General features: G+C 44.4%; 1 protein-coding gene across 2 annotated transcripts; it reads right to left on the minus strand.

Annotated features, from left to right (window-relative positions):
- Positions 1-373: 373 nt before the first annotated feature.
- On the minus strand, positions 374-69,719 carry ARHGEF5 (Rho guanine nucleotide exchange factor 5). 2 transcript variants are annotated; one of them, XM_082223041.1, is made up of 15 exons: positions 69,546-69,719; positions 25,596-29,370; positions 23,319-23,403; positions 21,607-21,671; positions 18,220-18,482; positions 16,337-16,497; positions 13,838-13,990; positions 11,632-11,761; positions 10,686-10,760; positions 8,872-8,961; positions 6,634-6,785; positions 5,457-5,618; positions 3,636-3,706; positions 2,596-2,709; positions 374-1,031 (listed from the first exon to the last, which is right to left on the minus strand). In XM_082223041.1, exons 2-15 carry the CDS (start codon positions 29,356-29,358, stop codon positions 877-879), a joined length of 5,439 nt encoding a protein of 1,812 aa, XP_082079167.1. In that variant the 5' UTR covers positions 29,359-29,370; positions 69,546-69,719; the 3' UTR covers positions 374-876. The 2 variants fall into 2 exon arrangements, with proteins under 2 accessions (XP_082079167.1, XP_082079166.1); XM_082223040.1 differs by lacking the exon at positions 69,546-69,719 and adding an exon at positions 50,914-51,440.
- Positions 69,720-144,179: the final 74,460 nt, after the last annotated feature.

The raw sequence follows: 144,179 nt of genomic DNA on the forward strand, positions 1-144,179 counted from the left end.
AGAAGAAAGGGAGGTGTTAATGGCAAATATGTCTTCCTTCTCCCTGCATTCTTAGTCCATTTCCCTGTATAGATTTTCTCTGGATTTCTTCTCCTGTTCCTTTAATTACACACTGACTTGCAGAAATTAGTAGCAGGTGAAGCTTTTCTGACATGGAGACAAAAGGTGTGAAATGCTTTCACCTGCTGAATTTGTGTGTGTCAATTTACTGTTAAAAGCACAGGAGCAGACCAGGAAAAGCTGGCAAACTTTTTTGTAAAGCAGAGTTCAGGGGAACCTGGCTCCCTTTCATTCATATATATGTATCATATCTTATTTGGTAAGAAGTATGTGGCAATTAAAATAAATGAAGTATTTCAAACAGAAAAGCCAATTTTCATGACAATACATATAAAATATATTTTTGCTTTTCTCTAGCATCTTCTTTTTGGGAAGGCTTCAAAGCATTTGGGAACATTATTAGCTTCACACCTTTCTGTGAGGTAAGTCATAGCCTCATTTGGCAGAGCAGAAACTGAAGCAAAGGCCCCAAGCGAGGAGTTCATGCATTGGAACAACGGCAGTGTCAATAATTGGTTCCCAGAAGTCCTAATATCCAGTTTCCAACTGTATTTCTTATTTGAAACCATCAAGCCAAAGCTAATGCAGTTTTTTTCTTCTCTTTTTCCTCCTCTGGTGATGAACAGGAAGAGAATCTTTCCACCAAGTCAGTTTTCATTTCTTTGGTACGTACTGTGTCCTGTATTGGTTAAACATTTGTTGATGGCGTCAAAGGAGGTTTCTCTTCCAGAAAACCAAATACAGCAATGTACTGTTGGGTTAAGGAGCCACAATGGAGACGAGCTTTAAGTGTTTGTCTTTGGGGAAAGCAGGAACCTATCTCTTATGAAAGACTTGTTGCTTTGCATACTTGACACGCTGTTCCTCCTTCAGATTCATCTGGCGCGCTTGCTTGCTGGAGATTATTTCCACGTGATCAGAAGGGAACCAGCCTCTCTCCCCATCGGAGAGTTTCACTCCTTCAAACCACCCTGCAGAGGGAGCAGACACAATGGGTGAAACATTCAGAGAACCATTTAGTGAGTTGCTGCAGAGGCTTCTTCAACCTCGGCCCTCCAGATGTTTTGAGACTACAATTCCCATCATCCCTGACCACTGGGTCTTGCTAGCTAGGGATCATGGGAGTTGTAGGCCAAAAACATCTGGAGGGCTGAGGTTGAGGAAGCCTGGTCTACAAGTTACCCTGGTAGGCTAGCCATCTGGGTGATATAACCACATTTGTAGCTAATGTGCAGCAAGTCCTTAACTCTTGGTAAAATGAGATCGCCCCAGAGTGAGAGAGCTTATTCTGGTGTAGTTTAGGTCTCAGAACTGACTGACTGCACCATCCTCTGAGGTGTCAATGTGAAATTTTAAGAATTTCCTGCCTCTGATGAGTGCGGACCTCTGAATCCTCATTTCCAACTCTAACCAATCTAAGGCTGTTTCCCTAAGTGGAACCTAGTTCCAAAACAAACAGAAGACTGGGTTGGGTATCTGTTACTGGCATTTGTTCACATTTAATCACTTGCCACCCTTGATTCTTTGTCCTCTCCTGCTTTCTCTGTGGTATTTCTCACCACCAAAAAGGCACATTGTTAAGCTCCGCAGGGACAAGAATAAAAATCTATAATACATGATATACACTGAACAGTTAAGTGTGTTTTAGCTGGTCATCTTTACCATCCTAACAAGTACTGAGTGGAATTGAATGCAGTTCCAGAGGCCCGGCCGTATCCTGAAAATTCCGTAACTGGAGGACCGCTTCTGCGCATGGTGCCACAGAGCACTTCTGAGCATGCGCGCGTAGCAAACCCACTTCCGGGTTTGCAGCGGCCGTAACCCGAAGATTCAATAACTTAGAGGTTACGCAACGTGAGGTACGACTGTACTCCTTTGCTTCTCAGTTTTCTGAGAAAGTGTGGTCAAGTTCATGGCAGGACCAAACATAAGGCTGGCAAGTGCTTATGTGCAAAGAGTGATAAATTACCACTGTCTGTCTTCATGCAGTGTGTGTGGACCAGGGCAATTCAGAAGAAAGCTCCCATTCTCTGTCTCTTATCTATTCTCGTCTGAAAAAGGAGTAAAACACCGTCTATCGGGAGATTTCACGTGCTATCAAATGAAGTAATATCTGGATCAAGCTATATGCTACTCAATGGATGGGTGATGTTTCTCCTGTGTCTGTTATTACTTTTAATACATGGACAGCTCTCATTTGATTGCAGCAGTGACAGGAAGGGTGTTTAACCCTTTCCCCACAGGCTGTTTCCCTGATGTCAAATTCTATCCCTGCTTTCCCACTTGAGGTGGACCGGGGGTGGGGGGAGCTGCCATGTCAACACAGGCTTTTGCACTGCTGGGTGAAAATCAGCTTAGACACAAGGAAAGCAGTATTTTCCATTTTTAATTTTCCAATGATGTACGCCATTTCCTAGTTCCAAAGGAAAGCACCTTCCAGGTCGTAGTCACCCCATGACATTTTCAGCTCCCAACTGCCCCATCTCTTTCCTGCCCCTCACAGCACCTTGCCACAACATTGCCAAATCCACTTACCGTCGCTACTTTGCTGCAGGACCATAATTATATCTGCTTTCTCCAGCGCCAGCTCATCATTCTCTCGGGCTTTATATGACCTCACACACTGAACCTGAAGTTTGTCTAAGAGAGCTTGGAGAGAAAGAATATCGTGATTGTCAGTTACCAGGTATGTTGTTGTTGTTAACCATTCAAATGTGTTGGGTTGCTCTTTTTCAAAACAAGCAAGCAAAGAAACCTAAAATGTACTTGAAAAAAATAAAATACTGAATTCGTCAGTATAGCTTGGGCATCTCTTTTTTATTTTGAATAAAACTTTCTGTACCATTCCTGGTTCTTCAATTTTGAGATTTGTGTGTGCAATGTAAACTGAGTCTCAGCTTAGTTTAACTGCATATCCAGTAAAAATTCTCACCCTTGATTGAAGGAATGCACATATTTCTGGTTTTAGTTCTTTATATGTAAAGTAATGTGATGGGCACAATGAAAAAGAGTCAACCACCCATCTCCTACTGAAAAAAACCCCACCCCACCCTCCCACAATATAGAAGGGTCTGGTGACTTCCGTTTCAGTGTATCTGAAGAATTGTGCATGCACATGGAAGCTTATACCAAGAACAAACTTAGTTGGTCTCTAAGGTGCTACTGGACATTATATATATATATATATATATATATATATATATATATATATATATATATATATATATATATTTCATGCTGCTGCAGTGTTAATAAAGAACCAGCAGCAGGAATAAGTGCCCAGGATCAATGTGTACTGTATTTCACTTAACAGATTTAAATACCATTTGGTATATCCAAGTGGTAGGCAGTACAAAAAGCACAATAAAATATTAAACAATGAAAACTCAGTGTAAAACTAATCACGAATAAATATAAGAGTTGGAGTCACACTTCTAGAAACACCTGAGGAAACAGAAATGCTTTGAGCAAGCATCTGATTGTTGATACTGTCGGTATTTGCTTGCTATTGTATATACGTAATACCCGTATTATGTGAGCTAGCCCTTTGCGGTCTATGCCTTGGGCAATCTTACCAGGGTCATCCAAAAGGTCAGGTTCAGCTTGCTGGGGCATAAGAGCAGAAATCCACCTCAGCTTCTCACTCCTGGGGCAGAGGGGAGAAAAATGAGAAGTACTGAGGAGAGAGGCATTCCAGGTTGTACACAGCAGTTGCTGGTGAAATGTCAAGATGTGTAGTAGTATACTTTGCTCCCTTTACTTGTGGCACACCGTGAGTCATGCTCACAGCTAACTAACTAACTAACTAACTAACTAACTAACTAACGAATGGCTTTTAAGGAAGCCACTGTTCTTGGCAGAGCCAGCTCAATATGCTTTGGCACCTGAGGTGAACCACAAAATGGTGCCCCCTGCTATGTAAGAAGGGGTGACTGAATATCTAGGGCCCTGTGGAACTTGGCATCTTTCCTTAGGGCTTGCAAGACAGAGCTGTTCCACCAGGCCTTTGGCCAAGGCACAGTCTGGCCCCCTCTCTCCTTCTGTAATCCTCATAGAACTCTAGCCCAATGGTTGCCATTAATTTGACTCTGACTTGATTTTAGAATGAATTGATTTTAGAATGTATTTCAATTAATTGATTGTGATTTTATGTAAACTGTGTTACTTTTACCGTTGTTAGCCGCTCTGAGCCTGGCTTCGGCTGGGGAGGGTGAGATATAAATAATATTTTTTATTATTATTATTATTATTATTATTATTATTATTATTATTATTATCATCATCTACATGTCAGGGACTAGCTGGATTCTGATGAGTGGGCACTGGGAGAAGGGTTGGAGAATGACTTGGAAGAAGGGATCAGTAGTGGGGCAGGAGAGCTGAAAATAATGCCACATACTTCACATTGAGCCCCTTGGGTTTCAGATAGTATGTGGGTAAAGTAAAGATAAAGGGACCCCTGACCATTAGGTCCAGTCGTGACCGACTCTGGGGTTGTGGCGCTCATCTCACTTTATTGGCTGAGGGAGCCGGCATACAGCTTCCAGGTCATGTGGCCAGCGTGACTAAGCCACTTCTGGCGAACCAGAGCAGCGTACAGAAACACTGTTTACCTTCCCGCCAGAGCGGTACCTATTTATCTACTTGCACTTTGACGTGCTTTCGAACTGCTAGGTTGGCAGGAGCTGGGACCGAGCAATGGGAGCTCACCCCATCGCGGGGATTCGAACCACGACCTTCTGATCGGCAAGTCCTAGGCTCTGCGGTTTAACCCACAGCGCCACCTGTGTCCCTTAGTACGTGGGTAGACGAGTCTAAAAAGCCTAGGACACAAATTTTCACAGCCCTTTTGCTGCCACTAAACTTAATGGACCTAACGTTCATTAATTTCAGTGTGTCAGCTCTGGGTGATGTTCAGCTATCGGTTGGAGTGTTTAAACTATGCCTCTGCCTATGCTAAATCTGTAAATGAGTGCAGATATTACAAAATGCTGGATCATACCCTTTTTACCATTCTTTTGAGCTTCTTTTGAGGTGAGGGAGAATATAAATGCAACAATAAGTAAGTTGCGCAAAAGGCAAAAAGAAGCTGGCAATTCCAGCAGGAGGTAGCAAACAAGGTCAACACTCAGCTGGATGCAGAGCTGAGCTTGCAAGCCCTTCCCTTCAGACTTTGAAGGTTTCTCAGCTTGCTGCAATCCTGCTGGTAAGACTGTTAATACGTGGAATAAAACTGATATACCTCATGCAATAAAAAAAAGAAAGTTCTGTGTTGCTTTTAGTAAATACGTGATTGCACAAGGCATTACCTCATCCTTATCATCACTCTGAAAGTTAAACTAAGGAATGTGTGGTGCTGGAGTACTCCAATGCAAAAACATTTGGCTTTTGCTTACTGTGTTTCTGTACGGAAGAGGAACTCCACTTTTTTCCCCTGATTGTTCTGCAGCAGGAAGAGGCGGAAAAGGTTTTTGCTTGAGCCGTGCAGTTTCATTTCACACTTCTCTCCACGCACATTCGAGGAAGCAGCAAAATCAAATACAATAAAGCGCCCATTTCTGTAGGAGATAGAGAAAGAAAAGAAAAGAAAAGGGGGGCATTTTAAAAGCTTGGTTTTAATGAGTAATAAAGAAGACTCCTTGCCATTGCTGGCATAAGGGTATTTTGCGCCCTAGCAAATTATGAGTGGTTGCCCCTTGCTCTTCATGCATAGCACAACAATACAGTGATGGAAGATGGAAAAATGCATACCTTCCCTAAATTCACATAAAGTCCCATTTTTTAAAAAATGTGCCACCTGAATGCAAAACCATCTAAAATTATGCCAGGCTACTATAACATAACCTCTTCCATCCATTTCTCTTGCTGCAATCATGTGATTGTTTAAATTAATCTGAAATTGTATAAATAAAAAGAAGACTGAGTGTCAAGTAAGTATTTTTGTGGGGGGAGAATTTAACAAAAACTTTCTTATACTGAATATTTATACAGTGGTGCCTCACAAGACGAAATTAATTCGTTCCGCGAGTTTTTTCGTCTAGTGAGTTTTTCGTCTTGCGAAGCACGGTGTCGGAAAAGTTTTGGAAAAGCTTCAAAAATCACCAAAAACCTCAAAAAGGGCTACCACACCGCGTTCTATGAGTTGCTCCTTGAAGTCAAGTCACAACTGTATTAACGGTGATAAGAAAAAGGAAACAAACTTGCAAGACGTTTTCGTCTTGCGAAGCAAGCCCATAGGGAAATTCGTCTTGCGAAGCAGCTCAAAAACCGCAAAACCCTTTCGTCTAGCGAGTTTTTCGTCTTGCGAGGCATTCGTCTTGCGGGGCACCACTGTACATATTTGGACTTGTAAAAGTGGGGGTGGGGGCTAAGAATATGATAATGTTTATTTTATTTTATTAACTTCATAAATTTCCAGATGTTTCCAGAAATTATTTATGTGTTACTAAAAGGAAAGGAAACAGAAAGGAAAGGAATTGACCCACCTCGTTTGCATAACTAGGATGTTACGATTGCTGAGGGATAAATGTTGAGTGAAAGATGGAGTAATGGAACCCTTCCCCCAACACTTACTCTCTGGGCCGAGATAGGAGCAGGTAGTCATTAAAGAGGTGCAGGTAGATTGGCCGGGTGGTCAGTTTCCACTTCAAGCTCAAGTTGTACTCCAGCGCTGTGAGTTCTCCACGTTTTACCAGCCGCCGTGACTGCGAGATGAGTGGGAAAATCTGCAAGTGCAAGAATAATTGCTCTAGGTGAGGTCCAAAGGACTCATTGTAACTCCAGTGCTTCAAGGCACAAGTTTTGAGAGCTGCTCTCTTCTCCCTGCAAAGAGGTGGAGAAGATTTCTTATCCCATCTCCGGTGCTAGGGGGCAGTGGCTAGTGGAAGGAAAGGCTAGTGGAAGAAAATGCCACTTTCCAGATTGTTCTGTGAGCCTGTAGAATACTCCACTGAAAAGGAGTTGCATATGGGATGGATGATGAAAGAATACCACTCTAGGGATGAAACAAAAATAAAAAATTCCTTCCAGTAGCATCTTAGAGACCAACTAAGTTTGTTATTCATATGAGCTTTCGTGTGCATGCACACTTCTTCAGATACACTGAAACAGAAGTCACCAGTGAGAGGATGGAGAGGGGTATTACTCAGAAGGGTGGTGGGAATGGGTGATCAGCTGATAGGTGTGGTAAACCAGTTGACGACTGTTAATGACTGCAATTGGTCTTACATGGAAAAGCAAAGGGTGAGATGGCCAAAAATAGCTTTATCATGTATAATGAGATAAGAATCCAATGTCTCTATTCAGACCAGGTCTTTCCATGGTTTAAAGTTTGGTAATAAGTTGTAATTCAGCAACTTCTCTTTCCAGTCTATTTCTGAAATTCTTTTGTAATATTACAACTACTTTGAGATCTTGTATAGAATGTCCTGGGCGATGGGATGGTCAGTTTGGAAAGGTCAGCTCTAGGGATGGTCAGTTTTGGAAAGGAAGAAGCCAGACTTGGTCGTAATGAGCTGTGAGGAGCACTCTCCTGTCCTCTGAATGTGGTTTTCAGTTTGTTTTGTGAGAAAGCAAGATTGCTTGGAAGCTATTGGGGGGTGGGGGTTCTCAACAGGCAGCCAAGCTCTCCTGAAAGACCTTCCCACCTACAACTGCTTTCACCTGCAATTGGCAGGTGTGTGTGAGTTCTGGGTGTGCTCCTTGTCTCCAAGGAGTAGCAATGAGGCTCAAGGGGCATCGGCACCCTTCATTAACAGAGTTGCGTGTGTGGCCTAGAATACTTTCCAGGGGGTGGGGTGGCAGAGAAGCAAGGGCTTCCTGGTAGACAGATCCATGTGGGGAGGTTTCTCTGAAGCTAGAAAGCTGATAAAATTACTATTCTAGCCTACACATTGGACGGTGGATGTGGCCAGTAGACGGGTCATACATCGCTCTGCACACAGATCGCCCTGCTGTTGCCTGATGGCATGAAGGATACGATGCCTTATGAGGAACGGCTAAGGGAGCTGGGCATGTTTAGCCTGGAGAAGAGGAGGTTAAGGGGTGATATGATAGCCATGTTCAAATATATAAAAGGATGTCACATAGAGGAGGGAGAAAGGTTGTTTTCTGCTGCTCCAGAGAAGCGGACACGGAGCAATGGATCCAAACTACAAGAAAGAAGATTCCACCTAAACATTAGGAAGAACTTCCTGACAGTAAGAGCTGTTTGACAGTGGAATTTGCTGCCAAGGAGTGTGGTGGAGTCTCCTACTTTGGAGGTCTTTAAGCAGAGGCTTGACAACCATATGTCAGGAGTGCTCTGATGGTGTTTCCTGCTTGGCAGGGGGTTGGACTCGATGGCCCTTGTGGTCTCTTCCAACTCTATGATTCTATGATTCTATGATTCTATGATTCTATGATTGATACTTAGCCCTCTCCCCAATAGCATCACAGTGAGGGCAACCTTGCCTATAAGACTGCATTGGGGAACCTGTGGTCCCTCAGCTTCAGCCAGCATAGCCAATGGTTAGGGAGCTGTATGCCCAACTTCAGAAAGGCCACAGGATCTCCTGTCCCTTCTGCAAGATAGGGATAAGCTGAAGGCCCTATTGGTGACCAGGGCAGTTCACTAGTAGATTAGCTCTGGTCATAGAATCACAGAGTTGGAAGGGACCCCCTTCAAAGCAGAAATTGCACCCATAGGGGGATCAAACCCGCGACCATGGCATCATCAGCAGTATGCAGGGCTTATCTATGCATGAATAAAGCAGGTGGTTGCAGTACAGTGTCAGATGGGGGGAAGCTGTAACCCCCTGAATGAATGTTTACCTTGCATTCAAACTCCATATTTTTACTCAAGTAGATTAGCTCCTCCGTGCTCCTCATACGCTGGACATTTTCATTGCAATCTTTGATGAGCTGCGGAAAGGAAAATGCTATTAGGGTGGGGAAGTGTTGGAAAAAATGGGGGGGGGGTCCCCCTCTCAAAGCGGAAAGGGTGACAGGGTATGGGTTTAGGAGGCAGAGAATGGAATCAAGCCACCTGGTTTTGGCAGGAGCAACTTTTTAGAAAAATGCAAGAATCTTCAATTGGCTAGACCAATTCTCTGGCTGAGTTAAGCTAATTTCAGATCCACTGTTTACATGTGTAAAGTACCCATGGCCCTCTTTTTTCTCTAAACGATAAACCTCAATCACTGAGTAAGCTTCTTCCAGCATAGCAGAGAAACCACTGGGGTACCTCATAGCTGTAGGGCAGGAGGCATGGGGCTTGGGATGACCCAGTTCTACAAGGGGACACAGATGACTCGGTCCGTCTGTGTGTGGCCTCAGTAATGACGAAAAGCAACAGTGCAAGCAGAGACCGCTCTTAAGGGAGAGGTTACATAGACAGAACTGTTCCTTTTGTGGTTAGGGCTTGATGTTGAGGGACTGGTTACAGTTGTACCTCCTTTTGTGTCCGGGATCCGTCCCGGAGCCCCAGACGCACGACGAAAGGGACGCTCGACAAAGCGCGAAGCACGATTTAGCACTTCTGCAAGTGTGCAAGCGGCAAACCTGGAAGTAACCTGTTTCAGTACTTCCGGGTTTGCCGTGGACGTTCAACAAAATGGACCCTAAACGGGGCTGATGCAAAAGGACTGTACTTTGGATCAACCACTTTTTCAGGAAAAGGCTCACCAGCTAGATTTCTTTAGCGTTCAAGATACGCATCTGGGTCTCATTACCCGTGCTGGAAGTTACATCCCTTTGGGTCTAAACTTTACCAGGCACCCTCTATTTAGAGGGGAGTACTCAAACATTTGTGGTTAATTATAGAACATATAGGGATGCGGGTGGCGCTGTGATCTAAACCACAGAGCCTAGGGCTTGCTGATCGGAAGGTCAGCACTTCGAATCCCCGTGACGGGGTGAGCTCCCGTTGCTCAGTCCCTGCTCCTGCCAACCTAGCAGTTCGAAAGCACGTCAAAGTGCAAGTAGATAAATAGGTACCGCTCCGGCGGGAAGGTAAACAGTGTTTCCGTGCACTGCTCTGGTTCGCCAGAAGCGGCTTAGTCATGCTGGCCACATGACCCGGAAGCTGTACATCAGCTCCCTCGGCCAATAAAGCGAGATGAGCGCCGCAACCCCAAAGTTGACCACGACTGGACCTAATGGTCAGGGGTCCCTTTACCTTTATAGAACATATAACTTCAGAATATTCTACCACCAGCTGTGTCTTGGCCAGAGTGCTGGACTTAGACTGAGGAGACCCAGATTCAAATCACCCCTCAGTCCAGAATCTCACTAGATGGCATTGGCTCAGTAAAAACACAGTTGATTCACACAGTGAATGGATACATTGTGCATCCAAACCACAGTGTTGGGTTACATGCAAGCATTACTGCACATCATTGTAACTAACTTGGAGCCACTTCCAAACCATTATTTGTTGCATGTTTTTAATTAATAGGGGAAGAGAAGTCGCTCGGGTATCTAAGGAATTCATATCTCATGTGTCTCAGAAAACAACAGCATGGGTACCTCAGCTTCTAGCTACTGGGAATTTGTGGCCCGGAAGAGTTGAGAAAACTTTTGAACCATTTGTGTGAGGCAGCCAGAAGTGGCGAGAGGGATGAAGAATGGGTTTCAACACCCTTTACCTTCTCAAGTGCATCATATGCTTGAGTGGCCTGCACCTCTTCATCGGCACCGGGCCGAGTTCTCTTCAATATGTTCTGCAGGAGGGAAGCAAAGGGTTTTTGGTAAGAGATTAAATACTTGACTAATTTATGGATTTATTTTCAGGCAGTGGTAAATTAAAGGTGATCCCTCTGGTCAGCAGCTAGTTTTTATAGGGGACAATTTTGAGAGAAGGTGCTGGTCAATCCCTCAACTTCCATCCCCCACAGAGATTTGCCAGAAAGTTTTCTTGCCACAGATACTATGTGCTCCACACCTTTAGGCTGATAACAGAGAACTAAGGGAAGGCGGCAGGACCTTTCAGGGGTTCCAGTTTTTAAGCTTATTTGAGAAACAAGTTTTTCAAACTCCCTTTGAAGTTGTGCTTCCATGGACCAAGTTTCAGCACTCCTCCTAAAACTTCCCAGAGTCCAAAAGAAATGGGTATAAATCAGGCACAGGCAAACTTGGCCCTCCAGATGTTGTTGGCCTACAACTCTCATATTCCCTAGCTAGCAGGACCAGGGATGATGGGAATTGTAGTCCCAAAACAGCTGGAGGGCCGAGTTTGCCTATGCCTGGTATAAATATTGGAATTAAGCCATGCTCCTGGGGAAGAGGAGAGTGCGGAATGGCAGAGCACAGGTTTTGAAAATACAGGAGGTTAAAATTCCTGCCACCTCCACCAAAACAACTTCAAACAGAAGCTCCTGGAAAACACCTTTTGGACTGGGTCACACTTCTACATGGCAAAGCTCTGGTTTGCTGCCATTGCATGCATATAAATGTCAAATATCTTTGCAATAAAGAAGTGGGCACCAATTCCTTTCCTGCTGCTTACATTTTTATTGCCAGGAAAACTGTCGATTTAATTATGAGGCTGGCCAGCCCAAGGAAAGGCGAGTCCGGGGTCCCCAACACTTTTACCTGGAGAAGGAGTTTAAGTCTTGTGATGCGCTGGAACGGGAGAATGAGGAAGGATTTGAGAGACAGGCGCTGGCAAACAGGATCACTTTCTAGTCTCTCCAAAACCTGTTGGAAGGCAGGGACATCATTCCTGCCAGAGAGAAGACGCGGCAGATTAGATTGACTCCCAACTAGAAAAGCTGAGGCTGCTGAAAAGTTCAGAGACCATCTTGGCAGTGAGTCCTGGAAGACTTGCTCCCTGCCTTGTGGGACTTTCCCACCTGGCCTGGGAGGCTGAACAGAATCTTGGGCTGGGGTGGTGTTGGGAGGGATATTAATCTTTTTTTATCTTTATTTTTAGAGCTTATGTGTGTGAGGCCTTTTTAGACCTCTTATTTATTTATATACCACCCTTCATCACAAGATCTCACGGCGGTTCAAAAGAAAGACCTTGGTTTCACGGCTGATTATTTGTTCTTATTTGTTTTTATTGTTTTCCTGCTTCCTACTGTTTTTATCCACTTTATGTAAGCCTCTCTGGCTGGCTGAAGAACGGTGTGAAAATGTCCCAAATAAAGTAAGAAAAATAAAACAAAATGCTGACTATTATGCATCAACCTCTTTGGGGCTTTCATTCTATTTAAATTGCGCTAGAATGACAAACCTAGACAGCATCTTAAAAAGCAGAGACATCCCCTTGCCAACAAAGGTCCGTATAGTAAAAGGTATGGTTTTCCCGGTAGTGATGTATGGAAGTGAGAGCTGGACCATAAAGAAGGCTGATCGCTGAAGAACTGATGCTTTTGAATTATGGTGCTGGAGGAGACTCTTGAGAGTCCCATGGACTGCAAGGAAGATCAAACCTATCCATTCTCAAGGAAATCAGCCCTGAGTGCTCACTGGAAGGATAGATCCTGAAGCTGAGGCTCCAGTACTTTGGCCACCTCATAAGAAAAGAAGACTCCCTGGAAAAGACCCTGATGCTGGGAAAGATGGAGGGCACAAGGAGAAGGGGATGAAAGAGGGTGAGATGGTTGGATAGTGTTTTCGAAGCTACCAGCATGAGTTTGACCAAACTGCGGGAGGCAGTGGAGGCCAGGAGTGCCTGGCGTGCTCTGGTCCATGGGGTCACGAAGAGTCGGACACGACTAAACGACTAAACAACAACAGCAACAACAAAGTGCTGTTATCTAGGATATGTTACCATGGACTTGAATTCTGGGAGATGCATCTTAGTTGATTGCCATTCCTCTGACAATACCCTGGAATCGCCTTGGAAGGGCCAGGATCCATTGGCCAATTGCAGCAAACATCATTTCCCCTGGAATTTGCCTCTTTATAGGCGAATTTATCTATAAAATCTATATGAGATTGGAATGGCCCAGCGCTTCCTATAACCTGGAACCTGAACTAAATTATGTACCAACATCTGTTTTGGGTATCTTAAACACTTATGAACTGAATCAGGTGTGGCCCATTGAAATAGGGCTCTTCTGTTAAGTGTCCTGGGAACTATAGCTCTGTGAGGGGGGCAGCTACAGTTCCCAGGATTCTTTGGGAGGAATCATATGCTTTGAATGTGTATTAAGTAAAGGTAAAGGGACCCCTGACCATTAGGTCCAGTTGTGGCCAACTCTGGGGTTGCGGCACTCATCTTGCTTTATTGGCCAAGGGAGCCGGCGTACAGCTTCTGGGTCATGTGGCCAGCATGACTAAGCTGCTTCTGGTGAACCAGAGCAGTGTATGGAAACGCCGTTTACCTTCCCGCTGGAGCGGTACCTATTTATCTACTTGCACTTTGATGTCCTTTCGAACTGCTAGGTTGGCAGGAGCAGGGATCGAGCAACGTGAGCTCACCCGGTCACGGGGATTTGAACCGCTGACCTTCTGATCGGCAAGTCCTAGGCTCTGTGGTTTAACCCACAGCGCCACCTGCGTCCCTACTGAATGTTTATTAGATGTGCTTTAAATGTGTGGTGTGGATCTTTCCTAACTGTCCACCTCTAGATGAGGTTTTGTTCCAGTTTAACTGTCCTGGATTCCCCTGCAGAACCTTGAGCATTGTCTGCTAGACTAGAGAGCCTTATCACCCCACCCCTTTTCAGAGCGATAGTTCCCAAGAGAGGAGACGACTCGCCTGTGATGTAGATATGCCACAAAGGACATTTTGTGGGGTGTTACAAAGAGGATAAAAATACAGGAAAGGGGGCATCTTTAGGTTTCTTACAGTAGTCGCCGAAAGGTCTGCTCCTGGTACGTCTGGTTTGTCACATACGGCAGGTAAACCCTCCGGAATTCCGGCGCATGCCTCAGAGCCACGTCGCACACATTGAAGGTGAACATGTTCTCCTCAAGCTTCTCTTCCAGGTCAAATAGGAAGCTGCAGGAACCCCCCAGAAGAGAATAATGAGACATGGTGACCATAATTACAGCACTTTCCCCAACTTTTTAACCTTTCTCCTTCTCTAGAAAAATAACTATCCCTGCATGCAAGATGCAGGGAAATTCTTACTCATTGTGTGACAGGAGTGAGCTTGGAGTAAATCACCCAAGCAAGTTGGAGTTAACTCCTTATTAGCAGCAACAGGATCTGCACAGGAGTGTGAGGCCTAATGAGCACAGCAACTCATTTCTGACAGGTCTTTCCCCCATGAAGCAGTTGCTGAGGCTGAAAGCTTCCCCACAGCTGCCTAAGTCCCCTCATTGCCAGGGTTTTCCCCAAGCAATCTGAGACTGTGCCTGCATGACTGTCTTTGCTCCTCTCATTGCATAACTCTTCTGGTTCTGGGAGACCAGGGAGGAGGAGTGCTTGTTGCACCTTGCTTGGGTGATCATATAAAGATTGGGCAAAAAAATATGAAATATAAAGATTGGGTGATCATATAAAGATTGGGCAAAAAAAACTTGGGCAAAAAAAATGAGAGGCACAAATACAAGATGGGTGACACCTGGCTTGAGAGCAGTACATGTGAAAAGGATCTAGGAGTCTTGGTTGACCACAAACTTGACATGAGCCAACAGTGTGACGCGGCAGCTAAAAAAGCCAATGCAATTCTGGGCTGCATCAATAGGAGTATAGCATCTAGATCAAGGGAAGTAATAGTGCCACTGTATTCTGCTCTGGTCAGACCTCACCTGGAGTACTGTGTCCAGTTCTGGGCAGCACAGTTCAAGAAGGATACTGACAAACTGGAAATTGTCCAGAGGAGGGCAACCAAAATGGTCAAAGGCCTGGAAACGATGCCTTATGAGGAACGGCTAAGGGAGCTGGGCATGTTTAGCCTGGAGAAGAGGAGGTTAAGGGGTGATATGATAGCCATGTTCAAATATATAAAAGGATGTCACATAGAGGAGGGAGAAAGGTTGTTTTCTGCTGCTCCAGAGAAGCGGACACGGAGCAATGGATCCAAACTACAAGAAAAAAGATTCCACCTAAACATTAGGAAGAACTTCCTGACAGTAAGAGCTGTTTGACAGTGAAATTTGCTGCCAAGGAGTGTGGTGGAGAATCCTTCTTTGGAGGTCTTTAAGCAGAGGCTTGACAACCATATGTCAGGAGTGCTCTGATGGTGTTTCCTGCTTGGCAGGGGGTTGGACTCGATGGCCCTTGTGGTCTCTTCCAACTCTATGATTCTATGATTTAGGGCTTATTGCCCCAGGGAAAACTACTTTTTAGTGTTCACTTGGATTAGTGTTTGCTCTGATTTGGCACCAAAAAGCAGGCTTTCCCTGGAAAAGGAGCAGGGCAAGGGGAAAACTGCTCAGACCTGTGCTTTCTAGACAGGGGACAAGTAGAAGCACGGACAAACCCTTCAGTCATTTCTATTCTATTCATCTGCTGAACAGCATTCTAGGAAAATGTGCAACCAGATAAAAAATCAAAACACAATGTTAAACAATGTTACAGCATTAAATACTAACAAAACTTTTAGTTGTGTCGTCGTGGGGTTTTTTTCTGGGCTACATAAACATGGAGACCAGAATCCAGGTTTTACTCCAAAATGACAGGAAGTATTTCCTAAGTCACGGCTAATTATTTGTATGTGATAATAGAAATATCAGCCTGAATGTGTGCATAGTAGGCAGCCTTGAGGAATTTATGGACTAATGTGTGGATTGCAGTATAGCTGTCCTGGGCATTTTGCACTTCTCTAGCTTTACTGTTATTAGCTCAAAAGGTATTAAACGCGTGCATTTTATGATAAAATGTGCATTAAAATATTTTTAGAAATGCATATTTCATGACCAGTCATTTGGAATGCAGGTTCTGTTGAAAGCAGACAGGCACCTCCAATTCTAGTATTTTGCTGCCTGCTGAAAATGTTGGTTTCAACAAGCATTTTAAAATAATTAATTCGATTCAGTTTTAGTCTGCATTTTAAACGCTTTAATTATCTTATTATACACTGCCATAATATTTTTACGAGTTGGCAGTTTATAAACGGCCGTATAAATAAATAAATATAAAATAAAATATGCATTCATATATGAATTTTTTTTAAAGTTGCAGATTAATTTGGAAACAGGAAATTTGGAATATATATATTCCAATTTCAGTTCCAAAAACTGATGCTGACAGTGTTCTGCCCACCCACAGTCTATAGTCTAGCACAAAGTACTATGTGGTTATGAGGCACAGGCAAGTATCTATTGATTGCATTGGCTTGAGACATCCAGGGTTCCAGTGTGATAGCTGTACAAGCAGAACAGGAAGACCAGAACTCACTTGGCACTAACGTCACGTACATCCTGAAGGCGGGAGAAAAGCCACTGTTTATCTTGATTCGTTAAGACAGCTTGGAGTTCGTGGCAGTGCTGGAAGTGGTCCACGGCCACATTTAAGCTCCGCAGGTATGAGGCTTCTGATACAATCAGTTCAAACTTGGCCTGTTAATAATGTGGAGAACATAAGCTTTAGAGCACAGGATACTCCGAGAAGCAATGAATTATTTGAGATGGAATTAAACGGAAAAGGAAAACCCTCAAGGGTAGTAGATCGTATCTGCATGTTCTTGATGGAGCTAGCAACTGTATCTCTCGCTTCATAGTCCATCAGAAGAGAGGCCTGGAACTGGTCTATCCAAACCAGCCGATAAAGAATTGCATTCAGTGTTAAGTTGTGGGTGAACATATCAGACGACACAGCGATTCTTCAAACAGCTCTTGTTTATTCACAGGCCAGAACTGAACTCTGAACTGAACTGAAGGGTTCAGTCAGCCTGCTTATATAGAGCTCCATTACAACGTAACTGTAACAACTTTCTAAAACTATCCAATCACTGAAGGACACTTTCGATCCCTTATTTGTATAACTATCTACAGTATCCCCCTCCTCACCCAGGGTGAGAACCTCAGTACATAACATTCAGCACCACAGAACCAAACATCCTATGAATGTCTTAGGGGTCAACCTTGGAAACCTCCATCCTTCCACCTGCCTAGATTTGGGATATTGAACATTTGCTGCTCTCTTGCTCCATCTCCCCGTCACTGTCTCCTTTCCTTTTTGTCCTTTCCTCCTGGATCCACTCCTAAAGGAAAACCTGTTTGATTGTTTTTGCCAGCCTATTGGTCCTTAAGATATTTCCCTTCATTTTCATCTTACATGCAACCCTTCTGAATGATTTCAAACTATTTGTCACCCCTTCCTTGTGCATTTGAAAGTTGCAATCCTATGTTGCCTGTGAGTTATGTTGTGGGCAGGGCTGGATTTAGGTTTGATGAGGCCCTAAGCTACTGAAGGCAATGGGGCCCTTTATATGTCCAGCTGTCCTCTGTCAACAACAGTCACCTTTTTTGTGTTGAATATATGCTATGAGGTAATTCATGGACCTAATAGGCATCTAAAGCCATTTGCACATAACAAAATATTATATCATAGGAGCCTACACAACACAAAACACTGTTGCTGTATGTAGGTTTAATTTATTTGTTTTTTATCTTATACTTTGGAAATGTACATCCAGGTTTTTTTTCCTTAAATTTTTTTTTGGGGAGCCCCTAAGAGAGTTCGAAACCACGTCAAAGTGCAAGTAGATAAATAGGTACCGCTCCGGCGGGAAGGTAAACGGCGTTTCCGTGCGCTGCTCTGGTTCGCCAGAAGCGGCTTAGTCATGCTGGCCACATGACCCAAAAAACTGTCTGCGGACAAACGTCGGCTCCCTCGGCCAGTAAAGCGAGATGAGCGCCACAGCCCCAGAGTCGGTCACGACTGGACCTAATGGTCAGGGGTCCCTTTACCTTTACCTTTAAGAGAGTGGGGCCTTAAGCTATAGCTTGTTTAGCTTATACATAAATACGGCATTGGTTGTGGGCATCCGTCTATCTCGAGAGTAATCCCCACAGAACTCTGATAAAGTAAATTAATGCTGCAGAACTGTTGGCTACTAGTTGCTTATTTCAAACCAGCATGCCAACTTCCCTGATTCTGATTCTGCAGCTCTCTGTCCATCCTCTTGCTTCAGTTTTCCATTTGGACTCTTACCCCATTCATCTGGTTCGCTCCATCTTCCACCTCGCCTCCTCTAGGCCTGCTGTTTCTACTACTAGCCACATTGAGTTAGCCTCCTCTCTAGTCAAATATGCCTGGCTGTGCTCCTCCTATATTACCTCCTGCAACTTCTGCTCCTCACGGGTCATGCTCAGCAGCACAGTGCTCTCTCGGACCATGGGGATGTCCTGCCACAGGGACGTCGAGGATGAGACGGACAAGCGTTGCAGGTAGGAATCCTGAGGGGAGATGTTTTTTCTTCGTAACCTTGGGGAGTCTGTGGATTTATACTCCAAATCTTCGGTCAAGGAATCTGCTCTCTTTTGACTTTGAATGGCTTTGTTCAGCGCAACATCGCTGTATTCCTGGTAGAGCAACTTCGCTGTGAAGAAAAACCACCAAGTCTTAACAATTCTGACTCAATGCACCAGGCTTGCAACCAGAGCTATTATGCGGGTGGTGAGGTGGTTGCCGTGGGGTTAGGGCACACTGAGGAGAGGAAGGGACAAGGTTTAATTTGTCAGTGTGAAGCAGTAAACACACTGTATTTTAAATTCCAAACAGCCTGAAGTTAAACAACTTACATTCAAATGTTGTTGTATAAACATAGAAAAAATAAACATAAAAATGAAATGACCGGTTAGAAACAGATAGGTACAGTCATGCCTTGGTTCTCAAACAGAATGCATTCCAGGAGTCCGTTTGACTTCCGGAACTGTTCGAAAACCAAGACGCACCTTCTGATTGGCTGCAGGAGCGTCCTGCAGCCAATCAGAAGCCACGGAAGATGCAGAGGACGTTCGGCTTCTGAAAATCATTCAGAATCATCCCCTTCCGGTTTTCGATTGTTCAGCAGCTGAAACGTATGAGTTCCAAGGCATTCAGCAACCAAGATACGACTGTAGTAGGAAGATTCTGAAAAGGGTAAGGCTATTTCTGCTGCCATTGGCCTTGGACCAGCAAGAATATACTTCCATTTATACATGTAAAATGATGATGTTTAATTTTCATAACATTGGAAATGTTAAGGTAAAGGTAAAGGGACCCCTGACCATTAGGTCCAGTCGTGACCGACTCTGGGGTTGCGGCGCTCATCTTACTTTATTGGCCAAGGGAGCTGGCGTACAGTTTCCAGGTCATGAGGCCAGCATGATTAAGCCGCTTCTGGCGAACCAGAGCAGTGCACGGAAACGCCGTTTACCTTCCCGCCGGAGCGGTACCTATTTATCTACTTGCACTTTGATGTGCTTTCGAACTGCTACGTTGGCAGGAGCAGGGACCGAGCAATGGGAGCTCACCCCGTCGCGGGGATTCGAACCGCCGACCTTCTGATCGGCAAGCCCTAGGCTCCGTGGTTTAACCCACAGCACCACCCATGTCCCAGAAATGTTACCTGATACTTAAAAATAAGTACCAACAGCTTGTCAATAGAACAGGTGTATTTGCAGCTTTACATCATTTCTGAGCAAAAGGGAAGAATTCTTTCCTGCATCTTTCCCCCACTCCTCACAACTCTGTTAATTTTAGAGCTACAGACTAGGGAAGCAAGGAGGCAGCAATTTCTGTCCTATCTCTGTTTGTCACAAACAGCACGGTTTCCATTCATCTGCAGGCTGGCTTCTGCCAAAACATAAGTTATTTGCATCTCCACCCTTGTGGAGTAAAAACACAACAACAGCTCATACCACTTATATTTCCTTGTGTGGTTTCCATTCCTGACCTTGTCCACGCATGCAAATTGTGTCCATTTCTTTTCCTATTTCTGCTTCTTATAGAATTCTCTGGCGTTCCTACGTCAGACTTTTTTTAAAACCTGAAAGCTAAAATTCTGAGAAGGGGCCTGAAATTTCCATTCGCTGGTCATATGGACCCATATGGATCCTTTAACAACTGCTGACAAAACAGATAATTTCTAGAACACCCAGGGCTCTTCTATAAGCAATAGAATACATGTAAATTCTTAGCATTTCACTGGACGACACTGGGGCAAAGTAGGCATAATGAGGGCAGCCACGTTTGTTGTTTACACGACTTCCCAATTCATGTATAAAGTGGGATCTGGTGACTAGACTTTAGCAACAAAAGGGGCAGTTGGATAAGGGAATAAAGTGTGCCCCAGTCCCAGCCCCACCTTTTCCCTCTGAAGACTGCTGCAGTGATGTGTTTTTTTCTGAAATATTTTTTCCTGTGCAGAATAGGCTGATATTTAGTTTGTGTTTGAATATTTTATGATACCCTAGAGAAAGGTCTAATTTAGCGTTTTTATCTTACTTGTATTTAGTAAGCAAAGCTAAAACTTTTGAAATTGCCAAGCTTGCTGAATCTGTAGTTAGCATCCAATTCATTGTTACTAATGAATTTATGGATTTATTTTATTTTTAAAATAAATCCATCCAGCATCAGCACTTTTCTCTCAGGCCAACCCAGCTCTGAGAACAAAAATAAGGAGATAAATTAAGTAAGATGCTAGGGTTGTTTCTATATCTACTCCCATTTTCTGCAAAAAGAAGAAAAAGCAGGGACAATAACACTCTGCTTTAGGCTCATGTTTGATATCCCCTCTCAGGCTGCCGCTGAGATGCTTTAGGATCTCTTTACCATCTCTCTTTCATTGAAAATAATATTGAAGCATCCAGAAACCTGAACAAGGGCTCCATTCTAGAATAGGAAGACATTCCAGAACAGGGACCTATGACTGCTCTTCCTCCAAAATATAAATGGCTGGTCTAAGCACACTTTTGTAAAAGAATATATAATTTAATGTGTATGTAATCACATCCAAACCATGTTTGGAGGGGGTAGAATGAAATAGTAGGGAAGAGGAACTGAAGGGAGCATGGAATCACAGCAGGGAGTTTTGTCAGTTTAGAGTGGGGGGTAGATGGGATTAGCTGGGTGGGAATGGGTTTAGGGTGGAGATTACTAGTTCTAATCACATTCACGTCAGACACAGCTTTTATGTTTTCATTGTTCCTCAGTTAAATACTCTGTCTGTTGTTAACCCTGGGAAAATTTAAATGAACCCCACATTTAGAGGCTTGAACCAGGCAGAGGGCCTTCTCGGTGGTGGTGCCCGTCCTGTGGAACACCCTCCCATCAGATGTCAAGGAAATAAACAACTATCTGACTTTTAGAAGACATCTGAAGGCAGCCCTGTTTAGGGAAGTATTTAATGTGTGACATTTTAATGTATTTTTAATCTTTGTTGGAAGCCGCCCAGAGTGACTGGGGAAACCCAGCCAGATGGGCGGGGTACAAATAAATTATTATTATTATTATTATTATTATTATTATTATTATTATTATTATTATTATTTATTACTTTCTGTTTTTAATCTGTTGATAGCTGCCCAGAGTGGCTGTGGAAACCCAGCTAGATGAGGCGGGATATAATTAATTATTATTATTATTATTATTATTATTATTATTATTATTATTGCTATTATTCTGCACCTGCAGAGTGTTTTTTAGCACACAGAGAACTTCGTTAGGCAGGAAGTACTTACACGAGTTGATTAATTTGGAGCGCCTCCGTTTGATGGTTTCTGCTGTCTCTAGTAGTTTCTTCTCTCTTTCAGGGAATGGAAAACATCAAGATGTGAATAGTATACAAATATGAGAAAAATCAATAAGGTCTACAAAGAGGGTAGTATAACCTGAGCGTTGGATCTCATCAGTTACAGCTAGCATTTTAAACGCTGGGTTCATAGCCTACATTGCCTACTCTCGCTGAGGAAAATGGCAAGGCAGAAACCACAATAAAGCTTCTTCTTGGAAGTTTGATCTTCCAAGGAGTATTTGGCAGATTTCTTCAGGTTAATTTATTGTTAAGTTGTGGGTGAACATATCAGGCAACACAGCAATTCTTCAAGCAGCTCTTCTTTATTCAGATGCCAGAACAGAACTGAACTGAAGGGCTCAGTCAGCCTGCTTATATAGAGCTCCAGAACAACGTAACTGTTGCAACTTTCTAAAACTATCCAATCACTGAACATCACTTTCAATCCTTCATTTGCATACAAACTAGCCAATCACTGAACGTCACTTTCGATCCTTCATTTGCATAACTATCTACAGTATCCCCCTGCTGGCCCAGGGTGAGAACTTCAGTATATAACATTTATCTTTACAACAACTCTGTGAGGTAAGTTAGACATGCCACAGCCCCACATCCGGCCTCAATCTTAATCCGGCCTCTGTGGCAGTTTATCTCCTGGGGTAAAATCCTAAAAAGAAGCCCAACAACTTTGGTCAGCCCTCACGCATGTTAATTTCATCAAATCTGGCCCTCTTTGGAAAAAGTTTGGGCACCCCTGCCCTATACAGAAGGGGGAGCTTTCCACAGCTCACATTGGATTGACCTGGAAATAAGCTGAGCTTTTAAAATTGGGTAATTGGCTGGGAAATAGGTCAGGCTATCTGAATTCAACTACTTAACGCCCTGCCCCACCCAGCCCCAAAGCTGTCATGTGCAGCCACAGTGAATTCATGGAGGCTTACAAAACTGCAATATCCTCACTGCAGATTATGGTTCCACATCTGCAGCCCAAGGAGGATAAAGAGCCTGCAGAACCTCAAAACACTCCCTGAAGCCCCCCACAAGCAGTGTAGTTCAGAGATGCTGTCTCTTCCCCTGAGCAGTTCAATAGGTTGGCAGCCTGCTGGAGCTTCTCTAAGTTGCTCTAATTTCAGGTCCTTTGCAGGGTCTCCTCAAACTGTGCAAAGCTGTTGTTCTTGAGGGTGGATTTTAATTTGCGCTGGAGAACTTGGCGTTCTCGGGAGGCTCCCCTCTTCTTTGAGGTGAGCATCAATGAGCTCCTGAATCCCATATCCAAGCTCAGCAAGCTTTCCCAACATGTCTAATGTTTTATTTACAGATCTCTTGAGGGGTTGAGGATAAATATTGGGCTGGAATGAACCATATGGGCAGAAGCATTTTGCATACCTGAACTGGGGGTGAAGGCAATTAAGTATTTCAGGGGGGCTTAATTTATTTGTCCAAGGCAGGTCACCCAGTCAGCTTCATAGCCGAGGAATGATTTGAACCTGCATTTCACTAATTGGAAACCCAACATTGTAACTGCTGATATACCACACTGGTTCTTAGTTCTTGTGACATAGCGTGAACATTCAGAAAACACTAGAAGGAATTTAATTCCACTGTCACAAGAGTCTGTCCAGTGGCTCAGTACAAAAATGCTTACGGGAAGAGACTCACCCAAATTTCACTCTGTCGAAATGGTCTGATTTTTCTCTGTGTGCAGGGGCTTCCTCCTTTGACGACATAAGAGATGCTATAAACTCTGAAAATGGAAGAGATAGTGGTCTTATTCTAGAAAAATTAAGTGCTGAAGTGCTTGTAATTCAGTCACAACTTCTCAGCTGCAAAAATGGAAATGTAGCTCATTGCAGCAGGTGGAGAGAAGGACTATACAGTGGTACCTTGGCTTACGAACTTAATCCGTTCCAGAAGTCCGTTCTTAAACCAAAGCGTTCTTAAACCAAGGTGTGCTTTCCCATAGCAGCGGGGGACTCAATTTACAAATGGAACACACTCAACAGGAAGTGGAACATGTTCTGCTTCCAAGGCAAAGTTCACAAACCAAAACCCCTACTTCCGTGTTTGCAGCGTTCTTAATCCAAGTTGTTCATAAATGAAGCTGTTCTTAAACCAAGGTACCACTGTATACTGCAGGAAAGAGCCAATGGGAGGACAACATGTCTCTGTGCACGGAGATACATGGTGTGTCTGTTCCCTTTCAGTGGTCAGTCCCCCACAGGGGGAAAGGCAATATGTTTTGCTCTCAATACAACTGTCTCCAAGAGTAGTGTTTTGCATCTCTTCTCTTAGGTGTGATCCTGCACTGCAGAGGGTTGAACTAGATGAAACTTGGGTGTCCCTCCTAACCCTACATTTCTGATTCCAGCCCTACCCCTAAACTGAGAAACTAGCATTGGGGAGGTGTCTACTCAGTGACACCACAGGTGTGGTAGCCTTCCTCCTGTTCCATTTGCTCCTAATTTCATGGGAGGCACAGATTTTGCCAAGAGTCTTGCAGTCCACGACGGCCCAATGTAAATAGCACCGTAGTGGCACTGGGACCTATAGTTATTCCCACATCACTAAGATGGTGCACAAAATATCTCCCCATGTGATTCAAGTGGCTCTCGTGGTTCCAAACCACTCACAAGGGCTTCCCAGTTCATTATCACAAACGCTACCTGCTATCTGCACAGCATCATTTTAGTTTCTGACCATACTTGGATTCCTTTTCATGCTTTTCTTGATACAGTGGTACCTCGGTTTTTGAACGCCTCTGTAGACAAACATTTTGGAACTTGAACGCCGAAAACCCGGAAGTAAGTGCCTTGGTTTTCGAATGCGCTTCAGAACTTGAACAGGAAATGTGGCTTCCGTTTTGAGTTTTCGGTATTAAGGCTTCCACTTTCGGTTTCTGAAAGTTTCGGAACTCAAATGGACTTCCGGAACAGCTTATGTTTGAAAACCGAGGTACCACTGTATTTATCTGAAGTCCAGTTCCCAGCATTAAGCACACAAGATGACCCTGCTGGGTTATATCATGTCCATCTCATTTTCCAACTATGCCTAGCCAGATCCTTGCCGGAAGCCCAAAAGCAGAGCATGTGGACAACAGAGCCTCTCTCTGTTCCAGTTCTCTGATACTGATCACCTCTGTGAATCTGCCAAAGGCAGTGACCATCAGCACTGCTATACGATGTGCTAAAGGCCCGTCCATGGCTTAGAGGGTTTCAAAAGTGAAATCTAAAGACAGATATATCAGTGATCAGTAGCCATGGTAACTAAATGGAACCTCCATGTTCAAAGACCGTATACCTCAGATTTTCAGGTGCTTGGGATATAGTGAGAAAGTCTGTTGCTTACATGCTCTGCAGAAATCTAGCTGGCAACTGTTGTAAATGGGATGCTTGATTAGACGGATATTTGGTGTAGTCCAGAAGGACTCATTTTATGTTCTTTTAAAGTTGGGAGCTGGCTTTCAGATATAGTGGTACCTCGGGTTAAGTACTTAATTTGTTCTGGAGGTCCGTTCTTAACCTGAAGCACCACTTTATCTAATGGGGCCTCCCGCTGCCACCACACCGCCGGAGCACGATTTCTGTACTCATCCTGAAGCAAAGTTCTTAACCTGAAGCACTATTTCTGGGTTAGCGGAGGCTGTAACCCGAAGTGTATGTAACCTGAAGCATATGTAACCCGAGGTACCACTGTAGACTGATGTTAGTCTATAACAGGTCTGCTCTCCTTCCCTGGGGGGCGGTGTTGCGGACCGGCAACCAGGACCCCCCAGTGACCTGGCTGGAGGGCGGAGGCATGCCACCCACGTCATGGGTACTCCCGGCCATGTCAAACCCCCAGCCGTCTAATCGGCACAGCTGGGGGCGTGGCCGGGGGGCAACCTCCTTTCACTTTTCTTGTCATTTTGATAAGGAACAGGGATTAAAAGTCACTCACCTAATTCATTGTCCGTTGGTATTGAGATCTTTCTCAAACCCTGCCGATGCCAGTCTTTGCTTTTTGCCCGGTGTTTGCTTAGCACTTCCTGTTTCTTTGAACTGGATGTTGGTTCTTTTGCGTCTACACTTTTATTTGGACAACTAGTACATTTCTCTAAGGGTAGGTGCCTGGCTCCGCCTTCCTTTCTGGGAAGCACAGGTGGGACTGTGTCCTCTGCATCTCTCTTAGCATCTCCTCTCTGGGACTGCTGCCACCACTGTGGCCCTTGACAGGCAGCCTGTTCTCTGCATGGGTGTCTGATAGTTGGTGGAGATGGAGGGCCTCGCTGGAAAAAGTGTATTGGGTTGGTGAAAGCTATAAGTGAAGGTTGCATTGGACTTCTGGCCTCTGCAGCTTCAGACATTTTCTGACTCCTTACTGAGGGATGGAGGCTGTATTTATTTGATGACTTCCCATCGCATATATCCATAGTATCAGGAATGCTGCAGGAGGAGTCTTCCACTGGCCCACTGTTTCCCGAAATGCCAACATCTGGGTGTATCTCCAATAGACTGGATGCTTCGTGTATATTCCTGCCCTTCTGGCCTTGTGAAGTACCTGCCCCTTCTGAATTGGCCAACTGTACAACAGGGAATTCTTCAACTCTGCTGTCTATGTTTGGAGCCTGGGCAAGCTTTTCGGCTTCAGCAGCATAGGATATGGTCTGAGAGATGCAGTCGGCAACAAACACACAACCACCCCCATCTATATAGTTAACAGGTAGAGTAGACTCTGGTGCTTCAACTGGTTGTTGGGCAAATTGATCACCATCAGGAGCTGGAGGCATGTTGGAGCTGGAAGCTGGATGTGGAAGCTGAAGGTCCCTGTTAAGAGCAAAGGCTGTGGGGTTGGAGTTAAACTCAGGAGCTACAGATTCCCTGGTTTGGCTAGAGTTTGCTCGTTGAATGGGGTGATCGGCAGGAAACACCGAATCAGAATGGAGTGGATGTGGCATATGTTGGTTGGAATTGCATTCCGTCGCTGAGGGCTGATTAAATAGTTCATTGTCAGGTGTCGGGACTGAAGACTGTGGCGCCTTAACGGCAGTGGACTTTGGGGCTAAAAACTGGCAAGCTTCACTGGGAGAGGGCAGTTGTTCTAGGAGCTGACTGGGTTGACTGGGCACAAGAGCAGGAGTGAGGGGCTGAGCAAGGGTGTCTGCATTAGGTGCAGGGCTTAAAAACTGAGCAGACTTGCTGTAGTCTGACACAGTTGGCATGAGCTGATTTAAGCGGCTGGAAGCAGGCTTTGGAGGAATGGCCTGGTCCGAGGCAGGTGTTGGGGTCAAAGGCTTTGCTGGCTGAGCCACATCTGAGGTCTCCGTGTTGCCACCTTCTGTTCCATCCTCTTCAAGAACTAATGAACATGGTGACTCACTGATTAAAGTTTGTTGTTCCATGCAAAGTGTATCTCCTCCTGCTTCCTTTTCTGGAATCTCAAGGCTCCTCATTGGGGTTTCCAAATAACTTATGGTAGTGTCTTGTGCCAGGAATGATTCTGGATCAGGGCTGAATTCTACACTCTGTCTGTCTGCGTTGGACAGACCCTCCCCTGATGGTATACTTTGAAGGATCTCAGAAGCAACTTCATATAAGTCTTTACCAGAGATGTCATTTCTGCTGGAAGCCCATATGTCTGCATCACTGCTCAATACTTCTCCACAATCCATTCTGTTCAGCTGACATGGCTTAAGCAGATTCTGGTTTTCTGGCTCTTGTGTAGATTCTGATTCTTTACATGGCACAACAGTACCATCTCTGGCTCTCTTGCCAGCACCTTCCTCCAGAGAATCTGCCTCTGTTGAGGTCCCCAGTGATGAGGCAGTGATATGGATTTCACCATCAATAGGGTGATCCACAGGCTGAGAATCATACAGATAAATCTGTGAATCAGGCGTTGCTATTAAATCTCTACAGGATGGTGGTCTTCCTTCACCATCAAGACTCACAACACTTGTCTCTTCACCACCATATTCGCTGTCCTCTCTTTCAATAGCTCTTCTGTCTTCCTCAGGGGGTTGCTCACTGCCTTGGCGATTATGGCCAGCTTGGTCAACGATGCCAGAGGATTCCAGTTGTCTAGAATCATGGCATGTTGGAGCCTGTCTCCTTGGGCTCTCACACACTGGGATACCTTCAGATATCGACATAGCTCTTGCCTTTGCTATTTGTGGGTTACCAGAGTCCTGTGTCCAGACTGACTTTGGACCGTGATTTGGAGATGAGAGCTCCTTGAAAGTGAAATTAGATGCTTCGGCCTCAACCAAAGAACAGTTCTTGTTTAAATCAGGAAGATCCACGTTCATTTGCAGTGCGTTTAAACCTAGTGGGGCAGTTATCTCTCTCTCTACCCCTTGCTTTGATGCTTGACTTATCTGCACACAACAGTCTTGTTGTTCCTGACCTTTGTGTCTCAATTCTAGATTATTCTGCTCTGTTTCCACCTTTTTCTCCATTCCCTTCCATTCCAGGCATTCCTCATTTAGTTCAGTGTCTACCAACTCTGGTGGGTCCAATTCTGCAGGCCTTGACTCCAATGATTTTGATACCTGAGATGATTCTGCCTCATCACAATCAGTAGCATGCTTTGTTTTCACCGTCTCCTTTAGTGAACGAGTCTTGCTTCCTCCTATGCCATCCTCCTCCTCAAGATGGAGGACAGTGCAAATAAATGAATTTTGTCCCGATTCTTCCACTTCCTCTCCTATATCTGAATTACTGTCTACTCTATTGGAGTCTGACAGAGACAAAATTTCTTTAGGCTTTGGTTGTTGCACATCATAGTGGATTTCCCCACCCTTAGAAAATTCAAAACTTGGCTGGAAAAGTGCAGAGGATTTCACACCCTCTCTTTGTCCCTTTAACTCTCTTACTTTCCCCTCTTCATTCCCTATGGAGGTATCTGGGTGCATCTGGCCAGCTCCTTCGGTCTTAGGGGACATCTTCTCATCAATCTCCGATGTGACTTCCATATTTGGCATATGGCTCTTGTCTAGTTCATATTGAGACTCTGGTTCCGATGAGTGATTTTCATCTGATCTGCCTTGGGAAGGCTCAGCATTCTGGTGATGCTCTGAAACATCATGACTCACCAGGGGACAGTCATAGGCTGATTCCTCACTAGCAGAAAAAGTGCCTGTTGAATGTGTTTCCTCACACAGTGTCTGAGAAAATGCATCACGAGGGTTCAGAGCTTGGGGAAATCCAAGAACAAAGGTTTCACCTTTGATCTCTCCCACCGCGACCTCACTGGGAATACTTGAGATCTGTTCAAGAGTTGCTGTACTGAAAAGGGAAGATTCGTGATCACTTAAGGAATGAGCAGCTTCAAGTTCTCTCTGACGGGAATCCAAAGGGGCCTCCTTGTTATCCTCCAAAGTGACTTCTTGTATATTGAGAAGATTTTCTTGCTCAGAAAATCCTCCCCAGTCCTCTGGATCTCTCTGGCCTCTCTCTAGTCCCATGGATGTCTCTCTTTCCACAGGGCTAGGAAATCTGCCCCATATCTGTTCTTCCATGACAAAGAGAAGTGGCAGGGCTTGAGAAAAAGAGTTCTTTTTATCCTCTGCTCTCACTGCCACCCTCTCTTCAGAAACATCGCTCCTGGTGAAAAATTCTGTGACATCATGGTGCCTTCTGGCTGGTGCAGGATTAGACGATTCATTGAATTTGTGGGTTGCTGAGGGGAAAGGATCTTCCCCTTTGATTTTTTCAGACTCCATCAGTGGCACATCCTGAAAATCAGAAGAAGAAGAGGAAGAATTACTATAAGGCTATGGCTGACCAGGAAATGTTACACTTAAAAGCATTCAGCCACACACCTAATCAACAGGAAGAAGAAGAAGAAGAAGAAGAAGAAGAAGAAGAAGAAGAAGAAGAAGAAGAAGAAGAAGAGCAGTCGCAGGGGAAAGGTGGGCAGACAACTTGCATTCAGGTGTGTAAAAACAAATGAAAAGAAAGAGAGCAAAGAATGTGGACTCCAACTACCTGAGGCTCAAACTACCTATTATGCCCAGTTCAATGATTCTTTCCTTGACATATTTTTCTCCCCAGCCAAAACAAGCTGCAAGTCTGAACAGAAGAAGGGTGAGCTCCTTTCTCTCTGGTAACTTCCCAGCTCAGAATCATCATTCCAAACTTAAAAAAACACATTGGGAATAATGATTCTAGCTTCATTTTACACCCATGGAAGGAAAGATCCAGAGAGGCTAAGGAGGAGATCGCCTATCTCAACCCCTTCAATGACAGTCTTGAGTTGCAGACAACTGGAGAGGAAGGTCTGTCTCTGCACATCTTTTCTCCAGTCAGGATGCTTTGGCTTAAAAGCAATAAGGATGAAAGAATCATGGAACTCTTTCAGGATCAGGTACTTGCTCTGCAGTCTCAGGTTTCTTGTTTGAAAAAATCTTAAACATACATGAGCATTTATTGAAATCTCAGAAGCCAGAAGGATGGCTGAATTACAGTTTCTAGTAGTTGGGGTGGTGCTTCCACGAGCCTTGCATAGCTCTCTGTCCTTCCCCCAAACCAGATAAATTATGTAAATTCACACAACTTGCATTATTCAGAAGGGTCATTCCACATCAAATCAATGCAAAAAAACAAGGGATTCGCCACCCACCGTCTCGCATTTTGATGAAACTTGGTATACACCCTTCCCTTATGCTTGAAAGAAACCTCCTTAATCCCCCCCTCTATCTCAAACAGTTTTAATTTTATAGCACTTCAAGGTTTCGTGAAATCTGTGTTTCTGTCCCTCTTGAGATCCTCGGCCTTGTGCGAATTTTATTTTTTCCCCTCCATAACCAATAATCAGATCTCTTAGAAATTTTACACAGAGATCAATAACATGATGAGCATTTCAGGAAAAAAATACACCAGCACACTAAAGATTTTATAAATGCCTTAAAAAATGTAGAAATGTAGCTTTTTTGGTGGAAAAACTAGGTTTAGAAAACCTAAATTTTCAGCGTCAGGGCACAATGCAATCAGAAGTTTTTCATGGTGAAAAATTTGCAAAGACATGCTCTTTCTCAACAAAGAATGCAATTTATGGGTCTCTTATGTCTTGGAACAAAATTTTAGGGGGAGGCCATAACACCACCACCAGGGACGCGGGTGGCGCTGTGGGTTAAACCACAGAGCCTAGGACTTGCCGATCAGAAAGTTGGTGGTTCGAATCCCCACAAAGGGGTGAGCTCCCGTTGTTTGGTCCCTGCTCCTGCCCACCTTGCAGTTCAAAAGCACGTCAAAGTGCAAGTAGATAAATAGGTACCACTCCAGTGGGAAGGTAAACGGTTTTTCCGTGTGCTGCTCTGGTTCGCCAGAAGCGGCTTAGTCATGCTGGCCACATGACCCGGAAGCTGTACGCCGGCTCCCTCGGCTAGTAAAGTGAGATGAGCGCCACAACCCCAGAGTCGGTTACGACTGGACCTAATGGTCAGGGGTCCCTTTACCTTTACGTATAACAACACCAACAACAAGGTAACAAGAAACAGCCACAACTTGGATGGCTTTAAAAGAGGACTAGACAAACTAATGGAGGAGAAGGCTACATCCTGTCAGATGCCGGTTGCTGGGAATCAGGTCCAGCTTGCTGTCTTCCAGTGGGCACCTGGTTGGCTAGTGTAGAAAGAGGATGTGAGACTAGTGTGGCTCTTATGATTTTAGGAAATGACCAGACATTGAAAACCCCCAAGAGGCATTCCTTAGGAAAGGAGAGGCCTGCAACACTAATCACTGATTCTCAGGAATTCAGCACTTCTCCAGAAATGGAGGCCAGATCCACATTCCTCATGCAAAACCAACTTCATTTGAAAAGACCGTCAGAGACATGAGGAGGCAAAACTTGTAAAATGTCCAAGTTTGCCTTAGCTTCTCTGTTGAATATACTGTTATGTGACTCTCCCAAGCAGTGACAGGTTCCAGGAAGCACAGTGCTTCGCCATGTTTGGTTTCCTTCGGAAAGAGGTCAGTTGAGGTTTATGATGCTTAGTAACATTTGTCTACAAATGAAGAGGTTGAGCATAGCTGGAAGCAGAGTTTAAGCACTCCAAGACACCAAGTTCTACTGCTTCACATCAGATCTCTAGGCAGAAGCAACCAGCAACTCAAAAATGCTGTTAGCTTACAAAATGCAAACTTAGCTCTCTGTGGGCTCATCCACACTTCCGCATGCCTAGAAAGCTTGGGTCTTGCCTCTCGACCTTCTCCTTTCACAGAGAAAACCCATTCTTTGGTGCTAAATCACAGCAAATGTCAATTCAGATAAAACCTAGCAGGACCAGATAAGCCCTGTCTCTCATTCAAAAACTGTAGTGTATGGTTCATTTCACACAGATTATGTCATCCTTATGGCAAGGTGCGTTGGAGGGCAAAGGCATGCCCCCTCCTTTCAGATATTTCCTAACCATTCAGAAGATTTCAGGAAAATTGTCTAGCAGATCCCATGGAAACACACAACAGGAAAACTCTGACATCAATTTGAGAAACTTTATGGGAAATGATTCATAAATGGAGTAAAACAAATAAATATCACCGGATGTTAATACTCCATCAGGTCCAAAACACTAGCCCAATATTGCCTCAAAGTGGCCCCTGGGATCGTTGTTTTCATAGAAAATGGATAGTAAACATAACCATTTTTGCACCGGCAAACCCAGCTTTGCTCTGGGTGAAGTTGTTGCCGCTGCTGCTGAGTCAAGCTACAGTTCTGCAGAAAGGAAGTGTAAACCTTTGATTTAATACTGGAGTATTAGGTCAGAGCTGAGATTAAATCAAAACAGCATAGATGCCAGTCAGTATGACCTCCTAAGGCAGGGGTCAGCAAACTTTTACAGCAGGGGGGGCAGTCCACTGTCCCTCAGACTTTGTGGGGGGCCAGACTATATTTTTTGGGGGAAAATATGAACGAATTCCTATGCCCCACAAATAACCCAGAGATGCATTTTAAATAAAAGGACACATTCTACTCAGGTAAAAACATGCTGATTCACGGACCGTCCGCGGGCCGGATTGTGAAGGCGATTGGGCCGGATCCAGCCCCCGGGCCTTAGGTTGCCTACCCTTGTCCTAAGGGTTGGGAGCTGCACTTTACTAACACCCATTTTATACATGTTTAAAGTCTCACTGGTAATAAGAAAACTGTGGCGGTTCTAAAGCCTTAGGAAATTCTACACTCAATGTTTCTGTTTATTTCATTTATTTAAAGAATACTCTGCATGAATTTTGCACACCGTTTAGAGAACAATAAAACACAATAGGGAATCAGTGGGAAATTACAATGTTATAGCTCACACTTTTTCCTTTAAGCTGTGGCTGTCCCCTGCCCTTTCCTGTCAACTATAATTCAGAAGGGGGAAAAATGAGGTTAATGGAGGAAGATGATGTGTGAGAATGACCCTGCAAGGATTACTCCTGCAGCCTCTTACAACACAGGCAGCTGTAAGGGCATGTGGCTCAAGAGGGGAGATAATGGGGCTGGTGGAAGAGTCCAGGCTTATTTTCACTGGAAGGGGGAGCACAAGGCTGAATCTAACCCCCCCACCACTCTGAGATTTTACTACTCTTCCTTTCTGTTTGCTTGCGTGTTCAGCTTCATCCAAGGCATTATAAAAATGCTTCACTGTAACTGGAAATTATGGTGGGGTAAAAGAAATTATGGTGGAGTAAAAGGGACGCGGGTGGCACTGTGGGTTAAACCACAGAGCCTAGGAGTTGCCGATCAGAAGGTCGGCGGTTCGAATCCCCGCGACGGGGTGAGCTCCCGTTGCTCGGTCCCTGCTCCTGCCAACCTAGCAGTTCGAAAGCAGGTCAAAGTGCAAGTAGATAAATAGGTACCGCTCCGGCAGGAAGGTAAACGGTGTTTCCGTGCGCTGCTCTGGTTCACCAGAAGCGGCTTAGTCATGCTGGCCACATGACCCGGAAGCTGTAGGCCAGCTCCCTTGGCCAGTAAAGCGAGATGGGCGCTGCAATCCCAGAGTCGGTCACGACTGGACCTAACGGTCAGGGATCCCTTTACCTTTACCCAAAAGATCTTTACAAAGCTGAACCGTTAGTTTAAAGCAGAGTTCTTTTTGTGTGGCCAGGCGAAGACCCCCCCCCCCGACCCCAGCTGACCCCCAGGAGGAATAATGACTCATGACAACATGCTATGGGATTAATATTGGCCACAACTTTATTAAACTTTCAGGTGTAGGGAGACCTCGGCTTAGGCATTGGGCATTTATCCCTCCCAGCCCCTGTCCAGGAATCTGGGGAACATCAGGGTTATCCAAACTGTGTGGGGATTGGGCTGGCTCTGGAAAACGTCTGTTCAAGCAGAGAGCCCACCCCCCATTTTGCCGCAACGCAGGGGAGAGCACTGACAACCTAACGGCATATGGCCAGTGACCCCCTTCCACACAACCTCTTTAATGGGGAACCCTGGGATCACCACTGCAGGGGGGCATGGGTCACCGCTTCATGCCCCCCCCCCCATTTAGGGAAGATAGACTAAAGGATTCCGTCCAAGGCCTGAAACCTTCCGTCCAAGGCCTGAAAGTTGTGACATTTTTGCTACGGGGAAGGCAAAACCTGCCAAGGCAGGGAAATTCCTTCCTGGTACCTCAACAGCAACCATCAATGAACATAGCAGCACCCACATACCTGTAAAAAAGAGGTGGGAGAAGCTCTGGAGCCAACTGAGGACTCCCAGGTAAGTTCCACCCTCTCTTGTGTGTGCAGGGCAGTCCTAACCCTACCCGGTCAACTCCCCTGGTAACACCTTCCTGGCTGGGATTGGCTAACTGTCTGAGGTTAGGTGGGAACCTCCAGGTATTCAGCTCAGGAAAGCAAAGCCAGTCTGAACTGCTGGGCATCAGGGGGCTGTGCATGACCCCGCAAAAAGCACCCCATTTGAGGTGGGGAGCGGTCATTACAAACAACAGCTTCTTTGCTGCTTAATTAACAAAAACCGGAGGTGCTTTACAAACTTGTAAACAAAATCCTCTAGCCTGTAAAACTTAACAAGATGAATTTTCTGAGGAATTTTCTAGACGATCCATAAATGAGTGTTTCTTTTTCATTAAATACTTTTATTAATGTAAAATCAAAGGTACAAGCAGGAAGGAACATAACCCAACATTTTTATGCTGTTTGGTGGAGTTTAATTTCTTATATGTCAAATTCAGATATACAAAACTCTCTTTCCCCACCAAATTGTGAAATTTGATTTTTTAAATATTATCTGCTCTTTGTTTGTTTGGAAAAGACAACCTCTATCCTGCTCCTATGTTTTGTAACTTTGATTATGTTCTTCCCTGTTTGCTTGTACTTTTGATTTAACATAGATGGGTATTTAAGAATTCTTCTTTCATTTACTGTACACGACACCCTCACAAGCCCCAGTCCAGTACCAGTAGCACAATATTCTGCCCCGTGGAATGACTTTTTTTTTTTTTTGAATGGAGCTGCTTCCATAAAGTACCTTCCATTTGCTAGGCACTGTGGAAACAGGAAGAAGTTTTAGACTTACAGGCACTAATATGCAATTTCAAGTCATGGACTCAGAATAAACCTCTTGGCCTCTTGGCCCCTTTTCCTGTCACATTAGCCTTGAAGTTTTTTTCAAGGATACCTAGGATATGTAAAGGGTGGTGCTGTGGGTTAAACCACAGAGCCTAGGACTTGCTGATCAGAAGGCCAGTGGTTCAATTCCCCGCAACGGGGTGAGCTCCCATTATCCGATCCCTGCTCCTGCCAACCTAGCAGTTCAAAAGCACATCAAAGTGCAAGTAGATAAATAGGTACCGCTCCAGTGGGAAGGTAAATGGCGTTTCCGTGCTCTGATCTGGTTCACCAGAAGCGGCTTAGTCATGCTGGCCACATGACCCGGAAGCTGTACGCCGGCTCCCTCGGCCAATAAAGTGAGATGAGCGCTGCAACCCCAGAGTCGGCCACGATTGGACCTAATGGTCAGGGGTCCCTTTACCTTTACCTTTAGGATATGTAAAAGTTCCAGAAAAGGAGAAACCACTGCGTCTGGCTTAGCCCACCAGTTCCCCAGTGGGTGGGGTTGGGATTTCTGTGTGTGGCTATATCCCTATTCCATCATCTCAGTATCTCTCATTGTACCCCTCTTGTGGAGCCTTGTGCAAAGCTAAAGGACTGAGACCATAGTCGTCTTCTCTCCCATGCATGACACAGAGAAGGGCAAGTGAAGCAATGCTTTCACTTCACCCTAGACTTCCTGGAAAGGAAGAAATGGCATCACCACCTCCTTTCTTGGGCACCCTGTGCAAAGTGGTCTTTGCTGGCTTGCTGTGCGCCTCCTCTTTCTCACAAGGAAAGAGGAAGAGTGGGCAGCAAATTGACACGGAATGATGAGCCCTCGGAATGGTGTTTATTGTGGGTACCACATGTGTGTTTAGTGGTGGGTTTATTCTGCTTTATTAGGACTCATCCGCACTGGAGTTGAATGTGGATGTGAAGCGGCATGAATGGACACAGTCTTAGTTGTTCTGTCATGGTTTCCTAATGCCACCACATCACTGCTGTCCAGGGAGCCTATAGCACAACCACAGTCGGACCAAAATCAACCCCAAATATTCATGGTATGAAAAGTTACAGAATTTCAGCAGGATGTTGGAGGATTTGCAGCGCTTAGTATCACTGCCTGGCTATTCCAGCAATTGAATCTGTGTTGGATCCAGGAATAGAGCCTACCCTCTCAAACTCGTAACAATGTACTGCACAAATTAACAGTTACGGTAATGTCAGGGAAACAGAATAATCTTAGTCCCAAGAAGGGGAGATCATGTGCATACTGGCCTAGGAGTCATCCCAGGATGCTTGCTTTTCAATTGCAAGAAATTGTTCTTAACGAGTCAGTAAAGGTAAAGGGACCCCTAACCATTAGGTCCAGTCGTGACTGACTCTGGAGTTACGGTGCTCATCTCGCTTTACTGGCTGAGGGAGCCAGCGTACAGCTTCCGGGTCATGTGGCCAGCATGACTAAGCCGCTTCTGGCGAACCAGAGCAGCGCACGGAAGCGCCGTTTACCTTCCTGCCGGAGTGGTACCTATTTATCTACTTGCACTTTGATGTGCTTTCGAATTGCTAGGTTGGCAGGAGCTGGGACCGAGCAACGGGAGCTCACCACGTCACGGGGATTTGAACTGCTGACCTTCTGATCGGCAAGACCTAGGCTCAGTGGTTTAACCCACAATGCCACCCGCATCCCAACGAGTCAATACTCTACCATGAATTCTCACCCCACCCCTCCCTGACACAGACACACAAGATCTGAGGGAGGAGGTATAGTGCACTTAAGCTCAAGTGCTATTTGTGTGAACGTGAGTGTGTGGCTGTGTACACGTTGCTAAGGTCTCGCCCTGCTTGAATATGGGTGATTGAGGGCAGAACCAGTTAAAACCTGAAACTTTGAAGATGGTTCTAGCTGTTTGTTCTTCAGGGAGAGATGATGGAAGCAGAGGACGCAGTCGTTTGCCAGGAAGGAGCTGTGAAACCTCACTTGCTCCTTCCTTCTCTCCCTCTCTCCCTCCCTCAACACTTCTTTCGGTTTAAGCCAAACCCTGTCCTTGGAGTTCATTAACCAAAGGGTGTGGTTTCACATATTGTATTTGTTACTTCACATTCCACACCGCTACCTAAGCTCCACCCTTGCAATTCCCCTTGTGGGTTTTTTGGAGAAAGGTAACCTGCATTCAAATGTTTTCAAAGCAGGCTGGTTGCCGTGTAGCTTCATTTCTGAATCGGACAACATTTTACCCTGTTCAAAAGTCTCACACTCATGCAAGTGAAATATGGTGAGCAGGTCATGAACTAAAAATGAACCTGACAGCCAGAAGGCCTGTAAAAACAGGGCTTTTTTCCAGCCGGAACTTGCCAGAACTAAGTTCCAGCATCTCTCAGGTGGGCACCATTGCCATAAAAGAACAAGGGAGGTGTTCAAGGTGAGTTCGGTGCACCTCTTTTTCTAGAAAAATAGCACTGAGTAAAACCAAACTTAGTACAGCTCAGCTGTGATCCATTCCACTTGCACTGTGTTGCCTAGGAAGATGAAGGGCTTAATAGGCAATAAAGAGGATAATAATACTTTGTGCATTTGTGCAACATTTTAGAACATTCAAAACACTTCACATGCACAATCGCAGTAATTGTACAGCATATCTAAGCCTTCCCTTGCACTGCCAAAAGAAAATTTACAGTCCAATCCTAGCAATGTTTACAGAGAAGCAAGTTCCACTGAGTTCAGTAGGATTCACTTCCTTCCTAATATGTATGCTTACAATGTCAACGGGGGATGTGTGAGGCAGCCCTGCCTTGCCGCCCCAGGCTCCTTTGGGAAGGGCAAGATATAAATGCAATGAATAAGAATAGCAGCCTCATAGTCAGAGCTCTGGGTCAGGCCCCACCTTGCTTCGAAGGGTCCCTGCCTCAGACCCCGCATAGGAGCAACATTTGGAAATCCAAATATTCAGTCTTCCCATTGACTTTCATTGGGAAAATCAAGGCAACAATGAACTGCTTGTTTTTGCAATTGGTACATGACATTTGGAGAAAGTGTGTTCTCCCTAAAATGAGAGCACGGGTTGTGGTGGGGGCCACCGGGCCAGCCCTCTGTTGCCAGCCAGGTTAAATGGTTATTGCCTGAAGCAACGATTGGATGACCGGTTGCCAGGGCAAATTGCATGTTGCAAATTAGGTGGGTGGGACCAAAGGCCTTAAATATTGGGGCTCACTGCTTCTGCTTTCTCTTTCGCATGAGCATCGGATCACCCGCCCGCCTCCCCGCCCTGAGTTCCGGTTGACCTTGCTATGCCTGTCATGGGGTCGTCTGCCTTGGTGCAGGGGCCTAGTAGGAATTTTGTCTGTTTGGCTGATTGGCTGGTGCCATCTGGTTTTTGCCTACTACTTAGCAATTCGTCACAACTTGTAAGGTTGCGGTTAGGCATTGGTTATAAAAATTGGGGGTGGCGGGGTCAGGATAGGCTGTGCCTGCCCCTCCAATGGTGCTGGAAGAGAATTCCGTTAAAGGAATCCAGGCGCTTGCCACGATTTCGTCCAATCCCTGAAATGGGACCAGGGCCGGCAAGCCTTGGGGAGCTGGTTGGGTGAGCGGTGAGGGACTGTCACTCAGCTCAACTGATCCCCAACATTGTTTTCCCTTAACTGGCTTCCAAGGGAGTTTGGGAAGTCAGTTCTGTCCCAGGCGGGGGGACAGATAGTCATAACCAATGCCTAAGCAACCACTCACAGATTATGTATTTTAATAAAGTTGTGGCCAAAATTATGCCAAAAACCATAAACAAAAATTATGTGTGATTTGTGAATTATTTTGAGGGGTGGCTTGGGGACCTCCACACGCAAACTGTAGCTCCTCAATGGGGAATTAATCCTGCAAATTTTCAGACAGGTAGGCCCAGAGGTGTGTGTCCCCCCCCCACTAGACCTCATGCTTCCCGAACTCCATGCTTGGCCACCTTAGCTTCTTGGGAAGGGGAATCTGAGAGCTAGCTGGGGGAAAAAATCTGCTCCATTACCACTGTTTTGCCCTTGCTGCCTGATAGCTGGGACATGGCTGCCCTCTGGCCTGAGTGAGATTGACTGGTGAAGCCTCTTCAAGTGCTGGAGCAAATTGTTGATGGTGTAATGCCCTGCTACTCCCCCCCCCCATTCAAAGTCTTCTTGCAGTGATGGCAGATATCAATGGTGGGATCCATTCCCACCTTGCAGGAGACCCACATCATGCTCTGCCGCTTGTGTGGAGAATCAGGCTGGTGGCTACTCTCATTCTGGAGGCTCAGCAGAGGACCAGTGTAGGGCTTAGTCACGGGTGTGTGTGTGTGTCATCACAAGACCATTGGGGTATCTCCTGATGGCACTGGAGAGGGTCCCAGCTGCTCCACTATGCTCTTGACCGAAGCACTGTTGCCATCAGTGGGTCAGGGTGAGGACCCCTCTTCTCTCCCACCAATGGTCCTGTCAGCTTGCTGCTGCTATTGCTTCCTGCCTCCTGAAACAATCTCCTGGCAGCTGGACCACTGGCCTTTCAGTCTGACTGGGCGACAAGAGTAAGTCTGGCCACTGGTGACGATGTAACTGGCAGCAATTCTGCCAACTCTGGCCATGGTGGCAACAATGGCATGGAAGCTTCATAGAAGAATCCATAGGCTGTATTCATAGAATCGTAGAACTGTAGAGTTGGAAGAGACCCGGAGGGTCATGTAGGTCAGGCATAGGCAAACTCGGCCCTCCAGATGTTTTGAGACTACAGTTCCCATCATCCCCCTGACCACTGGTGCTGTTAGCTAGGGATGATGGGAGTTGTAGTCCCAAAACATCTGGAGGGCCGAGATTGCCTATGCCTGATCTAGGTCAACTCCCAGCCATGCAACTAAAGCATCCATGACAGATGGCAATCAAACTGCTTTAAAGTTCTAATGAAGGAGAGTGCACCACCTTACAAGGGTTTCCAAGGTGGGCACAGCACTCTGTCAAAATTTTGGATGCTGGCTGCCATTTTGAATCAAGATGACATACCAAAACGTGACTTTGGCTCAACTTTGTCCATTTCCTGACACAGATTTGGTCAAACTCGACTTGAGTTTTCTTTCTCCCCTGGCAACGGAATGGTTCACACACTTGATGATTATCTGTAGCATCAGGTGAATAAGTTGCTGTCAGGGAACTGACATCAGAGGGAAAGGAGGTGATAGGGCTCCCAGAGACTGGGAGAGACTCAACAGCCAAGGCAGGGACCAGCAGGGGGAGCGCGGGGTCTCTGGAGGAGGATCTCAGGGATACTGAGAGAGATGCAGCAGCGCAGGCAGGAAGCAGGGGGGAGAAAGGGGTGAGAGACACGTCCAGTGAAAATAGTGGGGAGGTGTCAGAAGCAATTGCAGGGAGACCCATGCTTCGTCGGAAGCTGTCACGTCGTGAGTCCAGGAGACGTGTTTCCGTTAAGGAACTTCTTTGTTGGAGGCGTTTCCGCAAACAGCCACTGTCGGACTCTAACAGTGACTAGAGCAGACATGTCTGAGGAGCTCTGTCACACACAGAGGTTTGTGGGGCCGCACAAACTCTGAAGGGGCACCATTTTAAGCACAAGCAGCTAATCATCCCCTAATAGCAGTCCGACAGTCTCTGTACGCTGCCTGTGCAGGAGAAAGCATCATGAGCGACCCAGCCGGAGCAGGGGGAGGAGCTGATCCAAGCTTGGAAGAAAGATGCCGAGCATTGGAGGTCCAACTGGCGCTGCAGACGGCGAGGCTCGAGGAGAGGAGGGCTCAAGATGCAGACAAGAAGGGGAGAACCACTCAGTTCCCCAGAAAGGTACCAGGATTGGTGCAGAAGTTTGGGGGGGACCCCAAGGATTACCATGCCTTTAGGACTGAAATGCAATATGCCCTGAATGTCCAGTTTGATGAGTTCCCTGATGAGGAATCTCGAGTTGCTTTTGTAATTGGGCATCTTGAGAAGGGCGCGCGAGACTGGGTTCGACCCCTGATGGCAACGCACAACGATATCCTAAAGGACACTATGAAATTTTTCCGTGCAATGGATATCATGTTTTCCAGCGACGTTGAGGAAGGGGCGGTGCGCAGACAGTTAATGGCTTGCAAGCAGGGAAGCAGATCTGTCCGTGAGTACTGGACTGAATTTACCATGCTGATTCACAGATTGGGGTGGGATTTATCGGCAGCACCCATTCAGATGCTATTTGAAGAAGGTCTTTCTTCAGCTGTGAAAGACGAGCTGGCCAGGAGCCCCAGGGCGGTGTCTATGGATCAGCTGACCAAATCTGCGCTGACCATTGGAGCGCGCCAGGAGGCAAGAGCCTTGGAGAGGCGGGAAGGGAGAGGGGAACGTTGGAAGGAGTTACGCATTCCAGACATTCCTGAGCCAGCTTTCCCGCCGGCAGAGCCGATGGAAATCGGAACAGCCCGCGCGCGCGCAGTTTCAAAGCCCAGTGAGGGGGCGAAGAAGGAGGGAAAGGGAGCCCGGAAATGCTATCTCTGCCAACAGCCAGGCCACTTTGCCAGAGTCTGCCCCCAGAGGAAGGAATGGCAAGGGATGGTGGGAACTGTTGAGGGGGAAGAGCAGGGAGAAACGGAGCAGGTAAAAGCCAACGCCTGGTTGCCATCAGGGCACTGCAGCCAGGCCAAAGAGCAGTGAAAGTGCCCCTTCCCCAAGTGCCAGTACCAGAAGCTCCTCGACCGGCTCTAGTGATTGAAGTGTCGCTAGAGCTGCAAAATGGACACCCCCTAAAAATAAAGGCACTGTTGGACTCAGGCAGCTCCTGCAATTTTATGAGCAAGGAGTTTGCTGCTGAACACCAGATACAGACTATCCCTTTAAGCAACCCCCTGCAGGTGACCACGATCGATGGCAGGGAACTGTTGGGAGGAGGAGTCAGCTTGCAGACCATCCCAATGATAATGAGGGTGGCAAGGCACACAGAACTGATAGCGTTTAATGTGGCCACCTTGGGAGGTGCTCCCATTATTTTGGGAATGAGCTGGCTAGCCCTACATGATCCGCTGGTGGGCTGGCATCAAAGAGTGGTTTCCTTCGGTTCCGCACATTGCTTAGAACACTGCAGGGGGGAAAAGGGGTCAGCAGGGGCCCAAGCCACCCTGGCAGGGACTGAAGTAGTGGAGAAGGGGAAGGTGCCACCACAGTATGCTGATCTCAGCGACGTGTTCAGCGAGAAGGAAGCTGACCAACTACCTCCGCATAGACCCTTTGATTGCCAGATCAATTTACTCCCTGGAGCACAGCTTCCTGTAGGCAAGTTGTATGCCATGTCAGACAGGGAAATGCAGGAGTTGCGAGCGTTCATTGACAAGAACCTGAAGAGGGGCTTCATCAGAGAGTCCAAGGCAGCGGGGGGTAGCCCAGTGTTTTTTGTGGACAAAAAAAACACGGACAAGCCGAGGCTGGTATGTGACTTTCGGGCCTTAAATGCAGTGACAGAGCCGGCGGCTTTTCCCATGCCCAGGATTGATGATATTTTGACCAGGGTGCGGAAGGGAAAGATTTTTACAAAGCTGGACCTAAGGGGGGCGTACAACCTGATACGTATAAGGAAAGGGGATGAATGGAAGACCACCATGTTCACCCCTTTGGGGGCATTTGAATACTTAGTTATGCCTTTTGGATTACAAACAGGCTCCGCGTGTTTTCAAGCTTTCATGAACCACGTACTGGGGCCTTTGCTCTACAAGAATTGCGTGGCCTTCTTAGATGACGTGTTGGTGTATTCGGAGAATGAGGAGCAACATGTGAGAGACGTCAGAGAAGTGTTGAGCAGGCTGCAAGCCAACCGACTGTGGGTGAAACTGGAGAAGTGTCAGTTTCATACCAAGGAGGTGGAATTCCTGGGGTACCGCTTGTCAGACAAAGGGTTGGCCATGGACCCCGGCAAGGTTCAAGCGGTGCTGGAATGGAAAACACCCAAGACCAAGAAGGATGTGCAGAGGTTCCTAGGGTTTGGAAACTTTTATCGTAAGTTCATCCGCAACTTCGCCCACCTGACGGCGCCCATCACGGACTGTCTCAGCAGCAAAAAGAAGTTTGTTTGGACGGGGGAGGCGGAGCGAGCGTTTGAGGAACTGAAAAGGGCCTTCGCCTCTGGCGAACAACTTCTACATGTGGATTTACAAAAAAAGCTGAGGGTCGAAACAGACGCGTCGGACCGAGCCATAGGGGCGGTGCTTCTTCTGCAGCCGGGGAAGGAGGGGTCGGAGTGGCGACCGTGTGCCTTCTTTTCGCGGAAGCTGAACAAGTCTGAGAGGAACTACACGGTGTACGACCGGGAACTTCTTGCAATTTATGAGGCCTTCCGGAGATGGAGGCACCTACTAATTGGTGCACAACAGAAGGTGCAAGTGTGCACGGACCATAAGAATCTAGAGTATTGGAGAACTGCGCGAGTGCTCAACCAACGGCAGTTGAGATGGGCCCAGGAGTTCTCCAAATTTAACTTTGAGATTTGTTACGTACCAGGCCCGGAGAACGTTAGGGCGGACGCTCTCTCACGCAAACCTGAATATTTGGAGGGAGAGGGTGTACCCGAAGAGACCCATGTCATTCCCGAGGACCGCTGGGTGTGTGGGGCGGCATTGGTGGGGCAAAGGGAACTGGTAGAGGGAACGGGGCAGGATGTATACGCCCAGGACAAACTCAGGAGTCTTAGGAGGGAGGGAGACAAACCCGGGGGTTTTGAGGAGAGAAATGGGGCGTTGTACTACAAGGGAGCGTTATACATACCTGAAGGGGAATTGAGGGAAAAGGTACTCAAGCAACTGCACGATAACCCCACAGCAGGGCATTTTGGGCAACACAAAACCATGTGGCTGGTTACCAGGGAATTCTGGTGGCCCAAGGTCAGGGAAGATGTGCGTGAATATGTGAGAGGGTGTGACCGTTGCCAACGAGCCAAGGGGGAGAGGCGGGCACCGGCAGGTTTATTAGAACCACTACCCACGCCGGAAAGACCGTGGGAGGCAGTGGCAATAGATTTTATGACTGATTTGCCCAGGTCCAAAGGGAAAACAGCCATTATGGTGGTGGTAGATCTGTTAACCAAGATGGCACACTTTATAGCCTGCTCACATGCGGTCACAGCAGAAGAAACCGCCAAATTGTTTGTGGAAAATGTGTTTAGGTTGCATGGCGCCCCCTTGAGGGTGGTTTCGGACCGAGGGAAACAATTTACTTCCAGGTTCTGGAGGAAGCTCATGAGCTTACTGCATGTAGAGGTTAATTTCTCTACTGCCCGTCATCCAGAGACCAACGGGCAGGCGGAAAGAGCTAATGGTGTCCTCCAGCAATATTTGAGGTGTTATGTTAATGACAGAGAGAATGATTGGGTGGAGAAGCTGGCGTTGGCAGAATTTGCTTACAACAATGCAGAGAACGTGTCCACGGGAATGAGCCCTTTTTTGGCCAATCACGGGTGTCATCCCCGAGCCTTCCCAGGGGGGGAGGGGGAGAACTGGAGCGTTCCAGCAGCAGAACAGTTCGTTGAAGAAATGGAAGCGATCCATCGCCAACTCCAACTTAATTTAAACCGGGCGAAGGAGGAATATAAGAGGCAGGCAGACAAAACCAGAAGGGAAGGGGAAAGCCTTAGGGTGGGAGACCAGGTGTGGCTGTCCACCCAAGGGTTACCATTTAAAGGAGGTTGTAAGAAGTTAAGACCCAAAAGACTGGGCCCATTTGAAGTCACGCAACAGGTCAACCCAGTGGCTTTCAGACTCCGGTTACCGAACCACATGAAGTTGCACCCAGTGTTCCACAGATCGTTGCTGTCACCGTATATAGGGGACAGAGAGGGGAGGGTCAATAGGGGACCAGCGATGGAGGAAAAAGAACACAGCTACCATGCAGCGGAGATCCTAGATTCCAGGTGGAAAGGAGAGCAAGTAGAGTATTTGGTAATGTGGGAAGGGGAACCGGAGTCGGAAAACACCTGGGTCAGAGCAGAGGATGTAGATGACGAGGTTCTAATTGAAACTTTTCATCAGAGATTCCCTCGAAAACCCCAGCCAGTGGCGAGGTTCCGGAGGGAATACTTCGCCACCACAGACGAAGAAGAGGAGTTGGAGGGGTTCTCTGATTCCGAGGTGGAGGAGGATTCAGCGAGTCGGAACAAAGACCGATGGAGGGAGATGTTCGAGACGTCGGAAGATGAAGAGGATTCGTTTCGGGGTTTCAGCTCCTCACCGCCCAGAGGAGAGGGAGGGGGCGGGGGGGAAGGGGGCCCTGGAGGGGAGGTGGATGTCAGGGAACTGACATCAGAGGGAAAGGAGGTGATAGGGCTCCCAGAGACTGGGAGAGACTCAACAGCCAAGGCAGGGACCAGCAGGGGGAGCGCGGGGTCTCTGGAGGAGGATCTCAGGGATACTGAGAGAGATGCAGCAGCGCAGGCAGGAAGCAGGGGGGAGAAAGGGGTGAGAGACACGTCCAGTGAAAATAGTGGGGAGGTGTCAGAAGCAATTGCAGGGAGACCCATGCTTCGTCGGAAGCTGTCACGTCGTGAGTCCAGGAGACGTGTTTCCGTTAAGGAACTTCTTTGTTGGAGGCGTTTCCGCAAACAGCCACTGTCGGACTCTAACAGTGACTAGAGCAGACATGTCTGAGGAGCTCTGTCACACACAGAGGTTTGTGGGGCCGCACAAACTCTGAAGGGGCACCATTTTAAGCACAAGCAGCTAATCATCCCCTAATAGTTGCCTTTCTTTCTTTCATAAAAATTATACATGGCTTGATTTTTTTATTTATTTTTAAAAATCCTTTCAAGATAAAGATAAAAAAGAAAAGCAAGAAAAAATTACAACCCTACTTTAAAACATACAAAAGTGAAAATACTAAAACATTAAAATTACCTCAACTTTCTATGCATCTGGGTAGTCTTCTTTAAGGAAGAATGTTTATGTCAGGCACCAAAAAAAGAGCAGAAGGAAGGCGTCTGCTCAATAAGCAGGGATTTCCAAAGCTTTTACAAATGCAGAATGGCTATTTATGTTGCACTTGTAGGAGTGCCAATCAAAGAGGTCAAGTGGGCACATGTGGGACAATGTGATGTCGTAGGTAAACTAGTCCCCAGTTGTTATGATTACATATGCTAATACAGTCATACCTCAGGTTGAATATGCTTCATGTTGAGCGCTTTCAAGTTGCGCTCCGCGGCAACCCAGAAGTAACGGAGCGCGTTACTTCCAGGTTTCGCCTCTCACGCATGCGCAGATGCTCAAAATGATGTCACGCGCATGCGCAGAAGCGACGAAAAGCAATGCGTGTGTGCACAGACGTGCCATCGTTAGTTATGTTTGCTTCTGGATGCGAATGGGGCTCAGGAACGGATCCTGTTCACATCCCAAGGTACCACTGTAATAACACCTTGAAATTGGCCGGGCAGCAAATCAGCAACCAATGCTGAGCACAGGTGTTACATGTGACAGGGCCTCACTCCTGTCAGCAATTGTGCTGCAGCATTCTTCACTAACTGAAGCCGCCTGATCAAGCGCATGGGAAGCCCCACATCCAGCACATTGCAGTAATCCATTCTTTCAGTAAGCGACACCTGAGTTACTGTGGCTAGGCATTTGTGACTCAGCCGTCACAAATCACCTCACGTCACCTCAAATGCCGTGTTTTGCATTTCACACATTCAGCTGCTTGTCATCCAGTAGTGATAAACTGTGCTTGTGAAATCTCAATAGATCAGGAGCCTTGTGGACAATCGTGGACAATCCTTTTGTGTGTGTAATTCAGCAATAAACATGTTCTTTACATGTCATGGCTGCAGTTGGAATCTGCTGAAGCGGATAAAGATCACTAGCAAAATATGTGCCATTATGATTTGAGGGGGAGAAATGGAAAAGAGGCGGATCATCCTGGGCCCTGGAAGAAAGGAAAGGAGGAGACACAGAGACTATGGAAATGACAGATCACGATCCATCAGTGCTTTTAGCCAATGAGTGAAGTGAAGAGCTGCAAGGGATAAATGAGTTATTTGGACACCAGGTAATATCAATCCCTACCAGGGTCCTGCTCGGCATAGTTCATAGCTTCTCTGAGTTATTCAAGCCCCTTCGCCACAGCAAGGCAGTGATCCATGAAGCGATCCATATAGTTAAAGCTATGGTTTTCCCAGTGGTGATGTATGGAAGTGAGAGCTGGACCATCAAGAAGGCTGATCGCCGAAGAATTGATGCTTTTGAATTCTGGTGCTGGAGGAGACTCTTGAGAGTCCCATGGACTGCAAGAAGATCAAACCTCTCCATTCTGAAGGAAATCAGCCCTGAGTGCTCTCTGGAGGGACAGATCCTGAAGCTGAGGCTCCAATACTTTGGCCACCTCCTGAGAAGAGAAGACTCCCTGGAAAAGACCCTGATGTTGGGAAAGATGGAGGGCACAAGGAGAAGGGGATGACAGAGGACGAGATGGTTGGATAGTGTCTTCGAAGCTACAAACATGATTCTGACCAAACTGTGGGAGGCAGTGGAAGACAGAAGTGCCTGGCGTGCTCTGGTCCAGGGGGTCACAAAGAGTCGGATACGACTAAATGACTAAACAACAACAACAACAACCAGGGTCCTACCAGGGCCATATCTATAAAGGTGCAATTGGAGTAATTGTATCAAGAGACAATTGCTTTCTGGAAGCAGCTCTGGAGGTAGCAGAAGAAACACTGTAGTACAGTGCCCACAACCCTCACCTCCTTAAAGGACACCATGGTCACAATCAAAAATCACAATAATACAAAGCTAAAAGAAGATTGGAGTAAATTTATGGTTTATTTTGAAGGTAACTTTAAAAACTTACCAAATACAGCAGGTCTGTTGTAAAACTCCCAATGTGCAAATCATAAACAAATACCAGCGGTAAAAAGGTTACTACTGAAAGTAACAACCCGAAATCAGTAGGGAAGGAAGTCGACAGTTTTATGTTTTCACGTTGTAGTTTTTCTATCTTTTTTTTTCCTGTCTGATCTCCGGTTTTTCTCTTTCTTTTCCTTTTTTTTTTTTTTTTTTTCCTAGCACTTAAGTGTTGCAACTTTTTGAATGTTTTGTTTATTTTTTTTATGTGCATAAAAGAAACTCAATAAAAAATTATTTAAAAAAAAAAAAAAAAAGGACACCATGGTCAATGGTATTGAAAGCCACTGAGATGCCAAGAAAAACTAGCAAGGTCACACTCCCCACATCACTCTCCGGAGATAGAATTCTATCCAGAGATAGAATTTCAATCCGTGACCACTGAGTACCTCGGGTTACATATGCTGGGTACCTCGGGTTACATATGCTTTGGGTTACATACGCTTCAGGTTACACACTCTGCTAACCCAGAAATAGTGCTTCAGGTTAAGAACTTTGCTTCAGGATAAGAACAGGAATCGGGCTCCGGCGGCACAGTGGCAGCAGGAGGCCCCATTAGCTAAAGTGGTGCTTCAGGTTAAGAACAGCTTCAGGTTAAGAACAGACCTCCGGAACGAATTAAGTACTTAACCCAAGGTACCACTGTACAATAGTCTATTAAACATTAAAAGCTTCCCTAAACAGGGCTGCCTTCAAATGTCTTCTAAAAGTCTGGTAGTTGTTTTTCTCTTTGACATCTGGTGGGAGGGCATTCCACAGGGCGGGCGCCACTACCAAGAAGGCCCTCTGCCTGGTTCCCTGTAACTTGGCTTCTCACAGCAAGGGAACCTCCAGCTGGCCCTCAGCACTGGACCTCAGTCCTTATGCCTGCAGTACATATTACCAACTGAAGGGATATAGACCCCATGAGCTACAGCACCATTGCTAGGAAGCTTCAAGAGATCCAGCATCAGTTACACTTGCTGGTGATCTGAGCTGCTCCTCCAAAGCCATCCTGTTTATGGGATGGTCTTTGGTAGCTGCTAATTCAGACAGCCAATGAATGCTCAAGGCCTCTCGTTGGCATGAAAATGCTTCTGGAAGGAAGCGTGAAGAAAGCTGCTAGGCCTCTTGCCCAATATACACTCTCACACCGTGTCTTGTCTGCCTCAGGAACCTGGCATAAGATCCAGACTTGGTGGACCAAAGAGCAGCAAAAGTCCTTCCAGCTGTGATACTTAGCATGTAGAGAGCACCTTCGGGTGTTCAAAAGGCTTCAAGTGTATGATTACCTTGCTGTAATCATTACAACACTCCTACAAAGCAGGTCACTATCAATCCCATATTGCACGAAGGGGGCCAAGGCAGATAGTAAAGCTACTCTAACAACTCATGCACACTTAGCCTTGCTCCACATTTCTAGGTACAGATCTGTGCTTTAAAGCTCCCTGCCTGAGTGCTTTTTTTGTGGGAGGCACTGCTTTCCTCACAAAAGCTTACTCATTGCAACTGAATCAGTGCAAATGGCAATCTGCGGAAAACCTGAATGGCCACTTGTTCCGATTCAGCAGTAAAGAGCAGCTTCTCCTTGAGGAAAGTGGCAGGGGTGGGGGAAAGCACTCAGACATGAACCAGGAAAGCACAGGCTTGTGCATGTGACACACGGGGCAAAAAGTGAGTGTGTAAAGTGAGTTTATGGAAGAAGTGAGCTTTGAAGTATGGACATAGCTCAGTGTCTTAGCCACAATCGTATACAAGCCAAGTACCATAAGTTTCTGCTTTGTTCACTAGCCTCTAGCACCGTGGGCAGCTGGATTTTGCTCACTAAATTTTTAACCCCTGCTCAGCAAAATGATGGAGAATGTTTATTTTCCATCTCAAAGCAACCTCTCTTACTAAAATGCTGGTTAAAAAGCACCAAGTGGATGGATAATAAAACATGCCGTGTCCGTTCAAAATGTTTCACATACATTATTTCAGCAACACTTAACAGCACCCTGTAAAGCTTGCCAGTATTATTTTCCCCATAAACACTGAAACAGAGACAAAGAAGGCTTACCTGAGCCTATCTAGTAACATTTATGCTAGAAGGAGGATTTGCATGATGGGTTTTCCAGTTCATAGCTGGACCAGAAAGCACCAGGACTTGTTCTGAGTGCTATGATGCTAATTCTAGTGATAAATTATACTTATCATGTATATAAGCACATTCAGGGGTTCAAAATGTTTCATTGAAGTAGCAAAGGCTTCTTCTGAGTATTATGAAGCATAGCTTAGCCATTGTGCTACAGCAGTTGTCCTAATGCCTTGCCGGGTCAGACCAAAAGTCCATCCAACTCAACAGTTTGTCTGCAACAACCACCAGGCTCAGGCAAGACATAAAGATACAGTGGTGCCTCGCAAGGCGAAAAGAATCCGTTCTGTGATTCTCTTCGTCTAGCGGTTTTTTCGTCTTGCGAAGCAAGCCCATTGATGGATTAGCGGATTAGCACTATTAGCGGCTTTTAGCGGCTTATCTGTTGATCTGATCAGCTGATAAGCGGCTTAGCGGCTTAGAAAAGGGAGGGGGGAAGGAAAAAAAACCTGCAGGAACTCGCAAGACATTGTCGTCTTGCGAAGCAAGCCCATAGGAAATTCGTTTTGCGAAGCACCTCCAAAACGGAAAACCCTTTCATCTAGCGGGTTTTCCGTCTTGTGAGGCATTCGTCTTGCGGGGCACCACTGTATGGCCTTCTCTTCTTATGTATTTCCACCAGTGGGCAATACTTATAGGCATGTTGCTCCTGAACATGAGGTTCCCCATGCCTATAAGAAGCACAGAGTTCTTCAGTATGCAACTCACACCCTGTACAAAGCAATTAACTCAAAATCTGAGACCCCAGCCGAGTAATTCAAAATACATGTTACCTTCTTTGGCCGCCTCCAATAGCAATGCATCCTGTTCTTTGTTCCTTTGTATCCCATTTGCTCTAATCCAGTAATGCACACAAGCCACACACACACAATGAGGTCTATGAGGACTCCGGAGGACTTCCCCTTGCCCCTAAGCAAGGGTTTAGTGGCCAGGCCTGCATCAGCGAGACAGTCTTACTCCTCTGCTTGGCAGAGGAAGGAGGGCTTGGTAGTTGATGGAAGCACACGGGGTTTTGTACGCAAGGTATCCGTGAGTGTGGCTCCTGGGGATCCTTCAGGATAAACCAAGAGGGAGCCTGGGAAAGGGCTCGTAGCCAGCAGAATCTTCAGAAGCCACCGTTGCGGAGTTGTTCTCTCCCCCGTCTTCCTGCATCACATCCGAACAGGGAAATAAAGGAATCCAGCTCTGTTTGCTTACAGCTCCTTCTTGAGCCACTCCTTCATTGTGCCTGAGCGGAAGCCAGGACATTGGGCAACTCCGAAGGTCGAGTCTAAACACCAGCGAGCTATGAGTAAGTTGCATTAAAAGTATATGCCATTTCTATTCTTGGAGGGTTTTTTCCTCCTCCTATGACATCATCATCAGCATCAGGAAATTTCACCACACTGAGCTGCACTCCACGTTTGTGGCTGCAGCAGACGGTGGGGGAGGGGGGAGCACAGGAAAAAGAACAATCGGTTGGTAAATAGGAAACTTTCCACACTGAATAGGGAATGAGCAGAAAGTCACCCACTTCACATTTGAATATAATCTGTGTTTCTGATCAAAATACACAAACTGAAATGAACCTTTGAAAGTTGAACTTCTTCCAATTTTGCAGTGCAGCTCTCCAAAGTGTGGAAAAAGTATACACTGAGGGAAAGTCTGTACAAAAATATACACATTACTGCAAATAATGCACAATATTGCATTATATGCTGGGAAATTGCTTGCAAAAATGCACAAAAAGTGTGCGAATTTTCATGTGAACTTTTTTTTAAAAAAGGAACAAATAGCCAGCTGATGCAGAAATGGAAAAATGGGAAACTGAAATTGAGAGATTCGTCAGTTTCTGCTGCTGAAGCCAGCCATGAGCAGCCTGACATTGACTTGCAAGTCTTGTTCACCATCACTGCCTGTTGCATTGTGCAGAGGCGACACACACTGAAACTCCAGGCAGCCAACACCGAGGTCACCAAGATGCTTTGGAACACAAGCATCACTTAGGCCAGAGGTTGCAACCTTCTGGGGTCCAAGGCTTCCTTGACCAAGTACGTTCTATCTGTGGCACCCCTGTGGGGCTCAGAAGCCTGGTTATGTCACCCATTGCCTGCAGAGTTGGTAGCCTCTCACCCTTTTTCAAACACCCTCCCCTGGGGAGTGTTCCCTCAGCCTCCTCTCCTCTCCCCTCTTCTTGGGAGTCCTCTGGACGGGCAGCTGCTTCTGTCCCTGAGTCTCTGAGCTGCCCCTGCCCCAAAGAGAACATGGAGTGCAACCATTCGCCTGCAGAGCTTCTAGCCAGGGCTGCTGCAATAAACAGCTGTGCAAGCCTTTGAGAGGCAGAGACATGAGAGGGCATCAGAGGAGGGAGGGAAGGAAAGAGGGACAGAGGCCAGTGTTGCCCACGGGTGCCACGAGACACTGGTCGATAACCACTGACTTAAAGGTGGACAAACGCTGGCTCCCTTGGCCTATAGAGCGAGATGAGCACGCAACCCCAGAGTAAAGGTACCCCTACTAGGTCTAGTTGTGGACGACTCTGGGGTTGCGCGCTCATCTCGCTCTATAGGCCGAGGGAGCCAGCGTTTGTCCACAGACAGCTTCTGGGTCATGTGGCCAACATGACTAAGCCTCTTCTGGCGAAGCAGAGCAGCGCACAGAAACGCCGTTTACCTTCCGGCCGGAGCGGTACCTATTTATCTACTTGCACTTTGATGTGCTTTTGAACTGCTAGGTTGGCAGGAGCAACGGGAGCTCACCCTGTCACGGGGATTCGAACTGCCGACCTTCTGACCGGCAAGCCCTAGGCTCTGTGGTTTAGACCACACTGCCACCCATGTCCCTCAACCACTGACTTAGGGAGAAGCATTCAAGCAGTAATTATCTTCATGACAACCAATCAGTCTTCTTAGCAAAATGATGGTGCACTCTCCCTGCTCCACCAACGGGACCCCCTAGATCAGGGGTGATGAACCACCTGTCTAATGGGTGAGAACAGCCCTTCAAGAATCTCTAGCCAGCCTTGGCGACTCTCTCCAAGCCACACTCCCCTCTCCTCCAGCCATGCCCCTCTCTGGCCCTGCTCAAGTGCTTTTGCCTGTGCAGAATGCATCCTTGGGCTGTGGCAATGCTTTTTCCTTGGCTGAAAGGCGCGTGGCGGTGTGTGTGTTTGTATGTGTTTACATGCGTGCACACCTCTGTTGCATGGCTGGAATGCAGCCCATGGTACGAAGGCAAAATATGTTTCCCTTGCTCTGCCCACCTTTGCCTCTCGCCTCACCCACCAGCGGCATGCAGCGCATGATGGAATGCAGCCCTCTGGCTGAAACACCCCTGCCAGAGACCAGGGTGTTCTCTCCTCCCTCAGCATCCCTCAGCTGGGCTCTGGGCAGGCATGCTATGTCATGACAGCTGGAAGGATAGTGATTTATTAAATGTATTTGGCTGATCATCAAAAATAATCTAGGCGGCTTAGAAAGCAAAAACAAACACCATACGTACAAAACAAAACACAAAGTATAATGATTAAGGCAGTAAAAACCAAAGGCATAAAGCTTTCCTTCCAGTGGAGACGGAATAAAACCATGCACAACTCAGCATAAAACCACACAAAGAGTTATTTAAAACCACATTTTTGAAAGTGACAGTGCAGGGTTGATTTTAAAAATGCAAACTTGAAAGGCCTGAATAAATGAATAAGAAGATGAAGAATGTCTTAGGTAGCCCTCCCCCGGGGAGGATGTTCCTAGTGATGTTAAATTCCTGAGAATAATCTTTTGTATTATCCTCGAGAATTTAACATCACTAATTGTTCCAAAAGGAAGGTGCCACCACCGAGAAGTCCCTCATTTTCCTAGCTATCCACCTCACACTGCTTGTCAGAGGACTTCAGGGATGGGAAATGCATCTGGCCTGTATTTTAGTCCAAACCAACCTAATCTGCACATCCTTTCCCAGTAAGCACATTTGCCATCATATTTTATAACGCAGCTCTACAGCCAACCAATACGCATAAGAATGCATTGTTTTAGCGACCCCCCCCCCCCACCAATGCATATATTAGACACAATGGTGTATAAAATGTCAATATGAGGAGACAGGCACCAAAAAATGAATACAATTTTTGTGCAGACTTAAAAAAACAAAACAAATAAAGGTTTACAAATAGATTGGAAGTTTGCTGAACTTAAAGAGTGGAAAAATGAGAAATGTAGAGCAACAGTAAGTGACAGATTTGTCTCTCTTCAGTGGATATGGATCAGACTTTCCTGCAACTGACAGGTAATAGCCAGTAAATCACTTCTCCCTGGGACACAGCATTCTCCTGCAAGAAGCGTTACTTGTTGGGAGCATGCCAGATGCTCAGACGCGAGGCACAAACTGGCCTCCCATTTTGGGCAACCACCTCCTGTGTGGCAATGCATATGGCTGAGGGCTCCTAGGATTGGCTTTGTGGTATATCTTTCGGCATATCTCTCCCTATGTGCAGAGCAACTCATGTACAGTGGTACCTCGGGTTACATACGCTTCAGGTTACATACACTTCAGGTTACAAACTCCGCTAACCCAGAAATAGTACCTCGGGTTAAGAACTTTGCTTCAGGATGAGAACAGAAATCGTGCTCCGGCGGCGCAGCAGCAGCAGGAGGCCCCATTAGCTAAAGTTGTGCTTCAGGTTAAGAACAGTTTCAGGTTAAGTACGGACCTCCAGAACGAATTAAGTTCTTAACCCAAGGTACCACTGTATAGCTATGTGAATGCAGGAGAGAAAAGATAGCACACATTAAGAATGCGTGAACTTTCAAGCTTATCAATACTGTCAGAATTCGAGGTGGCATCCAGGGCTCTGGATTGGGAAAATGTTGTGCAAACTTCTATTTACCCATCTTTTTATATACAGTGGTACCTCAGGTTACATAATCTTCAGGTTACATACACTTCAGGTTACAAACTCTGCTAACTCAGAAATAGTACCTCAGGTTAAGAACTTTGCTTCAGGATGAGAACAGAAATCGTGCTCCAGCGGCGCAGCAGCAGCAGGAGGCCCCATTAGCTAAAGCGGTGCTTCAAGTTAAGAACAGTTTCAGGTTAATTATGGACCTCCAGAACGAATTAAGTACTTAACCCGAGGTACCACTGTACTAAAAAGTGCTCCAGTCAACACTTTGTAGCTACAGTGGTGCCTCGCAAGACGAAAAGAATCCGTTCTGTGATTCTCTTCGTCTAGCGGTTTTTTTGTCTTGCGAAGCAAGCCCATTGACGGATTAGCGCTATTAGCGCTATTAGCAGCTTTTAGCGGCTTATCTGCTGATCGGATCAGCTGATAAGCGGCTTAGCGGCTTAGCAAAAGGGGGAGAAAGGGGAAAAAACCAGCAGGAACTCACAAGACATTGTCGTCTTGCGAAGCAAGCCCATAAGAAATTTGTTTTGCGAAGTACCTCCAAAATGGAAAACTCTTTCGTCTAGCGAGTTTTCCGTTTTGCGAGGCATTCGTCTTGTGGGGCACCACTGTATGCTCATTTCAACAGGCGACAGTTAAGCTTCACACCTTTCCCCACTGCAATCAATGGGACTAATCAATGGGCTTAATTTATTATTTATTTATTTATTTATTTATTTATTTATTTATATCTGATTCCTGCCCGCCTTGCCGGGAGTCTGGTAAGGGTAAACCACCAGCAGGGGAAGCGCCGCCAATGTGGATCGATTTGAGCATCCCCTGGGTTCCCGCTGGGGTCGTGGCATGGAAGACACAAGATTTACCCACACTGGAAGAATGGCAGATGAAGGTGATGGAATACATGGAATTGGCAGAAATGACTGGCAGAATCCGAGATCAGGGAGAAGAGGCGGTGGAAGAAGACTGGAAGAAATTTAAAGACTACTTGCAGAAATACTGTAAAATTAATGAAGGTTAAAGGGATGTTGGATTGAAAATAAGCGGTATTGGTAAAAAGATTAATAAGAATATGTGAATACGGATTGATAATGGTTTAAAATATATAGTTATAATAGGTTAAGATATTGAGTAAAGATAAATGATAGAGGGTAAGGATTTGCTGAATTAACTATGTGAACTGGAATACAAAAAAAGGGGGGGTGAGGAGGTCAGGAAACAAGTAAATGAAATATAAGACATGAAAATATTGATTTCTTTTTAAATTTTTTCTTACTTTTTATGTGCTTTGTTTTTGTGTTTTTCTATCTCTTTTTCTTTTATTATTGTTATTCTTTTTTATTTTTAATCTTGTAACTTTTTATTGTCTGTAAAATTTCAATAAATATCTTATATATAAAAAAAATTACCTTGAGTTTGCACTTTGGTTTTGGGAAGTGGCATCTCCTTGGTGGATACGGGAACATACGACTGTTTATGTTTTTTAATCCAGGAAAATGTGATAATTCACCCAGATAGAGCATATGATCTAGAGCAGGGGTCTGCAACCTTTAAGACAAAAAGAGCCACTTGGACCCGTTTCCGAAGAAAAAACGACAACTGGGAGCCGCAAAACCATTGCGACATTTAAAACAAATATATCTCCGGAGCCACGATCTGACAGCGGGCGGGAAGGTGATGTTGGGACGGTGCGTGACTAACGCATGCACCGCCCCCATGCGACATCACAGCCAGTACAGTGCCCGCCACAGTGAGGAGTGTCGGGGCGCACAATGCGCCTCCTCCCCTCGCTAGTATCCGCCCCGGAGCCGCAGCAAAGATGTAAAAGAGCCACATGCGGCTCCGGAGCCGCAGGTTGCAGACCCCTGATCTAGAGCCTCCTGGATCAGGCCCACGGCCCATTTGGTGCAGCCTCTTGATCTCGCAGTGGCCATGCAGCTGCCTGTTGCAACAGGTATTTGGAGGCAATGCTGCCTCTCGCTGTGACGGTAGCTCTTCTCCTCTATGAATTTGTCTAATCCTCTTTTAAAGCCATTGATTGGTGGTGGCTTGGTGGAACGCTTTTACTTGAGTTTTACGGGCAACATATTGAATATATTTTGGAAATTGGTTTGTACATTTGTTCTCTATAGGTTTGACTGCCTTTCAAGATATGAATTGGCAGGAAGCTTCCCAAGGTAGGGGTGGTGATCTTTGTTGATATTTGGAAGCCTGCCGCCATTTTGATTCTAGATGGAAACATCACTCTTGTGTGACTTCACCCATTTTTGGACATGGGGTGGTGGTGGTCATTCAGTTGTTCTTGTTTTTATTTTGATTATATACCTTGTGGTTTAAATTCTGATTTTATCATGTGAACCTCCCTGAAACCTGTGGGCATGGGGCAGTATATACCGCCACCAAACTTGGCATGAAGCTTTCTGAGCTGGGGATGGGGGACTTCATTGACGTTGAGGTACTGGGAGCGATTTTGAATCCAGAAGGCAGATTGAAATGTGATTTTGTATTGACTTCACCTGATTTTTGGCACGACTGATCCCAGCTCACAAATGACACTATTGCAGGGGGTGGGGATGGGGCAGGGTGAAAGAAGAATGAGTCTCTAAAGGCTAAATAAAAAAAATTCCTTCCAGTAGCACCTTAAAGACCAACTAAGTTAGTTCTTGGTATGAGCTTTCGTGTGCATGCACACTTCTTCAGATACACTGAAACAGAAGTTGCCAGATCCTTCTATATAGTGTGAAGGTGGGGAGGGGTATTACTCAGAAGGGTGGTGGGAATGGGAGATTGGCAGATAGCTGAGATGAGCCTGTTGACGACTCTTAACGACTGCAATAGGTCTTACAGGAAAAGGCAAGGGGTGAGAAGGTGAAAAATGGCTTAGTCATGTATAATGAGATAAGAATCCAATGTCTTTGTTCAGACCAGGTCTCTCCAGTCTCTAAAGGCTGTCCATTATGCTCACAGTAGAGTCAAGGTTTTAACCACTGAGCTTTGAACCATCCTTAGCCACATTTGCAAAAAGCACCCTACCATATTCCATACCTATAAAACCACCTTTTCCTTGTCTGCGTATGTGTGCATGTGCTTGAGATCATGGGAAGCAGGTAGGTACTGCCTGCCTGGCTGAAAAGAGATGCCTATCACTGGGCATTGATACTTGACTGGAGATGAAAGCGTCTCTGCAAAGTAGCTGAACCTCATCAGGCAATATGGGGAAGTTATCAGCCTAAACATCACTCTACTCTTAGTGCTGACCGTGCATGACATGGAGTATGTGCTCAGTGGGAATCTTTTGCAATCGTGGGAAAAGCAAAATGATGTTTAATGTTGCTTAATAGGTTCTGAGGCGCGGGTGGCGCTGAGGGTTAAACCACGGAGCCTAGGACTTGCCGATCAGAAGGTTAGCGGTTCGAATCCCTGCAACGGGGTGAGCTCCCATTGCTCGGTCCCTGCTCCTGCCAACCTAGCAGTTTGAAAGCACCTCAAAGTGCAAGTAGATAAATAGGTACCGCTCCGGCAGGAAGGTAAACGGCGTTTCCGTGTGCTGCTTTGGTTCGCCAGAAGCGGCTTAGTCATGCTGGCCACATGACCCAGAAGCTGTACGCCGGCTCCCTCAGCCAATAAAGCGAGATGAACGCCGCAACCCCAGAGTCGGCCACGACTGGACCTAATGGTCAGGGGGTCCCTTTACCTTTAATAGGTTCAGGCAACAAGTGGAGAAGAGACTTCAGCAATATGTAATGGTGGGAGGACAAGTAGAAAGAGCGGGCTCAGGCAATGAAGCCTTGTGTGAGGGGGGAGACACAACAGACGTATGTTAAGAGTCCCCTTTATTTTATCATTTGGCTGGGGGAGGTATGAAAATGTCAGCTCATTTACCACTTTACTAATGGGGAGAGGGACATCTGCTGTTCGTGCGAAGTTGCAAGAATGTGCTCATATAAAATGAAATGCAGTGTAATTGCTAAGATTTAATTACTGCCTTATTCCTTTGCAACTCTGCAAGTGTACGCAGTGGTTTCATTTTTAGCAACCACCAGTGTCGTGTTTCTATAGCTGAGGTTCTTACACCATGCCTGTTGATTAAGTCAAGACCTCATAAATTTTGATTGGCCTTTGTAAACAAGTTGGACAGCTCTTGGTGGTAGGCTAAGATTGTCTAAAGGGAAAAAAAGTAGGCCTACGGTTTATTCAGACACTGAAGCAAGTCTATTTCACTTGTGTTCACTTAGCCACAAAAGTTAGGCGCATGATTTTAAGAGCATGTGCCTTTCCAGACACAACTACTGACTATTGCTAACTCAAGAAGAGGTTTCCAGCTTAGAATTGTTTGTCCCTCCAATGCAAGATGTAAAACTTTATAAACAATGCTTGTGAGAGACTTGCATTGTTAACATTTTAAAATTCATGCGTCCATCTGAGCACACAGCAGAACTGTGTGTGTCCTGCACGGCTATAAAGTGCTCAGAGGTATTTTGTCCTAGTAAGTGTTATTTATATTTTGTTAAGTAAAAAGGAAAATAATAAATAAAACAAAAATGCACCAAGATTACTCAGGTTCTGCGCTAAGAAAAGATGGAGTTTGCATCTTGTATCAATTATACAGATACCTGCATATTTCCACCTTATTTTGCATAACGTATGAAATTGTATTTGCTAGTCAAAAGTAGGAGTGTGTTTTTGGCCTCTCCCCTCATTTGTTACTTCCCTGCTCTCCAGAAGTTCCCTAAGTCTGAAGTATTTTGAGGGCATCTCTCCCTTCAAACTACTGAAACATTATTCAGCTATTAAGTTGTCCCAAAACAGTATTCAGCAGAATGACTTAGGATGGACTTTTAAGTAATGATCAATGAGATGCTTATCCCATTCAAGCTGAAATATTCAGATTTTTGGGTATATAGTTATCATCTGCTTACTGTTTTGCTTATTGGCTAGATTTTATTCATTTGCATCAGGTTACTTTTTTATCTATTTGCCTTTTAAAAATTCAGCCATGTTTACTCAAAAAGATAATTACTCCAGACTGAGTCTATATTAGCAAGAGGCCTTCAGGATTGCAGGTCCATGGATATGTTTTATTCTCATTTCATTATTAGATACAGCTTTAATGTTCCATGACATAAGATATTCAAAAACTTTTGCCACAACAAAATTGTGTAACCACTGTTCATATTTGCCATCCTGTGGCAACTATGGACAATTTCAAGTCCCTTGAGGAGAAGGGAGGCAAAAGCCCAGAGCTAGGACTGTGGAAGGAGTGCAGAGAGAATGCCATGGTGCACCTGTAGCAGCTCAACCGAACACCTTCATCTGCCTCAGCAGCAACAGAACATGTCTTTCTCACAGGTATAGGCAAACTTGGCCCTACAGATGTTTTGGGACTACAACTCCCATCATCCTTAGCTAACAGGACCAGTGGTCAGGGGGATGATGGGAGTTGTAGTCCCAAAACATCTGTAGGGCCAAGTTTGCCTATGCCTGCTCTTCCATATCGGACGCTACAGCCATAGCAGGTGCTGTAACTCTCCAACAGCTTGCCTTCACCTCTGAAGAGGCACTCTCCCACTGCCCACACTGGGCTTTCGATACATTAGTTGCACACATCTCTCTCTTCACACACATATCCTGACAGGCAAACTGGTGTATCTTCCATAGAGAGGAGTACCAGAGCAGAGGAGGAAAGGGTGGGTGGCACTCTCAGCAAATGGCACACCTGCCAGCTGCTGGGTCCACCTTCTCAAGCGAGGTAGGCATCCTGGGAGGGAAGAATCTCTTAAAGGCACCCAGAAAGGAAGATGCAAGAGAGACAGAGAGAGGCAGGTGTATAACAAGAAATAAAGTAGAGAGGCTGCTGCTTAGAAGGGTACCCTTGGAACTGTGATTAGTGAGGAATCTGGAGAGGCTCTATGGAGAGGTGGCAGCAATCTTCCATAATATGAAAAAATATAACGTCAGTTGCAAATGCAGGTATCTAATATTAAGGAAATATTCAGAGAAAATTCAGTTGATATTTTACACTGGAATCTGCAAGTGAGAATTCTGACAGCAAACCCCTCTCAACTCTAGCTAGTAGAAACCCTTAGCTCTCCCTGCCTCCACTGGAAAATTAGAGAAGGTGGTTCTATATTTATAATGTAATTCTCTTCTACAGGACCTAGTGGTCCTGGTGGTCTTCTACAAGACCACCAGTGCAACCGCAAAAAGGTGCTAACTCATGAATTACGATTTTGCAATGCTACTGACAAGTGGAGGAGGAGACCACATCCAGAAAGCGCATGACTTCTTCATTTGGCCACAATATTTTATACATCTGAATATGCACCTCTACAACCTTGTGAGTGCCAGCCATAGGGATGAGTCCTCCAGAACTGTCCCCAAGTTCTATGCACTATGACATTGTATAGCGTGACCTTACATGGTTGAATCGGAAGAGATTAATCTGTCTGTCTAAAGAACATTCGGGTGCATGTATGACTACACCCTTATTCCATGTACTTACCCCAGGTTGTTAGACTAGTTTTAAACTGGCTTTGCTGGTTGGAATCACCCCTTTATTAACTATTTTAAGCATCACATTTTTACTGAGAAATGTCCTACTTACAACTTCATTTGTTCCATTTTTATTTTATTTTTTAAACTCGCTTTTCCGGGAATCTTCTCTCACAAGGTGGTTCACTACATCATCATATAAAAATAATATACCAATTGTTTAATACAATCTCATTAACATTATAAAATAGTTAGCCAACCTTAAAATAACAGGAGGTTCATATGGGTGCAAGTGATCCTTCAAATAACCCAGTCCCAAATTGTTTAAAGCATAAAACCAAGACCTTAAACTGGGCCAGAATTAAACAGGCAGCCACGCACAGACTGGGTGAAATATAATCCAAATGTCTAGTTTCTACAAGCATTACAGTGGCCACATTCTGCACCAATTGAAGTTCCCAAATCATTTAAAAGGGGAGTCCCATGATTAACCCATTGCAGTAATGTAGCCTGGGTGAATCACTGAGGTAAGATCTGCCTTCTCAAAATAAGGCTGCAGCTAGCAAAACAACTAGGGTTGATAAAAGTGCTTCTGGCCTTTGATACCACCTGACATCTCAAAGATAATGCGGAGATCTCCCAAACCCCGTCCTTGGCTCTTTAGGGGCCGGCAACCACATCCAGATCGGCAGATTTCCTGGTCTACAGTACATACATCTTGCCTAGATTAAGATTTCCACCATGGTGAAAAAGAGAGGTAGATAGTTATCTGCATATTTATTATCAGGAGGTCATACCTTCTGGTGACTTTGCCCTCTGGTTTCATGTAGGTGTTGAAATGTTTGGAGGGTCAGTTGAGCCTTGAGGCACTCCAAAGGCCAGTAGCCAAGAAAGGAAAGAAAGGTTCTTGAGAACCTTCATCCACACTGAATTAGATCTACTGCAGTGCGGTGCCCTCAAGCCTCATCCCAGAGAGATATTCTGGAAGGAGAACACAATGGTACTGGAAACCATTGAGAAGTCAAGGAGAACATTCCTTCCATCCATTCCCCGGTTTAAATCATCTGCCAAGGCAGTTTCTGTCTCAAAGCCATGATGGAAGCCAGATTCAAAGTTAACTCAAGAGTTAATAAAACACCACCCACTCCAGCGCCTTCCTTAATAATGGCAAATTACAGACTGAGTGATAGTTTCTCAAAGACATATATTTACATAAATGAACACGTAAAATTTAGGTCAGGTTAGTTTTTCCCAGGCAGATGACAGCCTTAAGTAGAATGGCAAGATAGAGCTGAGGCTGAGGCTATGACAGGCTTCCTCAACCTCAGCCCTCCAGATCTTTTGAGACTACATTTCCCATTGGTCCTGTTAGCTAGGGATCATGGGAATTGTAGGCCAAAAACATCTGGAGGGCCGAGGTTGAGGAAGCCTAGGCTATGGCAATCGACTCAGGCAAGCATTGAACATGGCCTCAAGAGCCTTTGAGGGTCATACTTGCTGAACCGAATGTTTTGGACTCGGGTTATAATATAATTATAATAACAAAACAATAACAATTTATTATTTATATCCCGTCCAAGCGGCTGGGTTGTGTTTTGAATGGTAATTATATTTAATTTTTAAACTTTCAAGTATTGGAGGTTGGCTCTGTTGTCATGAAAAACACTAGCAACTAATGAGAAACATCCATATCCAGCTTTTTGCCATGGAGACAAACCGAAAGCTGCACAGCGGAGTTCTTCAAACCATGCACCAGAGGTGAAAACATTACATTTTCTCTGAACCCAGTGAGGGCGCTTCCCAGCTATACCCACTGCTCTACCAGTCTGCCTTCACCTTTGGGCAATGTAGTAAGGGCTATTCATTAGCAACCATGGGTTCCCCCTAACAATCTATTTATTGAGCACTCATTCTGATTTGTTTGTGATGAGGTTATACAAACTATGAGCATTCATCCTGTATTAATCGTAATTTGCTTGCAAGGTATTTATATGTCTTCCTATTAATCATTCCTTTATCCCACACTTTTCAGTGCATTTCCTGATCACTTTCCAAACTTCGAAAAGTCAGGTTCTTTTTTTAAAGTGGGCGTTGTACTTGGATGACAGAGCCCTTTAGTCACAACTTACAGTATGTGTTTAACTCCCTCCCGCAAAATAGTGACAATCTGGAGACACCCTGCTTCATTCCTATCCTGTTCATGCATTCAGAGGCTCCTAAAGGATTTTTTAAAAAAGAAAATGAAGCAGTATTTCTCTGCGAAGATAAATATCTACCAGGATTCATTCCTTGCTCTAATTTTCCTAAGTAGCGAATGGAAGCAAAGTGAAGTACAGTTTTTCTACTTGGAAAGAAGAGTCTCCAACTTCGATAGGACTTACTCTCAAATTAAGAGTGCAGAGGACTGAAGTCACTGAGGACTTCAGCTCTCTGTTAAAATAGACTAGCCAAGAAATCAGGGGCAACCTATGGGTAACACAATTTTCAGTGAAATGCAAAAATATTCAGTTTTGTTGCAAAGTTAAAAATACACTCCTTTTGCAGTTTAAGTCTTTATATTAGCTGTATTCTTGCTTATATACCTCAATTTATCCACAGCAATATCTTCAACCCAAGACAGGCATCCTTTTTGGAGCAAAGGGATTCATGTCTTGTGTACGATTGTCTGGTAAGTTTGGCTCATTCAGTTTGGAGGACAAGAGCCACCGACTAAAGAGTTACTACTCCAAACATTGCAGTTTAGGCTTACACCTAGGATGTTGTACATGAACACTTAAAATGTAATGTGTGAATGAGACAAATGGATTGGCCGCAGCTTCAGATCTTTCACCCCAGCGGCACGTGAATTAGAAATGTGCGTTGGGGTTAGAAAGACTGCAGTATTGGTTGTGAAGCCAACCAAAAGTGATAGGAGCATTAAGCAGCCTGTTTATTCAGAGAAACCTTCCTGGAATACAAAAGAGAATTTGCAAGTTGCAAAACATCACTGGAGAGGGGCATGGGTTGCCAACCTTCCTAGACCAGCAGGTGCATTTTGATTTTTGACACAACATGTATTTTGTGTTTTTCTCTTGTATTTTTATGCTGTGAACTGCCCTGAGATCTTCGAATGAAGAACGGTTATACAAATTTAACAACAACAACAACAACAACAACGCTGTAGTAGCTCTCACAAGGCCTGTGTAACGAGAGAGAAAGAGATAGAAAATACATTGGAGATTTCATATGATGGAAAAGAACTGCAGTCTAGCCTTTTCCCTGATATGCTAGGGAGGTTGGGGGGAAATGAGGGGTTGATATGGAGGAACACTCAATCATACAATATCCCAGTTGCAGCATGAAGTAATTAGTATAGAAGTAGTTCTATACCGTGGTGCCCCGCAAGACGAATGCCTCGCAAGACGGAAAACTTGTTAGACGAAAGAGTTTTCCATTTTGGAGGTGCTTCTCAAAATGAATTTCCTATGGGCTTGCTTCGCAAGACGACAATGTCTTGCGAGTTCCTGCTGGTTTTTTCCCTTCCCCCCTTTTTTCTAAGCTGCTAAGCCGCTTATCAGCTGATCCAATCAGCAGATAAGCCGCTAAAAGCCGCTAATAGCGCTAATAGCACTAATCCGCTAATCCTTCAATGGGCTTGCTTCACAAGACGAAAAAACAGCTAGACGAAGAGAATCAAGAGAACGGATTCCTTTCGACTTGCGAGGCACCACTGTACTCTTGGTGCAGGTCAAGTTTCAGACCTTAAATGCATGAAAAGCAGCTCTGAGGACCAAAGTAGATGCTAGGCTAAAAACCTGGCTTGTGCAACTTGTGACGCACCAAGCCCACTGCAAGGCATTAGGAATCGATGAGTTCAGAAATCTCCCGGGACAGTACTGTATTTAAAAAGGTCAGTGTCAAATAGCCAGCAAGCCACAGCACACTGCTAATGAACCGCATTCAGGCTGTCCAGTCACAGATTGTGCAGATCTGCACGGAACAAAAATGGCAGCCCTACGCTTGGCTCCCTCTCTCCATCCACAACCAAGCTGGGTGGGGCTGATGAGGAGCAGGAGTTCAAAACATCTGATGGGTCCCAAGTTGGGGGAGGATGATCTAGGACAGTGTAATTCAACTCTGGGTCTCCACATGCTGTTGGACTACAACTCTTGTTCATTGCCTCAACTGGCTGGGCATTGTGGGAGTTGCATTCCAATCTCTGGGAACCCAAAGTTGAAGAAGACCGACATGGGATAACCTGATGCCACATGTTCTGCAAAGCGTGTTCTCCTTCATAGAGAGCACGTGTTGTGGTGGGGTCTGACAGGCCACCCCTCTGTTGCTGGGCGGGATAGTTTGGATGACCATCCGCAGTGATTGGGTGGTTGGGTTACTGGGGAAATCTTGGTGTTGCCATTTAGGGGGACGGACCAAAGGTTATATAATTAGGTCATGCAGCACTGACTGGGCTCTTTTGCTGCGTGCATCGGATCACACGCCCACCCTCCCTAATTTAGGGCTATTGAGTTGACCTTGCTATGCCTGTCATGGGGTTGCCTGCTTTTGCGGCAGGGGCCTGGTAGGAATTTTGTCCATTTGGCTGATTGGCTGGTGCCATTTGGTTTTTGCCTACTGCGTAGCAAATCATCACAACTTGTAAGGTTGCGGTTAGGCATTGGTTTAAAAACTGGTTGGTGGAGGGGTAAGGATTGGCGGTGCCTGCCCCTTCAATGCTGCTGCGGAAAGGGAATTCCATTAAAGGAATCCAGGGGCTTTCCATTCTTTCGTCCATACCCCTGCAGGGGGCTTAGGGCCGTGCAAGCCCCAGGGAGCATGAGTGGGGGTCAGTGGCGTAGCGTGGGTTTTCAGCACCCGGGGCAAGGCAAGTAATTTGCGCCCCCTATCCCGTGGATTTGCGCCCACTAACCCGTGGATTTGCGCCCCCTAACCCCCAGATGTTGCGCCCGGTGTGGCCAGCCCCCCCCCCTGCACCTCCCCACGCTACGCCACTGGTGGTGGTGAGGGTCTGGTGCCTGGCTCCATGCTCTCCCCAATATTGTTTTCCCTTACTGTCTTTCGCTGGAATCCGGAAGTCAGTTCTGTCCTGGGGCGGGGACAGATCTCGGAACCAATGCCTAAGCAACCACTCACATTATGTATTTTAATACAGCCAAATTTATGCCAAAAACAAACATTCTGTGTGAATTGTGATTTATTTAGGGGTGGCTTGGGGGACCTTGATACGCAACTAGCTGCAGTCATTGATATAGAGCCAAGATGGGGGAACGCAGAATATCGTATTAGGACATTTGTACTAGACATGATGGAGGGGAAATTCTTTCCTGTTGCACTAAATATGGAATGAAGCACAGCTATGAACTGAACCTGAATACGAGCAGAAATGCATTTTATTATGGGGGACATAGGAATGAAAGAAATGGTAGGATTTATTGCCAAGGCCTGTGGCAAATATAAGTAAATTTACTCAGGCTGGTACTACGCATTCCAGGGCCAGTCCACGTTTCCTGTAAACATAGACCTGCATCAAGGTGTCCCCTCTGCCCTCTCAGAACATTGGGTGCTATTCTGCCCCCAGCAGCTAATGACACCGTGTAGGAAAGGAGAAATGTAGGACACTGTGATGCTTAAACAGAGGAGGTGCTACAACATGTTACAGAGAATGACGTAATTTGCTAAATACACATCAGTCAATTAACACATTTTGCCATGTAAGATAACATGACAAAATTGGATCAGTAATGCATGGTAACAAAAATAAAACATTTTAAATTGAAGAATGCCTTACATAATTTGAGAAACAACTGGTGCAAACATCTGCAACTTTTTGGTTATCTCAGTGTTTTTAGTTCCCACCAAGGCCATTACTGAAGGATGAACCATGCTATCTATAACTGGGTTACCCATTTAGTTTTGACAAAGGGCCAACCAATAAATTATGTCCAGTCAACTGAGTCCCAAAGCATCATATCCCATCTACGTATGATGGATGGAGGACGCTTTATGCTGTGGTAGACAACTGGACTTAAGTTTGCCATTTCTTTTCTTTTTAGCAGGAGAGATGTTCACTGAAGGTGACTAGATTGGGTCTCCCTCTAACAGATACAGGCCTCGGTCCTGTATACCTGAAGGAGCATCTCCACCTCCATCGTTCAGCCCAGACACTGAGATCCAGCACCAAGGGCCTTCTGGCGGTTCCCTCATTGCGAGAAGTGAGGTTACAGGGAACCAGGCAGAGGGCCTTCTTGGTAGTGGCGCCCGCCCTGTGGAATGCCCTCCCTTCATATGTGAAGGAAATAAGCAGCTATCTTCTTTTTACAAGACATCTGAAGGCAGCCCTGTTTAGGGAAGTTTTTAATATTTAATGCTGTATTGTTTTTAACACTTGATTGGAAGCCGCCCAGAGTGGCTCGAGAAACTCAGTCAGATGGGCGGGGTATAAATAATAAATTATTATTATTATTATTAGATCACATGTAGGACCTGTACATGCACAATACTGTCTTCTTAATGTCAAGCACTGCGCATGCAGCAGTTCACTACTGTGTGTGTATCCAGTTCAGGTGGAACCCATATATATATATATATATATATATATATATATATATATATATATATATATATACGTTTTCTAAAATTCACAAAATGACAGGCACAAAGGGATGCCTTGTATCACTCATCAGCCATGATGGCATGAATTCTACAGGGGAAGTGAATGAAAAGTTCATATTTAGTGCTAAAAATAATATACACTGGCTGCAATTAATCACTGGTTTTGTGCGTTGGTTACAGCTACTGGCCATAGATCGGAGAAAAACGTATCTGCCTGCATCACCAGATGCATTTTTCAATTTAAGAGAACCTGGATGAACTTCGAAATACAGATGCGCAATGCCTGCACACTCAATTCTCTCTTGCTGGATCAAGCTAAATTTCTGGAATGGCCCTCCAACACCTTGGTGCAATTCAGCTGCCGAACATCCTGGGTTTCCCCCAAAGCTATTCTTTCTGAATGGCCCCTTCAGATGTCACCTATCAAATGCTTGCATCTCTCTACTTCAACAGCCAACAAAGGTCAAGCACACGGATCTCTCTCTTCCACGGTGGCTTGGGGATCCATTCTTTGAAACCAGAATACCTTAGAAACCATAAACTGCACTTTATGTTTATCTCGCGGTGGTTGTGAGTATATGGGGTGGGACGAACCCCTTGCCTCTTTGTCACTGCAGTAATCACCTTTGCATACCATAAAAGTCATAAGATGTTCACAAATGAAACAAGGGAAGAAGTCCAGAGTTCAGGCAGTCCATTTGACCTGAAGCTGTTGTCCTCAGCAGCCCCTTCAGTTGGGGCCAGAATCTGCTGCCCAGTGGGAAGAAATCCACTTTGATGTGGGGATCAGGCAGGCCTCAACTTCAGGTCCTGTCTACGGACAAGAGGCTGACAAGAGATCTACTTAGCAACTACCGGACACAAACTTTTCAAACACTGCATTAGTCCCAGGAAACTTGTTTATCATTAGATCCGACTCCTTTCTTGTTAAAAATCTTTACTAGCAAGAGGCTGAGCTCAAGCTGCGTAGCTACTACACGGAAAGACAAAGGTTGTGACTTATTCCCGACTGCCAGTTTTCTTCAAGGTAGATGAGACGAAGACCCACGCGATGCCCCCTGGCAGAGGGGAACGCTAAGAAACAGATCCAGCACGCCCATAAGACCTTTACAGGATATATCCACAACAACAAAGATCAAACCCAAGTCCAGAGTTATTAGTCACTCGATAGCATGATTAAAAAAAAGGAATGAACTTCACTCTACATTTTAAAATGGTGGGTCCTTTTCTTCTCCCGAAATTGCCTGTCAGACCCCATTACAGTCTTGATTAAATGTGACACAGCTCAGCTGGAATTCCTGTACAAGGCCCCACGGGAGCCTCTCTCCCTCTTTCTCTTTCTCTCCTATTCTTCTCCCAGGAATGTTGCAACAGAGCAGACTTTCCCTCCTTGTATCGTAACTTAGAGACAAGATCAAATTCCCTTACCTGACTGGTGTCACATCTTGAACTTTAAAAGGGTCTTTTCCCGTAGATCTGGTGTGGATCCTCGCTGCTGCTCCTGGGGCCAGGCTAAAGTTTTTTCCCCTGGTTTCCCTGAGGCTGGAGGTATTTTTGTCTGTGTCTAACTTGTTCAGGTGAGTACAAATGAGCACACCTTCCTGAGCTGGGAAAGACAGGAAGTTAGGAGAGCCACAAGCTGATTGGTCTGCTTCAGAGTACAGAGTCTAGTGAGGAAACAGAGACTCCTAAGCCAGGTGGGGAAAGGAGGGAGGGAAACAGAGCACAAAGGAAAGCAGCGGAGGCAAGTCAGAGATCACTGACTTCTATCTCTCAGTTGAGTGGAAACTGAAACACACCAATACTTTGCAGGGAGGAGTCCGTGAGATGCCTCTTTGTAAGAGATTTCCGGATTGTTATTATTGATCAGTATAGTGCCATCGATGTACATAGCACTTGCCAAAGAAGCATCAAGCAAAAATGAAGCATGCTGCTTCTCCCTAAATAGGAACATTGAAGGAGAGATACTCATAGATGTCTGTTTAGTACAGGCATGGCCAAACTTGGCCCTCCAGATGTTTTGGGACTACAACTTCCATCATCCCTAGCTAACAGGGCCAGTGGTCAGGGATGATGGGAATTGTAGTCCCAAAACAGTTAGAGGGCCGAGTTTGGCCATGCCTGGTTTACAAAGCCTGCCTCTCTCTCTCTCTCTCTCTCTCTCTCTCTCTCTCTCTCTCCCTCTCTCTCTCTCTCTCTCTCACACACACACACACACAGTTACACACACATGTACTTTCACTGGGTTTGATTTTAAAAATATTGGTGCCTGGACAGGAAAATCCAAACAGCAGTCTCACCTTCCCATCAATCTACTGGGAAGTTTACATGAAAATGTCCCACTAAAATAATCAGGATCTGCTTGGGAGTGCTCTTTTAATTCATCTCAATTGGCTTGGGTTTGCATAACTTCTCATGCATTATGCCTGGTCCTTATAGAGAATTAAAACAGGAAGGGGGTGCCTTCCTGTCCCTGCCACCCCATAGTAAGGAACAAGTTAGGGTGGCATGAAACTTTCCTCCCTTGTTCTACTTAGTGAAGGAGTGGGTTGTGAAGATATCTGGGTGACCCAACCTTTGCATCACTTTAAGAACTGCGTTATGGCATCCAGCAGCAGCGAGATCCTGTGGACACTAAACTGATGCCAGCAAGGATCCAGAGACACAGCGGCAGCAATTACCGAGATGCTGTTAATTAATTCCTCCGAGGGGTCTTCATTGCGTGGCGAGTTCCCACCTCCCCCCAGTGGAAATAAAGACACATGACACAGATATTTAAGGTTAATGGGCTAAATATGGCCACAACTTCATTGGTTATTACAGGTGATGAGCGGTATTGGCTTAGGCATTGGTCCTAACCGACTATCCTGCTTCAGCCTGTTTGCTTGAAGTCTGGGAAGGGTTAACCCCCAGTAGGGGGAGTCCTGCTGATGCACATCAACTAGGAACTCCCCCAGGGTCACCGCTCGGGGGAGTGCCTTAGGTCCTCACCTCCATAGGATTTGGACAGGGCCACGCCCCCCGGAATCCTTTATCAGACTACCCTTCAATATGTGGGGGAGGTGATGGCGCTTCCTAACCCCCTTCCATCTACATAACAATACCAATACCAATGCCTAACCGCCAATACCAAGGATTTGCTACGTGGTAGGCGAAAAACCAAGTGGCTGGTGCCAATTTGCCAAGTGGAAAAATTCCTACCAGGCCCCTTAACGGCGACCAACCGAGGTCCATAGCAAGGTCAAAGACGGAAAAACCTTAAAGGGTGGGAGGGTGGGAAACTGGAGCAGCTGGAAGCAGCAAGGAGGGAGACCCCAGGCTGCCCCTGTGTTAAATGGAGCAGGCCACGTCCCCCAGGCCAGCTGATTGGCTGGCCAGGGGATGATGCGATCGGGATTCCCTCAATCGCGTGGAGGCTGAGAGCCAGCCCCCGCACGCATGGTGGGAGGGTGAAGCCCGCAACCCCACCTCCTTCTACGTCGGAAGTGGCTTTGCCAGACTCTACCTGTGTGTCTGTAATGGCAACTGGTTTTTATTAACAGTGGAATGCAGCTCTTGATCACAGATAGCCAAAGGAAGAGCAGGGAGTTTGGATGGCACTTGAGGAGATAGAGTACTATTAATTCACTGTGCAGCATACATGTCTCTATTAACAGGAAAGGGGCAACATGTTTCTGGTGGTGTCTCTGTTTACATTAGCCGTTTGTATCCTAGTCCTTCAATTTTGGGGCTTGAAATATCTCCCTTATTTGGAATGTATAGGGCTTCAACTAGGGGACCTTGTGGTCTAAACCACTGAGCCTAGGGCTTGCCGATTGGAAGGTCAGCAGTTCGAATCCCCGCGATGGGGTGAGCTCCCATTGTTTGGTCCCTGCTCCTGCCCACCTAGCAGTTCAAAAGCATGTCAAAGTGCAAGTAGATAAATAGGTACCACTCCGGCAGGAAGGTAAACGGCGTTTCCATGCACTGCTCTGGTTTTGCCAGAAGCGGCTTAGTCATGCTGGCCATATGACCCGTAAACTTTCTACAGAGAAATGCCGGCTCCCTTGGCCTATAGAGCAAGATGAGTGCCGCAACCCCAGAGTCGTCCACGACTGGACCTAACAGTCAGGGGTACCTTTACCTTTTAGGGCTTCTACTTAATTGCTGTGTTGTCTAAAAAAGATATTACCTGTGCTTATGGAGTGTACCTTTGCTCCTTGTATGGTTCCAATGGGGGTTCTGACCATTGTCTTCTGGTTCTAAGGCACCAGAGTCACCTCTGTTTTCTGACATTTAAGTGTGATGTATTTTGTTGTTGTTTAGTCATTTAGTCCATGGAGTTTTCTTGGCAGGGATACTGGAGTGGCTTGCCGGTAAACAAGTCGTTTAGTCGTGTCCGACTCTTCGTGACCCCATGGACCAGAGCACACCAGGCCCCCCTGTTTTCCACTGCCTCCCGCAGTTTGGTCAGACTCATGTTTGTAGCTTCGAGAACACTGTCCAACCATCTCGGCCTCTGTCGTCCCCTTCCCCTTGTGCCCTCCATCTTTCCCAACATCAGGGTCTTTTCCAGGGAGTCTTCTCTTCTCAGGAGGTGGCCAAAGTATTGGAGCCTCAGCTTCACGATCTGTCCTTCCAGTGAGCACTCAGGGCTGATTTCCTTCAGAATGGATACATTAATGTATCCATATACATGTGATGTATTAGATTGTGCTTTAACATTGTTACGTTCTGTATACTATTTATGACTTGAGGTGTCGTCCCATTAGGAACTTTGCATCTCCCTTTGAAGTATCTTCCAAGAGTTGTAGGTGATCTTGCATTTCTGTCCCTACAGGTATTTTGTGTTTTTCATCTCTCTTCTCTTTTGCTCTGATTCATCTTCTCATGATCTGTGACTTTTGGGGACAGAAATGTTTCCTTTACTTTTTTAACAGATTTAAGCTTTCTACTGAGTAACTGGACAGGCCTGCTGTTATTCTGTGAGGGCTGCCAATCTGGGTGTGACTCTTGGCAAATAGGTCATAATCCCTAGGATAAGTTCCAGGTGGGTGGACAGTACCTTTAGCGTGCCTTTAAAAACAAACAAAAACCTACTTCTACTTTGTGTCTGGCATAGTGCTTCCAATTCTAGAATGAATAAAAGTATTATCACCTGTTCCACAGAAGTTTCTATTTTATTGGCATTTGACTTTACATTGTTCTCTGTTTATCTTGATAGTGAGACTTGCTGGAATTTATGTGTAGTAGGAAGTCGGTGATATCACCCAGTCTTTTCTAAGATTTTGTGCACTTTTCTTTGGAAGATGCCTATGTGGAAGACCATTTTTCTGAAACACTATGTTATGAATGGTATATTTGGTGCTGTTTCCCATTAGTTTATCTGATAGAGACAAGATTCCATGTTTGTGGCTATTCTCATGTATTCTCTCTTACTGGTGAGTTTGCTTTTTATACAGTACCTGTCTTAAACGTCATCATTACTTCCTTGTGTTCTCTGTGAATTGTAACAAATATCTCCCCTTTCTGAATTCCTGCTTACATGTTGTAAATAGGCATAGTGTTGCAGCTGAGTCACTGACATCATCTAAGAAATGCATTACTGTATGGCATTACATGCCCTTTGCTTTACTTTCTCTTTGAATAAGGTAAATGAACTGCATGCTCTTGAGCAGGTATTTTCTTTCTGACACTTCCTGCATATCAACTCTAGCGCTGAACATTCAATTGTTCTTGTATGTTGTAACGTATGCATCTTTCTTTTTGTGCTTCTGTGGCTAATACCCTGCCTTGTTTTATAGAGTGTATCACCTGATACCTGTATATTACTTGCATTTGCTTTTTGGATTCTTTGTAGGCTCCGACTACCTTGATAGCTTTATCTACAATTAATCTATGCATTAATTTGTCTTGTATAATTAGGAGTTACATCCCTTAAGATACACCACTTAACAGACTAGCTGTCTCATTCTGCACTAGTGATGGGGCAGAATTTGGATTCTGTTCATATTTAAAGCTGAATTCATTAAATTCACACTTTCTAAAACAATAAGATAACCAGAATACAGTCATCCTTCAATAACCACACTTGTCTGAATTTTGCAATGCAATTCCCCAACTCACAAATGTTTACAAAAATGCATATATCTCAATTGTTTGTAAACATGTATGCACTGGTCAAAACTACATACAAAAGTGTTTATTAGGAGAAATTAGCAGTAATAGTCACACTAAACTGTTGCAGAATTTCCATAGGGATTTTAAAAAAGAAAATTTGCAAATTGCTGCAAAAAGGTGGAGAACCAAATTTAAGATTGGAAAAATGAGATTGTTCCATCCCTATTCTGTTCCAGCTGCATCTCCATATAGTCAGTTTTGGTTTATTTTAGTTTCTCATTTTTCTAATATTTAGTTCAGTTCTCCCCATTTCCATATCAGTTGTGAATTTAGTGAAAATTATTTCTCCTTATGTACATTTTTTTTTGTATGTAATTTCCCCTAATAAACACATTTTTACAAATAATTTTCCCTAATATAATGCTACTTTCACAAATATACTCGTTTTTAGTCACACTTCCCCCAAATCTATGCATTACTTGGATGGAGAATTCTATGATTCTATGATAATAGGACAAACTTTAAAACTATTGAGCTAACTGCTTCTTAGTGCCATTGGTTGCAAAAATAAGACACGTTAACACAGTTCACCCCAAGACCAAAGTGCACTAGGTCATTACATTTTATTGTTTACTTTCTGTGTTCTCCCATCTGGCTCCATTTTTCTAGATTCAAAAGATGGTGTCCATTAGGGAAATTGACAAATTTGCCCATCCCTATTCACCATGTACAGAACTTTTTAGATTTGTGCCTTGCAGAGAAGGGGGACTGAGCCAAAGCTTCTAGGGACATGTACGCTTCCCTTTCCTGAGATATTCTGCTGTTTTAACTTTCCATTTGTCAGATGTTCTAAGGAACGTCTAGAAAAATCCCCAACTTTTCTTTAAACTATGCTTTAAGGGCAACAAAGTCATAAATGTAGGCATGTTTGTGAGACTCGCTTAATCAGGGGTGGCTTCCCTCTACATTTCTCAGGAATTTTCTCCTGTGGAAATTTTGAAGTCTGCTCTAGCTGAAAATAGGGATGTGCAGAAAGGATTGGGGCAGAGCTATGCTTCCATCTGCAGTGGATGAAGTTCACTCTATGGGAGCTCTTAGATGTGCATTTAATCAGCTCTGTTGTGACATACTGAGTCAAACAGGAGTTCACCTGGTCTGAACCTTTGCTAAGCTAAAGCACTTGGATTTAAGCTGATTTAATGCTGCTTCGGGGAACGCGGGTGGCACTATGATCTAAACCATTGAGCCTAGGGCTTGCTGATCAGAAGGTCGGTGGTTCGAATCCCCATGATGGGGTGAGCTCTCATTGCTCGGTCCCTGCTCCTGCCAACCTAGCAGTTCAAAAGCACATCAAAGTGCAACTAGATAAATAGGTACCACTCCAGCGGGAAGGTGAACGGCATTTCCGTGCGCTGCTCTGGTTTTGCCAGAAGCGGCTTAGTCATGCTGGCCACATGACCCGGAAAAACTGTCTGCAGACAACCGTCAGCTCCCTCAGCCAGTAAAGCGAGATGAGCGCCACAACCCCAGAGTCTTTTGCAACTGGACTTAACTGTCAGGAGTCCTTTACCTTTATCTTTTTAATGCTGCTACACATGGGCTCTCCATGCTGAAGTTTGTGCACATGGAGGATGGATTAATGCTGCACTTCGCCTCCAAGTTCTCCTTTGGTGGTGTGCTTCCATGCACTTTGCATGCTGGGTGATCTGCTGTAAAGGAAGAAGGGTTTATGGGTAGTACTCCCTTCTCTCCATGGGAATCCTTCATAATAGCTTCTCCAGCTGATCTGTTCAGATGGAACATTACATTTTAATTTTTTTAGGAAACATTTATTTCCCTATATCTTTTCAAAAATAAAAAATTTAGTTTTTCAGTTTAAAGTTTTACAATCCATTATCCAACAACCAACATAAATAACAAGATTCCCAAGGATCTCCTGAGCTTCCCACCTCCCATTTGTGTGTCCATTTGTTAAGCATTTCCTCCTCCATCTTTTATAATAATCCAAATCTTTTACATCTCCATTATATCCAAAATTCAACCTTAAACTACAAGTGTTATCCCAATCCTACTAATGATTTTAGCTGTTTGCAATGGTTTTTAAGATAAATTATAGATTTCCCCCATTCCTTATTAAAAATTTGGTCCTCCTGGTTTCTGACTCTTCTGGTTACTTTTGCCATTTTAGTATAATCCGTCATCTTAACCTGCCATTCTTCTCTGGTGGGGAATGTATTCTTTCCATCTCTGGGCCATTAACATCCGAGCAGCTGTGGTCGCATACATAGTCTTTTCTGCTCTGTTAGGATTTCGGCACCTAGAATCCCTAAAAGAAAAGCTTCAGGTTGTTTTTTTGTTTGTTTGTTTTTTAGAAAAGGTTATCTTAAACATTTTTTTCAATTCATTATATATCATTTCCCAAAATTCTTTTACTACCTTACATGTCCATCACATATGATAAAAGATGCCTTCTTTTTCCTTACATTTCCAACATATATTTGACCCTGTTTTATACATTTTGCTAATTTACTGGGAGTTAAATACGGTACCAAGGGTACACCATTTTCATATAGTGTTCTTTCAAAGTGTAACATGCTATAACATAACTTCTCCCATGCTGTAAGTAGTACACTATACCCAAAGTCTCTTGCCCAGTGTGTCATTACTGATTTGACCTGTTCATCTTTTGTTTGCCATTCTAGCATTAGTTTATACATTTTTGAGAGTAATTATTTTTTGTTCTTCAACAGCTCTTTTTCAAATTTAAGAGGCTTCATTAAAAAAAACTATTCTTCTTGTGCATCTTAAATATATCATTTAATTGATGGTATTGTAACCAGTCAGTTAATAATTCTCTTATATCCTCAAACCTCTTCAATTTTGATCGGTGTTCTACTTCCATCAACAGCTCTTTATATGTTGCCCAGTCATTTCTCATATTCAGTTTTTTGTTTTGTTTTTTAGATATCACTTCTAGTGGGGAAAGCCACCATGGTGTTTTTTGTTCTAGTAGATTTTTATATTTCCCCTAAACTTTGTAAAACAATTTTCTTACTACATGATTTAAGAAAGCTCTATGTACTTTAACCTTCTCATACCACAAATATGCATGCAAACCATATCTATTAGCATGATCTTCAAGGTCTAAAACATCAGTATTTTTTTAATAATATCCATTCCCTTAGCAAGCATAGACAGGATGCGTCATAATATAATCTTAGATCTGGTAGGAGAATCCGCCTCTGTCCTTAGAATCTACCAGCAATTTATATTTTATTCTTGCCTTCTTCTCCGGCCAGACAAATCTAGTAGTATCTTTTTGCCATTCTCTGAAGTGTCCTGCATTGCTGATCAAGGGTATTGATTAAAATAAAAATAACATTTTGGGTAGTACATTCATATTAATTACCAATATCCTTCCCAATAATGATAAGTTCACCCTTCTCCACACCTCTAAGTTTTTCTTTATTTGTCTCTAGGCTTTTGTATAAAAGGTAAAGGTAAAGGGACCCCTGACCATTAGGTCCACTTGTGACCAACTCTGGGGTTGCGGCGCTCATCTCACTTTATTATAGTTATCCTTAAAAATATTCATATTCTTAGCTGTTATCCATACTAAATATTTACTTTTCTTTTCAATTCTCAATTCTGTTAAGTCTTTTTTATATTGCTCAGTCACATTTTTCACCAATACTTTCGTTTTACTTTTGTTTAATTTAAACCTGCTATTTCTCCAAACTTGAGAATCTGATCCAAGACCCTTGGTATACTAGCCATAGGGTCTTCGAAAGTTACCACAAGGTCATCTGCAAATGCCTTAAGTGTATATGCTTTGTGCTTCCAGGTGGAAAAATCAAAATTAGAAACAGAAAATTGTTAGAACCCAAAACTAAGATTTTGTCAAGGATGTATAACTTGCTGTTGAAATGGAATACACAGGATGAAACGGTGAAATCTGCTATGATTAAATGGGCACAAGATGTCGGACATAACATAATGATGGCTGACTGGGAACAGTTATGGACCACAGGTATGAAATTTACGGCATGCAATGCCTTAAGAGAGAATATTATGAAAATGATATACAGGTGGTACATGACACCAGTCAAGCTAGCGATAATAAATGTTGGAAATGTAAGGAAACTGAAGGTACATTCTTTCACTTTTGGTGGACGTGCCCAAGGATTAAGGCTTTGTGGGAGATGATTTATAATGAACTGAAAAGGATATTTAAATATACCTTTCTGAAGAAATCAGAGGCCTTTCTCCTGGGCATGGTCAGCCAAATGGTGCCAAAGAAGGACAGAACTTTCTTTATGTATGCCACAACAGCAGCAAGAATACTTATTGCAAAGTACTGGAAGACGCAAGATCTACCCACCCTGGAAGAATGGCAGATGAAGGTGATGGACTATATGGAACTGGCGGAAATGACTGGCAGAATCCGAGACCTGGGAGAAGAGATAGTGGAAGAAGATTGGAAGAAATTTAAAGACTATTTACAGAAATATTGCAAAATTAATGAATGTTAGAATGATGTCAGAATGAAGATAAGTGGTTTAAGCAGCAATGTTTTAAAGGTGTATGAAAAAATGGATTTTTAACAGGTCAGAACTCAAAGTTATATTATATTAAGTTAAAGGATTAAGACAAAAACAAAGAGGGAAAGAAATTGCTGAATTAACAAACTGAACTGGAATACAAAAAAGGGAGGTGTGAGGAGGTCAGGGAAGCAAGGATATGAATATATGACATGGGAAGATTGATGTGTTTTCTTTTTAAATGTTTTTTATCTTTTTTTCTGTATTTTGTATTTTTCTTTTTCTTTTTGTCTTTTTTCTAGCCTTTTTATTTATGTATTTTTTTTCTTTGAAAACTTAATAAATATCATTTTTTTAAAAAAAGTGTATATGCTTTGTAACCTGCTTTTATCCCTTTTATTTCTTCCTCTGATCTTATACTTCTAGCCAAGGTCTCTACAACTAAAATAAACAATAATCGTAATGATCCCTGTCTCATCCCCTTCGTTATTTTGCATTTTTCTGTTATTACAATATTGACTATCAGCATAGCCTGTTGGTTGGAATAAATTGCGTCAATTCCTCTAAGGAATGACTCTCCGAAGTTCTTTTTCATAAAAGTCCATGAAACATTGTCAAAGGCCTTCTCTGAGTCTATAAACATTAATGCCGCTTGCTTGTCATTTCTGACCTTCAGATATTGTATTATATCAACTACATTCCTTATATTATCCTTCATCTGGCGGCCTGGTAAAAAACTGGCCTGGTCTTATGTTTATTCACAGATGAGTAAATGAGTAAAGTAAATCTGTTCTAAAAATATCTATAAGCCTTCTCTTTTGTAATAACAGAATAATGTATTTGCTTTGTAGGATTTGCTGACACATCTCATTAGGACAGAAAGAACTTGGCAGAAGACCAAGGGATTCCCTCGGATCACCTGTTGGCTTCCTTAGAGCAAAGATGAGCAAAACTTTAATTAGTATGCGTGTAAAGATTGCAACAGTGTTGTTTTCCTTCAGTGATCCAGCAAATGAGTCCAACTTGTCTTTCAAGACCATGAAATGCACACCCATTGCCCAACAGTTCTTCATACAATGTTCCAAGATCTGCGAGGTGTTAAGTCATTGGCCAAGGTGTTGGAATAGCTTCTTGACATCACATCTGAGGAGAGTGTTGAGAGCTGTTGGGCAACGCTGATGAAGTCACCATTAATGCTGAGCAATTTGTGTCCAGGCTGCATATTGGTGATGTTCCTTGCTTTCTCCTGCTCCAGAGGATGGGTCCCAAATAGATGGTTTCAAGATATAAGAAAAGAGATTCTGACTCATTTGGGTATCCGAATGTAAGAGGAATCCCACAGGATCTGGCCAAAAGCCCTCTAGTTAGTCCAGCCTGCTGTTCTCACCAAGGCTAAGCAGGTGGCTCTTCTGGGAAACCCACCAGTATTTCATTCAGTGAACCACCCTGTGATCTTATGATGAACAGCAGCATATAAATTTAATAAATAAAATAATAAAATATCAATCAATCAATCTTTATTACGGTCCAGAGACCCAACAAATCATTACAAAGCAATACACAATTCATACAGCCTACCTCCAGGTTAAACAAGCATTTTGTTCAGAATATAGGGATTATTTGTTCTTGCAACCACCGATAAAAACTTTGCCACTGCTAATGTTCTAGCATTTGTCTGGTCTTCCAATAGGAACCTGACACAGGGAGCCTCTGATTTTTCTGGGAAAGGTACCAGCAAGGGTAGTATCAGTTCAGCCCTGGCTTGCTCGTATTTTGCACAATGCAATAAAATATGTTTTATGGAATCGATGTCTTGAGCACACGAGCAAAGTCTGCCCTGGTAGGGAACTCCTCTCAACCTGCCATCGGATTACAGACTGTGTGTGATCGAGATCACAAGTCACTGTGTGCATTATCCCATAATCTTTGCTTTAACATTTTTTGGGCGCCTTCATAACCCAGGTAATACAGTTGGGGGGGGGGAGACAGACCAATAGAGGTGGCTTTTTTAGCCATGGTTTTCTGCCATTTGCTGACAAATTCCTCATTGGTCAGGTGCTGGTACAAACCCTTCCCTAGACCAAACACTGAAATCCTGAGCCAATGTTTTAGGGCAGCCCACCACGCTTTAGTTGAAATTGGGCATTCACCAGCTTCTAACAGAAGTACGGAGTTGGGGACGCAGTTAGGTAAAGATTGGCGCGCAAGAGCAACTCTCTCCTTCTGCTCGCCTAACAACTCTGAAGCCTACGTTGTAAAAGGCCTGGGCATTGGTAGAATTAAAAGAGTGTGTGAGGGGAAACCTTCTCATAGCTGAGTACAATTTTAATTTTAGGAGGCTTCAATTAATAGGCGGGTGTGAAAATAAAATAATTCTGCAGCTTAAGTTGTCGAGGGCCGATTTCTTTTCCTGAGATAAAAAGCCTTCTGTTTTGACCGCCAAACCCCTCAGGGTAGCATTTGCAACCGTACGGCAGCATTTTTGAGTGAATGGTCGAAAATCAGAATTTTGATGAAATTGTGACCCCGGGGCTTAGGGATTTTTTCAAAAAAATCTTTTTCTGCCGGTTAATCTGTCGAGGGCTAATTTCTTTTCCTGAGATAAAAAACACTTCTGTTTCGACCGCCAAACCTCTCAGGGGAACATTTGCAACCGTTTGTCACCATTTTTGATGAAATTGTGACCCCGGGGCTTAGAGATTTTCTCAAAAAAAAAAAAAAAAATTCTACCGATTAGGTTGTCGAGCGCTGATTTCTTTTCCTGAGATAAAAACCCTTCTGTTTTGACCGCCAAACCTCTCAGGGGAGCATTTGCAACTCTTTGGCACCATTTTTGAGTAAATGGATGAAAGTGAGATTTTTGGTGAAATTGTGACCCCGGGGCTTAGGGATTTTCTCAAAAACAAAATTCTGCCGATTAAGTTGTCGAGGTCTGATTTCTTTTCCTGAGATAAAAACCCTTCTGTTTTGACCGCCAAATCTCTCAGGGGAGCATTTGCAACCATTTGTCACCATTTTTGAGTGAATGGCCGAAAGTCAGAATTTTGATGAAATTGTGACCACGGGGCTTAGGGATTTTTTCAAAAATATCGTTTTCTGCCGGTTAAGATGTCGAGGGCTGATTTCCTTTCCTGAGATAAAAAGCCTTCTGTTTCGATTGCCAAACCTCTCAGGGGAGCATTTGCAACCGTTTAGCACCATTTTTGAGTGAATGACCGAAAGTCAGATTTTTGATGAAATTGTGACCCCAGGGCTTAGGGATTTTTTCAAAAAAATCTTTTTCTGCCGTTTAATTTGTCGAGCGCTAATTTCTTTTCCTGAGATAAAAACCCTTCTGTTTTGACTGCCAAATCTCTCAGGGGAACATTTGCAACCGTTTGTCACCATTTTTGAGTGAATGGCCGAAAGTCAGATTTTTGATGAAATTGTGACCACGGGGCTTAGGGATTTTCTCAAAAAAAAAAAAAAATCTCCCGATTAAGTTGTCGAGGGCTGATTTATTTTCCTGAGATAAAAAGCCTTCTGTTTTGGCTGCCAAACCTCTCAGGGGAGCATTTGAAACCGTTTAGCACCATTTTTGAGTGAATGACCGAAAGTCAGATTTTTGATGAAATTGTGACCCCGGGGCTTAGGGATTTTCTCAAAAAAATCTTTTTCTGCCATTTAATTTGTCGAGGGCTGATTTCTTTTCCTGAGATAAAAACACTTCAGTTTCGACCGCCAAACCTCTCAGGGGAGCATTAGCAACCGTTTGTCACCATTTTTGAGTGAATGGCCGAAAGTCAGAATTTTGATGAAATTGTGACCCCGGGGCTGAGGGATTTTTTCAATAAAACCGTTTTGTGCCGGTTAAGATGTTGAGCGCTGATTTCTTTTCCTGAGATAAAAAGCCTTCTGTTTCGACTGCCAAAACCTCTCAGGGGAGCATTTGCAACCGTTTAGCACCATTTTTGAGTGAATGACCGAAAATCAGATTTTTTATGAAATTCTGACCCCGGGGCTTAGGGATTTTTTCAAAAAAATCTTTTTCTGCCGTTTAATTTGTCGAGGGCTGATTTCTTTTCCTGAGATAAAAAGCCTTCTGTTTCGACCGCCAAACGTCTCAGGGGAGCATTTGCAACCGTTTGGCACCATTTTTGAGTGAATGGCCGAAAGTCAGAATTTTGATGAAATTGTGACCACGGGGCTTAGGGTTTTTTTTTCAAAAAAATCGTTTTCTGCCGGTTAAGTTGTCGAGGGCTGATTTCTTTCCTGAGATAAAAAGCCTTCTGTTTTGACTGCCAAACCTCTCAGGGGAGCATTTGCAACCGTTTAGAACCATTTTTGAGTGAATGACCGAAAGTCAGAATTTTGATGAAATTGTGACCCCGGGGCTTAGGGATTTTTTCACAAAAATCTTTTTCTGCCGGTTAAGTTGTCGAGGGCTGATTTCTTTTCCTGAGATAAAAACCCTTCTGTTTTGACCGCCAAACCTCTCAGGGGAGCATTTGCAACTCTTTGGCACCATTTTTGAGTAAATGGACGAAAGTGAGATTTTTGATGAAATTGTGACCCTGGGGCTTAGGGATTTTCTCAAAAACAAAATTCTGCCGATTAAGTTGTCGAGGTCTGATTTCTTTTCCTGATATAAAAACCCTTCTGTTTTGACCGCCAAATCTCTCAGGGGAGCATTTGCAACCGTTTGTCACCATTTTTGAGTGAATGGCCGAAAGTCAGAATTTTGATGAAATTGTGACCCCGGGGCTGAGGGATTTTTTCAATAAAACCGTTTTGTGCCGGTTAAGATGTTGAGCGCTGATTTCTTTTCCTGAGATAAAAAGCCTTCTGTTTCGACTGCCAAAACCTCTCAGGGGAGCATTTGCAACCGTTTAGCACCATTTTTGAGTGAATGACCGAAAATCAGATTTTTTATGAAATTCTGACCCCGGGGCTTAGGGATTTTTTCAAAAAAATCTTTTTCTGCCGTTTAATTTGTCGAGGGCTGATTTCTTTTCCTGAGATAAAAAGCCTTCTGTTTCGACCGCCAAACGTCTCAGGGGAGCATTTGCAACCGTTTGGCACCATTTTTGAGTGAATGGCCGAAAGTCAGAATTTTGATGAAATTGTGACCACGGGGCTTAGGGTTTTTTTTTTCAAAAAAATCGTTTTCTGCCGGTTAAGTTGTCGAGGGCTGATTTCTTTCCTGAGATAAAAAGCCTTCTGTTTTGACTGCCAAACCTCTCAGGGGAGCATTTGCAACCGTTTAGAACCATTTTTGAGTGAATGACCGAAAGTCAGAATTTTGATGAAATTGTGACCCCGGGGCTTAGGGATTTTTTCACAAAAATCTTTTTCTGCCGGTTAAGTTGTCGAGGGCTGATTTCTTTTCCTGAGATAAAAACCCTTCTGTTTTGACCGCCAAACCTCTCAGGGGAGCATTTGCAACTCTTTGGCACCATTTTTGAGTAAATGGACGAAAGTGAGATTTTTGATGAAATTGTGACCCTGGGGCTTAGGGATTTTCTCAAAAACAAAATTCTGCCGATTAAGTTGTCGAGGTCTGATTTCTTTTCCTGATATAAAAACCCTTCTGTTTTGACCGCCAAATCTCTCAGGGGAGCATTTGCAACCGTTTGTCACCATTTTTGAGTGAATGGCCGAAAGTCAGAATTTTGATGAAATTGTGACCCCGGGGCTTAGGGAGTTTTTCAAAAATATCGTTTTCTGCCGTTTAATTTGTCGAGCGCTAATTTCTTTTCCTGAGATAAAAGCCCTTCTGTTTTGACTGCCAAATCTCTCAGGGGAGCATTTGCAACCATTTGTCACCATTTTTGAGTGAATGGCCGAAAGTCAGATTTTTGATGAAATTGTGACCCCGGGGCTTAGGGATTTTCTTTTAAAAAAAATTCTGCCTATTTAGTTGTAGAGGGCTGATTTCTTTTCCTGAGATAAAAACCCTTCTGTTTCGACCGCCAAACCTCTCAGGGGAGCATTTGCAACCGTTTGGCACGATTTTTGAGTGAATGGCCGAAAGTCAGAATTTTGATGAAATTGTGACCCCGAGGCTTAAGGATTTTTTCAAAAAAATCTTTTTCTGCTGGTTAAGTTGTCGAGGGCTGATTTATTTTCCTGAGATAAAAACCCTTCTGTTTCGACCGCCAAAACTCTCAGGGGAGCATTTGCAACTGTTTGGCACCATTTTTGAGTGAATGGCCAAAAGTCAGAATTTTGATGAAATTGTGACCCCGAGGCTTAAGGATTTTTTCAAAAAAATCTTTTTCTGCTGGTTAAGTTGTTGAGGGCTGATTTCTTTTCCTGAGATAAAAACCCTTCTGTTTCGACCGCCAAACCACTCAGAGGAGCATTTGCAACCGTTTGTCACCATTTTTGAGTGACTGGCCGAAAGTCAGAATTTTGATGAAATTGTGACCACGGGGCTTAGGGATTTTTTCAAAAAAATCTTTTTCTGCCAGTTAAGTTGTCGAGGGCTGATTTCTTTTCCTGAGATAAAAAGCCTTCTGTTTTGACCGCCAAACCTCTCAGGGGAGCATTTGCAACCGTATGGCAGCATTTTTGAGTGAATGACCGAAAGTCAGATTTTTGATGAAATTGTGACCCCAGGGCTTAGGGATTTTTTCAAAAAAATCTTTTTCTGCCGTTTAATTTGTCGAGCGCTAATTTCTTTTCCTGAGATAAAAACCCTTCTGTTTTGACTGCCAAATCTCTCAGGGGAACATTTGCAACCGTTTGTCACCATTTTTGAGTGAATGGCCGAAAGTCAGATTTTTGATGAAATTGTGACCCCGGGGCTTAGGGATTTTCTCAAAAAAAAAAAAAAATCTCCCGATTAAGTTGTCGAGGGCTGATTTATTTTCCTGAGATAAAAAGCCTTCTGTTTTGACTGCCAAACCTCTCAGGGGAGCATTTGAAACCGTTTAGCACCATTTTTGAGTGAATGACCGAAAGTCAGATTTTTGATGAAATTGTGACCCCGGGGCTTAGGGATTTTTTCACAAAAATCTTTTTCTGCCGGTTAAGTTGTCGAGGGCTGATTTCTTTCCTGAGATAAAAAGCCTTCTGTTTTGACCGCCAAACCTCTCAGGGGAGCATTTGCAACTCTTTGGCACCATTTTTGAGTAAATGGACGAAAGTGAGATTTTTGATGAAATTGTGACCCCGGGGCTTAGGGATTTTTTCAAAAAAATCGTTTTCTACCCGTTAAGCTGTCGAGGGCTGATTTCTTTTCCTGAGATAAAAAGCCTTCTGTTTAGACTGCCAAACCTCTCAGGGTAGCATTTGCAACCGTTTAGCACCATTTTTGAGTGACTGGCCGAAAGTCAGATTTTTGATGAAATTGTGACCCCAGGGCTTAGGGATTTTTTCAAAAAAAATCTTTTTCTGCCCGTTAAGTTGTCGAGGGCTGATTTCTTTTCCTGAGATAAAAAGCCTTCTGTTTTGACCGCCAAACCTCTCAGGGGAGCATTTGCAACCGTATGGCAGCATTTTTGTGTGAATGGCCGAAAGTCAGATTTTTGATGAAATTGTGACCCCGGGGCTTAGGAATTTTTTTAAAAAAAATAATTCTGCAGCTTAGTTGTCAAGCGCTGATTTCTATTCCTGTGATAAAAAGCCTTCTGTTTCGACCGCCAAACCTCTCAGGGGAGCATTTGAAACCGTTTGGCACCATTTTTGAGTGAATGGCCGAAAGTCAGAATTTTGATGAAATTGTGACCCCGGGCTTAGGGATTTTTTCAAAAAAATCTTTTTCTGCCGTTTAATTTGTCGAGGGCTGATTTCTTTTCCTGAGATAAAAACTCTTATGTTTCGACCGCCAAACCTCTCAGGGGAGCATTTGCAACCGTTTGTCACCATTTTTGAGTGAATGGCCAAAAGTCAGAATTTTGATGAAATTGTGACCCCGGGGCTTAGGGATTTTTTCAAAAAAATCGTTTTCTACCCGTTAAGCTGTCGAGGGCTGATTTCTTTTCCTGAGATAAAAAGCCTTCTGTTTCGACTGCCAAACCTCTCAGGGTAGCATTTGCAACCGTTTAGCACCATTTTTGAGTGACTGGCCGAAAGTCAGATTTTTGATGAAATTGTGACCCCAGGGCTTAGGGATTTTTTCAAAAAAAATCTTTTTCTGCCCGTTATGTTGTCGAGGGCTGATTTCTTTTCCTGAGATAAAAAGCCTTCTGTTTTGCCCGCAAACCTCTCAGGTTAGCATTTGCAACCTTATGGCAGCATTTTTGAGTGAATGGCCGAAAGTCAGAATTTTGATGAAATTGTGACCCCGGGGCTTAGGGTTTTTTTTTTTCAAAAAATCGTTTTCTGCCGGTTAAGTTGTCGAGGGCTGATTTCTTTCCTGAGATATAAAGCCTTCTGTTTCGACTGCCAAACCTCTCAGGGGAGCATTTGCAACTCTTTGGCACCATTTTTGAGTGAATGGACGAAAGTGAGATTTTTGGTGAAATTGTGACCCCGGGGCTTAGGGATTTTCTCAAAAACAAAATTCTGCCGATTAAGTTGTCGAGGTCTGATTTCTTTTCCTGAGATAAAAACCCTTCCGTTTCGACCCCCAAACCTCTCAGGGGAGCATTTGCAACCGTTTGGCACGATTTTTGAGTGAATGGCCGAAAGTCAGAATTTTGATGAAATTGTGACCCCGGGGCTTAGGGATTTTTTCAAAAAAATCTTTTTCTGCTGGTTAAGTTGTCGAGCGCTGATTTCTTTTCCTGAGATAAAAACCCTTCTGTTTCGACCGCCAAAACTCTCAGGGGAGCATTTGCAACCGTTTGGCACCATTTTTGAGTGAATGGCCAAAAGTCAGAATTTTGATGAAATTGTGACCCCGGGGCTTAGGGATTTTTTCAAAAAAAACTTTTTCTGCTGGTTAAGTTGTCGAGGGCTGATTTCTTTTCCTGAGATAAAAACCCTTCTCTTTCGACCGCCAAACCACTCAGAGGAGCATTTGCAACCGTTTGTAACCATTTTTGAGTGACTGGCCGAAAGTCAGATTTTTGATGAAATTGAGACCCCAGGGCTTAGGGATTTTTTCAAAAAAATCTTTTTCTGCTGGTTAAGTTGTCGAGGGCTGATTTATTTTCCTGAGATAAAAACCCTTCTGTTTCGACCGCCAAAACTCTCAGGGGAGCATTTGCAACCGTTTGGCACGATTTTTGAGTGAATGGCTGAAAGTCAGAATTTTGATGAAATTGTGACCCCGGGGCTTAGGGATTTTTTCAAAAAAATCTTTTTCTGCTGGTTAAGTTGTCGAGCGCTGATTTCTTTTCCTGAGATAAAAACCCTTCTGTTTCGACCGCCAAAACTCTCAGGGGAGCATTTGCAACCGTTTGGCACCATTTTTGAGTGAATGGCCAAAAGTCAGAATTTTGATGAAATTGTGACCCCGGGGCTTAGGGATTTTTTCAAAAAAATCTTTTTCTGCTGGTTAAGTTGTCGAGGGCTGATTTCTTTTCCTGAGATAAAAACCCTTCTCTTTCGACCGCCAAACCACTCAGAGGAGCATTTGCAACCGTTTGTAACCATTTTTGAGTGACTGGCCGAAAGTCAGATTTTTGATGAAATTGAGACCCCAGGGCTTAGGGATTTTTTCAAAAAAATCTTTTTCTGCCAGTTAAGTTGTCGAGGGCTGATTTCTTTTCCTGAGAAAAAAAGCCTTCTGTTTTGACCGCCAAAACTCTCAGGGGAGCATTTGCAACCGTATGGCAGCATTTTTGTGTTAATGGCCAAAAGTCAGATTTTTGATGAAATTGTGACCCCGGGGCTAAGGGATTTTTTTAAAAAAAATAATTCTGCAGCTTAGTTGTCAAGCGCTGATTTCTATTCCTGTGATAAAAAGCCTTCTGTTTCGACCGCCAAACCTCTCAGGGGAGCATTTGAAACCGTTTGGCACCATTTTTGAGTGAATGGCCGAAAGTCAGATTTTTGATGAAATTCTGACCCCGGGGCTTAGGGATTTTTTCAAAAAAAATCTTTTTCTGCCGGTTAAGTTGTCAAGGGCTGATTTCTTTTCCTGAGATAAAAACCCTTCTGTTTCGACTGCCAATCCTCTCAGGGGAGTATTTGCAACTGTTTAGCACCATTTTTGAGTGAATGACCGAAAATCAGATTTTTGATGAAATTCTGACCCCGGGGCTTAGGGATTTTTTCAAAAAAATCTTTTTCTGCCGGTTCAGTTGTCGAGGGCTGATTTCTTTTCCTGAGATAAAAACCCTTCTGTTTCGACCGCCAAACCTCTGAGGGGAGCATTTGCAACCCTTTGGCACCATTTTTGAGTAATTGGACGAAAGTCAGATTTTTGATGAAATTGTGACCCCGGGGCTTAGGGATTTTCTGAAAAAAAATATTCTGCCGATTAAGTTGTCGAGGTCTGATTTCTTTTCCTGAGATAAAAAGCCTTCTGTTTTGACCGCCAAATCTCTCAGGGGAGCATTTGCAACCGTTTGTCACCATTTTTGAGTGAATGGCCGAAAGTCAGAATTTTGATGAAATTGTGACCCCGGGGCTTAGGGATTTTTTCAAAAAATCTTTTTCTGCCGGTTAAGTTGTCAAGGGCTGATTTCTTTTCCTGAGATAAAAACCCTTCTGTTTCGACCGCCAAACCACTCAGAGGAGCATTTGCAACCCTTTGGCACCATTTTTGAGTAAATGGACGAAAGTGAGATTTTTGATGAAATTGTGACCCCGGGGCTTAGGGATTTTTTCAAAAAAATCTTTTTCTGCCTATTAAGTTGTAGAGGGCTGATTTCTTTTCCTGAGATAAAAACCCTTCTGTTTCAACCGCCAAACCTCTCAGGGGAGCATTTGCAACCCTTTGGCACCATTTTTGAGTGAATGGCCGAAAGTCAGAATTTTGATGAAATTGTGACCCCGGGGCTTAGGGATTTTCTTTAAAAAAAAAATCTGCCTATTAAGTTGTAGAGGGCTGATTTCTTTTCCTGAGATAAAAACCCTTCTGTTTCGACCGCCAAACCTCTCAGGGGAGCATTTGCAACCGTTTGGCACCATTTTTGAGTGAATGGCCGAAAGTCAGAATTTTGATGAAATTGTGACCCCGGGGCTTAGGGATTTTTTCAAAAAAAATCGTTTTCTACCCGTTAAGCTGTCGAGGGCTAATTTCTTTTCCTGAGATAAAAAGCCTTCTGGTTCGACCGCCAAACCTCTCAGGGTAGCATTTGCAACCGTTTAGCACCATTTTTGAGTGACTGGCCGAAAGTCAGATTTTTGATGAAATTGTGACCCCAGGGCTTAGGGATTTTTTCAAAAAAATCTTTTTCTGCCATTTAAATTGTCGAGGGCTGATTTCTTTTCCTGAGATAAAAAGCCTTCTGTTTTGACCGCCAAACCTCTCAGGTTAGCATTTGCAACCGTATGGCAGCATTATTGAGTGAATGGCCGAAAGTCAGATTTTTGATGAAATTGTGACCCCGGGGCTTAGTGATTTTTTCAAAAAAATCGTTTTCTGCCGGTTAAGTTGTCGAGGGCTGATTTCTATTCCTGTGATAAAAAGCCTTCTGTTTCGACCGCCAAATATCTCAGGGGCGCATTTGCAACCGTATGGCAGCATTTTTGAGTGAATGGCCGAAAGTCAGATTTTTGATGAAATTGTGACCCCGGGGCTTAGGGATTTTCTTTAAAAAAAAAATCTGCCTATTAAGTTGTAGAGGGCTGATTTCTTTTCCTGAGATAAAAACCCTTCTGTTTCGACCGCCAAACCTCTCAGGGGAGCATTTGCAACCGTTTGGCACCATTTTTGAGTGAATGACAGAAAGTCAGAATTTTGATGAAATTGTGACCCCGGGGCTTAGGGATTTTTTCAAAATAATCTTTTTCTGCCAGTTAAGTTGTCGAGGGCTGATTTCTTTTCCTGATATAAAAAGCCTTCTGTTTCGACCACCAAACCTCTCGGGGGAGCATTTGCAACTGTTTGGCACTATTTTTGAGTGAATGGCCGAAAGTCAGATTTTTTATGAAATTGTGACCCCAGGCGGGGCATAGGGATTTTTTTAAAAAAATAATTCTGCAGCTTAAGTTGTCTAGGGCTGATTTCTTTTCCTGTGATAAAAAGCCTTCTGATTCGATTGCCAAACCCCTCAGGGGACCATTTGCAACCTTTTGGCACCATTTTTGAGTGAATGGCCAAAAGTCAGAATTTTGATGAAATTGTGATCCCGGGGCTTAGGGATTTTTTCAAAAAAAATCGTTTTCTGCCGGTTAAGCTGTCAAGGGCTGATTTCTTTTCCTGAGATAAAAAGCCTTCTATTTCGACTGCCAAACCTGTCAGGGGAGCATTTGCAACCGTTTGGCACCATTTTTGAGTAAATGGCCGAAAGTCAGATTTTTGATGAAATTGTGACCCCAGGGCTTAGGGATTTTTTCAAAAAAATCTTTTTCTGCCAGTTAAGTTGTCAAGGGCTGATTTCTTTTCCTGAGATAAAAAGCCTTCTGTTTTGACCGCCAAACCTCTCAGGGGAGCATTTGCAACCGTATGGCAGCATTTTTGAGTGAATGGCCGAAAGTCAGATTTTTGATGAAATTGTGACCCCGGGGCTTAGGGATTTTCTTTTAAAAAAATAATCTGCCTATTAAGTTGTAGAGGGCTGATTTCTTTTCCTGAGATAAAAACCCTTCTGTTTCGACCGCCAAACCTCTCGGGGGAGCATTTGCAACCGTTTGGCAGCATTTTTGAGTGAATGGCTGAAAGTCAGATTTTTGATGTAATTGTGACCCCAGGGCTTAGGGATTTTTTTTAAAAAATCTTTTTCTGCCGTTTAATTTGTCGAGGGCTGATTTCTTTTCCTGAGAGAAAAAGCCTTCTGTTTCGACCGCCAAACCTGTCAGGGGAGCATTTGCAACCGTTTGTCACCATTTTTGAGTGAATGGCCGAAAGTCAGATTTTTTATGAAATTGTGACCCCGGGCGGGGCATAGGGATTTTTTTTAAAAAATAATTCTGCAGCTTAAGTTGTCGAGGGCTGATTTCTTTTCCTGTGATAAAAAGCCTTCTGATTCGATTGCCAAACCCCTCAGGGGACCATTTGCAACCTTTTGGCAACATTTTTGAGTGAATGGCCGAAAGTCAGATTTTTGATGAAATTGTGACCCCAGGGCTTAGGGATTTTTTCAAAAAAATCTTTTTCTGCCATTTAAATTGTCGAGGGCTGATTTCTTTTCCTGAGATAAAAAGCCTTCTGTTTTGACCGCCAAACCTCTCAGGTTAGCATTTGCAACCGTATGGCAGCATTTTTGAGTGAATGGCCGAAAGTCAGATTTTTGATGAAATTGTGACCCCGGGGCTTAGGGATTTTTTCAAAAAAATCGTTTTCTGCCGGTTAAGTTGTCGAGGGCTGATTTCTATTCCTGTGATAAAAAACCTTCTGTTTCGACCGCCAAACCTCTCAGGGGAGCATTTGCAACCGTTTGGCACCATTTTTGAGTGAATGGCCGAAAGTCAGGTTTTTGATGAAATTGTGACCCCGGGGCTTAGGGATTTTCTCAAAAAAAATAAAAAATCTGCCGATTAAGTTGTTGAGGGCTGTTTTCTTTTCCTGAGATAAAAAGCCTCCTGTTTCGACCGCCAAACCTCTCAGGGGAGCATTTGCAACCGTTTGGCACCATTTTTGAGTAAATGGCTGAAAGTCAGATTTTTGATGAAATTCTGACCCCGTGGCTTACGGATTTTCTCAAAAAAAAAAAATAATAATTCTGCCTATTAAGTTGTCGATTGCTGATTTCTTTTCCTGAGATAAAAACCCCTTTGTTTCGACCGCCAAACCTCTCGGGGGAGCATTTGCAACCGTTTAGTACCATTTTTGAGTGAATGACCGAAAGTCAGAATTTTGATGAAATTGTGACCCTGGGGCTTAGGGATTTTTTCAAAATAATCTTTTTCTGCCAGTTAAGTTGTCGAGGGCTGATTTCTTTTCCTGATATAAAAAGCCTTCTGTTTCGACCACCAAACCTCTCAGGGGAGCTTTTGCAACTGTTTGGCACTATTTTTGAGTGAATGGCTGAAAGTCAGATTTTTTATGAAATTGTGACCCCGGGCGGGGCATAGGGATTTTTTTTAAAAAATAATTCTGCAGCTTAAGTTGTCGAGGGCTGATTTCTTTTCCTGTGATAAAAAGCCTTCTGATTCGATTGCCAAACCCCTCAGGGGACCATTTGCAACCTTTTGGCACCATTTTTGAGTGAATGGCCAAAAGTCAGAATTTTGATCAAATTGTGATCCCGGGGCTTAGGGATTTTTTCAAAAAAAATCGTTTTCTGCCGGTTAAGCTGTCGAGGGCTGATTTCTTTTCCTGAGATAAAAAGCCTTCTATTTCGACTGCCAAACCTGTCAGGGGAGCATTTGCAACCGTTTAGCACCATTTTTGAGTGAATGGCCGAAAGTCAGATTTTTTATGAAATTGTGACCCCAGGGCTTAGGGATTTTTTCAAAAAAATCGTTTTTTGCCGGTTAAGATGTCGAGGGCTGATTTCCTTTCCTGAGATAAAAAGCCTTCTGTTTCGATTGCCAAACCTCTCAGGGGAGCATTTGCAACCCTTTGGCACCATTTTTGAGTGAATGACCGAAAATCAGATTTTTGATGAAATTCTGACCCCGGGGCTTAGGGATTTTTTCAAAAAAATCTTTTTCTGCCGGTTAAGTTGTCGAGGGCTGATTTCTTTTCCTGAGATAAAAACCCTTCTGTTTCGACCGCCAAACCTCTCAGGGGAGCATTTGCAACCGTTTGGCCCCCCTTTTTTGAGTGAATGGCCGAAAGTCAGATTTTTGATGAAATTGTGACCCCAGGGCTTAGGGATTTTTTCAAAAAAAGCTTTTTCTTTTTTTTATAAATTTTTTATTGGTTTTACAAAGCTTTTTTATAACACACAAACATATAAAAAGACAAACAAACAAGTATTATTTCATAATGTTCTTTCATAAACTTCTTTCCTCGGACTCCCCCATACCTCCCCTTTCTGCATCCTCAGCTTCGTGAGCTTCTTTAAAAAGCTTTATTCCCAAGGATTACAAAATGAAGAGGATATAGACAAATTCCTTAATAAATATGGATTACAAAAGATCTCTCACCAAAGCAAGGTGGACTTGAACCAGAGAATAACAGAACAAGAGATAGAGGGTGCCATTCAGAACATGCAATTGGGCAAATCTCCAGGACCAGATGGACTGACTTCCAGATATTATAAATCTTTGAAGGAGTGGTTGATTCAACCGTTAAAGGAAGTCTGTAACGAGATTTTAGAGGGGTTAAAGGCACCAGAATCGTGGAAAGAAGCATATATCTCACTCATACCAAAGACAGAGACTGAAAAAACTCAATTGAAGAACAACCGCCCAATTTCATTACTTAATGTGGATTACATAATTTTTGCAGACATTTTAGCAAAAAGATTTAAAAAAGTGCTGATGGAGAAGATTCATAAGGATCAAGCAGGCTTTCTCCCAAAAAGACACCTCTCAGACAATGTAAGGAATATAATAGATATCTTGGAAAAACTAGAGGTGAACATAAATACTAAAGCAGTTTTGATATTTGTGGATGCGGAGAAAGCCTTTGACAACATTTCTTGGAGTTTTATGAAAAAGAATCTTCATGGGATGGGGGTAGGGCAAGGTTTTGAGAACGGTATGGGTGCAATATATTCCGAACAAAGAGCTAAGTTGATTGTAAATAATGTAATAACTGAGGAACTTAAGATAGAAAAAGGAACACGACAGGGGTGCCCAATTTCCCCATTGCTTTTCATTTCGGTTCTGGAGGTGTTGCTGAATATGATTAGAGAGGACCAGCAGGTCAAAGGTATAAAGGTCGGAGCTAAACATTACAAGTTAAGAGCGTTCGCAGATGACCTTGTATTGACTTTGCAAGAGCCAAACACTAGTACGAAAAGAGTGTTGGAAATAATCCAACAATTTGGACAGGTAGCTGGATTTAAATTGAATAAGCAAAAAACTAAAGTCTTAGGGAAAAACTTAACAGATATTGAGAAAAATAAGTTTCAAGAAGAGACAGGTTTGATGGTGGTTAAGAAGGTGAAATATCTTGGGGGAAATTTAACATCTAAAAATTTGAACTTGTATAAGGATAACTATGAAAAATGCTGGTCAGAAATTAAAAAAGATCTAGAAATATGGTCAAATTTGAAATTGTCAATGCTAGGCCGAATTGCAGTGATTAAGATGAATGTATTGCCTAGAATGTTATTTTTGTTTCAAACCTTGCAGATTATTGATAAGATGGATTGTTTCAAGAGGTGGCAGAAAGATATTGCGAAATTTGTCTGGCAGGGCAAAAAGCCCAGAATAAAATTTAAAATACTAACAGATGCAAAAGAAAGAGGGGGATTTGCCCTGCCGGACTTAAAATTGTACTATGAAGCAGCAGCGTTCTGCTGGCTGAAAGAGTGGATGCTCCTCGAGAATACAGATATCTTGGATTTGGAAGGTTTCAATAATGCATTTGGTTGGCATGCATATCTGTGGTATGACAAAATCAAAGTGCATAGTATCTTTAAACATCATATTGTCAGGAAAGCGCTGTTTAATGTTTGGATGAGATATAAAGATCTGTTGGAAAATAAAACCCCTAGATGGTTGTCACCTTTAGAGGCTAAGGCACATAAAAAAGTTAATATGGAGGTCGGATGGCCAAAGTATTCTGAGATTTTGGAACAGGAGGGGGAGAAATTGAAACTAAAGAGCCATGAAAAACTAAAACCCAAAGTACAAGATTGGCTCCACTACTATCAAATAATGGAGGTTTATAAACAAGACAGGAAAATTGGCTTCCAGGTGGAAAAGTCAAAATTAGAAACTGAATTGTTAGAACCCAATACTAAGAATCTCTCAAGAATGTATAACTTGCTGTTGAAATGGAATACACAAGATGAAACAGTAAAATCAGCTATGATTAAGTGGGCACAGGACATTGGTCATAATATTATGTTTGCTGACTGGGAAAGGTTGTGGAACACCGGTATTAAATTTACGGCATGTAATGCCTTAAAAGAAAATATTATGAAAATGATTTACAGGTGGTACATGACCCCAGTCAAGCTTGCAAAAATTTACCATTTGCCTGATAACAAATGTTGGAAATGCAAGGAAACTGAAGGTACTTTTTATCATCTTTGGTGGACATGCCCGAAGATTAAGGCTTTCTGGGAAATGATATTGTCAGGGGTTCAGGAGCAGAGGCGAGGGCAAGGGAGGAAACAGAGAGCGAGGGGGAGGAGGCAGAAGAAAAGATGAGTGATGACGACGACCCGAGATCTCCGAGTCTTTCCAGTGAATCAGAAGATTCACAAAAAGGAGCACCAGTGGCCAGGGCAAGGGGGGAGACTAGGGGGACACCCCAGGAAGATAGAGCCAGAGGGGACTCAGAGGGGAGCAGTTGGAAATCGGGACCAGCGTCACCGCCAGAGAGCAGGGATGAGGAAGGGCGCCAGGGAGCAAGCGCTGGCAGCTCACAACAGGAGGGAGGGCACGAGTCAGGAGTGGCCACACCTCCATCGGGGAGCGAAGAGACGGTTAGACGGAAAGTGGAAGGTTGGGCGCGCGCGCCAAGTTCAAATGCACAGGAAGGTGGCGCAGTAGGCAGCCCGGAAAGGGAGCCAGGTCCTAAAGCCTGGCGCAAGGAGACAGAAGGGTCCGGGGGGTCAGCGTCAGAAGAATCCCGGAAGGAAGAGACCCCGGGGGGCAGAGGGACCCAGAGGAGAACTGTCAGGCGGAAAAGGTGGAGCAGGGCTAGGATATTAAGTTGGTGCACAAGGGGCGGAGACTCAGACGGAGCTTCGCCGATCTAAGCATAAGACGTAGAGTTGCGCGCAGCAGCTTGAGAATGGAGACTGTAACTCAATAAAGACTTTTATTTAATGATCGCTGGCTGGCGTGATCCTCTGTGAGCTAGGATCTGGAAGCAACCCTGACAGTAAGCTCCGTCTCATCAAATTGTGGGCATCCACGGCCTCGCGGAGAGGAGAGAAAGCGGGTGCCTACAAGCGAGCTCACGAACGGCAGACAATATGATGGCTGAACAGCAAATAGCGGAACTCAGAGAAGCAGTGTCACGACTGAATGCCGAGGCGCTGGCATCCCGGAAGAGAGAGGAGGACGCAGCTGCCGCCTACAGGGATCTCCAGGTCAGGTTGGACGTGCTTACGAAGCAAGGGCAACAGACACCCAAACCAGAGGGGATTGGGTTGGGGAGACGCACAGGCGGTCTGGTCTCTCACTTCGATGGGAATTTGCAACAGTACCCCAACTTTAGAGCAGACGTAATGTGTGCACTGCAACTACTGCACAAAGACTTTAGAGATGAACAAGAGAAAGTGGGGTTCATCATGTCCCATTTGCATGGAGACGCAAAGGCATGGCTGCGCAATTTGTGGAGAGATAAGGATCCGGCGCTCCAAAATGCGGACGCCTTTGTTAAAGCGATGGATGGGTGTTTTTTATCAAGCATTGACGTGGATCTTGCCCGGAAGGAGGTGCATGGACTAAGGCAAGGGAGGGCCAGCGTAAGGCAGTACCATGCCCGCTTTTTCGCTTTGGTCAGTGCCCTGGAATGGGACAGAGATTCGGCTCCTGTCAGAGACCTTTTTTTGGAGGGCTTGCATAGCTCGGTTAAAGATGAGATTGCGAGGGGGGAGAGACCCCGGACCACGCAGGAGATCGTTCAGAGGGCGCTGGCGGTGGGGGAGCGGCTGGAAGAACGTCCGTGGAGCAGGGAAGAAGGGCGCAGCGGGCGCGAACCAGCCAGGGGCTCCTCCTTCCTTCCCAGAGAAGCAGCGCGTGCGCAATCCACGCCTCCAACAGGGGGAGGGGTGGAACCGATGGAGGTTGGGAGTGCAAGGGCTCAGTCAGCAGCCAGAGCCCTAGCACCGGCAGCAGTGAAAGCGAAGCCTCCTAGAGGGAACAGGAAGTGTTATATCTGCGAGGATCCAGGGCATATGGCGAAAGAGTGTCCCCGGAGGCTCCACAAGCACACTGCAGCTTCGGCAATGGTGACTGCAGCAACACAGCAAGGAGAACCGCAGCAGGGAAACGACGATGTCTGGCTGGAGGAAGAGGCACTGGGGCCCAGCCAGACGTGTCAGTGAAGCAGTCCCCAGGGAATTTACCGCCCATGGACCCCCTCCCGCCCAAGCCAGTAGTGAGGCTCACCGCATCGCTCCAGCTACCCAATGGAATCACCATGGACGTGCCAATCACCGTCGACTCGGGAAGCAATGCAGACTTCATAGGGCAGGACTTTGTCGACCGGCACGCTATACAGTTGCTGCCTGCCACGCTGCCCCTGCAGGTTGTCACGGTGGATGGCAGGGAGCTGCTAGGGGGGCAAGTGGTGAAGCAGACGCCACCTATGGTGCTGCGGCTTGGACATCACAAGGAAATCATCAGCTTCAACGTCACTCAACTGTCGGACACGCCCATTGTATTGGGCATGAGTTGGCTGGACAAGCACAGCCCGACGCTGGCTTGGTACCAGAGGCAGCTGACCTTCGGCTCTTCCTTTTGTGCTGAACACTGCATCATGCCCCGGCAGGAAGGGGAGCAAGAGGAGTCACAGCTGCTGCTAGGCACGCTGCAAGCGATTCCCCACAAGTACGCAGAATTTTTGGAGGTTTTCTGCGAGAAGGAGGCAGACAAGCTACCCCCCCACAGACCATATGACTGCAAAATTGACCTGCTGCCGGGGGCGGCGCTGCCCAAAGGGAAGCTGTATTCCATGTCTGAAGACGAACTGCAGGAACTCAAAGAGTTCATAGATCATAATTTGAAGCGCGGTTTCATCCGAGAGTCCCAGGCAGCGGGGGGCAGTCCTGTATTCTTTGTGAAGAAGCGAGACACGCCCCAGAAAAGGCTTGTGGTGGACTACCGCATTTTGAACAGTGTCACCAAGCCGTCGGACTTCCCCATGCCCCGAATCGACGACCTACTCGCAAAAGTACGCAAGGGCAGCGTGTTCACCAAGTTGGACCTGCGAGGGGCGTACAACCTCATTCGCATGCGGGAAGGAGATGAGTGGAAGACAGCCATGTTCACGCCCCTGGGCACCTACGAATATAGAGTTATGCCTTTTGGATTGCAAAATGGCTCCCACGTTTTTCAAGCTTTCATGCATCACGTGCTGGCGGGGCTCCTCTACAAGACGTGCGTCTGTTTCTTGGATGACATCCTGATCTTTTCGGAATCGCAGCAGGAGCATGACAGACACGTCAGGGAAGTGCTGAGCAGGCTACAGCAACATAGGCTCTACGCCAAGCTGGAGAAATGCCAATTCGACGTAACGGAGGTGGATTTCCTGGGCTACAAGTTGTCTGACAAGGGGCTCGCCATGGACAGCGCCAAGGTTCGAGCGGTGTTGGATTGGAAAAGCCCACGCAACCGGAAGGAGGTCCAACGATTTGTCGGCTTCGCGAATTTCTATCGCAAGTTCATCAAAGGCTTCGCTATGCAGACAGCGGCCATCACGGACACGCTTAGCTCCAAGAAAAAGAAGTTCATCTGGACGGAGCAGGCGGAGCGGTCCTTTCAGGCACTCAAACGTCTCTTCGCGTCGGAAGAGCAGCTGCTGCATGTCGACCCCAGCAGGCCGATGAGGGTCGAGACAGACGCCTCGGACAGAGCCGTGGGAGCAGTCCTGCTGCAGAAAGACCCGCAGGGGGTTTGGCGGCCGGGGGCGTTTTACTCCAGGAAGCTCAGCAAGTCCGAACAGAACTACACTATCTGGGACAGGGAGTTGCTGGCCATTCATGCAGCATTCAAAGCGTGGAGGCACTTCCTGATCGGCGCCAAGCACACGGTGCAGGTCTGCACGGACCACAAGAATCTGGAGCACTGGCGCACGGCACAGTTCCTGAACCAGAGGCAGATACGTTGGGCTGAGTTCTTTGCGAACTTCGACTTCCGAATAGAGTATGTCCCGGGAGACACCAACATCATGGCGGACGCGCTCTCCCGTAAGCCACAGTATCTGGAGGACGCCACGCCAGCGGCCGCCATGCACATCTTCGCACCAACAGTGTGGGCGTGCGCTGCGGCGACAGTGGACCTGGAGGCGGTGCGACGAGCGTTGCAGACTGACTCCTTCGCGCAAGCAAAGATGGCAGAGATGCAAAGGGGCACGGCGGCGACCGATGGGTTCCAGCTGAGAGATGGATTGCTCATCCGTAAAGGGGCCATCTACGTGCCGGGAGACGAACTTCGCGCCAAGGTACTGCATCAGCTGCACGACGCGCCCACTGCCGGGCACTTTGGCAAGGAGAAGACGGTGGAATTAGTCGCCAGGGATTTCTGGTGGCCCGGAATGAGAGGGGAGGTCGCGGACTACGTGGCGAGGTGCGACACCTGCCAGAGGGCCAAACCAGTGCACAGACCGCCGGCCGGACTGTTGGAACCGCTGCAGACTCCGGTCGCACCATGGGAGAGAGTCGCCCTGGATTTCGTCACGGATCTGCCCAGCTCGAGGGGCAAGACGGCCGTACTGGTGGTGGTGGACTTGTTCTCCAAGATGGCACATTTCATCCCGTGTGCGAAGGTGGCCACGGCGGAACAAACCGCCAAACTGTTCATAGACCACGTGTTCAAGGTTCACGGTCTGCCACGGTCTATTCTGTCCGACTGCGGGCGGCAGTTCATCTCGAATTTCTGGCAGAAGCTGATGGGCTTCCTAAACGTCAAGATCAACCTGGCGTCGGCGAGACACCCACAGACCAACGGGCAAGCGGAGCGGGTCAATGCCATCATGCAGCAATACCTGAGATGCTATGCGAATCAACAGCCTGCGACGTGGGTGGATTACCTGCCGCTCGCCGAGTTCGCCTACAACAACACGAAGCACGTGTCCATGGGGGTCACGCCGTTCTTCGCCAACAACGGGAGGCACCCCAGAACCTTCCCGGGACTGGAAAGAATGGTGGAGGGGGAGCCGCAGACAGCAGATGCGTTCGCGTCGGAGTTGCAGGAGGTCCACGATCAGCTGCGGCGGCACCTGGAGCTGGCCAAACACGCATACAAGGTGCAGGCAGACAAACACAGAAGGGTTGGCAAAGAGATCCATGTGGGAGACTGGGTCTGGTTAGCAGCCCACGCAGTGCCGGCCAGGTCGTTGGCCAAGAAGAAACTAGGGCATAAGCAACTGGGGCCCTACCAAGTCGAAGAGCAGGTCAACCCGGTGGCTTTCAGGCTGGCGCTTCCGGAGGGTTCCAGGATGCATCCGGTGTTCCACAGATCGGTGCTCACTCCCTACAAGGCACCGCACAGGTTTCAGGAACCAGGAACGGCGCCGAGTCCGCTCCGAGAGGGAACCGGGCAACGGGGAGTGGCACAGGAGGTGCGCATCAACGAAGTCACGGAGATTTTGGACTCCAGATGGGGGGAAGAGGGGGTGGAATACCTTCTCGCTAAGGAGGGCACCCCGGCCAGTGCCAACAGCTGGGTGCCGGGCTACGCTTTAGACGAACCTCTGCTCAAGGAAGAGTTTCATGCCCTCTTCCCACATAGGCCAATGCCAGCGGACTTTTTCGACGACTGGCTTTTCACGCCCACGCTTTCAGCCAGCACGTTCCGGGGGTTCGACTCGGATGAGGAACCGACACGAGACGCCAGTTCCCCGGAGGGGTCGCCCTCGGGATCTGCTTCAGAACCCTCGTATTGGTGGGATGATCGACCAGAGGAGCAGTGGCGCAGAAAGTGGCTGGAGGGTCCAGGACGAGCAACGCCTCCAGAAGAAAGCGAGGGAGAGACGGACATGGACGTTTTCGGGGACGACCAGGGTTTCGAGCACGGCGGCACGGAGATGGAAGCAGAGGTGACCGTCGTCGACGAGAGCAGGGAGGAAGAACCGGAAGACTTCAGATGGAGGCCCGCCACGGGAAGCGAACTGTACCCGACATTCGTCCCCTTGACACGGCAGCACCCAGCTTCCGCACCGGAAGGCGGGGAGGGGGGAAGAGGGGGCTTCGAGGGGGGGATGGATGTCAGGGGTTCAGGAGCAGATTCGAGGGCAAGGGAGGAAACAGAGAGCGAGGGGGAGGAGGCAGAAGAAAAGATGAGTGATGACGACGACCCGAGATCTCCGAGTCTTTCCAGTGAATCAGAAGATTCACAAAAAGGAGCACCAGTGGCCAGGGCAAGGGGGGAGACTAGGGGGACACCCCAGGAAGATAGAGCCAGAGGGGACTCAGAGGGGAGCAGTTGGAAATCGGGACCAGCGTCACCGCCAGAGAGCAGGGATGAGGAAGGGCGCCAGGGAGCAAGCGCTGGCAGCTCACAACAGGAGGGAGGGCACGAGTCAGGAGTGGCCACACCTCCATCGGGGAGCGAAGAGACGGTTAGACGGAAAGTGGAAGGTTGGGCGCGCGCGCCAAGTTCAAATGCACAGGAAGGTGGCGCAGTAGGCAGCCCGGAAAGGGAGCCAGGTCCTAAAGCCCGGCGCAAGGAGACAGAAGGGTCCGGGGGGTCAGCGTCAGAAGAATCCCGGAAGGAAGAGACCCCGGGGGGCAGAGGGACCCAGAGGAGAACTGTCAGGCGGAAAAGGTGGAGCAGGGCTAGGATATTAAGTTGGTGCACAAGGGGCGGAGACTCAGACGGAGCTTCGCCGATCTAAGCATAAGACGTAGAGTTGCGCGCAGCAGCTTGAGAATGGAGACTGTAACTCAATAAAGACTTTTATTTAATGATCGCTGGCTGGCGTGATCCTCTGTGAGCTAGGATCTGGAAGCAACCCTGACAGATATATAATGAAATGAAAAAGGTATTTAAATATACTTTCCTCAAGAAACCAGAGGCCTTTCTCTTGGGCATTGTCGGCCAATTGGTACCTAAGAAAGATAGAACCTTTTTTATGTATGCAACAGCAGCAGCAAGAATATTGATCGCAAAGTATTGGAAGACACAAGATCTACCCACCTTGGAAGAGTGGCAGATGAAGGTGATTGACTATATGACACTGGCGGAAATGACTAGCAGAATTCATGACCAGGGAAAGGAGACTGCGGAAGAAGACTGGAAGAAATTTAAGATTTATCTTAAGGACTATTATAAACTTACTGAATGTTAGAATGTCGAGATCTTATAGAAAGAAAGGGCTGCAGCAATATAAGATTAGACTAAAATAAAAGGACTATGATGAATTAGGGCTGAAAAAATATCCACAAGTTGCTATTAAAATATGGTCAAAAAAAGCTTTTTCTGCCAGTTAAGTTGTCGAGGGCTGATTTCTTTTCCTGAGATAAAAACCCTTCTGTTTCGACCGCCAAACCTCTCAGGGTAGCATTTGCAACCGTATGGCACTATTTTTGAGTGAATGGCCAACAATCAGATTTTTGATGACATTGTGACCCCGGGTTTAGGGATTTTTTTTTTAAAAAAAATATCTGCCGATTAAGTTGTTGAGGGCTGATTTCTTTTCCTGTGATAGAAAGCGTTCTGTTTCGACCGCCAAACCTCTCAGGGGAGCATTTGCATCCGTTTGGCACCATTTTTGAGTGGTGGAATAGTAGTAAAATAGCTTTAAATTAGTAGTAAAGTAGTAGTAAAATTGTAGTAAAGGAGTAGTAAAACGATAGTAAAACAGTAGTAAAGTAGTAGTAAAGCAGCAGTAAAATGGGAGTAAAGTAGTAGTAAAATTCTAGTGAAGTAGTAGTAAAGGGGTAGTAAAGCATTAGTAAAGCAGTAGTAAAGCAGTAGCAAAGTAGTAGTAAAATAGTAGTAAAACAGTAGTAAAATTGCAGTAAAGTAGTAGTAAAGCAGTAGTAAAGTAGTAGTAAAACAGTATTAAAGTAGTAATAAGAATGACGTCAGAAGTGTTCGTTGTACAAAAAGGCGCCATGTTGGTAGCCTCAATCACAGAGGTTTTTCCAGTTGTTTCCATATAAAGTAGTGGGGCGAGGGGAAAGGCTTCTCAGTGTTTGTATGTTGATCCCTGTTTACACTATTATGTTAAAAAGTACACCAGAATTTAGTGTCGTTGGATATTATGGGTCCCAAAATGCCCCCTCCAGCAGTGGCTGCATAAAATCCTTTAGTCAGAACTGAGCGATGGGCAACACACTGTCGTGAGTCAGGGGCTGTGTGAGGAGCCCATAGTCAAAACTGAGGTGACGACAAAAGCATACCCTCCAACATTTCTCCGATGAAAATAGGGGTGCCCTGTTCTGTAACAACAATTTTACTACAGTGGTACCTCAGGTTAAGTACTTAATTCGTTCCGGAGGTCCGTTCTTAAACTGAAACTGTTCTTAACCTGAAGCACCACTTTAGCTAATGGGGCCTCCTGCTGTCGCCGCGCCGCCGGATCACGATTTCTGTTCTCAGAAGCAAATTTCTTAACCTGAAGCACTATTTCTGAGTTAGCGGAGTCTGTAACCTGAAGCATCTGTAACCTGAAGCATATGTAACCTGACGCATATGTAACCCAAGGTACCACTGTATTTATACCACATCCATCTGCCTGGGTTGCTCTAGCGACTCTGGGCGGCTTCCAAAACATATAAAAAGGTGATAAAACAGTAAACATTAAAAAACTTCCCTATGTTGTTGTTGTTTAGTCGTTTAGTCGTGTCCGACTCTTCGTGACCCCATGGACCAGAGCATGCCAGGCACCTCTGTCCTCCACTACCTCCCGCAGTTTGGTCAAACTCATGCTGGTAACCTCGAAAACACTATCCAACCATCTCGTCCTCTGTCGCCCCCTTCTCCTTGTGCCCTCCATCTTTCCCAGGATCAGTGTCTTCTCCAGGGAGTCTTCTCTTTTCATGAGGTGGCCAAAGTACAGGAGCCTCAGCTTCACGATCTGTCCTTCCAGTGAGCACTCAGGGCTGATTTCCTTAAGAATGGATGCGTTTGATCTTCTTGCAGTCCATGGGACTCTCAAGAGTCTCCTCCAGCACCATAATTCAAAAGCATAAATTCTTCGGTGATCAGCCTTCTTTATGGTCCAGCTCTCACTTCCATACATCACTACTGGGAAAACCATGGCTTTAACTATACGGACCTTTGTTGGCAAGGTGACGTCTCTACTTCTCAAGATGCTGTCTAGGCCTGTCATTGCCCTTCTCCCAAGAAGCAGGCGTTTTTTAATTTCGTGGCTGCTGTCACCATCTGCAGTGATCATGGAGCCCAAGAAAGTAAAATCTCTCGCTGCCTCCATTTCTTCCCCTTCTATTTGCCAGGAGGTGATGGGACCAGTGGCCATGATCTTCGTTTTTTTGATGTTGAGCTTCAGATCATATTTTGCGCTCTCCTCTTTCACCCTCATTAAAAGGTTCTTTAATTCCTCTTCACTTTCTGCCATCAAGGTTGTGTTATCTGCATATCTGAGGTTGTTGATATTTCTTCCGGCAATCTTAATTCCAGTTTGGGATTCATCCAGCCCAGCCTTTCGCATGATGCATTCTGCATGTAAATTAAATAAGCAGGGAGACAAAATACAGCCTTGTCGTACTCCTTTTCCAATTTTGAACCAATCAGTTGTTCCATATCCAGTTCTAACTGTAGCTTCTTGTCCCACATAGAGATTTCGCAGGAGACAGATGAGGTGATCAGGCACTCCCATTTCTTTAAGAACTTGCCATAGTTTGCTGTGGTCGACACAGTCAAAGGCTTTTGCATAGTCAATGAAGCAGAAGTAGATGTCTTTCTGGAACTCTCTAGCTTTCTCCATAATCCAGCGCATGTTTGCAATTTGGTCTCTGGTTCCTCTGCCTCTTCTAAATCCAGCTTGCACTTCTGGGAGTTCTCGATCCACATACTGCTTGAGCCTTCCTTGTAGAATTTTAAGCATAACCTTGCTAGCGTGTGAAATGAGTGCAATTGTGCGGTAGTTGGAGCATTCTTTGGCACTGCCCTTCTTTGGGATTGCGATGTAGACTGATCTTCTCCAATCTTCTGGCCACTGCTGAGTTTTCCAAATTTGCTGGCATATTGAGTGTAGCACCTTAACAGCGTCATCTTTTAAAATTTTAAACAGTTCAGCTGGAATACCATCACTTCCACTGGCCTTATTATTTGCAGTGCTTTCTAAAGCCCATTTGACTTCACTTTCCAGGATGTCTGGCTCAAGGTCAGCAACCACACTACCTGGGGTGTACGAGACATCCATATCTTTCTGGTATAATTCCTCTGTGTATTCTTGCCACCTCTTCTTGATGTCTTCTGCTTCTGTTAGGTCCTTACCACTTTCGTCCTTTATTATGGTAATCTTTGTACGAAATGTTCCTTTCATATCTCCAATTTTCTTGAACAGATCTCTGGTTCTTCCCATTCTGTTGTTTTCCTCTATTGTCTGCATTGCTCGTTTAAGAAGGCCTTCTTGTCTCTCCTTGCTATTCTTTGGAAATCTGCATTCAATTTCCTGTATCTTTCACTATCTCCCTCGCATTTTGCTTGCCTTCTCTCCTCCGCTATTTGTAAGGCCTCTTTGGACAGCCACTTTGCTTTCTTGCATTTCCTTTTCATTGGGATAGTTTTCGTTGTTGCCTCCTGTACAATGTTACGAGCCTCCATCCATAGTTCTTCAGGCACTATGTCCACCAAATCTAAATCCTTAAACCTGTTCGTCACTTCCACTGTGTATTCATAAGGGATTTGACTTAGATTATATCTTACCAGCCCAGTGGTTTTTCCTACTTTCTTCAGTTTAAGTTTGAATTTTGCTATAAGAAGCTGATGATCTGAGCCACAGTCAGCTCCAGGTCTTGTTTTTGCTGACTGTATAGAGCTTCTCCATCTTTGGCTGCAGAGAATATAATCAATCTGATTTCGATGCTGCCCATCTGGGGATGTCCATGTGTAGAGTCGTCTCTTGTGTTGTTGGAAAAGCGTGTTTGTAATGACCAGCTTGTTCTCTTGACAGAACTCTATTAGCCTTTGCCCTGCTTCGTTTTGATCTCCAAGGCCAAACTTGCCAGTTGTTCCTTTTATCTCTTGCCTCCCTACTTTAGCATTCCAATCCCCTATAATGAGAAGAACATCCTTCTTTGGTGTCACTTCTATAAGGTGCTGTTAGTCTTCATAGAATTGGTCAATTTCAGTTTCTTCAGCACCAGTAGTTGGTGCATAAACTTGGATTACTGTGATGTTAAAAGGTCTGCCTTGGATGGGTATCGAGATCATTCTATCATTCTATTCTATGTATAACTCCATACCATCCAACATTTCTCCCATGAACATAGGGACGTCCTAAGGCAAAGCAGGATAACATCAGAAACCAGGACAGCTTCAATAAATCTGGGCTGTCCCGGCAAAACTAGGGACAACTGGAAGGTTTGCAAAAGTGGGGAAGTTAAGATCAAGGAACAAGAGAGAAGTCATGAGTGAAGAACAAGCCAAAGGAGAGGTTGAGGGAGGAGACTTATTGGTTTGTTCTTGTTCTTGTTTTTATTGTGTATTTTGTGTTTTTTACCTTACATTTTTAAGTTGTAAACTAACCTTAAATCTACGGATGAAGGTCAGTATATACAATTAATAAAATAGTAACAATACTATTTGTTACTATAGACAGGCATGCCATTGTTCAGGAAGGTCTACTGTATAAATAGGGGTATAAATAGTAAAGTAGTATAAGTAATAAAGTAGCAGTAGTAAAGTAGTAGTAAAGCAATAGTAAACCAGTAGTGAAGTAGCAGTTAGGTAATGGTAAAACAATAGTAACGTGGTGGAATAGTAGTAAAATAGCAGGAAAGTAGTAGTAATGCAGTAGTAAAATAGTAGTAAAATGGTAGTAAGGCAGTAGTGAAACAGCAGTAAGATAGTAGTAAAGTAGTAGTAAAGCGGTAGTAAAATGGTCCAATAGTAAAGTGGTGGAATAGTAGTAAAATATATATATATTAAGGTGTTTTAAAGGTGTTTTTATTGTTTACTTTGTTGTACCACCGTGAATGGTGGTTTTTATCTATGTATTTTTGTTTTGTTCCGTCTTGTTTTGTTTTGGGGTTGGATATTGAGTGGGGTGGGGATTGGTTTTGTTTGGGCATAATTGTATTTGGTTGTTTTGTTTTTCTATTTTGTAAATGGAGGTTAGTATGAGGCTTGGGATTGCTACCGTGGAGGGGCGAGGGAGGTATGGCGGTGGGGGCAGGTGTTATAGGCAAAGGGGATCAAGATACGGATATGCTCGTACCCCTTCCAATCTGCGCCCCATCCAGAGAGACGAGCGTAGGGTGAGCAAGGATTACTCACCTCCTTCACTGGTGTTGTGCAATGCCAGGTCTATAGGCAAGAAAACCGCCACCCTGCAAGATTTCTTTACCTCGCAGGGGGTCGCCCTGGCTTGTGTGACGGAGACCTGGGTGCGCGAAGCGGTAACTGTTACCTTACGAGAGATGGCGCCCCCGGGTTTCTCCGTCCTCCACCAGTCAAGGACTGTGGGCCGGGGGGGAGGGGTGGCAGTATTAATCCAGGAAGATTGTTCTTTCAGGGCTCTACCATCGCCATCGATCCCCGGCATTGAATGTGTTGGCCTAGTGTGGGGCTCCGAGGAGAGCTTGGCTGTCTGGCTGGTGTACCGACCACCTAGCGCACCAGCAGCCACCCTGTCAGGCCTGCTGGAGGCGGTGGCCGGCTGGGCCTTGGAGTTCCCTAACCTATTGGTATTGGGAGACTTCAACTTCCATGCTGATGCCACTCCCTCCTCACAGGCTCTGGACCTGGTGTCTTCCATGGCGACACTAGGGCTCTCCCAGTTTGTTTCGGGGCTCACACATCAAGCAGGCCACACGCTGGATTTGATCTTTGGCGCCGGTATAGATGTCATCATGTCTCCTTCGATGAAGGTGCCATGGTCTGATGACTACGCTCTGAAAGCCAGGATTGACTTTCCATCCCCACCCTGCTTAGGTGGCGAGCCGAATTGGGCTCGCCCGCAGAGGCTGATGGACCCTGATAGATTCTGTCAAGCCTTGCGGGACCTTGCTCCCCCTGGCGACTCATTGACTGAGCTTGTTGAGGGCTGGAATACCCAGCTCCTGGCAGCCATCGATGAGACCGCACCTAAGCGCCCTCTGCGACCCCGCAGAAACCAGGCTCCCTGGTTTACCGAGGAGCTTCGGAAAATGAAGCGGGACCTCAGACGGCTAGAGCAAGTATGGCGGGGTGCCCGTGACGGAGCCTCAAGAACATCTTATAGGGTTTTTATGAAAACCTATGAGATGGCAGTGAAGGCCGCTAAGAAGTCTTACTTCTCGGCCTCCATTGCATCCGCTAGCTCTCGCCCAGTGCAATTATTTAGTATAATTCGGTCTTTAACGTCCCTTGAAGGAGAGCCAAATTTAAATAACAATCTGACACACAGCTGTGAGGCATTTGCAAGCTTTTTTGTTGCTCCGCCATGACCTCCCTGCCAATTTGGATACAATAAAGGAACTGGAGGACCCTCGACTGTCCTCGGGTCCAGTATTGGACCACTTTGACCGGATATCTCCAGCCGATGTGGACAGATTCCTCCAAGCTGGAAAGCCCACCACCTGTCCTCTTGACCCGTGCCCGTCATGGCTGATTAGAGCATGTCCAGACGAGGTGCAGGCCCCCCTGGGGGATATCATCAATTTGTCCCTTGGCACCGGGATATTCCCAGGGGAACTGAAGGAGGCGGTGGTGCGTCCGCTCTTAAAGAAAACATCATTAGATCCCTTAGGTCTATCCAATTACCGCCCGGTCTCGAATCTTCCATTCCTGGGTAAGGTGATTGAGAGAGCGGTTGCTGAACAGCTTGGTAGGTTTCTAGATGAAACATCTGCTCTGGATCCATGCCAGTCCGGCTTCCACGCTGGTCATGGGACCGAGACGGCTCCGGTCGCCTTAACAGATGATCTCCGCAGGCAGCTGGATCGAGGCGGGTCGGGGCTGCTGATTCTTCTAGATCTGTCAGCAGCCTTTGACATGGTCGATCACGAACTCCTGGACCACCGCCTTGCCGACGTGGGGATCCAGGGCACAGTCCTTCAATGGCTGCGCTCGTTTCTCTCCGGTCGGGGACAGAGGGTGGCGCTTGGGGGGGGAATTGTCATCGCGCCACTCCTTGGTGTGTGGAGTGCCTCAGGGTGCGATTCTCTCCCCGATGCTTTTTAACATCTTTATGCGCCCCCTCGCCCAGCTTGTCCGGAGTTTTGGGCTGGGTTGCCATCAGTATGCTGATGACACCCAACTCTATCTGTTGATGGATGGCCATCCTGACTCTGCCCCAGACACACTGACCAGATGTCTGGAAGCTGTGGCTGCATGGTTACGTGGGAGCCGGTTGAAGTTAAATCCTTCGAAGACAGAGGTCCTCTGGCTGGGGCGGGACGATATGGGATTGAGGGGGCAACTCCCATCTCTTGCAGGGGTGCAATTAGTGCCAGCACCGTCCGTTAAGATTTTGGGTGTAATCTTTGATACCCCCCTCTCTATGGAGGCGCAGATTACAGCTATAACAAAGGTGGCATTTTTTCATCTCCGCCAAGCTAAGCAGTTGGCTCCTTATCTCTCTCGCCCTGACCTAGCCACTGTGATCCATGCAACGGTCACCTCCAGACTGGATTATTGTAACTCGCTCTACGTGGGGCTGCCCTTGAGACTGACCCAGAAACGCCAGCGGGTGCAGAATGCCGTGGCGACACTCTTTATGGGGTCTTCGCTGCGAGATCACATTCATCTGGTACTATACCAACTGCACTGGCGCCCGGTGGAGTACAGGATCAGGTTTAAGGTGCTGGTTTTAACCTTTAAAGCCCTATATGACCTAGGACCCTCTTACCTACGGGACCGCCTCTCCTGGTATACCCCACAGAGAAAACTACGGTCTGCAAATAATAACATCCTCAAGGTCCCAGGCCTCAGAGAGGTTAGGCTGGCCTCAACTAGAGCCAGGGCCTTCTCGGCTGCGGCTCCAATTTGGTGGAATGCTCTGTCACAAGAGACTAGGGCCCTGCGGGACCTGACATCTTTCTGCAGGGCCTGCAAGACAGAGTTGTTTCGCCAGGCCTTTGGTCAGGGCGCAGCCTGACTCTGGCAACCTGCACAGAATTTTGCTTAATTGGTTGCCATCAATTTGATTTAATTAGTTTTTATAATGAAATATTTTTAGAATGTGTGATTATTTGACTGTGTGATTATTTGATTGTTGTTAGCCGCCCTGAGCCCGGCTTCGGCTGGGGAGGGCGGGATATAAATAAAATTATTATTATTATTAATAATAATAATAATAATAATAATAATTTATTATTTGTACCCCGCCCATCTGACTGGGTTTCCCCAGCCACTCTGGGCGGCTTCCACAGAAACCAAAAAACACTAAAATATCATACATTAAAAGCTTCCCTGAATAGGGCCGCCTTAAGATGTCTTCTGAATGTCAGGTAGTTGTCCATCACCTTGACATCCAATGGGAGGGCATTCCACAGGGCGGGCGCCACCACCGAATAGGCCCTCTGCCTGGTTCCCTGTAGCTTCGCTTCTCGTAATGAGGGAACCTCCAGAAGGCCCTCGGAGCTGGACCTCAGTGTCCGGGCAGAACGATGGGGGTGGAGACGCTCCTTCAAGTATACTGGGCCGAAGCCGTTTAGGGCTTTAAAGGTCAACACCAGCACTTTGAATTGTGCTCGGAAACGTACTGGGAGCCAATGTAGGTCTTTCAAGACCGGTGTTATGTGGTATCGGCGGCCGCCCCCAGTCACCAGTCTAGCTGCTGCATTCTGGATTAGCTGTAGTTTCCGAGTCACCTTCAAAGGTAGCCCCATGTAGAGCGTATTGCAGTAGTCCAAGCGGGAGATAACTAGAGCATGCACCACTCTGGCCAGACAGTCTGCGGGTCTCAGCCTGCGTACCAGGTGGAGTTGGTAGACAGCTGCCCTGGATACAGAATTGACCTGCGCCTCCATGGACAGCTGTTAGTCCAAAATGACTAATAATAATAATAATAATAATAATAATAATAATTAGTAGTAGTAGTAGTAGTAGTAGTAGTAGTAAAATGATAGTAAGGTAGTAGTAAAATGGTAATAAAGCAGTAGTAAGGTAGTAGTAAAATGGTAGTAAAGTAGCACTAAAGTAGTAGTAAAGTGGTAGTAAAGTAGTAGTAAAGCAGAAGCAAAGCAATAGTAAGAATGACCTCAGAAGTTTTCGTTGTACAAAAAGGCACCATGTTGGTAGCCTCAATCACAGAGGTTTTTCCAGTTGTTTCCATATAAAGTAGTGGGGCGGAGGGAATGGCTTCTCAGTGTTTGTATGTTGTATGTTGTATGTTTGTATATTGTATGTTTGTATGATGATCCCTGTTTAGACTATAATGTTAAAAATTACACCAGAATTTAGTGTCGTTGGATATTATGGGTCCCAAAATGTCCCCTCCAGCAGTGGCTGCATAAAATCCTTTAGTCAGAACTGAGCGAAGGGCAACACACTGTCGTGAGTCAGGAGCTGTGTGTGGAGCCAGTAGTCAAAATAAGGGATTTGACTTAGATTAGATCTCACGGGCTCAGTGGTTTTTCCTACTTTCTTCAGTAGGCACCATTTTTGAGTGAATGACCGAAAGTCAGATTTTTGATGAAATTGTGACCCCGGGGCTTAGGGATTTTTTCAAAAAAATCTTTTTCTGCCGGTTAAGTTGTTGAGGGCTGATTTCTTTTCCTGTGATAAAAGCCTTCTGTTTCGACTGCCAAACCTCTCAGGGAAGCATTTGCAACCGTTTAGCACCATTTTTGAGTGAATGCCCGAAAGTCAGATTTTTGATGAAATTGTGACCCCAGGGCTTAGGGATTTTTTTCAAAAAAAAAAAAATTGTTTCTGCCGGTTAAGTTGTCTAGGGCTGATTTCTTTTCCTGACAAAAAAAGCCTTCTGTTTCGACCGCCAAACCTCTCAGGGGAGCATTTGCAACCGTTTGGCACCATTTTTGAGTAAATGGACGAAAGTCAGATTTTTTAATGAAATTCTGACCCCGGGGCTTAGAGATTTTTTCAAAAAAACTTTTTCTGCCGGTAAAGTTGTCGAGGGCTGATTTCGTGAGATAAAAAGCCTTCTGTTTCGACCGCCAAACCTCTCAGGGGAGCAATTGCAACCGTTTGGCAACATTTTTGAGTGAATGACCGAAAGTCAGATTTTTGATGAAATTGTGACCCCGGGGCTTACGGATTTTTTCAAAAAAAATTTTTTTCTGCCGGTTAAGTTGTCGAGGGCTGATTTCTTTTCCTGAGATAAAAAGCCTTCTGTTTCGATTGCCAAACCTCTCAGGGGAGCATTTGCAACCGTTTGGCACCATTTTTGAGTAAATGGCCGAAATTCAGATTTTTGATGAAATTGTGACCCCGGGGCTGAGGGATTATCTCAAAAATAAAATAAAAAATCAGCCGATTAAGTTGTTGAGGGCTGATTTCTTTTCCTGTGATAAAAAGCCTTCTGATTCGACCGCCAAACCTCTCAGGGGAGCATTTGCAACCATTTGGCACCATTTTTGAGTAAATGGCCGAAAGTCAGATTTTTTATGAAATTCTGACCCCGGGGCTTAGGGATTTTTTCAAAAAAAACTTTTTCTGCCGGTTAAGTTGTCTAGGGCTGATTTCTTTTCCTGACATAAAAAGCTTTCTGTTTCAGCCGCCAAACCTCTCAGGGGAGCATTTGCAACCGTATGGCAGCATATTTGAGTGAATGGCCGAAAGTCAGATTTTTGATGAAATTGTGACCCCGGGGCTTAGGGATTTTTTTAAAAAAATCTTTTTCTGCCGGTTAAGTTGTCGAGGGCTGATTTCTTTTCCTGAGATAAAAAGCCTTCTGTTTCGACCACCAAAACTCTCAGGGGAGCATTTGCAACCGTATGGCAGCATATTTGAGTGAATGGCCGAAAGTCAGATTTTTGATGAAATTGTGACCCCGGGGCTTAGGGATTTTTTTTAAAAAATCTTTTTCTGCCGGTTAAATTGTCGAGGGCTGATTTCTTTTCCTGAGATAAAAAGCCTTCTGTTTCGACCACCAAAACTCTCAGGGGAGCATTTGCAACCGTTTGGCACTATTTTTGAGTGAATGGCCGAAAGTCAGATTTTTGATGAAATTGTGACCCCGGGGCTTAGGGATTTTCTCAAAAAAATCTTTTTCTGCTGGTTAAGTTGTCGAGGGCTGATTTCTTTTCCTGAGATAAAAAGCCTTCTGTTTCGACAGCCAAATATCTCAGGGGAGCATTTGCAACCGTTTGGCACCATTTTTGAGTGAATTGTCGAAAATCAGATTTTTACTGAAATTGTGACCCCGGGGCTTAGGGATTTTCTCAAAAATAAAATAAAATATCTGCCGATTAAGTTGTTGAGGGCTGATTTCTTTTCCTGAGATAAAAAGCCTTCTGTTTTGACTGCCAAACTTCTCAGGGGAGCATTTGCAACCGTTTAGCACCATTTTTGAGTGAATGACTGAAAGTCAGATTTTTGATGAAATTGTGAACCCGGGGCTTAGAGATTTTTTCAAAAAAACTTTTTCTGCAGGTAAAGTTGTCGAGGGCTGATTTCGTGAGATAAAAAGCCTTCTGTTTCGACCGCCAAACCTCTCAGGGGAGCAATTGCAACCGTTTGGCAACATTTTTGAGTGAATGACCGAAAGTCAGATTTTTGATGAAATTGTGACCCCGGGGCTTACGGATGTTTACAAAAAAATATTGTTTCTGCCGGTTAAGTTGTCGAAGGCTGATTTCTTTTCCTGAGATAAAAAGCCTTCTGTTTCGACCGCCAAATATCTCAGGGGAGCATTTGAAACCGTTTGGCACCATTTTTGAGTGAATTGTCGAAAATCAGAATTTTGATGAAATTGTGACCCCGGGGCTTAGGGATTTTTTCAAAAAAAATCATTTTCTGCCGGTTAAGTTGTCGAGGACTGATTTCTTTTCCTGAGATAAAAAGCCTTCTGTTTCGACAGCCAAACCTCTCAGGGGAGCATTTGCAACCGTTTAGCACCATTTTTGAGTGAATGGCTGAAAGTCAGATTTTTGATGAAATTGTGACCCCGGGGCTTCGGCATTTAAAAAAAAAAAAAAATTCTGCAACTTAAGTTGTCGAGCACTGATTTCTTTTCCTGTGATAAAAAGCCTTCTGTTTCGACCGCCAAACCTCTCACGGGAGCATTTGCAACCGTTTAGCACCATTTTTGAGTGAATGACCGAAAGTCAGATTTTTGATGAAATTGTGACCCCGGGGCTTAGGGATTTTCTCAAAAAAAAAAAAAAAAAATCTGCCGATTAAGTTGTTGAGGGCTGATTTCTTTTCCTGAGATAAAAAGCCTTCTGTTTCGACCGCCAAACCTTTCAGGGGAGCATTTGCAACTGTTTGGCACCATTTTTGAGTAAATGGCCGAAAGTCAGATTTTTGATGTAATTCTGACCCCGGGGCTTAGGGATTTTTTCAAAAAAATCTTTTTCTGCCGGTTAAGTTGTCGAGGGCTGCTTTCTTTTCCTGACATAAAAAGCCTTCTGTTTCGGCCGCCAAACCTCTCAGGGGAGCATTTGCAACCGTATGGCAGCATATTTGAATGAATGGCCGAAAGTCAGATTTTTGATGAAATTGGGACCCCCGGGGCTTAGGGATTTTTTTAAAAAAATAATTCTGCAGCTTAAGATGTCGAGCGCTGATTTCTTTTCCTGACATAAAAAGCCTTCTGTTTCGACAGGCAAACCTCTCAGGGGAGCATTTGCAACCGTTTTGCACCATTTTTGAGTGAATGGCCGAAAGTCAGATTTTTGATGAAATTGTGACCCCGGGGCTTAGGGATTTTTTCAAAAAAAATCTTTTTCTGCCGGTTAAGTTGTCTAGGGCTGATTTCTTTTCCTGACATAAAAAGCTTTCTGTTTCGGCCGCCAAACCTCTCAGGGGAGCATTTGCAACCGTATGGCAGCATATTTGAGTGAATGGCCGAAAGTCAGATTTTTGATGAAATTCTGACCCCGGGGCTTAGGGATTTTTTTAAAAAAATCTTTTTCTGCCGGTTAAGTTGTCGAGGGCTGATTTCTTTTCCTGAGATAAAAAGCCTTCTGTTTCGACCACCAAAACTCTCAGGGGAGCATTTGCAACCGTATGGCAGCATATTTGAGTGAATGGCCGAAAGTCAGATTTTTGATGAAATTGTGACCCCGGGGCTTAGGGATTTTTTTAAAAAAATCTTTTTCTGCCGGTTAAATTGTCGAGGGCTGATTTCTTTTCCTGAGATAAAAAGCCTTCTGTTTCGACCACCAAAACTCTCAGGGGAGCATTTGCAACCGTTTGGCACTATTTTTGAGTGAATGGCCGAAAGTCAGATTTTTGATGAAATTGTGACCCCGGGGCTTAGGGATTTTCTCAAAAAAATCTTTTTCTGCCGGTTAAGTTGTCGAGGGCTGATTTCTTTTTCTGAGATAAAAAGCCTTCTGTTTCGACCGCCAAATATCTCAGGGGAGCATTTGCAACCGTTTGGCACCATTTTTGAGTGAATTGTCGAAAATCAGAATTTTGATGAAATTGTGACCCCGGGGCTGAGGGATTTTCTCAAAAATAAAATAAAATATCTGCCGATTAAGTTGTTGAGGGCTGATTTCTTTTCCTGAGATAAAAAGCCTTCTGTTTCGACTGCCAAACTTCTCAGGGGAGCATTTGCAACCGTTTAGCACCATTTTTGAGTGAATGACTGAAAGTCAGATTTTTGATGAAATTGTGAACCCGGGGCTTAGGGATTTTTTCAAAAAAATCTTTTTCTGCCGGTTAAGTTGTCGAGGGCTGATTTCTTTTCCTGACATAAAAAGCCTTCTGTTTCGGCCGCCAAACCTCTCAGGGGAGCATTTGCAACCGTATGGCAGCATATTTGAATGAATGGCCGAAAGTCAGATTTTTGATGAAATTGTGACCCCCGGGGCTTAGGGATTTTTTTTAAAAAATAATTCTGCAGCTTAAGATGTCGAGCGCTGATTTCTTTTCCTGACATAAAAAGCCTTCTGTTTCGACAGGCAAACCTCTCAGGGGAGCATTTGCAACCGTTTTGCACCATTTTTGAGTGAATGGCCGAAAGTCAGATTTTTGATGAAATTGTGACCCCGGGGCTTAGGGATTTTCTCAAAAAAAATAAAAAATCTGCCGATTAAGTTGTTGAGGGCTGTTTTCTTTTCCTGAGATAAAAAGCCTTCTGTTTCGACCGCCAAACCTCTCAGGGGAGCATTTGCAACCGTTTGGCACCATTTTTGAGTAAATGGCTGAAAGTCAGATTTTTGATGAAATTGTGACCCCGGGGCTTAGGAATTTTTTTTTAAAAAAATCTTTTCTGCCGTTTAAGTTGTCGAGGGCTGATTTCTTTTCCTGACATAAAAAGGCTTCTGTTTCGGCCACCAAACCTCTCAGGGGAGCATTTGGAACCGTATGGCAGCATATTTGAGTGAACGGCCGAAAGTCAGATTTTTGATGAAATTGTGACCCCGGGGCTTAGGGATTTTTTTAAAAAAATCTTTTTCTGCTGGTTAAGTTGTCGAGGGCTGATTTCTTTTCCTGAGATAAAAAGCCTTCTGTTTCGACTGCCAAACTTCTCATTGGAGCATTTGCAACCGTTTAGCACCATTTTTGAGTGAATGACCGAAAGTCAGATTTTTGATGAAATTGTGAACCCGGGGCTTAGAGATTTTTTCAAAAAAACTTTTTCTGCCGGTAAAGTTGTCGAGGGCTGATTTCGTGAGATAAAAAGCCTTCTGTTTCGACCGCCAAAACTCTCAGGGGAGCATTTGCAACCGTTTGGCACCATTTTTGAATAAATGGCCGAAATTCAGATTTTTTATGAAATTCTGACCCCGGGGCTTAGGGATTTTTTCAAAAAAAATCTTTTTCTGCCGGTTAAGTTGTTGAGGGCTGATTTCTTTTCCTGTGATAAAAAGCCTTCTGTTTCGACTGCCAAACTTCTCAGGGGAGCATTTGCAACCGTTTAGCACCATTTTTGAGTGAATGACCGAAAGTCAGATTTTTGATGAAATTGTGAACCCGGGGCTTAGAGATTTTTTCAAAAAAGCTTTTTCTGCCGGTAAAGTTGTCGAGGGCTGATTTCGTGAGATAAAAAGCCTTCTGTTTCGACCGCCAAACCTCTCAGGGGAGCAATTGCAACCGTTTGGCAACATTTTTGAGTGAATGACCGAAAGTCAGATTTTTGATGAAATTGTGACCCCGGGGCTTACGGATTTTTTCAAAAAAAATTTTTTTCTAACGGTTAAGTTGTCGAGGGCTGATTTCTTTTCCTGAGATAAAAAGCCTTCTGTTTCGATTGCCAAACCTCTCAGGGGAGCATTTGCAACCGTTTGGCACCATTTTTGAGTAAATGGCCGAAAGTCAGATTTTTGATGAAATTGTGACCCCGGGGCTGAGGGATTTTCTCAAAAATAAAATAAAAAATCTGCCGATTAAGTTGTTGAGGGCTGATTTCTTTTCCTGTGATAAAAAGCCTTCTGTTTCGACCGCCAAACCTCTCAGGGGAGCATTTGCAACCATTTGGCACCATTTTTGAGTAAATGGCCGAAAGTCAGATTTTTTATGAAATTCTGACCCCGGGGCTTAGGGATTTTTTCAAAAAAAATCTTTTTCTGCCGGTTAAGTTGTCTAGGGCTGATTTCTTTTCCTGACATAAAAAGCTTTCTGTTTCGGCCGCCAAACCTCTCAGGGGAGCATTTGCAACCGTATGGCAGCATATTTGAGTGAATGGCCGAAAGTCAGATTTTTGATGAAATTGTGACCCCGGGGCTTAGGGATTTTTTTAAAAAAATCTTTTTCGGCCGGTTAAGTTGTCGAGGGCTGGTTTCTTTTCCTGAGATAAAAAGCCTTCTGTTTCGACCACCAAAACTCTCAGGAGAGCATTTGCAAGCGTTTGGCACTATTTTTGAGTGAATGGCCGAAAGTCAGATTTTTGATGAAATTGTGACCCCGGGGCTTAGGGATTTTCTCAAAAAAATCTTTTTCTGCCGGTTAAGTTGTCGGGGGGCTGATTTCGTGAGATAAAAAGCCTTCTGTTTCGACCGCCAAACCTCTCAGGGGAGCAATTGCAACCGTTTGGCAACATTTTTGAGTGAATGACCGAAAGTCAGATTTTTGATGAAATTGTGACCCCGGGGCTTAGGGATTTTCTCAAAAAAATCTTTTTCTGCCGGTAAAGTTGTCGAGGGCTGATTTCGTGAGATAAAAAGCCTTCTGTTTCGACCGCCAAACCTCTCAGGGGAGCAATTGCAACCGTTTGGCAACATTTTTGAGTGAATGACCGAAAGTCAGATTTTTGATGAAATTGTGACCCCGGGGCTTACGGATTTTTTCAAAAAATTTTTTTTTCTAACGGTTAAGTTGTCGAGGGCTGATTTCTTTTCCTGAGATAAAAAGCCTTCTGTTTCGATTGCCAAACCTCTCAGGGGAGCATTTGCAACCGTTTGGCACCATTTTTGAGTAAATGGCCGAAAGTCAGATTTTTGATGAAATTGTGACCCCGGGGCTGAGGGATTTTCTCAAAAATAAAATAAAAAATCTGCCGATTAAGTTGTTGAGGGCTGATTTCTTTTCCTGTGATAAAAAGCCTTCTGTTTCGACCGCCAAACCTCTCAGGGGAGCATTTGCAACCATTTGGCACCATTTTTGAGTAAATGGCCGAAAGTCAGATTTTTTATGAAATTCTGACCCCGGGGCTTAGGGATTTTTTCAAAAAAAATCTTTTTCTGCCGGTTAAGTTGTCTAGGGCTGATTTCTTTTCCTGACATAAAAAGCTTTCTGTTTCGGCCGCCAAACCTCTCAGGGGAGCATTTGCAACCGTATGGCAGCATATTTGAGTGAATGGCCGAAAGTCAGATTTTTGATGAAATTGTGACCCCGGGGCTTAGGGATTTTTTTAAAAAAATCTTTTTCGGCCGGTTAAGTTGTCGAGGGCTGGTTTCTTTTCCTGAGATAAAAAGCCTTCTGTTTCGACCACCAAAACTCTCAGGAGAGCATTTGCAACCGTTTGGCACTATTTTTGAGTGAATGGCCGAAAGTCAGATTTTTGATGAAATTGTGACCCCGGGGCTTAGGGATTTTCTCAAAAAAATCTTTTTCTGCCGGTTAAGTTGTCGGGGGGCTGATTTCTTTTCCTGAGATAAAAAGCCTTCTGTTTCGACCGCAAAATATCTCAGGGGAGCATTTGCAACCGTTTGGCACCATTTTTGAGTGAATTGTCGAAAATCAGAATTTTGATGAAATTGTGACCCCGGGGCTGAGGGATTTTCTCAAAAATAAAATAAAATATCTGCCGATTAAGTTGTTGAGGGCTGATTTCTTTTCCTGAGATAAAAAGCCTTCTGTTTCGACTGCCAAACTTCTCAGGGGAGCATTTGCAACCATTTAGCACCATTTTTGAGTGAATGACTGAAAGTCAGATTTTTGATGAAATTGTGAACCCGGGGCTTAGAGATTTTTTCAAAAAAACTTTTTCTGCAGGTAAAGTTGTCGAGGGCTGATTTCGTGAGATAAAAAGCCTTCTGTTTCGACCGCCAAACCTCTCAGGGGAGCAATTGCAACCGTTTGGCAACATTTTTGAGTGAATGACCGAAAGTCAGATTTTTGATGAAATTGTGACCCCGGGGCTTACGGATTTTTACAAAAAAATATTGTTTCTGCCGGTTAAGTTGTCGAAGGCTGATTTCTTTTCCTGAGATAAAAAGCCTTCTGTTTCGACCGCCAAATATCTCAGGGGAGCATTTGCAACCGTTTGGCACCATTTTTGAGTAAATGGCCGAAAGTCAGATTTTTGATGAAATTGTGACCCCGGGGCTGAGGGATTTTCTCAAAAATAAAATAAAAAATCTGCCGATTAAGTTGTTGAGGGCTGATTTCTTTTCCTGTGATAAAAAGCCTTCTGTTTCGACCGCCAAACCTCTCAGGGGAGCATTTGCAACCATTTGGCACCATTTTTGAGTAAATGGCCGAAAGTCAGATTTTTTATGAAATTCTGACCCCGGGGCTTAGGGATTTTTTCAAAAAAAATCTTTTTCTGCCGGTTAAGTTGTCTAGGGCTGATTTCTTTTCCTGACATAAAAAGCCTTCTGTTTCGGCCGCCAAACCTCTCAGGGGAGCATTTGCAACCGTATGGCAGCATATTTGAGTGAATGGCCGAAAGTCAGATTTTTGATGAAATTGTGACCCCGGGGCTTAGGGATTTTTTTAAAAAAATATTTTTCGGCCGGTTAAGTTGTCGAGGGCTGATTTCTTTTCCTGAGATAAAAAGCCTTCTGTTTCGACCACCAAAACTCTCAGGAGAGCATTTGCAACCGTTTGGCACTATTTTTGAGTGAATGGCCGAAAGTCAGATTTTTGATGAAATTGTGACCCCGGGGCTTAGGGATTTTCTCAAAAAAATCTTTTTCTGCCGGTTAAGTTGTCGGGGGGCTGATTTCTTTTCCTGAGATAAAAAGCCTTCTGTTTCGACCGCAAAATATCTCAGGGGAGCATTTGCAACCGTTTGGCACCATTTTTGAGTGAATTGTCGAAAATCAGAATTTTGATGAAATTGTGACCCCGGGGCTGAGGGATTTTCTCAAAAAAATCTTTTTCTGCCGGTTAAGTTGTCGGGGGGCTGATTTCTTTTCCTGAGATAAAAAGCCTTCTGTTTCGACTGCCAAACTTCTCAGGGGAGCATTTGCAACCGTTTAGCACCATTTTTGAGTGAATGACTGAAAGTCAGATTTTTGATGAAATTGTGAACCCGGGGCTTTGAGATTTTTTCAAAAAAACTTTTTCTGCAGGTAAAGTTGTCGAGGGCTGATTTCGTGAGATAAAAAGCCTTCTGTTTCGACCGCCAAACCTCTCAGGGGAGCAATTGCAACCGTTTGGCAACATTTTTGAGTGAATGACCGAAAGTCAGATTTTTGATGAAATTGTGACCACGGGGCTTACGGATGTTTACAAAAAAATATTGTTTCTGCCGGTTAAGTTGTCGAAGGCTGATTTCTTTTCCTGAGATAAAAAGCCTTCTGTTTCGACCGCCAAATATCTCAGGGGAGCATTTGCAACCGTTTGGCACCATTTTTGAGTGAATTGTCGAAAATCAGAATTTTGATGAAATTGTGACCCCGGGGCTTAGGGATTTTTTTAAAAAAAATCATTTTCTGCCGGTTAAGTTGTCGAGGGCTGATTTCTTTTCCTGAGATAAAAAGCCTTCTGTTTCGACAGCCAAACCTCTCAGGGGAGCATTTGCAACCGTTTAGCACCCTTTTTGAGTGAATGGCCGAAAGTCAGATTTTTGAAGAAATTGTGACCCCGGGGCTTCGGCATTTAAAAAAAATAATAATTCTGCAACTTAAGTTGTCGAGCACTGATTTCTTTTCCTGTGATAAAAAGCCTTCTGTTTCGACCGCCAAACCTTTCAGGGGAGCTTTTGCAACTGGATGGCAGCATTTTTGAGTGAATGGCCGAAAGTCAGAGTTTTTATGAAATTGTGACCCCGGGGCTGAGGGATTTTCTCAAAAATAAAATAAAATATCTGCCGATTAAGTTGTTGAGGGCTGATTTCTTTTCCTGAGATAAAAAGCCTTCTGTTTCGACTGCCAAACCTCTCACGGGAGCATTTGCAACCGTTTAGCACCATTTTTGAGTGAATGGCCGAAAGTCAGATTTTTGATGTAATTCTGACCCCAGGGCTTAGGGATTTTTTCAAAAAAATCTTTTTCTGCCGGTTAAGTTGTCGAGGGCTGCTTTCTTTTCCTGACATAAAAAGCCTTCTGTTTCGGCCGCCAAACCTCTCAGGGGAGCACTTGCAACCGTATGGCAGCATATTTGAATGAATGGCCGAAAGTCAGATTTTTGATGAAATTGTGACCCCGGGGCTTAGGGATTTTTTTAAAAAAATAATTCTGCAGCTTAAGATGTCGAGCGCTGATTTCTTTTCCTGACATAAAAAGCCTTCTGTTTCGACAGGCAAACCTCTCAGGGGAGCATTTGCAACCGTATGGCAGCATATTTGAGTGAATGGCCGAAAGTCAGATTTTTGATGAAATTGTGACCCCGGGGCTTAGGGATTTTTTTTAAAAAAAATCTTTTCTGCCGTTTAAGTTGTCGAGGGCTGATTTCTTTTCCTGACATAAAAAGGCTTCTGTTTCGGCCGCCAAACCTCTCAGGGGAGCATTTGGAACCGTATGGCAGCATATTTGAGTGAATGGCCGAAAGTCAGATTTTTGATGAAATTGTGACCCCGGGGCTTAGGGATTTTTTTAAAAAAATCTTTTTCTGCCGGTTAAGTTGTCGAGCGCTGATTTCTTCTCCTGAGATAAAAAGTCTTCTGTTTCGACCACCAAAACTCTCAGGGGAGCATTTGCAACCGTTTGGCACCATATTTGAGTGAATGGCCGAAAGTCAGATTTTTTATGAAATTGTGACCCCGGGGCTTACGGATTTTTTCCATAAAATTTGTTTCTGCCGGTTAAGTTGTCTAGGGCTGATTTCTTTTCCTGACATAAAAAACCTTCTGTTTCGACAGCCAAACCTCTCAGGGGAGCATTTGCAACCGTTTGGCACCATTTTTGAGTGAATGGCCGAAAGTCAGAATTTTGATGAAATTGTGACCCTGGGGCTTAGGGATTTTTTCAAAAATATCTTTTTCTGCCGGTTAAGTTGTCGAGGGCTGATTTCTTTTCCTGAGATAAAAAGCCTTCTGTTTCGACCACCAAAACTCTCAGGGGAGCATTTGCAACCGTTTGGCTCTATTTTTGAGTGAATGGCCGAAAGTCAGATTTTTGATGAAATTGTGACCCTGGGGCTTAGGTATTTTTTTAAAAAAATCTTTTTCGGCCGGTTAAGTTGTCGAGGGCTGATTTCTTTTCCTGTGATAAAAAGCCTTCTGTTTCGACTGCCAAACCTCTCAGGGGAGCATTTGCAACCGTATGGCAGCATATTTGAATGAATGGCTGAAAGTCAGATTTTTGATGAAATTGTGACCCCCGGGGCTTAGGGATTTTTTTAAAAAAATAATTCTGCAGCTTAAGATGTCGAGCGCTGATTTCTTTTCCTGACATAAAAAGCCTTCTGTTTCGACAGGCAAACCTCTCAGGGGAGCATTTGCAACCGTTTTGCACCATTTTTGAGTGAATGTCCGAAAGTCAGATATTTGATGAAATTGTGACCCCGGGGCCTAGGGATTTTCTCAAAAAAAAAATCAAAAATCTGCCGATTAAGTTGTTGAGGGCTGTTTTCTTTTCCTGAGATAAAAAGCCTTCTGTTTCGACCGCCAAACCTCTCAGGGGAGCATTTGCAACCGTTTGGCACCATTTTTGAGTAAATGGCTGAAAGTCAGATTTTTGATGAAATTGTGACCCCGGGGCTTAGGGATTTTCTCAAAAAAAAAATCTTATTCTGCCGGTTAAGTTGTCGAAGGCTTATTTCTTTTCCTGAGATAAAAAGCCTTCTGTTTCGACCACCAAAACTCTCAGGGGAGCATTTGCAACCGTATGGCAGCATATTTGAGTGAATGGCCAAAAGTCAGATTTTTGATGAAATTGTGACCCCGGGGCTTAGGGATTTTTTTAAAAAAATCTTTTTCTGCCGGTTAAATTGTCGAGGGCTGATTTCTTTTCCTGAGATAAAAAGCCTTCTGTTTCGACCACCAAAACTCTCAGGGGAGCATTTGCAACCGTTTGGCACCATTTTTGAGTGAATGGCCGAAAGTCAGATTTTTGATGAAATTGTGACCCCGGGGCTGAGGGATTTTCTCAAAAATAAAATAAAATATCTGCCGATTAAGTTGTTGAGGGCTGATTTCTTTTCCTGAGATAAAAAGCCTTCTGTTTCGACTGCCAAACTTCTCAGGGGAGCATTTGCAACCGTTTAGCACCATTTTTGAGTGAATGACTGAAAGTCAGATTTTTGATGAAATTGTGAACCCGGGGCTTAGAGATTTTCTCAAAAAAACTTTTTCTGCCGGTAAAGTTGTCAAGGGCTGATTTCGTGAGATAAAAGGCCTTCTGTTTCGACCGCCAAACCTCTCAGGGGAGCAATTGCAACCGTTTGGCAACATTTTTGAGTGAATGACCGAAAGTCAGATTTTTGATGAAATTGTGACCCCGGGGCTTACGGATGTTTACAAAAAAATATTGTTTCTGCCGGTTAAGTTGTCGAAGGCTGATTTCTTTTCCTGAGATAAAAAGCCTTCTGTTTCGACCGCCAAACCTCTCAGGGGAGCATTTGCAACCGTTTGGCACCATTTTTGAGTAAATGGCCGAAAGTCAGATTTTTTATGAAATTCTGATCCCGGGGCTTAGGGATTTTTTCAAAAAAAAACTTTTTCTGCCGTTTAAGTTGTCGAGGGCTGATTTCTTTTCCTGACATAAAAAGCCTTCTGTTTCGACCACCAAAACTCTCAGGGGAGCATTTGCAACCGTATGGCAGCATATTTGAGTGAATGGCCAAAAGTCAGATTTTTGATGAAATTGTGACCCCGGGGCTTAGGGATTTTTTTAAAAAAATCTTTTTCTGCCGGTTAAATTGTCGAGGGCTGATTTCTTTTCCTGAGATAAAAAGCCTTCTGTTTCGACCACCAAAACTCTCAGGGGAGCATTTGCAACCGTTTGGCACCATTTTTGAGTGAATGGCCGAAAGTCAGATTTTTGATTAAATTGTGACCCCGGGGCTGAGGGATTTTCTCAAAAATAAAATAAAATATCTGCCGATTAAGTTGTTGAGGGCTGATTTCTTTTCCTGAGATAAAAAGCCTTCTGTTTCGACTGCCAAACTTCTCAGGGGAGCATTTGCAACCGTTTAGCACCATTTTTGAGTGAATGACTGAAAGTCAGATTTTTGATGAAATTGTGAACCCGGGGCTTAGAGATTTTCTCAAAAAAACTTTTTCTGCCGGTAAAGTTGTCAAGGGCTGATTTCGTGAGATAAAAGGCCTTCTGTTTCGACCGCCAAACCTCTCAGGGGAGCAATTGCAACCGTTTGGCAACATTTTTGAGTGAATGACCGAAAGTCAGATTTTTGATGAAATTGTGACCCCGGGGCTTACGGATGTTTACAAAAAAATATTGTTTCTGCCGGTTAAGTTGTCGAAGGCTGATTTCTTTTCCTGAGATAAAAAGCCTTCTGTTTCGACCGCCAAACCTCTCAGGGGAGCATTTGCAACCGTTTGGCACCATTTTTGAGTAAATGGCCGAAAGTCAGATTTTTTATGAAATTCTGATCCCGGGGCTTAGGGATTTTTTCAAAAAAAAACTTTTTCTGCCGTTTAAGTTGTCGAGGGCTGATTTCTTTTCCTGACATAAAAAGCCTTCTGTTTCGGCCGCCAAACCTCTCAGGGGAGCATTTGCAACCGTATGGCAGCATATTTGAGTGAATGGCCGAAAGTCAGATTTTTGATGAAATTGTGACCCCGGGGCTTAGGTATTTTTTTAAAAAAATCTTTTTCGGCCGGTTAAGTTGTCGAGGGCTGATTTCTTTTCCTGTGATAAAAAGCCTTCTGTTTCGACTGCCAAACCTCTCAGGGGAGCATTTGCAAACGTATGGCAGCATATTTGAATGAATGGCTGAAAGTCAGATTTTTGATGAAATTGTGACCCCCGGGGCTTAGGGATTTTTTTAAAAAAATAATTCTGCAGCTTAAGATGTCGAGCGCTGATTTCTTTTACTGACATAAAAAGCCTTCTGTTTCGACAGGCAAACCTCTCAGGGGAGCATTTGCAACCGTTTTGCACCATTTTTGAGTGAATGTCCGAAAGTCAGATATTTGATGAAATTGTGACCCCGGGGCTTAGGGATTTTCTAAAAAAAAATAAAAAAAATCTGCCGATTAAGTTGTTGAGGGCTGTTTTCTTTTCCTGAGATAAAAAGCCTTCTGTTTCGACCGCCAAACCTCTCAGGGGAGCATTTGCAACCGTTTGGCACCATTTTTGAGTAAATGGCTGAAAGTCAGATTTTTTATGAAATTCTGACCCCGGGGCTTAGGGATTTTTTTTTTTTTAAAAAAAATCTTTTCTGCCGTTTAAGTTGTTGAGGGCTGATTTCTTTTCCTGACATAAAAAGCCTTCTGTTTCGGCCGCCAAACCTCTCAGGGGAGCATTTGGAACCGTATGGCAGCATATTTGAGTGAATGGCCGAAAGTCAGATTTTTGATGAAATTGTGACCCCGGGGCTTAGGGATTTTTTTAAAAAAATCTTTTTCTGCCGGTTAAGTTGTCGAGGGCTGATTTCTTCTCCTGAGATAAAAAGGCTTCTGTTTCGACCACCAAAACTCTCAGGGGAGCATTTGCAACCGTTTGACACCATGTTTGAGTCAATGGCCGAAAGTCAGATTTTTGATGAAATTGTGACCCCGGGGCTTAGGGATTTTTTCAACAAAATCTTTTTCTGCTGGTTAAGTTGTCGAGCACTGATTTCTTTTCCTGAGATAAAAAGCCTGCTATTTCGACCTCCAAACCTCTCAGGGGAGCATTTTGCAACCGTTTAGCAGCCTTTTTGAGTGAATGGCCGAAAGTCAGATTTTTGATGAAATTGTGACCCCGGGGCTTAGGGATTTTCTCAAAAAAAATCTTTTTCTGCCGGTTAAGTTGTTGAGGGCTGATTTCTTTTCCTGTGATAAAAAGCCTTCTTTTTCGACTGCCAAACTTCTCAGGGGAGCATTTGCAACCGTTTAGCACCATTTTTGAGTGAATGACCGAAAGTCAGATTTTTGATGAAATTGTGAACCCGGGGCTTAGAGATTTTTTCAAAAAAGCTTTTTCTGCCGGTAAAGTTGTCGAGGGCTGATTTCGTGAGATAAAAAGCCTTCTGTTTCGACCGCCAAACCTCTCAGGGGAGCAATTGCAACCGTTTGGCAACATTTTTGAGTGAATGACCGAAAGTCAGATTTTTGATGAAATTGTGACCCCGGGGCTTACGGATTTTTTCAAAAAAATTTTTTTTCTACCGGTTAAGTTGTCGAGGGCTGATTTCTTTTCCTGAGATAAAAAGCCTTCTGTTTCGGCCACCAAAACTCTCAGGAGAGCATTTGCAACCGTTTGGCACCATTTTTGAGTAAATGGCCGAAAGTCAGATTTTTGATGAAATTGTGACCCCGGGGCTGAGGGATTTTCTCAAAAATAAAATAAAAAATCTGCCGATTAAGTTGTTGAGGGCTGATTTCTTTTCCTGTGATAAAAAGCCTTCTGTTTCGACCGCCAAACCTCTCAGGGGAGCATTTGCAACCATTTGGCACCATTTTTGAGTAAATGGCCGAAAGTCAGATTTTTTATGAAATTCTGACCCCGGGGCTTAGGGATTTTTTCAAAAAAAATCTTTTTCTGCCGGTTAAGTTGTCGAGGGCTGATTTCGTGAGATAAAAAGCCTTCTGTTTCGACCGCCAAAACTCTCAGGGGAGCATTTGCAACCGTTTGGCACCATTTTTGAATAAATGGCCGAAATTCAGATTTTTGATGAAATTGTGACCCCGGGGCTTAGGGATTTTCTCAAAAAAAATCTTTTTCTGCCGTTTAAGTTGTCGAGGGCTGATTTCTTTTCCTGACATAAAAAGCCTTCTGTTTCGGCCGCCAAACCTCTCAGGGGAGCATTTGCAACCGTATGGCAGCATATTTGAGTGAATGGCCGAAAGTCAGATTTTTGATGAAATTGTGACCCCGGGGCTTAGGTATTTTTTTAAAAAAATCTTTTTCGGCCGGTTAAGTTGTCGAGGGCTGATTTCTTTTCCTGTGATAAAAAGCCTTCTGTTTCGACTGCCAAACCTCTCAGGGGAGCATTTGCAACCGTATGGCAGCATATTTGAATGAATGGCTGAAAGTCAGATTTTTGATGAAATTGTGACCCCCGGGGCTTAGGGATTTTTTTAAAAAAATAATTCTGCAGCTTAAGATGTCGAGCGCTGATTTCTTTTACTGACATAAAAAGCCTTCTGTTTCGACCGCCAAATATCTCAGGGGAGCATTTGCAACCGTTTGGCACCATTTTTGAGTAAATGGCCGAAAGTCAGATTTTTGATGAAATTGTGACCCCGGGGCTTAGGGATTTTTTCAAAAAAAATCTTTTTCTGCCGGTTAAGTTGTCCAGGGCTGATTTCTTTTCCTGACATAAAAAGCTTTCTGTTTCGGCCGCCAAACCTCTCAGGGGAGCATTTGCAACCGTATGGCAGCATATTTGAGTGAATGGCCGAAAGTCAGATTTTTGATGAAATTGTGACCCCGGGGCTTAGGGATTTTTTTAAAAAAATCTTTTTCGGCCGGTTAAGTTGTCGAGGGCTGATTTCTTTTCCTGAGATAAAAAGCCTTCTGTTTCGACCACCAAAACTCTCAGGAGAGCATTTGCAACCGTTTGGCACTATTTTTGAGTGAATGGCCGAAAGTCAGATTTTTGATGAAATTGTGACCCCGGGGCTTAGGGATTTTCTCAAAAAAATCTTTTTCTGCCGGTTAAGTTGTCGGGGGGCTGATTTCTTTTCCTGAGATAAAAAGCCTTCTGTTTCGACCGCAAAATATCTCAGGGGAGCATTTGCAACCGTTTGGCACCATTTTTGAGTGAATTGTCGAAAATCAGAATTTTGATGAAATTGTGACCCCGGGGCTGAGGGATTTTCTCAAAAATAAAATAAAATATCTGCCGATTAAGTTGTTGATGGCTGATTTCTTTTCCTGAGATAAAAAGCCTTCTGTTTCGACTGCCAAACTTCTCAGGGGAGCATTCGCAACCGTTTAGCACCATTTTTGAGTGAATGACTGAAAGTCAGATTTTTGATGAAATTGTGAACCCGGGGCTTTGAGATTTTTTCAAAAAAACTTTTTCTGCAGGTAAAGTTGTCGAGGGCTGATTTCGTGAGATAAAAAGCCTTCTGTTTCGACCGCCAAACCTCTCAGGGGAGCAATTGCAACCGTTTGGCAACATTTTAGAGTGAATGACCGAAAGTCAGATTTTTGATGAAATTGTGACCACGGGGCTTACGGATGTTTACAAAAAAATATTGTTTCTGCCGGTTAAGTTGTCGAAGGCTGATTTCTTTTCCTGAGATAAAAAGCCTTCTGTTTCGACCGCCAAATATCTCAGGGGAGCATTTGCAACCGTTTGGCACCATTTTTGAGTGAATTGTCGAAAATCAGATTTTTGATGAAATTGTGACCCCGGGGCTTAGGGATTTTTTTAAAAAAAATCATTTTCTGCCGGTTAAGTTGTTGAGGGCTGATTTCTTTTCCTGAGATAAAAAGCCTTCTGTTTCGACTGCCAAACCTCTCACGGGAGCATTTGCAACCGTTTAGCACCATTTTTGAGTGAATGACCGAAAGTCAGATTTTTGATGAAATTGTGACCCCGGGGCTTAGGGATTTTCTCAAAAAAAAAAAAAAAATCTGCCGATTAAGTTGTTGAGGGCTGATTTCTTTTCCTGAGATAAAAAGCCTTCTGTTTCGACCGCCAAACCTTTCAGGGGAGCATTTGCAACTGTTTGGCACCATTTTTGAGTAAATGGCCGAAAGTCAGATTTTTGATGTAATTCTGACCCCGGGGCTTAGGGATTTTTTCAAAAAAATCTTTTTCTGCCGGTTAAGTTGTCGAGGGCTGCTTTCTTTTCCTGAGATAAAAAGCCTTCTGTTTCGGCCACCAAACCTCTCAGGGGAGCATTTGCAACCGTATGGCAGCATATTTGAGTGAATGGCCGAAAGTCAGATTTTTGATGAAATTGTGACCCCGGGGCTTCGGGATTTTTTTTAAAAAATCTTTTTCTGCCGGTTAAGTTGTCGAGGGCTGATTTCTTTTCCTGACATAAAAAGGCTTCTGTTTCGGCCGCCAAACCTCTCAGGGGAGCATTTGGAACCGTATGGCAGCATATTTGAGTGAATGGCCGAAAGTCAGATTTTTGATGAAATTGTGACCCCGGGGCTTAGGGATTTTTTTAAAAAAATCTTTTTCTGCCGGTTAAGTTGTCGAGCGCTGATTTCTTCTCCTGAGATAAAAAGGCTTCTGTTTCGACCACCAAAACTCTCAGGGGAGCATTTGCAACCGTTTGGCACCATGTTTGAGTGAATGGCCGAAAGTCAGATTTTTGATGAAATTGTGACCCCGGGGCTTAGGGATTTTTTCAAAAAAATCTTTTTCTGCTGGTTAAGTTGTCGAGCACTGATTTCTTTTCCTGAGATAAAAAGCCTTCTGTTTCGACCGCCAAACCTCTCAGGGGAGCATTTGCAACCGTTTAGCACCCTTTTTGAGTGAATGGCCGAAAGTCAGATTTTTTATGAAATTGTGACCCTGGGGCATAGGGATTTTTTCAAAAAAATCTTTTTCTGCAGCTTAAGTTGTCGTGGGCTGATTTCTTTTCCTGAGATAAAAAGCCTTCTGTTTCGACTGCCAAACCTCTCAGGGGAGCATTTGCAACCGTTTAGCACCATTTTTGAGTGAATGACCGAAAGTCAGATTTTTGATGAAATTGTGACCCCGGGGCTTACGGATTTTTTCCATAAAATTTGTTTCTGCCGGTTAAGTTGTCTAGGGCTGATTTCTTTTCCTGACATAAAAAACCTTCTGTTTCGACAGCCAAACCTCTCAGGGGAGCATTTGCAACCGTTTGGCACCATTTTTGAGTGAATGGCCGAAAGTCAGAATTTTGATGAAATTGTGACCCTGGGGCTTAGGGATTTTTTCAAAAATATCTTTTTCTGCCGGTTAAGTTGTCGAGGGCTGATTTCTTTTCCTGAGATAAAAAGCCTTCTGTTTCGACCACCAAAACTCTCAGGGGAGCATTTGCAACCGTTTGGCTCTATTTTTGAGTGAATGGCCGAAAGTCAGATTTTTGATGAAATTGTGACCCCGGGGCTTAGGTATTTTTTTAAAAAAATCTTTTTCGGCTGGTTAAGTTGTCGAGGGCTGATTTCTTTTCCTGTGATAAAAAGCCTTCTGTTTTGACTGCCAAACCTCTCAGGGGAGCATTTGCAACCGTATGGCAGCATATTTGAATGAATGGCTGAAAGTCAGATTTTTGATGAAATTGTGACCCCCGGGGCTTAGGGATTTTTTTAAAAAAATAATTCTGCAGCTTAAGATGTCGAGCGCTGATTTCTTTTCCTGACATAAAAAGCCTTCTGTTTCGACAGGCAAACCTCTCAGGGGAGCATTTGCAACCGTTTTGCACCATTTTTGAGTGAATGTCCGAAAGTCAGATATTTGATGAAATTGTGACCCCGGGGCTTAGGGATTTTCTCAAAAAAAAAATCAAAAATCTGCCGATTAAGTTGTTGAGGGCTGTTTTCTTTTCCTGAGATAAAAAGCCTTCTGTTTCGACCGCCAAACCTCTCAGGGGAGCATTTGCAACCGTTTGGCACCATTTTTGAGTAAATGGCTGAAAGTCAGATTTTTGATGAAATTGTGACCCCGGGGCTTAGGGATTTTCTCAAAAAAAAAATCTTATTCTGCCGGTTAAGTTGTCGAGGGCTGATTTCTTTTCCTGAGATAAAAAGCCTTCTGTTTCGACCACCAAAACTCTCAGGGGAGCATTTGCAACCGTATGGCAGCATATTTGAGTGAATGGCCGAAAGTCAGATTTTTGATGAAATTGTGACCCCGGGGCTTAGGGATTTTTTTAAAAAAATCTTTTTCTGCCGGTTAAATTGTCGAGGGCTGATTTCTTTTCCTGAGATAAAAAGCCTTCTGTTTCGACCACCAAAACTCTCAGGGGAGCATTTGCAACCGTTTGGCACTATTTTTGAGTGAATGGCCGAAAGTCAGATTTTTGATGAAATTGTGACCCCGGGGCTTAGGGATTTTCTCAAAAATAAAATAAAATATCTGCCGATTAAGTTGTTGAGGGCTGATTTCTTTTCCTGAGATAAAAAGCCTTCTGTTTCGACTGCCAAACTTCTCAGGGGAGCATTTGCAACCGTTTAGCACCATTTTTGAGTGAATGACTGAAAGTCAGATTTTTGATGAAATTGTGAACCCGGGGCTTAGAGATTTTCTCAAAAAAATCTTTTTCTGCCGGTTAAGTTGTCGAGGGCTGATTTCTTTTCCTGAGATAAAAAGCCTTCTGTTTCGACCGCCAAATATCTCAGGGGAGCATTTGCAACCGTTTGGCACCATTTTTGAGTGAATTGTCGAAAATCAGAATTTTGATGAAATTGTGACCCCGGGGCTGAGGGATTTTCTCAAAAATAAAATAAAATATCTGCCGATTAAGTTGTTGAGGGCTGATTTCTTTTCCTGAGATAAAAAGCCTTCTGTTTCGACTGCCAAACTTCTCAGGGGAGCATTTGCAACCGTTTAGCACCATTTTTGAGTGAATGACTGAAAGTCAGATTTTTGATGAAATTGTGAACCCGGGGCTTAGAGATTTTCTCAAAAAAATCTTTTTCTGCCGGTTAAGTTGTCGAGGGCTGATTTCTTTTCCTGAGATAAAAAGCCTTCTGTTTCGACCGCCAAATATCTCAGGGGAGCATTTGCAACCGTTTGGCACCATTTTTGAGTGAATTGTCGAAAATCAGAATTTTGATGAAATTGTGACCCCGGGGCTGAGGGATTTTCTCAAAAATAAAATAAAATATCTGCCGATTAAGTTGTTGAGGGCTGATTTCTTTTCCTGAGATAAAAAGCCTTCTGTTTCGACTGCCAAACTTCTCAGGGGAGCATTTGCAACCGTTTAGCACCATTTTTGAGTGAATGACTGAAAGTCAGATTTTTGATGAAATTGTGAACCCGGGGCTTAGAGATTTACTCAAAAAAACTTTTTCTGCCGGTAAAGTTGTCAAGGGCTGATTTCGTGAGATAAAAGGCCTTCTGTTTCGACCGCCAAACCTCTCAGGGGAGCAATTGCAACCGTTTGGCAACATTTTTGAGTGAATGACCGAAAGTCAGATTTGTGATGAAATTGTGACCCCGGGGCTTACGGATGTTTACAAAAAAATATTGTTTCTGCCGGTTAAGTTGTCGAAGGCTGATTTCTTTTCCTGAGATAAAAAGCCTTCTGTTTCGACCGCCAAACCTCTCAGGGGAGCATTTGCAACCGTTTGGCACCATTTTTGAGTAAATGGCCGAAAGTCAGATTTTTTATGAAATTCTGATCCCGGGGCTTAGGGATTTTTTCAAAAAAAATCTTTTTCTGCCGTTTAAGTTGTCGAGGGCTGATTTCTTTTCCTGACATAAAAAGCCTTCTGTTTCGGCCGCCAAACCTCTCAGGGGAGCATTTGCAACCGTATGGCAGCATATTTGAGTGAATGGCCGAAAGTCAGATTTTTGATGAAATTGTGACCCCGGGGCTTAGGTATTTTTTTAAAAAAATCTTTTTCGGCCGTTTAAGTTGTCGAGGGCTGATTTCTTTTCCTGTGATAAAAAGCCTTCTGTTTCGACTGCCAAACCTCTCAGGGGAGCATTTGCAACCGTATGGCAGCATATTTGAATGAATGACTGAAAGTCAGATTTTTGATGAAATTGTGACCCCCGGGGCTTAGGGATTTTTTTAAAAAAATAATTCTGCAGCTTAAGATGTCGAGCGCTGATTTCTTTTACTGACATAAAAAGCCTTCTGTTTCGACAGGCAAACCTCTCAGGGGAGCATTTGCAACCGTTTTGCACCATTTTTGAGTGAATGTCCGAAAGTCAGATATTTGATGAAATTGTGACCCCGGGGCTTAGGGATTTTCTAAAAAAAAAAAAAAAAAAAAATCTGCCGATTAAGTTGTTGAGGGCTGTTTTCTTTTCCTGAGATAAAAACCCTGCTATTTCGACCGCCAAACCTCTCAGGGGAGCATTTTGCAACCGTTTAGCACCCTTTTTGAGTGAATGGCCGAAAGTCAGATTTTTGATGAAATTGTGACCCCGGGGCTTAGGGATTTTCTCAAAAAAAATCTTTTTCTGCCGGTTAAGTTGTCGAGGGTTGATTTCTTTTCCTGAGATAAAAAGCCTGTTTCGGCCGCCAAACCTCTCAGGGGAGCATTTGCAACCGTATGGCAGCATATTTGAGTGAATGGCCGAAAGTCAGATTTTTGATGAAATTGTGACCCCGGGGCTTAGAGATTTTCTCAAAAAAACTTTTTCTGCCGGTAAAGTTGTCAAGGGCTGATTTCGTGAGATAAAAGGCCTTCTGTTTCGACCGCCAAACCTCTCAGGGGAGCAATTGCAACCGTTTGGCAACATTTTTGAGTGAATGACCGAAAGTCAGATTTGTGATGAAATTGTGACCCCGGGGCTTACGGATGTTTACAAAAAAATATTGTTTCTGCCGGTTAAGTTGTCGAAGGCTGATTTCTTTTCCTGAGATAAAAAGCCTTCTGTTTCGACCGCCAAACCTCTCAGGGGAGCATTTGCAACCGTTTGGCACCATTTTTGAGTAAATGGCCGAAAGTCAGATTTTTTATGAAATTCTGATCCCGGGGCTTAGGGATTTTTTCAAAAAAAATCTTTTTCTGCCGTTTAAGTTGTCGAGGGCTGATTTCTTTTCCTGACATAAAAAGCCTTCTGTTTCGGCCGCCAAACCTCTCAGGGGAGCATTTGCAACCGTATGGCAGCATATTTGAGTGAATGGCCGAAAGTCAGATTTTTGATGAAATTGTGACCCCGGGGCTTAGGTATTTTTTTAAAAAAATCTTTTTCGGCCGTTTAAGTTGTCGAGGGCTGATTTCTTTTCCTGTGATAAAAAGCCTTCTGTTTCGACTGCCAAACCTCTCAGGGGAGCATTTGCAACCGTATGGCAGCATATTTGAATGAATGACTGAAAGTCAGATTTTTGATGAAATTGTGACCCCCGGGGCTTAGGGATTTTTTTAAAAAAATAATTCTGCAGCTTAAGATGTCGAGCGCTGATTTCTTTTACTGACATAAAAAGCCTTCTGTTTCGACAGGCAAACCTCTCAGGGGAGCATTTGCAACCGTTTTGCACCATTTTTGAGTGAATGTCCGAAAGTCAGATATTTGATGAAATTGTGACCCCGGGGCTTAGGGATTTTCTAAAAAAAAAAAAAAAAAATCTGCCGATTAAGTTGTTGAGGGCTGTTTTCTTTTCCTGAGATAAAAACCCTGCTATTTCGACCGCCAAACCTCTCAGGGGAGCATTTTGCAACCGTTTAGCACCCTTTTTGAGTGAATGGCCGAAAGTCAGATTTTTGATGAAATTGTGACCCCGGGGCTTAGGGATTTTCTCAAAAAAAATCTTTTTCTGCCGGTTAAGTTGTCGAGGGTTGATTTCTTTTCCTGAGATAAAAAGCCTGTTTCGGCCGCCAAACCTCTCAGGGGAGCATTTGCAACCGTATGGCAGCATATTTGAGTGAATGGCCGAAAGTCAGATTTTTGATGAAATTGTGACCCCGGGGCTTAGGGATTTTTTTTTTTAAAAAATCTTTTCTGCCGTTTAAGTTGTCGAGGGCTGATTTCTTTTCCTGACATAAAAAGCCTTCTGTTTCGGCCGCCAAACCTCTCAGGGGAGCATTTGCAACCGTATGGCAGCATATTTGAGTGAATGGCCGAAAGTCAGATTTTTGATGAAATTGTGACTCCGGGGCTTAGGTATTTTTTTAAAAAAATCTTTTTCGGCCGGTTAAGTTGTCGAGGGTTGATTTCTTTTCCTGAGATAAAAAGCCTGTTTCGGCCGCCAAACCTCTCAGGGGAGCATTTGCAACCGTATGGCAGCATATTTGAGTGAATGGCCGAAAGTCAGATTTTTTATGAAATTCTGATCCCGGGGCTCAGGGATTTTTTCAAAAAAAAACTTTTTCTGCCGTTTAAGTTGTCGAGGGCTGATTTCTTTTCCTGACATAAAAAGCCTTCTGTTTCGGCCGCCAAACCTCTCAGGGGAGCATTTGCAACCGTTTGGCACCATTTTTGAGTAAATGGCTGAAAGTCAGATTTTTTATGAAATTCTGACCCCGGGGCTTAGGGATTTTTTTTTTTTAAAAAAAATCTTTTCTGCCGTTTAAGTTGTCGAGGGCTGATTTCTTTTCCTGACATAAAAAGCCTTCTGTTTCGGCCGCCAAACCTCTCAGGGGAGCATTTGCAACCGTATGGCAGCATATTTGAGTGAATGGCCGAAAGTCAGATTTTTGATGAAATTGTGACCCCGGGGATTAGGTATTTTTTTAAAAAAATCTTTTTCGGCCGTTTAAGTTGTCGAGGGCTGATTTCTTTTCCTGTGATAAAAAGCCTTCTGTTTCGACTGCCAAACCTCTCAGGGGAGCATTTGCAACCGTATGGCAGCATATTTGAATGAATGGCTGAAAGTCAGATTTTTGATGAAATTGTGACCCCCGGGGCTTAGGGATTTTTTTTAAAAAATAATTCTGCAGCTTAAGATGTCGAGCGCTGATTTCTTTTACTGACATAAAAAGCCTTCTGTTTCGACAGGCAAACCTCTCAGGGGAGCATTTGCAACCGTTTTGCACCATTTTTGAGTGAATGTCCGAAAGTCAGATATTTGATGAAATTGTGACCCCGGGGCTTAGGGATTTTCTAAAAAAAAAAAAAAAAAATCTGCCGATTAAGTTGTTGAGGGCTGTTTTCTTTTCCTGAGATAAAAAGCCTTCTGTTTCGACCGCCAAACCTCTCAGGGGAGCATTTGCAACCGTTTGGCACCATTTTTGAGTAAATGGCTGAAAGTCAGATTTTTTATGAAATTCTGACCCCGGGGCTTAGGGATTTTTTTTTTTTTAAAAAAATCTTTTCTGCCGTTTAAGTTGTCGAGGGCTGATTTCTTTTCCTGACATAAAAAGCCTTCTGTTTCGGCCGCCAAACCTCTCAGGGGAGCATTTGGAACCGTATGGCAGCATATTTGAGTGAATGGCCGAAAGTCAGATTTTTGATGAAATTGTGACCCCGGGGCTTAGGGATTTTTTTAAAAAAATCTTTTTCTGCCGGTTAAGTTGTCGAGGGCTGATTTCTTCTCCTGAGATAAAAAGGCTTCTGTTTCGACCACCAAAACTCTCAGGGGAGCATTTGCAACCGTTTGGCACCATGTTTGAGTGAATGGCCGAAAGTCAGATTTTTGATGAAATTGTGACCCGGGGGCTTAGGGATTTTTTCAAAAAAATCTTTTTCTGCTGGTTAAGTTGTCGAGCACTGATTTCTTTTCCTGAGATAAAAAGCCTGCTATTTCGACAGCCAAACCTCTCAGGGGAGCATTTTGCAACCGTTTAGCACCCTTTTTGAGTGAATGGCCGAAAGTCAGATTTTTGATGAAATTGTGACCCCGGGGCTTAGGGATTTTCTCAAAAAAAATCTTTTTCTGCCGGTTAAGTTGTCGAGGGTTGATTTCTTTTCCTGAGATAAAAAGCCTTCTGTTTCGACCACCAAAACTCTCAGGGGAGCATTTGCAACCGTTTGGCACTATTTTTGAGTGAATGGCCGAAAGTCAGATTTTTGATGAAATTGTGACCCCGGGGCTTAGGGATTTTCTCAAAAAAATCTTTTTCTGCCGGTTAAGTTGTCGAGGGCTGATTTCTTTTCCTGAGATAAAAAGCCTTCTGTTTCGACCGCCAAATATCTCAGGGGAGCATTTGCAACCGTTTGGCACCATTTTTGAGTGAATTGTCGAAAATCAGAATTTTGATGAAATTGTGACCCCGGGGCTGAGGGATTTTCTCAAAAAAAATAAAAAATCTGCCGATTAAGTTGTTGAGGGCTGTTTTCTTTTCCTGAGATAAAAAGCCTTCTGTTTCGACCGCCAAATATCTCAGGGGAGCATTTGCAACCGTTTGGCACCATTTTTGAGTGAATTGTCGAAAATCAGAATTTTGATGAAATTGTGACCCCGGGGCTTAGGGATTTTTTCAAAAAAACTTTTTCTGCCGGTAAAGTTGTCGAGGGCTGATTTCGTGAGATAAAAGGCCTTCTGTTTCGACCGCCAAACCTCTCAGGGGAGCAATTGCAACCGTTTGGCAACATTTTTGAGTGAATGACCGAAAGTCAGATTTTTGATGAAATTGTGACCCCGGGGCTTACGGATGTTTACAAAAAAATATTGTTTCTGCCGGTTAAGTTGTCGAAGGCTGATTTCTTTTCCTGAGATAAAAAGCCTTCTGTTTCGACCGCCAAACCTCTCAGGGGAGCATTTGCAACCGTTTGGCACCATTTTTGAGTAAATGGCCGAAAGTCAGATTTTTTATGAAATTCTGATCCCGGGGCTTAGGGATTTTTTCAAAAAAAATCTTTTTCTGCCGTTTAAGTTGTCGAGGGCTGATTTCTTTTCCTGACATAAAAAGCCTTCTGTTTCGGCCGCCAAACCTCTCAGGGGAGCATTTGCAACCGTATGGCAGCATATTTGAGTGAAAGGCCGAAACTCAGATTTTTGATGAAATTGTGACCCCGGGGCTTAGGGATTTTTTTTAAAAAAAAATTTTCGGCCGGTTAAGTTGTCGAGGGCTGATTTCTTTTCCTGAGATAAAAAGCCTTCTGTTTCGACCACCAAAACTCTCAGGAGAGCATTTGCAACCGTTTGGCACTATTTTTGAGTGAATGGCCGAAAGTCAGATTTTTGATGAAATTGTGACCCCGGGGCTTAGGGATTTTCTCAAAAAAATCTTTTTCTGCCGGTTAAGTTGTCGGGGGGCTGATTTCTTTTCCTGAGATAAAAAGCCTTCTGTTTCGACCGCCAAATATCTCAGGGGAGCATTTGCAACCGTTTGGCACCATTTTTGAGTGAATTGTCGAAAATCAGAATTTTGATGAAATTGTGACCCCGGGGCTTAGGGATTTTTTCAAAAAAAAATCATTTTCTGCCGGTTAAGTTGTCGAGGACTGATTTCTTTTCCTGAGATAAAAAGCCTTCTGTTTCGACAGCCAAACCTTTCAGGGGAGCATTTACAACCGTTTAGCACCATTTTTGAGTGAATGGCTGAAAGTCAGATTTTTGATGAAATTGTGACCCCGGGGCTTCGGCATTTAAAAAAAATAATAATTCTGCAACTTAAGTTGTCGAGCACTGATTTCTTTTCCTGTGATAAAAAGCCTTCTGTTTCGACCGCCAAACCTCCCAGGGGAGCTTTTGCAACTGGATGGCAGCATTTTTGAGTGAATGGCCGAAAGTCAGAGTTTTTATGAAATTGTGACCCCGGGGCTTAGGGATTTTCTCAAAAAAATCTTTTTCTGCAGCTTAAGTTGTCGGGGGGCTGATTTCTTTTCCTGAGATAAAAAGCCTTCTGTTTCGACTGCCAAATATCTCAGGGGAGCATTTGCAACCATTTGGCAGCATTTTTGAGTGAATTGTCGAAAATCAGAATTTTGATGAAATTGTGACCCCGGGGCTTAGGGATTTTTTCAAAAATATCTTTTTCTGCCGGTTAAGTTGTCGAGGGCTGATTTCTTTTCCTGACATAAAAAGCCTTCTGTTTCGACAGCCAAACCTCTCAGGGGAGCATTTGCAACCGTTTGGCTCTATTTTTGAGTGAATGGCCGAAAGTCAGATTTTTGATGAAATTGTGACCCCGGGGCTTAGGGATTTTTTCAAAAATATCTTTTTCTGCCGGTTAAGTTGTCGAGGGCTGATTTCTTTTCCTGAGATAAAAAGCCTTCTGTTTCGACCACCAAAACTCTCAGGGGAGCATTTGCAACCGTTTGGCTCTATTTTTGAGTGAATGGCCGAAAGTCAGATTTTTGATGAAATTGTGACCCCGGGGCTTAGGGATTTTTTTAAAAAAATCTTTTTCTGCCGGTTAAGTTGTCTAGGGCTGATTTCTTTTCCTGACATAAAAAGCCTTCTGTTTCGACAGCCAAACCTCTCAGGGGAGCATTTGCAACCGTTTGGCTCTATTTTTGAGTGAATGGCCGAAAGTCAGATTTTTGATGAAATTGTGACCCCGGGGCTTAGGGATTTTTTTAAAAAAATCTTTTTCTGCCGGTTAAGTTGTCTAGGGCTGATTTCTTTTCCTGACATAAAAAGCCTTCTGTTTCGACAGCCAAACCTCTCAGGGGAGCATTTGCAACCGTTTGGCACCATTTTTGAGTGAATGGCCGAAAGTCAGAATTTTGATGAAATTGTGACCCCGGGGCTTAGGGATTTTTTCAAAAATATCTTTTTCTGCCGGTTAAGTTGTCGAGGGCTGATTTCTTTTCCTGAGATAAAAAGCCTTCTGTTTCGACCACCAAAACTCTCAGGGGAGCATTTGCAACCGTTTGGCTCTATTTTTGAGTGAATGGCCGAAAGTCAGATTTTTGATGAAATTGTGACCCCGGGGCTTAGGGATTTTTTTAAAAAAATCTTTTTCGGCCGGTTAAGTTGTCGAGGGCTGATTTCTTTTCCTGTGATAAAAAGCCTTCTGTTTCGACTGCCAAACCTCTCAGGGGAGCATTTGCAACCGTATGGCAGCATATTTGAATGAATGGCTGAAAGTCAGATTTTTGATGAAATTGTGACCCCCGGGGCTTAGGGATTTTTTTAAAAAAATAATTCTGCAGCTTAAGATGTCGAGCGCTGATTTCTTTTCCTGACATAAAAAGCCTTCTGTTTCGACAGGCAAACCTCTCAGGGGAGCATTTGCAACCGTTTTGCACCATTTTTGAGTGAATGGCCGAAAGTCAGATATTTGATGAAATTGTGACCCCGGGGCTTAGGGATTTTCTCAAAAAAAAAATAAAAAATCTGCCGATTAAGTTGTTGAGGGCTGTTTTCTTTTCCTGAGATAAAAAGCCTTCTGTTTCGACCGCCAAACCTCTCAGGGGAGCATTTGCAACCGTTTGGCACCATTTTTGAGTAAATGGCTGAAAGTCAGATTTTTTATGAAATTCTGACCCCGGGGCTTAGGGATTTTTTTAAAAAAAAAAATCTTTTCTGCCGTTTAAGTTGTCGAGGGCTGATTTCTTTTCCTGACATAAAAAGCCTTCTGTTTCGGCCGCCAAACCTCTCAGGGGAGCATTTGGAACCGTATGGCAGCATATTTGAGTGAATGGCCGAAAGTCAGATTTTTGATGAAATTGTGACCCCGGGGCTTAGGGATTTTTTTAAAAAAATCTTTTTCTGCCGGTTAAGTTGTCGAGGGCTGATTTCTTCTCCTGAGATAAAAAGGCTTCTGTTTCGACCACCAAAACTCTCAGGGGAGCATTTGCAACCGTTTGGCACCATGTTTGAGTGAATGGCCGAAAGTCAGATTTTTGATGAAATTGTGACCCCGGGGCTTAGGGATTTTTTCAAAAAAATCTTTTTCTGCTGGTTAAGTTGTCGAGCACTGATTTCTTTTCCTGAGATAAAAAGCCTGCTATTTCGACCGCCAAACCTCTCAGGGGAGCATTTGCAACCGTTTAGCACCCTTTTTGAGTGAATGGCCGAAAGTCAGATTTTTGATGAAATTGTGACCCCGGGGCTTAGGGATTTTCTCAAAAAAAATCTTTTTCTGCCGGTTAAGTTGTCTAGGGCTGATTTCTTTTCCTGACATAAAAAGCCTTCTGTTTCGGCCGCCAAACCTCTCAGGGGAGCATTTGCAACCGTATGGCAGCATATTTGAGTGAATGGCCGAAAGTCAGATTTTTGATGAAATTGTGACCCCGGGGCTTAGGGATTTTTTAAAAAAAATCTTTTTCTGCCGGTTAAGTTGTCGAGGGCTGATTTCTTTTCCTGACATAAAAAGTCTTCTGTTTCGGCCGCCAAACCTCTCAGGGGAGCATTTGCAACCGTATGGCAGCATATTTGAGTGAATGGCCGAAAGTCAGATTTTTTATGAAATTGTGACCCCGGGGCTTAGGGATTTTTTCAAAAAAATCTTTTTCTGCTGGTTAAGTTGTCGAGCACTGATTTCTTTTCCTGAGATAATAAGCCTGCTATTTCGACCGCCAAACCTCTCAGGGGAGCATTTTGCAACCGTTTAGCACCCTTTTTGAGTGAATGGCCAAAAGTCAGATTTTTGATGAAATTGTGACCCCGGGGCTTAGGGATTTTCTCAAAAAAAATCTTTTTCTGCCGGTTAAGTTGTCGAGGGCTGATTTCTTTTCCTGAGATAAAAAGCCTTCTGTTTCGACCGCCAAATATCTCAGGGGAGCATTTGCAACCGTTTGGCACCATTTTTGAGTGAATTGTCGAAAATCAGAATTTTGATGAAATTGTGACCCCGGGGCTGAGGGATTTTCTCAAAAAAAATAAAAAATCTGCCGATTAAGTTGTTGAGGGCTGTTTTCTTTTCCTGAGATAAAAAGCCTTCTGTTTCGACCGCCAAATATCTCAGGGGAGCATTTGCAACCGTTTGGCACCATTTTTGAGTGAATTGTCGAAAATCAGAATTTTGATGAAATTGTGACCCCGGGGCTTAGGGATTTTTTCAAAAAAACTTTTTCTGCCGGTAAAGTTGTCGAGGGCTGATTTCGTGAGATAAAAGGCCTTCTGTTTCGACCGCCAAACCTCTCAGGGGAGCAATTGCAACCGTTTGGCTCTATTTTTGAGTGAATGGCCGAAAGTCAGATTTTTGATGAAATTGTGACCCCGGGGCTTAGGGATTTTTTTAAAAAAATCTTTTTCGGCCGGTTAAGTTGTCGAGGGCTGATTTCTTTTCCTGTGATAAAAAGCCTTCTGTTTCGACTGCCAAACCTCTCAGGGGAGCATTTGCAACCGTATGGCAGCATATTTGAATGAATGGCTGAAAGTCAGATTTTTGATGAAATTGTGACCCCCGGGGCTTAGGGATTTTTTTAAAAAAATAATTCTGCAGCTTAAGATGTCGAGCGCTGATTTCTTTTCCTGACATAAAAAGCCTTCTGTTTCGACAGGCAAACCTCTCAGGGGAGCATTTGCAACCGTTTTGCACCATTTTTGAGTGAATGGCCGAAAGTCAGATATTTGATGCAATTGTGACCCCGGGGCTTAGGGATTTTCTCAAAAAAAAAATAAAAAATCTGCCGATTAAGTTGTTGAGGGCTGTTTTCTTTTCCTGAGATAAAAAGCCTTCTGTTTCGACCGCCAAACCTCTCAGGGGAGCATTTGCAACCGTTTGGCACCATTTTTGAGTAAATGGCTGAAAGTCAGATTTTTTATGAAATTCTGACCCCGGGGCTTAGGGATTTTTTTTAAAAAAAAAATCTTTTCTGCCGTTTAAGTTGTCGAGGGCTGATTTCTTTTCCTGACATAAAAAGCCTTCTGTTTCGGCCGCCAAACCTCTCAGGGGAGCATTTGGAACCGTATGGCAGCATATTTGAGTGAATGGCCGAAAGTCAGATTTTTGATGAAATTGTGACCCCGGGGCTTAGGGATTTTTTTAAAAAAATCTTTTTCTGCCGGTTAAGTTGTCGAGGGCTGATTTCTTCTCCTGAGATAAAAAGGCTTCTGTTTCGACCACCAAAACTCTCAGGGGAGCATTTGCAACCGTTTGGCACCATGTTTGAGTGAATGGCCGAAAGTCAGATTTTTGATGAAATTGTGACCCCGGGGCTTAGGGATTTTTTCAAAAAAATCTTTTTCTGCTGGTTAAGTTGTCGAGCACTGATTTCTTTTCCTGAGATAAAAAGCCTGCTATTTCGACCGCCAAACCTCTCAGGGGAGCATTTGCAACCGTTTAGCACCCTTTTTGAGTGAATGGCCGAAAGTCAGATTTTTGATGAAATTGTGACC

This window comes from Podarcis vaucheri (genome assembly GCF_965113315.1).
Source record: "Podarcis vaucheri genome assembly, chromosome: 5".
Lineage (NCBI taxonomy): Eukaryota > Metazoa > Chordata > Lepidosauria > Squamata > Lacertidae > Podarcis > Podarcis vaucheri.

Bases quoted from the DNA above. Each gene is read 5' to 3' on its own strand.
- ARHGEF5 (XM_082223040.1), bottom strand. From the start codon at position 50,970: ATGGGATACAAAGGAACAAAGAACAGGATGCATTGCTATTGGAGGCGG. The intron at 18,483-21,606 runs GTAAGTACTTCC...TTTTCTTCACAG, and splicing joins CTCCAAATTAATCAACTCGT to CGAAGTTGCTCTACCAGGAA. The intron at 1,032-2,595 runs GTAAGTGGATTT...CTCCCTCTGCAG, and splicing joins CCTGCAGCAAAGTAGCGACG to GGTGGTTTGAAGGAGTGAAA.